The sequence below is a fragment of the Terrapene carolina genome, unplaced genomic scaffold (assembly GCF_002925995.2).
Source record: "Terrapene carolina triunguis isolate 2854851 unplaced genomic scaffold, T_m_triunguis-2.0 Scaffold406, whole genome shotgun sequence".
Taxonomy (NCBI): Eukaryota; Metazoa; Chordata; order Testudines; family Emydidae; genus Terrapene; species Terrapene triunguis.
Genome location: NW_020664757.1, coordinates 581,265 through 725,443, shown reverse-complemented (window position 1 = coordinate 725,443; position 144,179 = coordinate 581,265). Strand labels below are relative to the sequence as shown.

The window sequence follows — 144,179 nt, the reverse complement described above, 5'->3', positions numbered from 1 at the left end:
AAATATCTCCAGAGATGGAGATTCCACAACCTCCCTAGGCAATTTATTCCAGTGTTTAACCACCCTGACAGTTAGGAACTTTTTCCTAATGTCCAACCTAGACCTCCCTTGCTGCAGTTTAAGCCCATTGCTTCTTGTTCTATCCTCAGAGGCTAAGGTGAACAAGTTTTCTCCCTCCTCCTTATGACACCCTTTTAGATACCTGAAAACTGCTATCATGTCCCCTCTCAGTCTTCTCTTTTCCAAACTAAACAAACCCAATTCTTTCAGCCTTCCTTCATAGGTCATGTTCTCAAGACCTTTAATCATTCTTGTTGCTCTTCTCTGGACCCTTTCCAATTTCTCCACATCTTTCTTGAAATGCGGTGCCCAGAACTGGACACAATACTCCAGCTGAGGCCTAACCAGAGCAGAGTAAAGCGGAAGAATGACTTCTCGTGTCTTGCTCACAACACACCTGTTAATACATCCCAGAATCACGTTTGCTTTTTTTGCAATAGCATCACACTGTTGACTCATATTTAGCTTGTGGTCCACTATAACCCCTAGATCCCTTCCTGCCGTACTCCTTCCTAGACAGTCTCTTCCCATTCTGTATGTGTGAAACTGATTTTTTCTTCCTAAGTGGAGCACTTTGCATTTGTCTTTGTTAAACTTCATCCTGTTTAACTCAGACCATTTCTCCAATTTGTCCAGATCATTTTGAATTATGACCCTGTCCTCCAAAGCAGTTGCAATCCCTCCCAGTTTGGTATCATCCGCAAACTTAATAATCGTACTTTCTGTACCAATATCTAAGTCGTTAATGAAGATATTGAACAGAGCCGGTCCCAAAACAGACCCCTGCGGAACCCCACTCGTTATGCCTTTCCAGCAGGATTGGGAACCATTAATAACAACTCTCTGAGTACGGTTATCCAGCCAGTTATGCACTCACCTTATAGTAGCCCCATCTAAATTGTATTTGCCTAGTTTGTCGATAAGAATATCATGCAAGACCGTATCAAATGCCTTACTAAAGTCTAGGTATACCACATCCACCGCTTCTCCCTTATCCACAAGACTCGTTATCCTATCGAAGAAAGCTATCAGATTGGTTTGACATGATTTGTTCTTTACAAATCCATGCTGGCTGTTCCCTATCACCTTACCACCTTCCAAGTGTTTGCAGATGATTTCCTTAATTACTTGCTCCATTATCTTCCCTGGCACAGAAGTTAAACTAACTGGTCTGTAGTTTCCTGGGTTGTTTTTATTTCCCTTTTTATAGATGGGCACTATATTTGCCCTTTTCCGGTCTTCTGGAATCTCTCCCGTCTCCCATGATTTTCCAAAGATAATAGCTAGAGGCTCAGATACCTCCTCTATTAGCTCCTTGAGTATTCTAGGATGCATTTCATCAGGCCCTGGTGACTTGCAGGCATCTAACTTTTCTAAGTGATTTTTAACTTGTTCTTTTTTTATTTTATCTGCTAAACCTACCCCCTTCCCATTAGCATTCACTAGGTTAGGCATTCCTTTAGACTTCTCGGTGAAGACCGAAACAAAGAAGTCATTAAGCATCTCTGCCATTTCCAAGTTTCCTGTTACTGTTTCTCCCTCTTCACTAAGCAGTGGGCCTACCCTGTCTTTGGTCTTCCTCTTGCTTCTAATGTATTGATAAAAAGTCTTCTTGTTCCCCTTTATTCCCTTAGCTAGTTTGAGCTCATTTTGTGCCTTTGCCTTTCTAATCTTGCCCCTGCATTCCTGTGTTGTTTGCCTATATTCATCCTTTGTAATCTGTCCTAGTTTCCATTTTTTATATGACTCCTTTTTATTTTTTAGATCATGCAAGATCTCATGGTTAAGCCAAGGTGGTCTTTTGCCACATTTTCTATCTTTCCTAACCAGCGGAATAGCTTGCTTTTGGGCCCTTAATAGTGTCCCTTTGAAAAACTGCCAACTCTCCTCAGTTGTTTTTCCCCTCAGTCTTGATTCCCATGGGACCTTACCTATCAGCTCTCTGAGCTTACCAAAATCCGCCTTCCTGAAATCCATTGTCTCTATTTTGCTGTTCTCCCTTCTACCCTTCCTTAGAATTGCAAACTCTATGATTTCATGATCACTTTCACCCAAGCTGCCTTCTACTTTCAAATTCTCAACGAGTTCCTCCCTATTTGTTAAAATCAAGTCTAGAACAGCTTCACCCCTAGTAGCTTTTTCAACCTTCTGAAATAAAAAGTTGTCTGCAATGCAGTCCAAGAATTTGTTGGATAGTCTGTGCCCCGCTGTGTTATTTTCCCAACATATATCCGGATAGTTGAAGTCCCCCATCACCACCAAATCTTGGGCTTTGGATGATTTTGTTAGTTGTTTAAAAAAAGCCTCATCCACCTCTTCCACCTGGTTAGGTGGCCTGTAGTAGACTCCTAGCATGACATCACCCTTGTTTTTTACCCCTTTTAGCCTAACCCAGAGACTCTCAACACTTCCGTCTCCTATGTCCATCTCTACCTCAGTCCAAGTGTGTACATTTTTAATATATAAGGCAACACCTCCTCCCTTTTTCCCCTGTCTATCCTTCCTGAGCAAGCTGTATCCATCCACACCAACATTCCAATCATGTGTATTATCCCACCAAGTTTCAGTGATGCCAACAATGTCATAGTTGTATTTATTTATTAGCACTTCCAGTTCTTCCTGCTTATTACCCATACTTCTCGCATTTGTATATAGGCATCTAAGATACTGGTTTGATCTTTCCTCCCGGTTTTGTCCTGACCCTCCTTTCTCTCTGCCAATATAGCCCACACTCCCTCTCATCTCCGACCCATCTCCCAGGTCTCCATGTTCCCCACTTACCTGCGGGCTTTGCTCACCTGTCCCCGTCGAACCTAGTTTAAAGCCCTCCTCACTAGGTTAGCCAGTCTGTGTCCAAATAGGGTCTTTCCTCTCCTCGAAAGGTGAACATCATCTCTGCCTAGCAGTCCTTCCTCAAATAGCATCCCGTGGTCTAGGAAGCCAAAGCCCTCCTGGCGACACCATCTTCGCAGCCAGGCATTCACCTCCATGATGCATCTGTCTCTGCCCGGGCCCCTACCTTTGACAGGAAGAATCGAAGAGAATACCACCTGCGCTCCAAACTCCTTCACCCGTACTCCCAGAGCCCTGTAGTCACTCTTGATCCGCTCAGTGTCACACCGCGCAGTATCATTTGTGCCCACATGGATGAGTAGCATGGGGTAGTAGTCAGAGGGCTGGATAATCCTCGACAATGCCTCCGTAACGTCTCGGATACGGGCTCCCGGCAGGCAGCATACCTCCCGAGATGAAATGTCAGGGCGACAGATGGGCGCCTCCGTCCCCCTCAGCAGAGAGTCTCCGACCACCACTACCCATACTTTTCAGAATTTTTTGTTCCACAACATTTTTTGACATTTCAACTTCCCGCTCTGATTCAAGGTGCAAAATAGTTTCAAAATGTCAAATTTTCTTGTGGGATGAAAATTCCATTTTTTGTCTAGCTCTAGGACTAACTCTGCAAAAAACAGTGAAACTGATGATATACAAAATAGTAACAAATGCACAAAGCAAACAGACAAAAATAGAAAAAAAACTGATTTCCAATCTCTGGCAGTTGTAGTGATCTTAGGTGTTACTTGTAACTAAAGTAGGTAGACACAAAAATATGATTTGTGAAGTTGACAGTGTTCCTTCATAGTTTAGATTATCACAAAAATGTTGGAAATTACCGTACTCTGTCCCTTAAGGCTATCTGTACACTACAGATCCTGACAGTGGCACTGTCTGTACTGTTACAACTGTGTTGCTATAAGATCTCCCATGTAGCCACTCTTTGCCAGCAGGGGAGAGCTCTCCTGCCAGCATAATTAAACCACCCCAATGAGCAGCGTTAGCTATGGGTATGTCTTCACTACTCGCCGATCCGGCGGGTAGCAATCGGTCTATCGGGGATCGACTTACCGCGTCTCGTGAGGACGCGGTAAAATCGATCCCTGATCGCTCTGCCGTCGACTCCGGAAATCCACCTCGGCAAGAGGCGGCAGTGGAGTCGGCGGCAGCGCGGCAGCGGTCGGCTTTCCCCCGTCCTCACCGCCAGGTAAGCCGACCTAAAATACGCAACTTCAGCTATGGTATTCACGTAGCTGAAGTTGCGTATCTTAGGTCGGAACCCCGCTGTAGTGTAGACCTAGCCTATGTCGGCAGGAGAACATCTCCTGCCAACATAGTGCTGTCCACACCAGCACTTTTGTAGGAGAAACTTATGTCAGTCAGGGGTGTGTTTTTCATGCCCCTGACTGACAAAAGTGCTAGTGTAGGTAAAGCCTAACTGTGTGTATTGCCGTTGGGACTTCCATTAACAGATCGCAAAATATAGAATAGGCAGTAATTCAAAATCCTGCTTATGTGCATTGATGGCTGTAGAAAACAGTGCAGTTCCTGTCAATTATATCCTATCATAGTTGAATCCAATCTTGTTTAATCAAAGCTTGATTATTTGGAAAATGGGTTTATCCAAAACAAGGGTGTGTTTCTCAATGTGCACCAAATCCATTGAAAGGATCCTGTCTGTCCAAGACCTTTCCCCATGAGTATTAGTAGTAGTATATTGGTTACTTATTTGCACTTCCATGGCTCCTTCCATACAATGCTCTCAAAGGTCTTTGCAAACATTAATGAATTAAGAGCCAGATCCTCAGTTGGTATAAACTGATGAAGTTCCATTGACTTCAGTGGATCTAGGAGCTAGGCAGATTTACACCTTTGAGGATCTAGCCTTAATTCACACAACACCCTTCTGATGTAGTGTAGTATAATGCCTATTTTAGAGGTGGAGAAACTGAGGCACAGACAAATTTGTCACGTGATAACTAAGCCCCTTTGAAAATGATAGCCATGTGTTGATTTGTCACAGTGAATCAGTGGCAGAGCCAGGAGAGTCCAGGCCACCTCCCTCCTGGGTCCCATCCCTCCCTCCCTGCACTGTGGCGTTCTCCCCTCTGGTGAGGAAGGTGTAGCATCACTCCCTGCTGAGTCCAAGGATGCCAGACCTTAATTCAGCTGTGCGGAGGGAGTTCTGTGGAGCAGGACTAGATGCTCATTTCCCAGGGCTGAGTATGCTGTCTCTACAGTGCTCCCGGCCAGAAGCTTGGTATTTTTCCATCTTGTGTCTCATTTACTAAAGGAATTGATTGATTTAGCTCTTCACCAGCAAAATGCATTAGGGAGTAAATAATTGATCGTAATTTTGCCCTGGATCCTCTAATGAAGATGTCACTGGTTGGCTTGTGCATTTGTTTTCTGTTGTAACGGAGCATCAGTTGATATTAGGCTGTGCAGGAACCTTTTTGGAATAGATTTCTGACTCTGGGATTCATTTAATAAACCCATTAATCATTAGCAGTTCCCGGCAGCCTGACATGCTTGAGAACAAAAATCAGAAGCCTCTTAGGCCTCGATACACTTGAGCACGTCATCGGCAGCAGCAAGATGACTGTGCGTTAGGAGAGGGAAGCTGCCACTCTCCGACAGAACACTGTGATGCTGCGTCATTGCGTCCAAATGCGAGGGAACTACAGCATGGTGACCTGACGTGGCAGCTTTGTCCCAAAGTTCGCGGTTCACTGCTAGCCATCCGAGGGGAGGACTAGTACTACAAAAACTGTGGATCCACCAAAACTTTCAGAGTCTGAAAAACATCAGAACCATCTCCCCTCACAGAGTTTCCCTCCTAAATCCTTGCTCTGCCTCTCAGACTCTCTTCCTCTCTCTGTCCCTCCTTAATGAGCTCCTTGATCTTCCTCCCCCAAGCCCCAATGAACTCTGCCTCCTTGCTCAATCCAGCCTCACCTGATTAGACTTTTTGATCTTCCCCTTTGACCCTTCCTGGATAGACCAGCCGGTAGTGAAGATGTACCCTCAGAGACTCCCTCGTACTTAGGACCTTCTTGGACCACTGAATCCAGGTCCCCAGGATCCTACTGTAATCCTGCTAAATGCAGTGGCCCCAACTCTGAGCTGTGCCTCTCAGGGTGCAAGCTGGGGGAGCAAAGATGACTTTAAGACCTCAGTGTTTGCCCCAAGGGGTGCTCTAACTTATTGCAATTTTGAATGAATAGCTGAGAGCAGAGCACTCTGCTCATAGCGCCTCCCTTTCCCAGCATGCCCTCTCCCACTCTTGCTGCTTCCCTGGCATTCCCCTACACTGGATACTGCGACAGGGGCAGTGCAGAGCCACTGAGTCACACACTTCCCAGGGAAGTGCCCTACACCAGGTATATTCACTGGGAACAGTTAGGCCAACTTAGCTGTGACTTTATGGTGGATCAGTCATAGCAGAGAGGCAGCAGCCTAGTCCAGAATCAGGGCCAATCGATGAGGAGTATTAAGGCAACATCTACTTACTGAAAACACACGCTGTGGCTTATGTGGCAACATAGGGACTGGAGAGCTAATGGAAGTGTTGAGAGCAGCTCTCCTTTCACCTCACTTGACTGCATTGGCATGTTCAACACATCTTCTAAAGTGGCCCCAGTGAGGCTCTTGGCATTTAATATCAGCCTTCCTGGGTGACTGCAGATAAAGGCTAGTACTTTAAAGGTGTGGCCTTAGATGGGCTTGGTAGAGGGTAGCACACAAAGGATTCATGGAAGGGACCTTGAGAGGTCATCTAGTCCAGTCCCCTGCACTCATGGCAGGACTAAATATTATCTAGACCATCCCTGACAGGTGTTTGTCTAACCTGCTCTTAAAAATCTCCAGTGATGGAGATTCTACAACCTCCCTGGGCAATTTATTAAGTATGCTATTGCACTGCCCCTGCTCTGGCCATGTGGACTTTTTAAAACAAATTAAAAACCAAGCTGCTCACGGCACTGGGAGACAGTGTAATAGTTAGAGTAGGTGACTGGAAGTCAGCCGACCCTGGGAGTTCTCACCCCTGCTCCAGTGTTGGTGCCCTAAGTGATATTAGTTGAGACATGTCACCTCTCTGTACCTCAGCTTCCCTCTTTGTAAGATGGAGATTATAATACCTACCTCACTGGGGCATGAGAAAAGCTGATCAACTAATAGCAGTGAGGCACGTGGAGAGCCTTAGATGGATTGGGCTATAGAATGCTAATTATAATGATACATTGAGTTATTAATTATTCATATTAATAAGATAATAAACTGAGATCATCCCAGGCTTCTCCAGGAATGATTTGCTTTAACCCTTCCTTACCTTGTTCCTTCTCCAGCCTCAGGGCACAGCTGCGCTCTTGTATCTCAATGGTAGAACCTCTCTAGGCTTCCCGCATTATCTAGGGCTTCCAGCTGGCTGCTCTCTGATTGGCTGAGAGGCGTTCTTTTTATATGTCAGCCAGCCTACACTAAGCCGAAGGTGACGATTTAAAATCATGTTGTTAATTCATAACGATGCTGAGTAGCAGTGACAGATGCCTCCTTGAATGATGTTAAAGCTTTGAAAAACAGTCCCAAGCCTCAGCTGGAGTTAGTATAGCTGGGATTTCAGAGGAAAGCATTTAGCACATAGGGTGCATCACCATTTATTGTGACCAGCTCGTGACCCTCTCTGCTCTATCCAGCCCCCTGCCCCCCCCCCCAACAAACACAATTCCACCACCTTGTAACAAGAGGCTGGCTTGTCTTTGAAAAGCTGTAACTGTAGTCTCTGCATCACCTCATGTCTACTGTCACATCCCATCCGTGGTAGGCCCTCAGCCTGCAGAGTGGCCTCTTCTGGACAATCTGCTGCCTTTACATCTGGTATACTCTATGGGGACTCCCCTGTTCAGAGCTATCCCAGAATGCTCTGCGCACCTCCAGCCCTAGATCATATGAGAGTTGAAGCTTGTATTCAGCCCTACTGTGTACCTACCTTTACCTGATCCATTAAGAACCTGAGGGAAAGATAAAATGGTCTATTGTGAAGAGGAAGTAGGTATACTTACCTGAAATGATCCAAACAAGGGTTGGACGGGATGGGATAAAATAAGAACCCACATAGGCCTTTGCCCACACCCATGTTTCAAAGCAAAGCATCTTACAAGTTCAAAAGTGTTCAGTTCACTTTATTTTTTCCAGTATTTTTCCTTTTCTTGCACCTTTTCAGCACTAGGGCTGAAAGTGAAAATGCCATAATGCCACGAGAGAAGCGGTTCTCAAAGAGTCTGATTTTTTTTTTAGTTGACTTCAGCTCAGGCTGTGGGAGATCATCAGGTCTAAAAAGTCAGGCCCATGGAGTTGTCTTGAGATTTCCCACCTGATATTCAGATAGTTCAGAGGGGCCTCTGAACATTTACGCCCTTCTGTGAGCTCAAATCAGCCTCTATACCAGATGACTGAAGCATAGCTAATACAATGCCGATTTTTAAAAATAGCTCCAGAGGCAATCCCGCCAATTATGGCCGGGTGAGCCTCTCTTCAGTACCATGCAAACTGGTTGAAACTACAGTAAAGAACAGAATTATCAGACGCATAGATGAACACCATATGTTGGGGAAGAGTCAACATGGCGTTTCTAAAGAAAAACCATGCCTCACCAATCTATTAGAATTCTTTGAGGGGATCCACAAACACGTGGAGAAGGGTGATCCACTGGATACAGTGCACTTGGAGTTTCAGAAAGCCTTTGACAAGGTCACTCCCCAAAGACTTTTAAGCAAAATAAGCAGCCATGGGATAAGAGGGAAGGTCCTCTCATGGCTCAGTACCTGGTTAAAGATAGAAAACAAAGGATAGGAATAAACGGTCAGTTTTCACAGTGGAGAGAGGTAGATAGTGGGATCCCCCAAGGATCTATACTGGAACCACTGCTATTCAACATATTCATAAATGATCTGGGGGGGGAAAAAGGAGAAAACAGTGAGCTGGCAACATTTGCAAATGATACAAAATTACTCAAGATAGTTAAATCCAAAGCTGACTGCAAAGAGTTACAAAGGTATTTCACTGTACTGAGTGACTAGGCAATAAAATGGCAGATGAAATTCAATGTTGATAAATGCAAAGTAATGCACATTGGAAAACATAATCCCAACTATACATACAAAATGATGGGATCTAAATTAGCTGTTGCCACTTCAGAAAGAGTTTTTGGAGTCACTGTGGATAGTTTTCTGAAATCATCTGCTCAAAGTGCAGCAGTGGTGAAAAAAGCTAACAGGATGTTAGGAACCATTAGGAAAAGGATAGATAAGACAGAAAATATTATAATGAAAATATATAAATCCATAATATGCCCACACCTTGAATACTGCATGCAGTTCTGGTAACCCCATCTCAAAAAAGATATATTAGAATTGGAAAAGGGCAACAAAATGATTAGGGGTATGGAGCAGCTTCCATATGAGGAGAGATTAAAAAACCCGGGACTGTTCATCTTGGAAAAGAGACGACTAGTGGGGGATATGATAGAGGTCTATAAAATCATGAATGGTGTGGAGAAAATGAATAAGGAAGTGTTATTTACCCTTTCATATAACTCAAGAACCAGGGGTCACCTACTGAAATTAATAGGAACAGGTTTAAAACAAACATAAGGAAGTACTTCTGCATGCAGTACACAGTCAACCTGTGGGACTCATTCCCAGAGGATGTTGTGAAGGCCAAAAGAATAACCAGGATCAAAAAAAGAATTAGATAAGTTCATAGAGGATAGGTCCATCAATGGCTGTTAGCCAAGATGGTCAGGGATTAGGGTGACCAGATGTCCTGATTTTATAGGGACACTCCCGATTTTTGGGTCTTTTTCTTATATAGGCTCCTATTACCCCCCACCCCATCCCGATTTTTCACATTTGCTGTCTGGTCACCCTATCAGGGATGCAACCCCATGCTATGGGTGTCCCTAAACATCTGACTGCCAGGAGCTGGGACTGGATAATAGGGGATGGATCACTCAATAGTTGCCCTGTTCTGTTCATTCCCTCTGAAGCAGCTGGCTCCAGCCACTGTTGGAAGACAGGATATTGGGCTAGATGGACCATTGGTCTGATCCAGTATGAGCATTCTTATGTTCTCCCATTACCAATCCAATCCTTAAGAAAGGAGGCTTGGATCATGATGACTTTGAAACTGGTTCTTATTGCCCCTCTCCTTCCCCCATCACAGTTTCAAACCGGTTGAGGATTCCCTATTGTGATGCTACTGTATAAACCTGCTTATAAAGGGCTCATGTCTACTGCTTTACAAAGAGTAGTGGATGAGCGTCTCATCACAGGGGTCACCCGTTCCATATTGCTAAATGGGAGGCTAGTCCCGGTTAGAGGGGAGGTGTGTAAGGAGGTGGGGTTGCAGTATAGAAAGGAGCTCCTGGTGTGGAGAAAGCTGAGACTCACTGGAATAGTACATTTTTCTAGTAGTCCAGTTGAAGCCAATGGGGCTATTGGTGTAGTAAGGAAATACTCTGTGAGTCAGTGGGGGCCCAGAGCAATGAGTTGGAGGTGCAAAGTTAACTTCCCCCAAAGTTAGGCCTGTTCAGAGCCATGGTTTGGGCTTGGGCCCACCTTCATTTCAAAGAAGAATTGGTTAAGAGGGTGACGTCAATTTTCAGAGCAGTTTATGAGAGGTACAGATGCCAAGAACAGGTGTTGGATTTGGCCCCGGGGGGCTTGATTCTTGACAGATGCAGGACTAATTTGGCACACAATTTCCCAGGCCTGTAGCTTGCACAGCAGCAGACAGCACGTACGGTAGAATGTTTGGAATTCAATAGCTGTAGGATGAGGTGAACTCTGACAAAGAAAAAGGAGCTGCCAAAAGGCCCTTTGGGCGCAGTATGTGTCTCCAAAATGCACGCTGCTTGCTTGTGTTGAAATCCTGGGCAATTCTCTCTGACAAGCCTGCGGGCAGCCTGTTTAAGCAGCCAGCTTTGATTTCTGTTAGAAGATGGTGGACACTGGTCCTAAGAAGCACAAAAATGTGAGACAAAGTGTAAAGTCTTTGTAAACTTGGGCCTTTTGTACAATGCACGTTTTTCTTTTTAGGTGGCTAAATGCCAAGATCAAACAGAATGTATATGCCCAGGAGCTAAAAACCTGTTGCTGTCTATCTTCATATCAAAGGGGTTAGAACTGCTGACCATATTGTGTTGCAATATTGAGGGAAGAAGGTGTTCTTTCTCTATAATAATGCAAACTAATGCGGCCTGAAACCTTTACAAATCAAAGTCAATGGGAGCTGCAGGTGCTGAGCACCTCTGAAAATCAGGGCATTCATTCTCCATTAATTCCCTTTGCATTAACAAAGCGTTGCAGGGCTTCATGAAGCAGCCTTTCCATCTTCCAGTACCAGCCTGGAAGTCACTGCTCCAAGCACTGGAGGCTTCTCCACTGACCCACTTCAGTCTAGCGTCTCTCATATACTGGGTGATCTGTAAACAGCTGCGGCTCCTCCCTGCTTCTCTCTAAGTCAACATCAGCTCCCTCCCACCTCTCCTGTCTTGTACACCTGGTTAACATATACATAGAGGCAAGCAATGGATGAGACCTGAATAAAAGGAACCCTGCCCAGAGAGGGAAACGTTCCTGGGAGAAAGCTTGCCACAAAAACAGCGAGGGCATTAATGGGCCAATAACTACTAGCACACTCAACCCTCCCCTCTAGGGATAGCAGTAAGTCCCATTGAAGCCGACAGGAATTCCTCCTGAATAGGGGGGGAGCACCACCCGACCCAGGCATCTCACGCTCCTATTACTATCCATTTGGCGGTCATGAAACAGGTCGCCACTGTGCTAGGCGCTGTACAAACATAACAAAGAGACAGTCCCTGTGCCAAATAACTTACAACGTAAGTAGAAAATGAGAGACCACAGGTGTCTACAACAAGCAGAGGGGGTGGAAGAACCACAGGGAAATGATAAGATGATACTGATCAGCATGAATGACATGGTGGCAGCGCACCATAACTAGTTAATAATGTGTGTGACCGCTTTAAACCTTTGGGGCTCCCTTCTGCACCATTGGCATCAGGGGGAGTTTGGCCATTGAACTGTATGGGAGCTGGATCAGACCCCAGGTGACTAGCAAAATCTGCTACACATCATGTCCTCCTCCTCACCCCAGCCACACCATAGGGGAAGCATCCTATCCCACTTAAAGGAAAGGGCACCATTTCTGTCTCTCTTCCCCTACTGGAGAGAAGGGATCATCTTTTCTACTGCTATTGCCCTCACCCCTCATTCTCTTTGAGCCCCTCCCCTCACAGGGCCTTTTCCCAGCAGCTCTCCCTAGGTCTTGAGACTGTTTCGTTTCCACCTTTCAGGGTGAAAGGATGCTAAAAAATGAGTTTGATTTTGTCCTGGTTTCTCCTCTCTCTCCTTCCAGGAATGGACGTACACATACAACCATCAGGTCCGCCAGCAGCAGCTCTGCTTGTCAGTGCACACCCTCTTCCCGGGCTCCCAAGTGCTGCTGTCACCCTGCAAAGAAAGTGACGGCAAACAGGTAAGTCTTTGATTGATCTGTTGCTGTCTTTGACAGCCCTGGAGTCCTGTTTATCCCCAGAGCAGGTACAGCACTGGTGATGGCAGTATAAGCTTCCCCCACATCATCCCACCAGTGCGTTCTGGGTCCTGGAGATACTGCGCTAGCGGCAGTGGAGTCTCTATGGCCCATTCAATCCTTGGCCTCCCAGTTGAGTGTGTCAGTGAGCATGGCTCTTAATGCCGCTGGCCATGAGGACATTGCCCATTAGAAACCCAACTGAAACCAGCAGCTCACTGCACACAGGCTGCCTGCCAGCCATCAGATGCTACCATGTTTCAGGAGTTAATGTTCTGGGTGGCGTTTGAACCACAGACCTAGAGGAGAAAACCTTTGTTGATGTATTATTTTTTGAAGCCTGGCAGCTAGGAAGAGGCTACCACCTAACATGAATACTGCTGACAAGGATTGTGAAGTGTCCTCAGTGACTTCAGTGGGAGCTGTGGGTGCTTAGCTCCTCCTAGGACCAGGGCAAGCAGAATCGAATGATTTCCTTGTTTAAATATCTTCTGCCATCTCCTGGTACTTGCTGCAGCTTGGGTTGAGCCAGCAGTATATCTAAAGGGTGATTATTGTTATACCGCTGTTGATACTGCTAGCGCCATCCCCTGAGCCCTCACTCATATCCCTCTTCCCATGTTTCCCTGCACAGCGATGGGGTAAAGTTGGTTCTCATATTGAGCACATGGCCTCGCGCTTCTGCCTGGACACTGAAATGATGGGGGACACCAACGAGAGCACCAGAGAGCTCGTCATCAACCCTTGTGAGAGCACAGCCATGAGTCAGCGCTGGGACATGGTGATGTCCTGACCGCCTATGGCAGTCATCGAGCAAAACCAGCCACGAGAGCTTCATCGGAAGCAGCCATGGCACACAGCAGAGGCTGTTGGGAACTCAACAGCAAAACCATTGGGCGCCCTTGTTCATTGTGAGGTGGGAGCAGGAGTAAAAAAGGGTTAGGCGGCGGAGCTCCAGGTTGAAGAAGGGATGTCAGCTGTGACCTGCAGTTAGTGGCCAGTTGGAGTGATAGAGTTAATGAGTACACACAACCAATCCCTAAATGTCTTTCAATAACACTGAGTCCTGGCTGAGGCCTGAGGACGGCCCTACTGAAATACGGTGTGTACAGTATTTATTGTTTTACTGCAAAGATGGAAACTTTGGTAGAAGAGCCTTGGAGAGAAAGTGGAGACCTGGACACAATGAGACACGTGCCTAGTTGGCCGCATGGGTGGCGGGGAGGCTGGTGGGTGGGGGAAGGAGATGCTAAAGGGAGATAAAAATGGTTGCCTGGGGGACGAGCGGAAAATGCCAAGTAATCTTTGCACTTTTCATGAATGTGAATGAGCTTGACTTCTGCAGGCAGCTAGAATGAAGCTATATTGCACGATCCTGTTTGTATATAGTCTGTACACATGGCGTACAGAGAGCCCATGCTGTCATCTGATGCATGACACCAGAATTAAGATGACGGGGGGGTTTGCACCGCTCTCTGCTCTCCAGGCATGGAACCCAGCAAACCATGCCGTGGGGGCCAAATATCTGAGCGCCCTAAATCTACAAATCTTTCTGACAACATGAGGGGAGCAATAACACTGTTACTTCTTCTGTCTGAATGGCCCAGGCAAGCCAAGATCATTGAGTATTCCCCATTAACCTCAATACATGTCTCGTGTTTCACATCTGGCGTAACTCAAATGTCCACACATCACCCAAGTACTATTTTGCTATTTGAAGGTAATTGTGCCATATTTGCGTTTTCCAATCTGCTTAATACAAAAGCTGGTGCTAGCATAAGACCCTGGGGCCTGAGGGGATGGGGCTTCTTTCTGCATGGTACAGATGCAGGTGGGAGTCACGCAGAGGGCTTTTGTAGAGAGCAGGAGAGGGGAAAACCACCCCAATGCTGTTGCTGCCTCCCAGAATGTGAGTGTGGAAGGAAGGATTTGGGATTCCCCCAGCTGCATCACTGAGCAGGAAGCCGCAGCTCAGGAGATCCCTGAGGGTTCTCTCTCCCCTGTGGCCATTAGTGCTCATGGGTATGGTAGAGGTGACATGTTTAGGTTCCAGGAAGCAGGCATTGGCCAGAGGTAAAATGCCAACATAATGGTTGTGGGGGGTGAGGGGATTCAGTGGGAGAGGGAAGTGGAGACCCCAGGATGTGAAGTTGAGGGGAAACAGTCCTTTCTGAGCCAGTCTTCAGGTTAGGTCCCAGCATAGCAAAAGAGGATGGGGGAGTAGGACTTTCCAACAGCATAGGACTCACCAAGTCATTCCACATAGGCCCCCGCACAGATGTCTTCTGAGAACAAACGCTGGATGGGATTTTCAAAAAGGTCTAAGTGACTTGAAAGTCAATGAGATTTGTGCTCCTGAATCACATAAGCTCCTACAAAAGTCCCATCCTCTGTGCCGGCTTCAAACCTGTGACCTGGAGGTGAAGCACCCCATTATCCACTTTGCCCAGCCCACCTTCTTGGATATAGTGCTAGGGATAGGATTTCTCTGCACTAGCTTCTCCCATGCGTGCCTGGAGGGAGTCATGCATGTAAATCATCTGAGCATCAAGCGCAGCACCAGCATATCTCTTGTTATTTACACATGGTCCCAGGGTATATATGCTTTTCCATCTGCTGCAGACTAGGTTACTAATCAAACACGCCATCATGGGGTGAACCTCAAGGACTTGAATTGTGAAAGGGTTCAAGGAAGCCGTCATTTCACAGCAGTGCATTGCACCATTTTCATTGCTTAGCTTTCCGATGGGAAACAATACAATTAAAAATAGAACCGGGGAAAAAAGAAAACCCAATTCACAAAGCTGTCAATGCCCTTGCTGGTTACCTTATTTAATTGAGCCAGTGACTATCGTAACTGTTTTTCCCGCTGCAAATGACAGGTAGGCTGTAATAATTCACCGTCTAATAGTGATGGGAGGGGCCCAGAGGCGAAGCAGCCCTCAAATGCTTGGGTTTTACCTTGAACCCACCTGTGTCGTGTTTGCAGTGTGATACCTTGATGCTGCATCGTTTCTGCTCCCTGCAAAATAAGCAGACAAAATGCTGCCTTTGCCTTTTTTGGTAAGAACTGCTGCTGCTCTCCAGCGTTCTCCAGGCAATCGATTTACAGCTTGGCTGTGGGTTCTAAATCTGGAGTTCTCTGCTTTAGCAGGTTTGCTCCCGCCCAGAACTGGGTGAAGAAACTATTGTGCATCTAACAAATCATTTTCCACCGTGGGTTCAAAACATCCATGTTGCTGATGGCCAAAACCAGTGTTTTGGACAACAAACCCTGTTTTTCACCTTAGCAGAAAATCAAAGTGCTACCTCACTGCACATGTGTACACGTGCATTTGTGTATGTGTATATATGTGTGTTAGTGTACGTGTGTCCATTTACGTGTAGGTACATATGTGTGTGTGCATCTGCATTTGTGTATAGATGTGAAGTGTAGGTGCATTTGCATTTATGTATAGGTGTGTAGATGTACGTTAGAAGAAGCTCTTGGTTCAAATTCACTTCACTTCCCTGATATGGTGAGGTAGATCTGAATACTATTCCAGGGGCCTAACCCTCTGGGCCAAATCAGGTCTGTAGAAGGCTCTAATTGCAGTGCAATTGCTGTGAGATGGCTGGGGGCAGGCGACAGAGCATAAAGATAGGGTCTGCATCCCCTGTGACTGTGGAGCTGTGCCACACAGGTGCTCCATCAGGCTCCAGTGAGGAGGCTTGGCACAGAGAAGCTGGATGTAGGTGTGGAATTGCAACAACGCATCAGCCAGCCCTCCACCCACCTAGTGTCGGCACAGCAGCTGCAAAGTATATTGCAGTCCTGAGGCTGCAGAAGCCACCACAGAGCAGCCTGGAGGGATGAGTCCATCCCCCACATCCACCATGCAGCCCTTTATCTGAAGCCTGTTTCGTGGCCCAGAGCGCGAGATCAGCCCTCTGATCAGCAGTATATTTAGAGCAATGTCACCACGACTCCCATGAAACTCAGTATGAGCAGTCATGCAACTCTCCAGCACTTTGCAAATGTTCTCTCTCATGAAAAGCCTTGCTTTGGGTGTCAGTAGAAAAGCAAGTGTTGGTGAAATCCAACTCTACCCCACAGGTTTAATTACCTTATTAAAATATTCTGGCTACTGATTAACTTGCTTTTTTTATGTTTGTTTTTCCCCTTCATATTTATTATGATTCCACCTGCCATAAACCGGGAGCTGGGAGCCCTTTGACAAGGTGTCTGAATAGGCTCTAATATTTATACCTGTGCTCTCAGCAGCAATATTATTTGGCAGCTTTTTACACTGATCGAGGAAGAGAAGATAAGGTTCTAATCCTGGCTGGGCTTGTGACCTTTGGGTAAGTCACTTGTCCTTGTGCCTGAGTGGAAGCCGTCTAGAAAATTGGATCCACGAGAAACAAAGCGAGAAACTCAAAGAAGGACAAACCTTCTGCTGCTTTTAAAATGAGCTACCCTGGGTGAACAAGTTATGTTAACAATATAATTATAGAATAGATTGATGTCCTAATGAGAGCTAATCTGAAAGATGTTGTGAAGCGGGGAAACAAACACTCCCCACCTCCCCAAAATCATAATTTGGTTCCCCTGATTTCAGGCCATTTTGCCTTACGGTGACCAGATGTCCCGATTTTATAGGGACAGTCCTTATTTTGGGGGCTTTTTCTTATATAGGCGCCTATTACCCCCCACCCCTTCCTGATTTTGTACATTTGCTATCTGGTCACCCTATTTTGCCTTCACCTTCTGTCAGTAGCATAGCAATTGAGTTTAAGGCCAAGAGCAGTGGCTGAAACACCAAATTTTACTCAGTTGTCGGGGAAAATAAATGGAAAGTGAATTTATAACTCAGAAATGAAAGAGCTACACAGGAACTCTGCTTTGAAGATTTATAATTATCCAGTCATGGAAAAGACTTAACATGGAGTGGGAATGTGGTCCCGAGGAAAGTGCCTAAGTGTCAATGTACTGAGTTCTAATCCTGCTTCTTCTACTAATTGCAGTAGTGGTTTCAGTGCTGCCTGAGCTCCCCCATCTGTAAAATAAGAATAATATATACCTATCTCACACTGGTTTTGCGAGACTTACCGTATTAATGATTGTAAAGTGCTTTGAACAGGTAGAGTGCTAGCTAAATGCTAAGTGTTATTATTTATTATACCATATGTTGGCAGCCACCCCCTTGTCCAGCACACTATATGAGCAACCTTCAGAGCTAAAGGATGCTAATCTCTATAGCTTGAGCTAAGGAGCCAGGTTCTATTGCTGTAACAGACTCACATCCTTTATGGATCAGACAGATAAACCACTGGCCACAGGGGTTACAATGAGGAGCCACCCTAGGTGTTTTGCAAAAAAAAAAAAAAAAAAAGCCAAGTGGTATGGCTCCCCCTTGAAGTTGCCACCCAGCGCAGCTGCCCTCATTGCCTTCCCCTAGAACTAACCCTAGTTACAATAGGACTCATGTGTCCTATCAAATTTAACCTGCCCCATTCATATTTTGGACATTGGCTATTCAGACATCAAACTACAGACCAAGAATTATTCATAGACATTATAAAGAAAACAATTCTAATAACAAATTCAAGAGAATCATGAACTGCTAAAGGTAAGGGTCAATTCACAACTAGATTTTTCTGGATAAATTATTCTTAATTACATTCTCGGCTCTGGTTTCAATGTTATCTACATAGAGAGAGTTTTACACAATGTTTAGTCCATCAGCTGTTGGGTTAAATAATACTGGTACATGTGCAGGTAGGTTAAACCAGTGTTACTCTGACAGAGGCTTGGGATCCACAAGTGGCTCTGTGACGAAGTGGGAATGTTCATGTTTTCACTGAATATTGTGTGGGTGCCTCAGTTTCCCCTATGCATTTCTTAAGTATCTAGGGTGGTGGGATAAGGGGGTGTGATTGTTGCAGAGCTCGAGAGGGCCAGTGTGATGGTGTCTGCACAGAGAATGGCCGACACCCTGGTGCCAACTGAAGGTGTTGGAGAACAAAGGGATCAGGTGACCTCCTGGCCCGGGAAAGAGACAAAGGCCGGGGAGGGGCTGGGGAGTTTCCATTTGGAGCTGGCTGGGGAAATGGAGGGAGCGCCCCATGGCTGGGGTCTAAGCTTCCTGCCCCCCACGATGGACCTGACTGAGGGGGTCCTGTTGTCGGTACCTACAAGCTCTGTTTTGGACTGTGTTCCTGTCGTCTAATAAACCTTCTGTTTTACTGGCTGGCTGAGAGTCATGGTGAATCGCAGGAAGTGGGGGGTGCAGAGCCCTGACTCCCCCACACTCCGTGACAGGCTCTTTTCAGCACATGATATTAAAACATTGTGTGATTTAATTATTAATCAATTAGGATGCTTTTACTATGTTAATAGCCAATTGTAGAATACTTGGTCAGTCATTTTGCTGTGAGAATTATCCATATCTAAATAGTAAATGAAACAATGAATTGACACCACTGTGGCTGTTTGGGGTAATGTCGGTCACTAATTTGGCTCCTGAAGCACTGAGGCCTGAGTATCACTGGATTAAACTGAAGCCCCAGGGGCCAACTTTAATGGAGTTAGAATTTCCAAGTGTCTGCTGTGTTATTGGCTAGAAGTGCCTAGGAACCATTTAAGAGTAAAAACACTGTCACAGCTGATGGTTTGCACGTGCTCTCTGAGTCTAATGACAATCTGGATTAGGTTGAAGCTGGAGGTGTGCTTGAGCTGCTGGGATGTTTGCCGGTAAGACTGCTGCTTTTTCTCTCTAGCTTCGTTACATCTTTGGTGCTAAATAACAGCTAGCCCAATTAAGGAAACCCAAATTGGTGCTTTGTCATTGACAAAAGATATGGTCCACATTCACGTATATGTTTGTTCAACCCCCTTTCAAAACTCCTCTCCACCAAACACACACCTGTTCTTTGTATATGTCGCCATGTTAACTGATGTCTCCCCCTGTATATAATACACATACACAGCCATGTAGTAGATTAATGTGAAAAATTCATGTAAATATATCTCTGCTGAATCTAGCTGTGCACAACAAAAAGCACACAATGTCATATGAAACATGTATTTAAAGGGAGGACAGTGTTGGGTCAGGTCTGGTCCCAAGTTAATAGTTTTCTGAAACCCTAACACCAACAGAAATCTTGCCTCAGTCCCCTAGCGGGCAGGTAGGGTCAGCTGCAATCTATCCCTGTAGTTATGGATTGAAATCACTTCCACCTGAAGCCAAAATTCAGTCCTGTTTCAGCCCTCCCACGGTCAAAATGAACTTGGCCCAAGTTCCAGGTTTGTAACGAAACTCCAATTCTACTTGATTTGGGGTTTTGGTCTGCATTGCAATGCCTCCATTCTTAAAGGTACAGTATGTTTGCATCATACTTTATTCATGCATTACTGAGCATGCTGCAAACAGACTGTGGCCAATGAGACATGATTTGAACAATGAAAGCCCCCCAAGTGTGTCTTTGTGTCTCTCTGCAGAGGAAGCTCGGTAATGCAGCTCCTCATCTCAGCTTTGTAGAAATGATCCAAGCCTGTTCAGAGGTCAGTTTCCAGTATCTTTAATGATGTATTTTAACCCCCAGCGTTGTGGGGGTTAAAACCCGAACCTTGATCTGAGCACAGCACGTGCGTGAACATGCCCTTTACACATTCAGGCTACACAACGCCTCATCCCCACCGCTTAGCACATTTGCAATGGATCCTTAGCTTGAAAGATCACAGCCATTGTAACCTGAAATTGATTTTTCCTTTGCGGAGAGACGTTTGAAGCAAAAACCAATTTGGTTTGTATAAAGTACATTAGCTATAAGAAGATATCCCTCAGAGTGCACGGGATCACCTTTGAAACTGTTTTCACCCTAGCGTGAATAACAAGTTGCACAATAAAGGGAATTTCTTACAGCCGATCTGATCTCTACCCATCCGTGAGCCAACTCTGAAATGAGATGCGTCTATTTGCTCTGATTCAGAACTTGTGTGTCATATTTCCTGATCTTGTTACAAAGACTCCTGATGTCTGGTGTCACAACTCAGAGGATGTGGAGGTTTAACCATAGCAAACCATTGAGACAAGCGCAACTCTGTAACCTCTTGTCGTGGTCAGAGGCTGGGTCCCAAAAGCTTGGTCTAGACTGCTAGAAATCATTTGAGAAAGACTCCCAAAAGCAGCAACTAAGGAGGGGCATGTGCACACCCTGCTTTTCTCCTACTCCAATCTTCTCCTATCTGCCTTTGCCTTTTCCCTCCTCCAGTCTGTCCAAAAGGCTGCTGCTAAAGCCATCTTCCTCTCTTCCTCCTCCCACCCCTTTTGAATCCCTCCATTGGCCTCCCAGATTTTAACATATCTGATTCAATCTCTTCATCCGCGCAAGTCTCTGCACAACCTGGCCCCATCTATCTCTGTTCTCACCTCTCGCTTCCCATTCTCTTATCTCACTCCTCCAGCTTTCTTCTTTTCCCTCTCAGTAGGATAGAAGGTACAAAGCTATCTCCTATACATGGAATGATCCCGCTCCTCATCCACCAAGCGAACACCCCCTCCTCCAGCAATCCCTCGTCTTCAAGTACGCCTTCCTCCCTCGAGTCCATCGCAACTCCACACGGCCTCTCCTGATTCCTTCTTCTGCCCTGTTGTCCTGTATCTTGTCTTGTTTGTCTGTAAGGTCTTTGAGGGCAAGGAATGTGTGGTTTTCTATCTGTTGGTAGAGTTCAATTGAAATTTACTAACCCACATAAATGTTTAATAAATAATAGTTTCTGTCAACAGCTATCTGAAAGGTCTAGTGCCCAGGAGGGAGAAGAAACATTTATGGTGGTTCAAGGGACCCTAGCTAGGAGCAACTGGATGAAAAGAGGGTCCTTAGCCTGATGTCTTTCTGCACTGGCAAATAATAGCTGGTACAGTTCTGAAGGGTGTAGATAGCTATAGCTATCCAGGCTGGGAGCTAAAAGATGGGCCCTATACAACTTGCATAGTCAGTCTGAGGCAAAATGGGATTAAAAGCCGAGTCTTCAGACTCCCAGTCGTGTGTGAGATTGCTATTATGTTCATAACCTCCATACTGAGGCCTAGTCTCTACTCATTAACTGTAAAAGCACAAGGGCATACAAAGAATTACTCCCAGCGAGCTGCTTTTGAGTGTACTGTGAATGTTAGGCAGGCAAATGGGAGATTTGCCTGAGTAAGGACTTTGGATTTGGCCCATGGTTTTTCAAGGTAGCCCCAGTATATAAATCCATTTATTTGTTCACAGCCACTGCCCAAAGAACAGAGTTCCTCTACTGATCAGCCGCTGAGCCAGTTTTCCCACAGTGCCCTGCTAATAATGCCTCAAACATGACCTGGAAGAACCACCCCCATGCTTGTTCTGTCTCCAGCACCCATTCAACCTCTGACCTCTCTGCAGAGCCTGTCAACAAAGGTACCAATGTTTGTGGCACTTCTATGTATTTTTATACAACCATCCACTTAGAAATGGGTGGATTAAGCAGTCAGACGGAAATAACTTGGTTACACACTCATTGCTGCCTGGGTCCTATTTGAGCCAGTGAAAGGCATCCTAGTCCATTACCAAGCACGTGAACTATCCAGTCCCCCTTGGTAACATGCTACCCAGGGAAAAAATGGTGAAGAAATAAGTCACCGAGGGCCTGATCTAATGCCCCACTGAAATCAATGGGAGTTCCACGGAGCCCTGCATCAGGCCCTAGATTTTTGCTCCATCCAGTTCAGCTAATGAAGTTGTATGTTTCAGTCACAGGCTGCAGGGCACACGAGATTCACACACCCTGCAGCCCACCCAATGGCTTTTTATCACCTAATTTGAAATGACTTCCACTGCAGGGGTCTTGAGCACCGGTGTACCTTGGTCCATCCTAGCCTCTTCCTGTGGCATGTAAGAGTCTAGTCTCATGTGGGCTGTGATACTTTGGGTTTAGTGTGGGGGGGGGGATGGGTGGTATTGGTGACCTGCGATATACAGACTGGCTGGTCTGGTGGTCCGTTCTGGCCGTACACTCTATGACTATGACTCAGACTCTGGTTGGTTCACGAGACCAAAGGATATTCATGGGCATGATGACAAGCAAGACTTTTATGAGCCACTTCATAAAGCCAACTCCGCAGGAGCCACTAGAGCCATAATTAGATTTGAAAATAATATGATTTTTCCCTGCACTCCGTAGCAAATCAAGGGAAAAATTAGAGCACTCAATTCATTCCAGTGGAGTCAGAGCTTGGCTACAGGCTCTTTATTAAATAACATGGATGTGATACAGCTTGAGAGGTAGATTTGGGAGTGGGGGGAGGGGAGAGGTTTTGTTTTTTAACAAAAAAAAAATAAAAAAAAATCCCACAGGTCCCTCATTGATATGCCTTGAAACTGCCTCCTTTATGAGTGACTAATAACGGAATAAATTAGTAATGGGACCCAAAAAACAAAGGGTAAACTGGCCAATATTTTGTTATGGTGTGAAAATGAGCAAACCAGCAGGGGGAATAGCTTATTTTAGAGGCCGACACGTCTGATTCATGTTGTCTTTATAATCTCAGCTAAAGTTTTAGCAGCCCAGGAAGATGAATTACCCACTCTAGCCAATGCATGGATCAGCATGGGGTTTATTAGAAGCAGACTATCATTGAAAAATGTCAGGAATGTATTTATTATTAAGCAGTACACTACACAGTCTAAATAGAAAACCATTATTCTTCCTTAGATGCTGAACAAGGTGCATTTTTAAAGCTGAATGGCCAATGTATTGCTTGCTTGCATGAAGGCAAATATAGGGTCCATTTTACAGGACCTCTGGGCTTTCTGTGTTTGGCTAGAGGCAAATAAAACTGAAAATTATGCTATTCAGGAACAAAACCACACAGCAGAGGTATTAATTTTGGTCCCATGAGTGACCCATAAACCACTGAGCTAATTCCCAGGGTGACTCAAGGATTCTGGGTACAACAGAGACCGTGCATGTGGGCCATGCTTTGTAAAAAGGCAGAGAGAGGGAAATTGAACCTGGGTCTCCCACATCCTATGGAAGTACTGTAACTGCTGGGCTAGAAGCTATAAGTAAGGCTATGATTTTGTCTGTGACTTTGGCTCACAGGGCTGGGAACTGCAGGGTCCCGCAACCAGGGACAGCAGGGGGACCCCGCAGCTTTGAGCCGTGGGTGGAGGGGGATCCTGGAGCTCTGAGCCCCCATGGGTGGTGGAGGCCCCTGGAGCTCCTAGTCGGCCCCTGCAGCTGCCCAGTGGCTTACTAAAAATATCCATGACAAAATGGGAAAAGTCAGGGACAGGTCACGGGCTTTTGTGAATTTTTCTCTATTGCCTGTGACTTGTCCATGACTTTTACTAAAAATAGCCATGACAAAATCTTAGCCTATAAGACAAGCGCTGCCACAGTGCTTTTTGAATGGGGCCTGATCCGGTAAGTAGCCTCTGAGCATGCCCACCAGACTGGGCCCCGCATGCAATTAGGCGGGTGAACAGGTGCATCATTCTGGGGCTTAAGCGGGAGAAAGGCACCCAGATGCCTAGAAGGCGGCAGCAATGCACATGCTCAGAGACAGAAACAGAGGCATTGAGGGAACTTATACCCTGAAAACTTAGGCGCTGAGTGAGTTTAGGAACCCATAGGGTTCAGTGGGAGTTTTGTGGATCAAAGGGGAGCCAAAACTGGGACTTAAGCACCTAAACCCCAGACTTGGGCATCTAAGTTCCTTTGTGGATCTGGGCCTTGTGGACTAACACTACCTTAAACTTCCTACCCCACCCCCTGCTACTGCATCCACTTCCCAGGGAGCCTTCAAAACCGGAGCCCTCCCTTGTCCCTGGTGCCCTGGCTATGCAGCCCTCGGCACTCTGTCCTTTCCCTGCTGCAAAACTGTGCAGGCCTCAGACCCCCCCAGATTTGCAACCCACACTGCCTTCAGAGGGTCAACAATTAATATCCTGATGGGTTCCCAACCAGCTTTGCAAACCACAGGCCCCGTTCAGTGGAAGCTGTTGCACATATCTGAGCAGAATTTGCCCCACAGGATGTAAGGGACAGAAACTGAAGATCTGCCTGAGTGGGAGAATGGGACCAACAGTGTGGCCTCTTGCTTTGAAGGAAGGCTGTATTTGCAGGTTACGTGGCAGCAGGGGGCAGCTAAGAGATTTCTGATATTACTGCTCTGTACATTCCTAGTGAGCTGTGACAGGCACATTAAAAATACCTCAGCTAGATAGAGCACTGGTAGCTGCATGTGCATATCTGAAGCCAGAATTTGGCTTTGTGTATACAACGATCCACCACTAAAAGACAGCCGCCTCCAGGGAAGAACGCAACAGCCATTTTGTTTTCACCCATCTCTGCATTAAGACGCCCTGTCTGGAAGCAGAAATACCATAACCCAAGGAGAACAGCTGCTCTAATAGCATTTCAGGCCTGACTGGTGGGGGAGAGAAATGGGTAGTGCAGACCCAACAGTTTGTATGGTTCATAAAAGCTGCCAAGTTCCGGATGCTTATCGTAATCAAAGCTCTGAGCCCTTTGAGTTTTCCCCCATCATCATAGGTTCAAATTGGTGAATAAAAAGACAGTCTTTTGCTCTGTACAATGTGCACAGCTTCCCAAGTTAGGATGCCTGATTGACATGTGATTGGCTGGATCCATGAGCACTGTATTGAACTGGGCGGTCAGAGCTGGCTTTTGACACTGACAAGTGCCTTTGTGTGATCTACGACACCTTATCGTAATTTTTACCTGTCTTCACTACTGAGCTGCTGGGAGATTTTTTGAAATATGACAAGCTGGCTTTTGAGAACTTAGAAGCCAAATTAGAGAGGGGCTCAGGGCCAGGGCAGACACAGTGGAAACACAATGGACAGGATTTAATAGGGGCCCTTCTTCGCTGGCCATTGAAAAATATGTAGCTCTCCAAAACATGGAGAATTCTGTTCCATGTCACCTGAACAGCAATATCCTGAGATCAGGTCATTTTTCAATGCATTTTTCTCACCTAGCAGCTTTGGGGGAGGAGAAGGCGGCTTGCATTGTAGTTAAAACACAGAGTGGGAGTCAGGTGCTCTGGCCTTTAGCCTCATCTCTTCACCAGTCTTGCTGTGTAAGCTTGAGCACTTCAGTTCACTGCTCTGGGCCTCAGTTTCCCCTCATAAATTCTGCGGTCAGGTTGCCAGATTGACTGAGACCCTGAAGTGGATTTCAGGAAGGAGCAGAGGCTGGATTTGGTTGGTATGTGGTAGTTCGACCGGTCTTGTGGGCTTTGGGAGTGGATAAGGAAGGTATTTTACTGTACCCAGACTTCTCATTCTCACTGGCCAGTTTGTCCATCCCTGTTCACAATCCTGCTGTGTTTCCTCCCTGTCCCCAGCAGCCTGGTTGTTATCACCAATGACCGCTGGTTACTATTCCCAGAATTCCTGTAAACTGTTATCCATGATCAAGTGGTAAAAGCAGAACTGATATGATCTCAAGAGGAATAATTTTCATCTAGTCATGATAAACACCTCTCGCACTTTGATATCTTGGAGTTCAGCCATGCATAATCTTTACATTAATTATATCATTACAGTTTAATTGCTGCAATTACTATTCACATTGCTTTCTCTCAAACCATCACCGTCATTACGTGGCCTTTCGGTTCAAATAAACATGATCACTCATGTCACCAGCTCCCTGCCCAGCAGAGGCAATGTTTTCCCGTTCCCCAGACAGAAATGCATACCTGTAACATGAACAAGCGGCACATCACATTGTCTATTGTAGTGTACCCATATAATGAAAGACCTTCTCAAGGGAGCAGAGTTCAATTAACAATGAGAACATAAAATGCTGGGCTTGATTCTCCGTTTTGTGTAGCTTTTTACATCTGTTCATAGTGCATGTGAAGTGGGTGTGAAATGCTACCATCTGAGCTGGTCATATTTCACTCCTCCTTTGCACAGATGTAAAAGGCTATGCAAGATGCAGGGAGGTGGAGAATTGAGTCCCCAGAGCTTATGTTTGGAGCATATAGAGTCTTTCATCCTCCAGGATTCCAAAGAGCTGCCTGAATGTAACACAGAGACCATTGCATCCAACCATGAACTACCATATAATCATAACAGCCACTGAGGACAGGAAGTGAAGAATAGCTGGGGGGAGGAGTACAATAGGTAGGCTGAATATGGTGTACTTAAGTCAGAACTTGTCAGAGACAGCAGGCGTGGCACATCTACTCATAGGAACAAGACCTTTAATGACCAGGAACGTGGATTGGTGTTCTAGCCCAGAGGGTCTTAAACTGTGGTCCGTTCAGCTAAGCTCCATTCAGGTGGTTCGCGGATCGTTCTCTCTAAGGTGCACCCCTGGGCGGCTCCACATGAGAGAATGAAGGGCCACCCACCTAATTAATGGAGCCGTGCAGGCGTGGCTCCACTAATTAGGTGCCTGGATGCTGGAGAAGACGCACATGTAAGGTGAGGTGGTGGCCTTGGGGGGAATAGGGATAGGTGAGAGGGGGCAGTGGGGTGAGAAGAGGGGGTGGGGGAATTTGGGATGTGCAGGGCTGCGACAGTCAGCGAAAGAGGTGATTTTCCCCAGCTCCAGGGCTGCGGCTGTCGGGGAGAGACGGCCCTCCTTCCCACCCTCAGCTCTGTGGCTGCTGTGGCAGGGGAGAGACCCCCCTTCTTCCCAGCCTCAGCTCTGTGGCTGCTGTGGCAGGAGAGAGACCCCCACCCCTCCTTCGCAGCCCCAGCTAGGGGGCTGCTGCAGTGCAGGAAAGAGGGAGAGATCCCCCCACCTCCTTCCCAGCCCCTGCTCGGGGGCTGCCGCAGCAGAGGAGAGAGGGCATATCCATCGCATTAGAAAGATAAGACTACTGATATTAAAATATGAGTTGTGTGCTTTTATTTGTAGAACAAAAAAAGTTTATTATTATTAAGGTTTTTTTTATATAGTGCTTTTAGTTAGCTAACGGTACAAACAACATTTGGAAAGATCATTAAGTGGTCCGCTGAGACCCTCAGGAATTTTCAAGTGGACCGCAGGAAAAAAAGTTTGAGAACCATTGTGATGTGCTGAGACTCTGGCTGAGTAGTGGCTCAGAGACACATATTGAGTCGCTACCAACATGCTTGTGCCATCTAGGTGTTCTTTGGGAGTCTACCTTCTACTAACCCACCTCTGAACCTACTACCAGGTCCATCTGAGTGGGTCCATGCAGATTTGACTGCAGTATCTGACCTTTATTTTGGGAGAGCGGATGGGATTGCAGTGTGAGGGGCCAAATTTAGCCCTGGCACAAGCATTCACAACTCCATTGACTTGCACCTTCCTACAGTGAGGCTGAACTTAGCCCTGATGTTATGACTTCAGGCCTCAACTCTTCCTGTATTGATTCTGTGAGTTGAAATTTTCAAGCTCTGCATTTCATTCTGGTTAGTCTTTTGCAATGAATTAAACTCCATGTTAGATAATGTCACCCCACCATGAGCCTGCTACTAGAACACCCCCAGTGAAAACTTTTTGTCCCAGATTTACTCTAAGGATGCAGCACTTCCATTCTGCAGAAGAACGAACTTGGTGTGTTGAAGTAACCCACTGTCTAGACAGCTGGAGGGCTCCCAGAGACTTCATAACTTAAAACAACAGTCTGAAACCAATTTATTTCCTTCAACGGAATAATTTGAAGTGTGTTTTTATGGATCAGCTGGTTTCCAATTGGCTAAAACACTCAGTCTGAGTCTCTCTCCTCTAGCCCAATCAGCATACACCTATCCAATAACAGCAGTGTCAACAATCCTGACTTTCCTGCACAACATCCATCAGGCAACAAACCTTGGCATTTACTAGCAGCAGGAGATCATTATCCAGTGGCAATGTTCTTTATTCCACTGACGTTATCTCTTAAATAACAGTCAGCTATCCAGCAGACTGTCTAGAGCTGATTTCACCCTGGGTGCTAAAAATGATTTAAAATCTTAACAAACAAACAAAAAATCATCCACCCAAATCTCTTCTAAATTTCAACCTCCAGCTTTTTGCAACTGATGAGGCTGTACATGTAGATCTGGAGATTTCCTTATGTTAGCAATCACTCCACTGGGAGTTGTTATGGCTTTTGTTCCACTCATTTAAGCTTGCTTACACAGACAAAAAGTCATTCAGACAACATCACTGCGGATCGCTGCGCCAGTGGGAGTGATGATACGGTGGCACTAGCAAGGCTCAAATGCATGGGGCTGAACCAAGTTTCGAGTACAGTACTGCAAAGCTGCCGTGGGAGAGGCTCACGCTTTGCATGTTTGCTTTGAAGTGGTTAGGAAGAAAGCCAGCAATTACGCAACATGGGTTGGGGTCATTTAAGTCATCCAATGATGAACATTTATGCCAGGTATGACTAGCTTTTTAAAAGGCACTGTTCTGTGCCAGCGGCTACCCGCTGAATAGATAATTGTAAAACAAACTCTATACTCCAGTTGACACCCTTTCTAATGACATCTCACCTTCATTAGGCTATTAAAGTGATAAATGCAGGCAATTACTCCGAACCCAGTGAAAACACGGTCTGTGACATGCAGTGACTACAGCATGAGTTATTTGCCGAGGAGGCCAGCAGCGCTCCACTAGAACAGGGAAGCAGTGCACAAAACAAAGAGCCAGCAAAACAGAGCCCAGCTGATCAGAGTGTGGGTGACTGTAATTCATATCGGGTGTCAAACATTTCTGCTGGAATGGACCAGTCCCCTGCGAGTGAGTGTCAGGTTCTCCTCATTTTAATTAGGTCTGCATGGAAACCAGTAAGGGGATTTGGAGTGGCAGAGCTTGGGAGGTTTGGTCTGAAGCATAATAAGGAGTTCAGAGATTGCAGTATATCTTCACTTCATGCACACGTACATGCGTGCTCTCTCTCTCATGCACATGCATGCTCACACATAAGTATACAAACACCACATGGCAGCACACACTGTCACACCTGCACTTAACTCACATTATACAACAAGACACTGCTGTCCCTCATTCCAATATGACATGACGCATAGTAATTGACATTCACAGATAAGTTTCCAATTATAGCCCAGATCCCTAGGGTCTGACAGCCTGCTACAAAGGATTTCTAGGTGCTGGGGAGAGATGGAAGCACTGGGCTCCCTACCTTCCGTTACTCTTGAGTGACTCCTTCTGACTGGGCCCTGGAAGTGCTGTCTTCTCTTTATAGCTGGCAGGAGAGTTTCTCTGAAGTGTTGGCTAAAAATGTGAGCGAGGATAAACGGAGGAGAGAATACCCCTGCCTCAGGGAAAAGGACTTCCTGAGCTGATCCACCTGTCAGAGGCTCAAGTTCCCTTAACACTGAGGGGAGCCCAGGATTCAGAAGAGAACATGGAAGGGGAAGATAGGGCTTGGCAGGGGAGAGTGAGTGGCAGAAGAACATAGGAAGTGGCAAGGCCCTTTACTTTCAATTTCAATATTTGTAAATGTTTCCTAGGAGTTTAGGGGGATTTATTCACAACTTTTAAAAATTGGTAAAAATCAGTAAAAAACAAAACCAAAGGGCAGTGGGTGCCCGGTGCTCAGCGGGCAGGGGAGAGAGGGGTGGCCAGTGCTCAAGAGATTCAGCGGGCGGGGGAGAGAGGGGTGCCCACGGCTCACAGGTGCAGTGGGCGGGGGAGGGTGGGGTGCCCAAGCTCACAGGGTACAGCCTTCCACTCCCCTCCTCTCCCCAGATCTGAAAATTCCAGGGTTCCAAAACCACCAAAATGTGGGTGAAAATCGGTCATCCCGAATGCTGGCTTTGTCAAAGCCTGGGCATTTTTTTGGAGAAAGTTGGTGAATCCTGAAAAGGAAGGGCCTTAGAAGGGCCATGCTGGAGGAAACCAGTGTTTCCTCAACTGCAGTTTCCCAGCACCAATAATGTTCAGTACCCTGCAATCAGGCCACCAGACAGCAGAGAAGAACCGTAAAGGAAGAGAGCCCATAGTGCAGGTCCAGAAGCATTTCCTTACCTACGCGGTTAGGCCAGTGAGTCATGTCTGCACTGAGCGTTCTGTGAGCTAGCATAAAAAGCCACCTGTGACGCCCTTACTCACAATGAGGTTAATGGGACTACTTGGGGAGTAAGAGGTGAGTTGCTGAGAGTGAAAGAACCAGAACCACCATTTAGCCCAAAATTAACTCCCCTGCAGCTGTGATTGGCCATTCGATAGCCTGTGGAATGACCACGCTCTATGAAGGGAGCTGAAAAATCCAGGCAGGCTTCTGAAGTTTCATTGCTCTCCCTTGAGTTGTTTTTTTCAAATTGTTTTCTAGAAATGTGCTGTGGAGAAGGGACTATGTTAATTTGGAAGTGTGCGATAGGAGGTGTTGTAGGATACCTGTTCCATGAACTTGTATGGTGTGGGACAAAGACCAAAAAGAACAGGGGCCGTGGGGTGCACAGAGTCTTGTACTCCTGGATGGAAGCTCCACTCAGACTGCTCAACAGGAACTTGCAGTATGTGTGTGGGGGTTGAACATGAAGGGTCATTGTTCGGCTCCTGAGGAGACAGGGGGCGGGATCACAGAGCAGGTCAAGGACCTAGACTGTGATGGGGAAGAGAAGCCGAGAGGCCTTTGTTAAGATTAAGTTTTCCCTCCGGGTGTAAGAAGTAGAAGGTTACTGAATGCCGTTGTTATGTTCACTTTGTGGTTTTTCAAACCCACAAGTCAGCGGCGTAGTCAATAGATGGGTTTTGAAGAAATCTGCATGGCCCTCAAAAAGGAGTTAAGAAAAGCAGCCAGGATCGCCTGATACTCCAGGGGAGTGTCCTGAGAGGAAGTTTAGAGGGGTAAAAGGGCTGTACTAGCAACCCAGAGACATTGATATTTAACATGGTGTGTGTCTACAAAGGGGCAGGTATTTGCAGACTTGCAGTCTATTGGGCAGAATGTCAGGTCTGGGCCAGCCTGTGTGACCATCTCCCTCAAGCAGCTGTCCTACAGAGTCTGCAAGTCCTAATATTGCTATTGCTAATTAAGAGAGTGGCCTATTGCTTTTGAGACCTACTTCACCATCCTTTGACGTCAATGGACATTGGATCAGGCTCTTGGAGCAGAAGGTCCTGAGTTCCATCGCACTGCTGACTGTGGAATCCTTTGCAGCCAGGGGATTTTATAATTTGGTAGAGTTGACGGCCAGACAGGGCCATTAGATCATGTAGTATATCCCATGCCTCCTGTATGTCACGCACGCTTAACTTTCCACTGCACCGAGCCCAATAACTTGTGTTTGACTAAAGCACAACCTGTTGTTAGTACGCAATTAGTGCAGCTGGAAGAGCTGAAATCCTGTGCCACAGTGCCTGATGATTAACCTTTTATTGGGTGTGTGTCAGTTTAGAACAACAGCTTTGAATCTCTTCTTTTAAACTCATTTCAAAATCCCAGCAAGTTGGCTGAGATTTTGTTATTGCTGTATATTTGATTCTTCTGAAAGATCAACCAGCCACTGAGTAGGAGCGGAATGACTCACTCCTACAGGAAAGGAAACATGCCTAGCTTTGGTGTCATGCTTTTGTTTAAAAAAAAAATATGCATGAATAAGTTAGAATCTGCAGCCAGATACGACACTCCTCCTAGAGACTGTCTTGCTGACAGCCTATAAACCCTAGCATTGCTACAGATAATGAAGTCTCCGTAGGGGACTGTGGGTTTGGAGCAGAAAGTCCTGAGTTGGACCGAGCCGTATTTGTGGTAGTCAGAAAGTCGTAATACAATAACCATCACCTCCCTCTGATGTGGAGAATCTAGGGGCAAACCAGGACGATGGCTGAAATGGAAAGGTAGCTGAGAATTCTCCATCTGCTGACGGCTAGTATCCTCAGATATTGGGGTCTTGTTTCATGAAGTCATTCTGTCAACGAAACAAGATGATTGGATCCGTATATAATAAAGATGGATAAAGACTTGACCAAGAACAATTTCACCTCTTGTTGTTATTGGTGACCTACCTGTGAACAGACTGAGATTTTCTCAAATGATTTGGAATTATTTGCTGAATACTATCAACTAGTAATTCTTGGTCTATAGATATTTCTTTAGTTCATGAGCAGCTCAGTGCAACTATTCAATATGCAAAATTTCAGCTGTGTTGATTAGCTTGGCTGAATGAATTAGGGCACATGATTCCTGATGAGTGCAACTCTTTAAATATTTTGTAATATTAAAATAATTACAAGGCATTAAAACCCGCATGGTTCAGGGTATAAGCCAACAACCTGGGGTTAGGAAGAAACAATCCTCTATGGGATGGTTATTGCAAAATGCCCATTGTGGAGTTCCTTGCACTTTTAAAAAATTTTTTAAGCATCTGCTACTGACTGTCTCAGACAGGACCACTGGCCTGAGCCATCCTTCCAAGTCTTAATACTCCTCATCTCAGCTTTATGATACGATAATCACAATTACATATTCAGAACTGGCTCTCTGAATATTCTGCAATGTTTGCTTACAGTTCACTGTGTCTGCAGACATCCCTGCCAGGAAACTCATTCACAAGCAGGTTCATGGAAAGCTAACACAAAGGCAGCCTGAACACAACCAAAGTGAATCCACTGAAAAATATGAGAGAATTAGTATTGACCTAACACCATTAAATACTGTCACAGTGCTGTTTCAGGCTCCAGCATAGTTTGTGCCCCTTGTGGAGCTGTCCTCAGTGTTGGCTTGCAGATTGTGGGTGAAGTGAAGTCTTGGGATGACCCCAAGCCCTGTCATCTCTTGATAACTTAGATTTCTTTGGCTTCCCTATCATAGCATGAAGTGACTATGAGAGCTCCATGGGTGCATTCTAGGGTAGAATTTGGCACTTACACAATACTCAGTGAAACCACAGGCCCAATTCTGACCTATCTCACATGGGCACAACTTCCATTGGCTCATGGAGAATAGGGAATAACCAGATCAGTTCCAGGGGCCTTCGAGGGGTTTTATCTGGCTCATTCCTGTGAGGGGTTAATAGAGCGGTGTAAAACATGGCAGAACTGAGGCTAAAGCCTAAGGTTTGAATTTGTGCTGGTGAGACTCAGTGTGCAGTAAGTTAGTACCAACATGAAAATGAAGCTACAATCCCCTTCTGGGCGCCACAGGTCAGTTTCCATTACTTTCAAAACGTGCCGAACGCAGCGTGGCATTGACTCGCTTGTGCTCTGGTTCAGAGACCTGACGCACTGTGCATCAGGGAGAGCACAAGTGATAACAGCAGGCAGGTTAAGTGATGGCTCAAATTGGATCAAAGGGAAAGTTTAAGGCTGTTGAATGTTTGCACATATTTACTTTTCAACAAGTTTAGACATAGGCTTTGGCGAATGGCTTTACGTGGGTACAAAACACAGGGCCAAGGGAAAGGAGGAACAGGCCTAGGATGGAGCATGTGAGGAGGGTGGCAAAAGTGAGAGATGGCTCTGTCTTGAAAAGTGGGTTGCATTGGTGGAGGAGGAGGTTTCTCTTCACCGGCTCATGATAGAGGGGAGCTGGTGCTGCCAGACAGGCTTAGAGCACAGCTGAGATTGGAGGGGTGGGGGGTGGTGGCTATCAGACACAAAGGAGCACCAGGACAGCTACCTGCCTCGTGGTGAATTAGCATCAGACCTGACAAATACAGCTTAAAGACCGTGGTCAGACATGAACAGAAGGATCACGCGTGTATTAATGTGACCCTTGCATCAGGCCTGTTGAGAGAAGACACTAGGGCCAGCTGACAAAAAGCTCCTTAAGACCCTTTGCCAAACTTCTCCATTATTGTGCAACTTGCTGAGCATAGTTCTCTGCCTGACCTGACTGGTGTCAACCTGTCTCTACCTCCCTTATCTCCCCCCCTCCCCCCACCCGACACATTCACACAAGGTTTTGCGGTGGGATACGTCTGACTCTTTTATGTATCGGAGTTTGGGATCCTTTGTGATGAAAGATGCAGTGTAAATGTAAAAGATCATTTTTAATGATACAAGACTGCATGGACAAAACTGGTCCACTGCCCAGAGAAGGCTGGAGTAGGAGGAGCATCTACCATGGAGTTCTGGGGATTTGGAACACCATGATTTTCAGCTTTCACAAATTACCCCAGGATATGCATCCCTTATCACTGCTCCACGTACAGAGCGCTTCTGGCAGCGGCAGACAGATGGGAGGTGCTGGTTTCTTCCTGTTCCCATTCAACAAGGAAGGGGGCTACTTTAGAACAGTTACTCTTTAAGCTTTGTTCTCTAGGACAAAGGCACTGGGTGTCATGACTAAATGGATTGGGGACTGGTCATTGAATGCAAACTCTTTCACCTCTTGGAGTGAATAATTCGCGACAAATAACTTCTCGGACACATTTCACCAATTTCTGTTCATGAAATTGGTCTCATCTGAATTCTTGCCTTTTATCTATTGTTTGATAAGTTCAGAAAATGACTTTCTCCACAGCTCATTCATGCTTATTTGAATTGCGGTAGCACCCACTCGGGACCAGGCCACCATTGCGCTAAGTGCCGCATAAATACATTGGGAGACAAGATTCTTGCCCCAAAGAGCTTGCATCCAAAGGATTTAATCCAAAACCCATTAATGTCAAAGACAGTCTTTTCATTGGCTTCAGTGGCCTTTGGATAGGACCTAAGAAGGTTCAGGAGGAGTATTCAGTAATCTATGAGCTGTTCGGAATGGTATGTTTCTGTTCTTTGACTGGACAAACATAACTCTGTCCTGTTTCTGCCTCAAATTTTTGCAGTTATATGCTCAAAATTAATTTTCCAGCTAAATATTTTCCAATATTTGTTTAAATCTCTCTCATTTTGTGAGTGTTCCTTGCAGGAAATTCATTTGCTGGAGTTTTTGTGGGAAGCAAACCCAAAAGGGACACAAACATGGTCCAAGTAAATTCATCAAAAGCTCAAATCAGTATTCATGAGAAACATTTAGCTTGTATTCACCAGTCTCTAGGTGTTGGCTTGGATCTTGCCCAGGCCATGTAGAGTCAGAAAGTCATTAACATTTGATTGCAGTCTAATGTGTCAAATGAGAGGGTAGGATCCAGCTTCATCACAAAAACACCACAACAGTCATCTTTGTTGGCAGTTTTAGCCCAGCAATTAAGAAGTGAACAGGCCATAGAGAATGAACTGCCCACTCTCCCTTAGTCATACTTCTATGCGTAACTGCACTTAGTGTGCCTGTTCTGTGGATGCAAAGAGGACGCCAGTGCTGCTAATCTGGCAGTTTCACCAGCTAGATGTTTAATAAAACAAAAGAAAAGGAAACCCGATGAAATCTGGTTTGTTTGTTTGTGTTATTTTAAATGATGATCACCTGTGGCTTTTTTTTAACAGCATATAACAACTATGCTCATGAACCAAACTCCCAGAGATTCATTAAGCCGGTTTGGTTAGTAAAAAACAAAGATTAACAGCTCTGCGACTGCCCTGTGCTTTTACTATACGCAGTTGTTAAAACACAATTTAAATGTTTTTAGTCACATATCATTTTGACATGAAGTAATTGTCTTCTACTACTTATATTAAAGTAGCTCCTAGAGGCCCTGGTTGGGGATCAAGATCTTATTGTGCTAGGTACAGTACACAAGTAATAAATCAGCAACACTGTCCCAAAGAAATTACAGATGCAGGAACTTAGATTAAACCATTTTCAGTTTCTATCTATGACAATATTGGTGCTCCCTCTCACTCACTCGCTCTCCTTGCAGCAGAGTGACAGCCCAGCTGTTCAGTATAAAACCACAGCCCTATTGCCTTTCATGGGTTAAGTTGCGATGTTCTCCACAGCTCATAGTTAATAGGAACAGCTCCACTGCCTTGCTAGTAGGTTAAAGGAGCAGAAAGCTCTATCAGAAAGGAGGAAGGCAATTCTTTGTTCCTGGAATCTGATCCATCGCACACTGCGGTATTTCCTCCTCAATACCATTCCCTGTCACTCACAGGAATACACATCGGGTCAAACTCATTACAGTTTGATTCTTCAGTTAATGGCTATGGGGGTTTGGTTTTAGTCCACTGTAACGAAGACAGTAATTGAAATTCAGGTGTAGGAGAGTAATTGCTTAGTCTTCACTTCAACAGAGAGAGGGAGAGTGTCTCTTTCTCTCTCATGCGCACACGCAGAATTTTGCCTCTTGCAGTAAACAAAGCCTCTTAGGGTGTTCTGATAAATTTTTCAAGCCACGGATGTCAACTTTTTGGCTCCAAGTCTCATTTTCCCCACCAAAAATGTCAGTGCTGCAAACATGAAAGACTAAGGCAGTGCCGAGGCACTGTCATGTTATCTGCCAGGTTATCTGACAGAGATTTCCACCTACCTCCCAACATGGCACCTTCCAAATTCCACTCACCCAGATATAGGACAACCTTTTCTAACCCTTCTGTGACTATTACCTATTGTGTCTCTCTTGCTGCACCTTGTCACTTCCCACACTCTCTCCATGTCCTTAGATTAATAGATTACAGTGACAGAAGAGCCCGCTGTGATCATCTAGTCCAGTGATACCCAGGCTGAGGCTCGGGAGCTGCAAGTGGCTCTTCAATCTGGCTCCTGCAGCTCTTTGCAGCACATGATATTAAAACACCATGTGATTTATTTATCAACCAATCAGGATGCTTTTACTATGTTATTAACCAATTGTAGTTGATAAAATTAATACACGGTCAGTCGTTTTGCTAAGGGGGATAAAAATGAGATATATGTCCCATCATACTGTTTAAATATTAATATATAGTCATATAGTAAATGAAGCAATGAATTCACACTACTGTGGCTCTTATGGGTAATGTTGACTTGGCTTTGACAAATTTCCTGTTTTTTTGAAAAAAAATTGAAAAGGTTTCACAATTGTCAAAATGTCCCGTTTGCCAGTTTTAAAACAAAAGGTTCATTTTTTTAATTTGATACAACTTTTCATTTAGAAATTTAACTTAACTTATAGTAAAAAAAAAAAAAAGAGAGCGAGAGAGAAATGTTTGAATTGATCCAATTAAAAAAATATTGGGGGAGAATTTATTTTGCAAAATTGTTTTCCAGAAGCTGGGAATGGGCGACAGGGGATGGATCACTTGATGATTACCTGCTCTGTTCATTCCCTCTGAGGCACCTGGCATTGGCCACTGTCAGAAGACAGGATACTGGGCTAGATGGACCTTTGGTCTGACCCAGTATGGCCGTTCTTGTGTTCAAATATTTGACTTTTTGTCCCAATTCAGGATGGGAAAATTGTTTTGAAATCTCAAATTCTTGCAGATAGGAAAACCATTTTCCAGCCATCTCTATTTGTAAGTGCTACATGCAGTGTCACAGTCAGTGCTGCATGCTTGATCATGAAAGAATAAAGGTTTATAGAGTTTTTTTTCTCCAGTAGAGAAATCAGCAATATAATGTATGTACTGCAGTTACACTGATAAAAAAGAATGTATCAACAGCTTGGTTTAAAGGATGATGAGTTTCCTTAATCCATTGTAAGTACAAGTTACCAGGAAAAAACAGAATTAGTTGAAATGGCTGCGAGGAGGGTCAGAAATGTTGACTAGGGACAACATGCTGATCTCTGCACTTGATATCCTGCTCTTTCTACGTGCATGGAACCCAAGTTATTTGTTTTATCTCTCTACTTAACTATTTAACGCAGATCCAGTACCAGTCATTCTAGTATCTAAGTACTGATAGTACATAGAGAGCAATACTGTATTATCAAAATCTACCATATTGTTTTAAGAGAAAAAGAATCCAGCATTTGAACTGATCTGAAATTGCTCCTGTCTGTAACCTGAGAAACCCTGTTACATATGAAAAACAAAGAACAAACCCCCACCCGCAACAATAATGAGAGTGAGGAACTGGAATTGCAGCCAGACTAGTTATACATGAACATGCAACAATAGGCTGGAAAATCAAAGCCAATATACACACTGCTTCTTTTCATTGGCACAGCATGGGCATGGGTTGATTTATTTACCCGTGTCATTAGGGTTTCACACAGTTGACAGCTGGTCCCATTGAGCGTTGGTTCCCGGAATTTACAGTTTCAGGCCTTGTGTACGCTGGGGGTTTCAGCTACTGGGGTAGTGGGATCCAGAGTAACCTGCACTTCAGTGGAGTAAAGACTGTCTGTGCTAAAGGTACATCTACACCACACGCGTATGTTCCACACAGCCTCCCCGGCCCCCCCGCACGGATATAGCAGCGTAGCCAGTGAAGCGTGGTTTAAGCAAGTAATGACACACCTGAAGGGTGTGGCTATGTACGCGAGTACATGCCCTACGTGCTCTCTACTCACCCAAGCCATGCCGCCCCATCTGCTCTGCTGCCTCCCTGCTGCCGAAGCCTTTCCCTGCTTCCTCCCCTCTGCCAGAGCCTTTCACTGACACGCGTAGCTGCACGCCGCAGTGTGGACCCAGCCTGTTTTTTCACTGCGGTGTGTAGCAACAGGGATTTTGCGCACTGCTGGCACTGGTCTGTAGTGTAGATGTAGCCCAGGGGTTTGCAGTGGTGCCGCTGCACCAATGGCTGAAATCCCAGCACAGAAAGGGCCTTAGTTTAGAATACCGAAGATTAGTTCCTGTCCTTTGGATCTTCCTGATTTTAGGACTCCGCAAGACAGGTAACGTGCTGGCCATAAAAACACAGGAAGGAGGGGAATCCTTTAATTGAGCCTGGCGCATGATGCCCCACAAAGGAGTAAAAAGGTGCTGTAGAGAGTAGTGAACAGGGGACAATGAAGACATTTGGATGCGGAGGTGAAATGGGCAAGGTGAGAATTCAGGAAGTTCTGAAGGATGTATAAACATTTGTATTAACTAACAAGTTGCCTGGACACAACCACACTCCATATTTGCTTGTGAAGGATTTAACTTTTCCCTCGTTCTAGTCTGGCAGGTTGCAGCCACCCTGCCCAGCCAGCTGAATCCGCTGGGTGACCGTAGCGCTACGGTTCTAGTCGCTTTACTGCATTGTGTACAACATTTCTCTTTCCTTCCCTGAACTGCTGTTGATTTTGACACCTCATCCCAAGTCAATCACGTGGCTATTTGGATACCGATTGCTTCACACCCCTTCTTGACTGCAGCCATTGGCACCACAAATGGCTAGATTATGTGAGGGGCTAGATTACATATGCTAGTCAAATCCACTTCTGATGGCTTCCTTCAGGTTTTTCCTCCATGACAAAGTCTTCCCTTCTCCATCCACCTCCAGCTTCTAATGATTAAAGATCTTGGATCAAATTCTCTTCTTGGGTATACTGATGCATGTACCTCCATTAATGTTAGTGGTGTTGCCCAAACGTAACCATGAGAAGAATTTGGCCGTTCTTTTGCTGCTGTTAATGCAGTATGTTTTTTTTCCTCATCTCAGTTAGGTGAGCAAGCCTGAACAAAAACTTACCCTCAAAGGCCTTTAGGTACAAATTCCATCTGTACAGTAGAAGATGACTGTAATAGGCTGGCACTGTTTGCCTGATATGCCCCGTCTTGTTGGCAGGCATTAATGCTGCTGAGAAAGGGTAAAGCAGGGTCTTCTGACTCACTGAGGCAAGTGGCTCATTAACCCACTTGGATATGAGGGAGATGAGTCGCTGTCCAGAGAGAGAGGATGGAGAGTGTGAGCTGAGCACTTCTGGAGGAGGAATTCTAGTAGCAGTTGAACTTTGTGTTGTATTATTGTTAATTTTTATGCTACTGAAGTTTGGGCTCTGCGCAGTGTGTCTGAGAGTGGTTTGGGAGAACTCAGTTTGTCCCACTTAAACAAAGTTTATCCAGTTGTCATAGATACTTGTCTCTCTAATTGTAGCTGGCAAGGCAATTGCCCAGCCGCCTTTTTCAGAGACAGGCAGAGAACATTAGTGCTGAGCAAATTGTGACCGTTTTCCACAGTAGTAAAACCTGTAATGGTAAATGACAGTGGAACTTGAGCTGAAAGTCATCCCATCAAAGCAGTTTGAACAAGTATAATCCTTGTTAATGCAGCAGAACACTCAGTCAGTTCAACAGGAGAACTCCAACCTGGGGATCCCCACAGTAAGGGCTGTCACTGTTACTAGGCTAGCTGCATTTCTATCTTCTCTCTGAGTGCACCCCCTCACCTGGCAGGCCTTGTGCCTTTTACTTATCTTGAGACAGAATCCTGCAATGCTTCCACTGTCAGACCAGACCCTGTGCATCAGCTGTGCTTACCCAGCCTGTCCGGTGGTTTGGACATGTGTGGTCCTTCCCTTTGGGAGTATGTGACTGGTGCTATCTACAGTGACCAGATATCCTTCTTAAAACCAAAGCATTGTTTGCTTTCATGGGAGGATCAAAGCATTTAGAGAAAACAAGATTTTTAAAAACTACAGCTACATGCAGGTCTATCTTAAACTAAAGCCCTACCATTCCCTCTAGTAACCTAACTCCTTCAGGTGCCACAGTATGCCTCTGTCTCAGTGAGATTCGCCCAAACAAAACCTCCCTTGCATTAAATTGCTATAATCCTTTTGTTCTTCTGGGTTCTGGGGCTTTGGCCCTTCTGGACAAAACCAGCCCTGCAGACTCAGTGGGAGATTGGACCAGAGTCCTCAGAGCCAACTAGTGTTTTCTCAGGTGTGGCTTATCTAAAGCCATTCTTTCCTTTCCAGCTTTTGTCCTTATGGCCCAATATATTCATAGAGTAAACGTCCCCGTTCTGCACACAGCAGGCATAACCTATTACTGAGCAGCTCCAGTTCTGCATGGGGCCTTTCACCAGACTAAACAGAGCTGGTGTCAAGAATGCTATGGTAGTGACTCCAGCAGCCATGTAGATTAACCCACCCCAGGCTGACTCATAGCCTTACTTCCACTATGGCAACCTCAGGACCCACAAGTCTTACCAGGTTCGATAGTTGTAAGCTGTATCTAATCTTCAGGGTTTGAGGATACATTGAGGATGTCACTATCATGCCCTTATTATGGTCCAGTCTCCACTTCCTTGAGGGACAGGCTCCCGCTCTCTCTCTCTCTCTCTGTTCAACCTGGAAACAGGACCCAACCATAGAGCCCTGCTTAGGAAACTCATGGACTCCAGTGACGTGCAAAGCAGGAGTCAAAGATCTGGTAAAAACTTAGATCACTTACAATCCACAACATCACCACTCTGTCTCCTGAACAGCTCCTAGCACCACCCTGCCGGCAGAGGACACTGGGCCTAAGCCCATTCAGACATTGGAACGGTGCTGCATCCCACCGCAGCTCGCTCTTATTTCAGGCCATCTGCCCTCCAGCAGCTGAGAAAGTGCATAGCCTTAGAGGCACATTGGACCCACCCCTGACCGTGGATGCCCCAGAGTCCCAAAAATTGCCTTCCAAGCCCTGGGCTTTACCATCATGGATGCTAATGAAAAGCAAACATTAAGCCTATTCTGTATTTGTTTCTAATTGAATTATTCACTCAAAGCTGGGAGTAACAATGGAATCCCTGAAGTGACCTACCTGCAGCATCTGGAAGACGCACCATGCCGGCTCATATTTGAACGGTTGGTTTTGCAAACAGGAAGGCTCGGGACTTGTTTTTTGAAACAAAAGCTGAAATTCTGCAGAAATTGATACTTTAGGGCCCTCACTTTTCATGGAAAGTTTCATTGTGAACTAGAGCTGGGTGGGAACCAGATTTTCAGTGTTGTGGGAAATTCCACGAGTTTGAATGGGTTCCCCCCACTCTGGAAGAAAACAAAACCAAAAAATTACCACTAAACCAAATTCCCACCTAGTGCTAACCTTGGTGTAGGACCAAATTCCAACTCGGGCCAGACCAGGCTGTTTGGTTTGTAAGAACTGACCAGTGAAGTTCAGAGTCCAGTTTCTAAGAATAAATATCCACCGATGGCATGATATATCTGCAAAGAGTTACATTTTCATGACAAATTCCCCCTATTGTTGCAATTGGATCCTACTCAAAAACTGATGTGCACCTTCATTATGTACTGTTAAATGGTTGCCATATTTCACGTAAAAAGTAGCTGCATCTAATTGCTCAGCAAAGTGACTCATGTGCTTAAGGCCAACTGCTGAAGTCCTTCATCTGTTTTTACTCAGGCAAACTCCTTCATGACGAGTGAACACTGATTAAGGGACTCATAATTTTCCCCACAGTTTATACGGTCAATAAAAAATTGTGTTTTAGAATGAAAGATGCTTTCATATAAATATAAGATTATAAACAGAGCAAAGCAGATTGTTTCTTGCCTATAAATAACCAGTAGAGGAACTGGTAACATGAGACAGGTATACAAAATAACAAATAGGTTAGTAAAATTGATTGTTAGTTCTCTCTCATTCAGCCCAATAATACTAGAGCAATGGGACACTCAATGAAAGTGACTGGTGGCAAACGTAAAAGCAGAGGGATGGTTTTGTTGTGTGTTTTTTCTTCTTTTTCTTTACACAGCACGTGGTTGTGCTCACCGTCCTGGGAAATTACTGGCCCTGATTTTCCTCTCACTTACAGCCATGTAAATCAGGTGCAACTCTGATAATGTAAGTGGATTTACATCGATATAAAACAAAGTGGAAATGAGAAACTTAGATGTAGTCAGAAATATATCACAAGGAATAACAGTCATGATACCTCAGAACATGAGCTCTGGGGGTGGAATGAGGATGCTTAAGCATACAGAATTTGTTGGTTCCCCGCACGATGTTGTTTCTCCTCCAAAGCATGAAGAACAGGCCATTGCTAGAGGAAGTATACTGGCCAAGACAAACCACTGGGTTGTCCTACATAGAGACAGTTTGTGGGGGAAAACGGATATTTCATAAAATTATCAAACAAAAAAGGGGTGTTTACATTAAATGTTTCATTTTATCCAAACCCCCCCACAATTTTTCATTTAAAAAATACTACTCTCACTTTTTTGTGACTAGTTTTTATTGACTCTTTAAAGCTATTTATTTACAATGTTTTAACATGTTTACAAATCCTTGCCATGTAAATATCAGAAACAAAACAATCATTACAATGGTTAGTTTTTGTTTAAAGAGACATTACACAGGAAGAGGGTCATCAGAGCTTTCTATTTAACAGGGTGATACCGTATAACGGGGTGAGCATCATTACAGCACCGATAGTATTGTTTCTATAGATTGTATTACATTGAGTGAAATTTCTATATACACATACAAGACCAGGCATGTCTATCAAATGTCAATATTCAAAACATTTGGATAGGTGTGCTGGTTTTTTTGCTGGTGACTGTACTTTGAGTATTGAATAAAAGGTAATCAAATATCTATCAAATCAGAGTCCTGCACTTAGGAAGGAAGAATCCCATGCACCGCTACAGGCTGGGGACCGACTGGCTAAGCAGCAGTTCTGCAGAAAAGGACCTAGGGAATACAGTGGACGAGAAGCTGGATATGAGTCAGCAGTGTGCCCTCGTTGCCAAGAAGGCTAATGGCATATTGGGCTGTATTAGTAGGAGCATTGCCAGCAGATTGAGGGAAGTGATAGTTCCCCTCTATTTGGCACTGGTGAGGCCACACCTCAAGTATTGCGTTCAGTCAGGGCTGGCTCCAGGCACCAGCAAAGGAAGCAGGTGCTTGGGGCGGCCAATGGAAAGGGGCGGCATATCTGGGTCTTCAGCGGCAATTCGGCGGCGGGTCCCTCGGTCCCTCTCGGAGCGAAGGACCCGCTGCCGAATTGCCGCCGAAGAATGAAGCAGCACGGTAGAGCTGCCGCCAATCATGGCATTATCTCCCCCTCCCCACCTCCCGACTTTGCCACTTGGGGCGGCAAAAAAGCTGGAGCCGGCCCTGCGTCCAGTTTTGGTCCCCCCACTACAGAAGGGATGTGGACAAATTGGAGAGAGTCCAGCAGAGAGCAACAAAAATGATTAGGGGGCTGGGGCACATGACTTCTGAGGAGAGGCTCAGGGAACTGGGGTTATTTAGTCTGCAGAAGAGAAGAGTGAAGGGGAATTTGGTAGCAGTCCTCAATTACCTAAAGGGGGGGTTCCAAAGAGGATGGATCTAGGCTGTTCTCAAGGGTGGCAGATGGCAGAACAAGGAGCAATGGTCTCAAGTTGCAGTGGGGGAGGTCTAGGTTGGATATTAGGAAAAACTATTTCACTACAAGGGTGGTGAAGCACTGGAATGGGTTACCTAGGGAGGTGGTGGAATCTCCATCCTTAGAGGTTTTTAAGGTCAGGCTTGACAAAGCCCTGGCTGGGATGATTTAGTTGGGGATTGGTCCTGCTTTGAGCAGGGGGTTGGACTAGATGACCTCCTGAGGTCTCTTCCAACCCTAATATTCTAAGATTCTATGATCTAAGCATCTATCTGTCCTCTGTTTATTTTTCTGGGCATGTATAATTGATGTGTTAATAGTTCCATAACCTCCCATACTTTTTGGAACCAATCCTCTGTGGTTGGGCTATTTTTCTTTTTCTAATGAGAGGCTACCAATAACTGAGTCTCTACTAGAGGATGAGGATGAGAGATTAATTCTTCATTTTCTTTTGTAAAGCCACTTCCTCTAGGAAGCCTCAGCAGGATTACCAAAGGATCATTTGGTAATCAATACCCAACAATTTCCGATATTTGGTTACAGATTGTATCCCAATGCTCTCTAATGACTAGACATGTCTACCATATATGCATAAAATTTCCTCTTTCACCACAATTTCTCCAACATATCCCCATTCAATTTACAAATATTTTTTAACCTGACTGGCATGAATGGGAAACAGTATTTTTAAGAAATTTTCTTTGGTTATTCTATAGGCCAAGACTGCTGGTCCTCTTTTCCAGATCAAATCCCATTCCTTTGGGTATAATTTGCCTATCCAGGTCCTTTTCCCAGCAGGACATATATGGCATTTTCTTTTCTTTTCTTTTTGGTTAGGAGAGTCGCCTGCAAAGAATGTTATAAATTATTTACAGTGAAATTTTTTTCCCCATAGTTGACCAGATTCCATCACTTCTATTAAAGTTATCTGTCTGTATAAAACAGGTTTTCTAGAAAGTTGAGAAACATAAAGCCTGATTTGAAAGTACGGGTACCTAGGGAGAGTGGACCAGTTAAAGTCAGTTTTGATCTCCAAATAAGTTAGAAAAAGTTCTTTACTGAGTATCTGGCCAACCGTGTGTATGCCACGGCTCTCCCAATCTTTGAAGCAATCTGGTTTGTAATTTTAGTTAAGATCTGGATTATTTGCAATTGGTGTCATTGGTGAGGGAAAAAGAACTGATCTTATCTGTAGTTCTGTCCCAAACCGATAGACAGGACCGGCTCCAGGGTTTTTGCCGCCCCAAGCGGCGGAAAGGGGGGAAAAAAAAAGCCGCGATCGCAATTGCGATCGGCGGCACTCCGGCAGCAGCTCCACCGTGCCACTTTCTTCTTCGGTGGGAATTCGGCGGCAGGTGCTTCCCTCTGAGAGGGACCCGCCGCCGAATTGCCGCCAAACAGCCCTACGTGCTGCCCCTTCCCCTTGGCCGCCCCAAGCACCTGTTTGCTGGGCTGGTGCCTGGAGCCGGCCCTGCCCATAGAGTAGCCTTTGCTAAAGGATGTGGGTAAATTTCTGGCAGACATGAGTTATTATTAATCCATGGTAGCCTAGCAATGTTTACACGGTCACAATTTTCTTGTTCAATAAAGGCCCAGTGTTTGGCTGGTTTAGAGTGCCCTCAGTCCACTACTGCTTTGAGCTGGTACTCTAGTACCATAGAGTATTTGGAATAGCTCGTCCACCTTGTTTAATGGCTCTGTACAAAGTATCTGTTCTCTCTTTTGGTCTTTTCTCATTCCATGTACTTTCTAACAATATCCTCTCTGTTCCTGCTGGTGTTTCAGCTGGGTTCATCGCAGAAGGGTTATGAAACAAGAACGATATCCTAGGCAGACTATTCATTTTGACTGCGGCTATTCTTCCCAATTAAGAAGTTGCATACTTCCCTCAGCACTCCAGATCTTCGTTCATTTGCTGAAGTAGCGGCTTGACATTTAAATCATAGAGCTCTTCTAGGTTGTTTGAGATTTAAATTCCCAGCTATCTTGTAGAATTTGTTTCCGATTTGTACCCAAACGTTTTCTGGAAGAGTGACTGTTCAGTCTGGCAAATTTATAGCTAGCATTTCAGATTTGGCATAATTTAAATCCAGATGCTTTCTCAAAGTCCTGGATTTCTTTAGAAATTAATTGTAAGGAAATGTTTGGTTTAGATTAAAAAAAAAAAACCCTAAACAATGAAAAGTACATAAAGGTCAATGACTTACAGCTTACATAAGTTTCCAAATACTGCATGTTTCAAGGGCTCTCCAGCAGAATTCTGCAATTTTGCAACTCATCAGAGCGGCAGGACCAGACAACGCTACAGAGACATAACATAATATATGGAGATACACACCTATCTCATAGAAAGCTGGAAGGGACCTTGAAAGGTCATCAAGTCCAGTCTCCTGCCTTCACTAGCAGGACCAATTTTTTTGCCCTAGATCCCTAAATGGCCCCCTCAAGGATTGACCTCACAACACTGGGTTTAGCAGGTTAATGCTCAAACCACTGAGCTATCCCTCTCCCTGCATAACCCCTTAAGGTGGGGGTAAAAGCAATAAAAGAGGAAAGGACATCCATAAATAACAGAACAAAGGGACCAGGGAGGAGAGAGGAAAAGGAGGGGGCATAACTGCTCACTTTTAATTTTTTGTCCACACTAGGATAAAAAAAGGAGAGAGGAGGGTACAAGAGTCCGAAGAAATATTTTCCCCTGAACTTTCTCTTTCTTTTTATCGTCCTTCCCTTTTTCCAGTGATGGGGGGGAAAGTCTTTAAAAAAGTAAGTGGGTTCTTCCCCCATCACAACTCTCTCTTACTTTTTTCCAGTGGGGGGGGAGGGAAGAAATGTAAGGGATTTCTTTTCCACCCGTGTGAATGAAACAAACTTCCCCCCACAATAGTCAATTTTTCATTTTAAACACTTTTGCCTAAAAAAAGTGACAATTTTCTAGTCATGTACATTTTTCCTGAAAATGTTCCTGTTGGTCGAGAAGGTCTTGTCCATCAAAAAAGTTCTGACCGAAGACTTTTAACTGGCTCTAATCCTATATAATGCTCTTCTGTTCCTCTGCGGATGAAACTGCTTCCAGGAATCTCACTTTTCAGATAGAGGAGATGGCTACCATCACTCGTGCACAATCTGAAAGAAAAAACCCTTCTCTCTAAAGAAATGGCACTACTGTCGCGTTCATCGTAAATGGGCAGAAATGGCATTTTCAGATAAAAGCACAGAGCTTGTCATACTGGATTTAGGCTACTGGCCCATCAAATCCATCCTCTTCTTCCTTGTGCAGCCCCAAAAACAGCCAACCAAAACACCAAGCCAAATGTGCGGTGGGGGACAGAGTGTGTGTGGGGGGTGTACATCAGGGGAGTATTCCTATCAGGCCTTTGCAATAATGACTGTATACCCTGAAGCAGGATATTTCATTACTGTGATCTTGTAGAATAACACACTGAGCATGTCTAGTGCCTTCCATCTGAGAAGTTCAAGGTGCTTTACCAAGGTTATTGAATTAATTCTCATGACACCCCTCTGATGCAGGTATTTTACATGGGCAATCTAAGACCACAGAGAGGTTAAGGGACATATCCACAATTGCACAGTGATTCAATGACAAAGCTGGGACTCAAACCCAGAACTCTTAGCTCCCTGCCCTAATTGCTAGACTGCTGGACCAGATCCTGAGGTCTTTACTCCAACTTTGCTCAGTCCATACTCAGTAAAAACTTCTATCTGGCCAAATCCTGAGGTGCTGAGCACCTATTAACTTCATTGGGAGCTGTGGGTTCCCATCACCTCTCAGCTTTTGGCCCACTGATGTCAATAGGAGCTATAGCTGAATGAGGGTTGAGTAGTTGTTGATCCTTGGGTTTTTTTATAACCCAGAGACAATAGTTGACAGCACAGAAATTACTGTGTTTTGCACTCCCAAGATCCCAAAGCATGTTGCAGTCAATTAATTAATTAATTAATTCACACAACACCCCCTGTGAGGTAGATAAGTATTCTCCATTTTGCAAAAGGAGAAACTGAAGCACAGAGAGGTTTAAGTGACTTGACCAAGGTCACACAGGAAGTCAATGGCAGAACAGAACACAGGTCTCCTGATTCATGGTCCTGTATTTTTCAGCCATTAGTCTATTCATCTCATGGATTTCTTGTAAATATCACAAACACTTAACAGAGCAAATAGTCCACTCACTCATTAACACAAATAAGTCAGTCTGCTTCCTGGGTTTGAGTACTTTTAAGCCACTGTGAAAATGGACACATCAATACAGCCCTCCACAGAAAAGCTGACAGTCACAGAACGGTGTCATGCTGCAATAACCAAAATCCCCTGCCAGGCGGCTGATGGTGCTTTCTAATCAACTTTGCAATGAATATTTCTTAAATCATTGTTAATCCACCATTTAAGCAGAGATATTGGTTCCAGACAATGAATCACAATACCTAGAGGGGAATATACCTGCCGTTTCCCCAGAGAGCAGGTGATTAACAGACCACGCGTGCTTGTCAGATCAGCTGGCAGCAGTGGTGTTTATCACCTCAGAGCTCCTTGCCTGAAATGAAAGGAACTTTCCTTCCTGTTTTTGATGCAATCAGCTTTTATTTATGTGGGATGAGTGCAAAACTGCTCTTAAAGCAAAACTGCACCTGTTTGGCACTCAGGGGTAAATTCTGCTCTCAGTTACACAGGTGCGCTTCCCACCGAAATCCGAACTGAGAGCAGGACTCTGATGCAGAAATGTGTCCTCCTCTCTCCCCCCCCCCCACCAAATGTTCACAAGGTAAGAAGTAGTTATGAAGGAGCAACATTTTTAGAGGAACAGTGATCCCCTGTATGACCCAGACCTGAACTGAATGTTGAGGAAGAGGCTGAAATATTTGCTTAATGTTTTTTTCCCCCCTCTGTCAGGGGTGCTGTAACAATTTGTATAGTGCAGATTCTGAGAGCCATTGAACCAAACTGTAAACCCTGCATATGATGGAAGCCACTTCAAGCCAGGGGGTGCTGCAGCACCCCAGCACCCCTAGCTCCACCCCCTATGCCCTCTGTTCTTCATTTTCTCCTTCCTCTGTGCTTCTGGGATTCCAACCCACCCAGAATCAAGAGGAAGCCTGTCCCAAAGGGATTTCCACACCCAAGCACTTCAGGTAGTTTGGATAAGTTTGGAAATAAGGATCTGAATATTGGGGTGACTTTTTCCCATGTCAAACCCCAATGCTGACCATCCCGAGCAACTCCTGAACACACCACTCATCACTGGTAACAAGCACTTGCCATGGTGATTAAACTTGTTACCTTGAATAAGGGGTGGTAATTACACCTGGAAAAGGGCTCAAGGCAAAGACCTGCATTTGAACCCACCTTTCTTGAGTGTCTGTATATTTATTTATTTATTTATTTCCTCCAGTCCCTATAGAACGTCTCCGGAATGATGCACTAGTTCGAAAGGAAGGATGTTTATTCTACTGAGAGTTGGGGATTCAGCTGCAGAAGCCAGTATGCTCCTCCTCTGGAGAGCGCGCTGGATTTTTTTTCACCAGAGTGGGGAGTCACTTGTTTTTAGGGCTTGATTATTTATCTAATCTATCTAATCTTATCTATCTATAATACACCGATATATCATTTAGCCTTAAGTTAAGATTAAAATTGAAGGCTGAGATTTTCAAAAGCGATATGTGATTTGGCTGGCTCAATTTTTGGGTGTCTAATTTAAGACCCCTTAAGGGAGCCTGATTTTCAGAAAGCACTGAGCACATTTCCTCTTAAAAGGGCCAGATTTTCAGATGCCTCAGGTTGGGGGTCCCAAAAATGTTATGTGTGCTGGGTGCATTTTTAAGCCTTGGCTTCAGGCTGTGTTAAGATGGGGTCCAATCCCAGAAAGCCTTACTCACATGAGTAATCCTTTCTCACGCTAGCAGTACCATAGAAAGTAAATTGAACTACTCGAGTGAGCAAGACAATGCAGAACCAGACTCATGGTTATGTGAAGGATTTAGAATTAGATTTTAAGCATTACTAGGTATTGGCCTGAAATACCTACTTCTTGTATTACAGGTGGAAGAATGAAGCACGATCATAGATTTCACACTTTGTGGTGAGCCTGCATTTCCTGGTGGAGCCAAGAAGAAAACCGATTAAGTGAAAGCTGGCAGCAGTCAACAAACCTTGCTCTGTTGTAACAAAAACCATAGGAGACCAACCATCAACTTGTATAGGAGAGCAAACAGGGTCATTGTGGAGGTCAGATAGAAGAGATGTGTACTATGGCCCTTCTGCACCTGCACAGTGGATTCTATACTTGGTCTTGAACTGAGATTCACCCTGGCAGTGTTTACTCAAGGAGGTGGGGCAGTTCTTGTATAAAGCAGCACTGGACTGAAACTGAAAACCACACATCTATCGCCTTGTTGCTGGAGGCATTACAGGTAAAACCTCACTTTGCTGTTCTACTTATTTAAAGATTAAATAGGAGAAATATTAGTACTCGAAAAGCATCACAGACGCATCGAAAGGGATTTGGCTTGGGGAGATGGGCTGGGATTCTAACTTAGTCCTGGAGGTATAATGTTACCTGGAGGATTCACTTATATGACTCCAAAATGAGAGAGAGAGAGCGCGAGAGAGTGCGGCGTTTTCAAAGAAGCAAGATGGGTTTGTTTTCCTCTAAAGAACCTCCCTGTGGAATGGTAAGTTGTCAGAAGTAACAGGTAGTGGAGATCCTAAGATAACAATGACTGCACTGTATGCTATAGTTAAACGATGCAGTAAAAAGGTAACTGGCAATGTCCTGTGTTGTATATGTAAAATGAAGGAAATCTGACTTTGTGAATAGTATATGAGAATTCCTCATGGACAGTTAAGAGTTGGAAGGCCATGTGATGTGTCACTGGAAAGGTGACATCCGCTAGACTTACAATAGCATTGTGGATTTTGTCTTGATGTCCAGAGACATTATTGGCTTTCACACAGAGCACATGTACAGCTGCACAACATTGCCTCCCAATTGGGGGGGGGGTTAATTGAGTAATAGTTTCCCATTTTAGAGGAGCACTGTGAAGCTAACTCACTGGTGTTTATAAAGGGCTTTGAGATCCTTGGAGGACAGGGTCTATAAAGAAAAAAGGACTTTCCCTGTGATTGCATAATGCAGGCTGTAGTCAAGGTTAAATATGAAGGTACAGTGCGGGAGGGGAAATACAGGTGGGCAGGATTTGTTGATTTCCCAGAATTCTAACAACCTATAAGGCTACGTTCAGTTGTTTTCCCCTAAAAGACAGAGAGCCAATCGGGCCAACATTTGGTGGAAATATTTTGAAAAGAGGGATTGGGAACACTTTCTGAAGAGCAATAAAAGAGGCTGAATAGTTCAAATATGAAGTAGGAAAAAAATGTTCCTTTTTGCTTACTGCCTTATTTCTACTTTGGACTCAGTGGAAAACTGCAGAAAGAGCCATTGAATAGTGAGGTATATAATATTGCACCAAAAATGCTACTAAAAAAACATTAAGGTTGCAAAGCCAAGCACTCTGAAGTTAGAAAATGCCAGAATGAAGGTTGCCTGTGCACCTTTAATTCAGCACCCTTGTGCATATGCATTATGAGACTCTCTTTAATTACTATGGTGAGAGATTGTGCCACACACTCTCAAAGAAACTGAAGAATCACCTGATCAGCATCCTGTACAGCAAACAGGAGAAGATCAAGAATAAGCTCTCAAAACTGGAGACTCTCTTACAAAACCAACCTTCCACACAAACTTCCACGTGGCTGGACTTTACAAAAACGAGACAAGCCATTTATGATGCACACTTTACTTCTCTACAGAGGAAAAAGGACAGTAAACTATCTAAACTCCTACATGCCACAGGGGGCTACAACAGTGGTACCCTTAACGCACCCAATAATATTGTTAATCTATCCAACCACACACTTAGCCCGGCAGAAGAGTCTGTCCTATCTTGGGGATTCTCTTTCTGCCCCACTACCCCCACACACATGACACAGTTCTGCGGTGATCTGGAAGCCTACTTTCGCCACCTCTAACTCAAGGAATATTTTCAACACACCACTGAACCATGCACTGACCCACAGGACCCCTCCTACCAACACAACAAGAAGAAGAATTCTGCGTGGACTCGTCCTGACAGTCGAAATGACAGACTGGAGTTCTACATAGAGTGCTTCCACAGACTTGCACAGGCTGAAATTGTGAACAAACAGCATCACTTGCCCCATAACCTCAGCCCGTACAGAATGCAGCGCCATCCACAGCCTCAAAAACAACTCTGACATTATAATCAAAGGGGCTGACAAAGGAAGTGCTGTAGTCATCATGAACAAGTTCGATTATGAATAGGAGGCTGCCAGGCAACTCTCCAACACCACCTTCTACAGGCCACTATCCTCCGATCCCACTGAGGAGTACCAAAAGAAACTACACCATCTGCTCAAGAAACTCCCTGCTATAGCACAGGAACAAATCTACACAGATACACCCCTAGAGCCCTGACCAGGGGTATTCTATCTGCTACCCAAGATCCATAAACCTGGAAATCCTGGATGTCCCATCATCTCAGGCATCTGCACTCTTACAGCAGGATTATCTGGCTATTTGGACTCTCTCCTCAGACCCTATGCTACCAACACTCCTAGCTATCTTCAAGACACCACCGACTTCCTGAGGAAACTACAATGCATTGGTGATATTCCTGAAAACACCACCCTGGCCACCATGGATGTAGAAGCTCTTTACACCAATATTCCACACAAGGATGGACTACAAGTTGTCAGAAACAATATCCCTAATGAGACCACGGCACACCTGGTGGCTGAGCTTTGTGACTTTGTCCTCACCCACAACCATTTAAGATTTGGGGACAACTTCTACCTTCAAGTCAGTGGCATTGCTATGGGTACCCGCATGGCCCCACTGTATGCCAACACTTTTAAGGCTAACTTAGAACAATGCTTCCTCAGCTCTCGTCCCCTAGTGCCCCTCCTCTACATTGATGACATCTTCATCATATGGACCCACGGGAAGGAGGCCCTTGAAGAATTCCACCTGGATTTCAACAATTTCCACCCCAACATCAACCTCAGCCTGGACCAGTCCACACAAGAGATCCACTTCCTGGACACTACAGTGCAAATAAGTGATGGTCACATAAACACCACCCTATACCGGAAACCTACTGACCACTATACTTACCTACATGCCTCCAGCTTCCATCCAGGACACATCACATGATTCATCAGCCAAGCCCTAAGATACAACCACATTTGCTCCAATCCCTCAGACAGAGACAAACATCTACAAGATCTTTATCAAGTGTTCTTAAAACTACAATACCCACCCAGGGAAGTAAGGAAACAGATTGACTGAGTGAGACGGGCACCCAGAAGTCACCTGTTACAGGACAGGCCCAACAAGGAAAATAACAGAACACCACCGGCCACCACATACAGCCCCCAGCCAAAACCTCTCCAGCACATCATCAACGATCTACAACTTATCCTGGAAAACGATCCCTCACTCTCACATGTCTTGGGAGGCAGGCCAATCCTTGCTTACAGAAAGCCTCCCAACCTGAAGCAAATACTCACCAGCAACTACACACCACACCACAGAAACACTAACCCAGGAACCAATCCCTGTAACAAACCCCGTTGCCTACTTTGTCCCCATATCTACTCTAGCACCACCATCATAGGACCCAGCCACATCATCAGGGGCTCATTCACCTGCACATCTACTAATGTGACATATGCCATCATGTGCCAGCAATGCCCCTCTGCCATGTACATTGGCCAAACCAGACAGTCTGTACATAAAAGAATAAATGGACACAAATCAGACATCAGGAATGGTAACATAGAAAAGCCAGTAGGAGAACACTTCAATCTCAGATTTAAAAGTAGCCATACTTCAACAAAAAAACTTCAGAAACAGAAACTGCAGAGCTACAATTAATTTGCAAACTTAACACCATTAATTTGGGCTTGAATATGGACTGGGAGTGGTTGCCTCACTACAAAAGCAATTTTCCCTCTCTTGGTATTGACACCACCTCATCAGTTATTGGGAGTGGACCACATCCACCATGACTGAATTGGCCTCATCAACACTGGTTCTCCACTTGTAAGGTATCTCTCTTCTCTTCATGTGCCAGTATATTTATGTCTGTATCTGTAATTTTCACTTCATGCATCTGAAGAAGTGGGTTTTTTACCCACAAAAGCTTATGCCCAAATAAATCTGTTAGACTTTAAGGTGCCACCGGACTCCTCGTTGTTTTTGTGGATACAGACTAACATGGCTACCCCTCTGATTCTTAATTACACGATCACTTATTATATTTTCATACGACCCCTGCCTATCTGACTTACCTCTTCTAGATAGCATCGTCTTTCCCTGTGAATCTGTGGTTTTCCATGATGAAGGGTGTTTCGGGATCTTCATAGTGCCATGCTTTGCTCCCTCCAAACACAGACGCTGGTTTGAAGAAACCTTCTAATGCTCAGAGTGAAATTCCTCCTTGCGGAGGGGTCCACCACAAGGGGAACACAACACACGCAAGTCTCATTTAAACCCCAAGAGCCTGATTCACCATTGCCCTGCACCTTGCACAGTCTTTCACATTAGTGGAAAGCAATTGTAAGAAGCTGCCAGATCAAAATGGTGTCATTTTGTGCCCCCTCTGCACAGGTGTAAATAACTATGCACAGTGAAAGGCAATAGAAAAACCGTGTCTGAGTGTCTGATCCTACGCATTGAAGTTGACTTCAGTGGGTGAAGGATTGAGTCCTGCCAGCTTAAGTGGAACTCACATGGTTCATGGGCCTTGTGTAGGCTCTCTTTCAGGGTTGAATTTCAGCCAGACAGAGCAATATCTTGCTTGGATATGCACATGCGCAGACATACATGATTCCCGCAAAGCTGATGAAGTTATTCTGCAAGAGGAGGGTAGTTTAACTGCCTTATCTTCTACATGCCAGTTGCTAAATTATTCCCAGTGTGTTAAACAATGTAATTAAACACATACACGCACACTAAAAACCCTTGTTCTCCGTCAGAAGAGAGAGAGAGAGCGTGCGTCAGCCCCAGCCTTCAAGCTCTGTTAGTTTTAATTTGAGTTGTGGAATTAGTAATCAGTTTTGCTAGAACACTGTTGCGGGAAATAGATCTTAGCATGCACAAGGCCTAGGTACTGTTTCAAATGAGTATTTGTTAAGGAGAAACCATTCCCTGTCGTGTTATGGTACATTACATGAGATTTATTTCCATTGTATTGAAAAATGCAAGCCAAAAAGGAATGTTCTTTCTCTATGTCAGCTGAGGGCTATTTCTGAATTTCATCTGATTTCTTTGAAATGAAATTGCTTTTTTAAATTAAATAACAAGACAAGACAAGACACTCCTAGTCTTTCCAGGGGATTGTTAAATCCCTAAGAGGAAAGGACTTTAGCTACCTAGAAGGGCAATAATGCTCTCTAAAACATGGGGAAGCTATATTAGCAGTTTCAGTGAATCTAGATGAAGTTTTTAATAATCCTGTGTGAAATGTTCACAACAAAACCAGAAGCCAGGTTCTCATCTAAATATCAGTGCTTCTGCTCTCCTTACCCAGTGTTGGGAGTGTATCGACCAATAAAGATGATCATCTGATAATAGAAGTATCTTTCATCTAGCAAAAAAGGCATAACAAGATCCAGTGGTTGGAAGCCGAAGCCAGACAAATTCAGACTAGAAGTAAGATGCAGATTTTTAACAGTGAGGGTAATTAACCACTGGAACAAATTACCAAGGGAGATGGTAGATTCTCTGTCACCTGAAGTCTTTAAATCAGCCCTGGATGCCATTCTAAAATATATTCTATAGCTCTAACAGAAGTGCCAGACGTTGTGCAGGAATCACTTGGGTGAGGCCATTTGGCCTGTGTTATGCAGGATGTCAGAGTAGATAATCACAGTGGTCCCTTTTTGACCTCAAAATCTATGAACCATCTGCCCAAAGTGACCAGTGGGCTTAAAAAACAAAATGCTGTGAATGAAGATGGCTGGAATGGAATTCGAGGGAAGGTGGGTTGTGTTTGTTGAAAGGGATAGGACTCAAAGGAACGTTCGGTACTTTTAGAGAAGGGTGAAATGGCTTAGGTTAAAACCAGCATGACACGGGGGTTAAAATGTGACTCAGAAATATGTGGCTTGGGATAAAAAAGCCCTTGAGAGCCTTTGTGAAGCAAGGGGCTCTCAGTAGGTTTTATTCCTCTGAATGAGTGTTCTTTCAATAACAGAAGGCCCCAGGTGACAGTGTGTGAATGCATGTTTGTGCCCACATGTGGCTTTGAGAAGGCCATGAGACCGGTACAAACAAAAATCTTCACACTCCGCTTTTGTGCAGAATAACAAAGTCAGGAACCAATTGCTCTTTAAAACTCTGGCAAAGCCTTGGAGCCTTTGAAACCTCTGCCCCCTTCCTCCTCATCTCATGGCCGGATCAGGAATGGAGCTGGAAAATGATGCAGAAGACCCGGGAGGATACTTGTTTGTCTGAGCTCCCATATCGGTGGATTCAGGGCTGGTAATATAGAGGGTTCTTTTGAGGTGGCCCTCAACCTTTCTTCCCTATCATTCCTGACTGTTAGTGATGCTCTCGCAAGCTGTTCTACTTCTGTGCTCTTTGGCAATCCTAAGGGGGAAGGGGCCCGCAGCAAGAGTCACGTCTACTTAAATTCTTCACCAGCAGCGGTGCTCAGTGCTGCATCAGCCCAGAAGTAGACAGAATCCCTCTGTCTAGCCTCAGGACTAGTCATTTGCATGCATCTGGCACATGACTGCAACCAATGAGGAGTCTCACCCAGCTGTGTGAGGAAGCGCTTTTCCCAGCTGACAGCTGCTCTTTGCGCAGAAGGAAAGGCACTCCTAGTTGAGATGGACCCAAACAACATGAGAACACCCCCAAATCTGGGCAGGGCAGTGGGTTTCCAAATCTGGATATGACTCTAAACTTCACGCTAAACCCTAACTCAGCTCTCCAATTGAATCAATGGATCTAAATCCCTCAGACTTTGGAAGGTGTGGATGAAATGCAGATTTTGATCTAGGTCTGGATTTTTGCCTCCTAGTTGTTTGAGAAATTGATCCTAAGACACAGCCATCCCTGAGTCTTTCCATTAACATCAATGGACTTTGCACCAGACCCCAAGGCAGGGCAATGGCTGGAGGGGTGTTTGTCTTGGTTAGCACTCTCAGCAGCACCGTGAATGGTGGAGCCGTATGCATCTGAATGTGGACTAAGCCACCAAGCGTTCAAAAATGAGTCAAAGGAGCTCAGAAAATAAAAGTAAACTCTCACAAAAATACACCGTGCACAAAAGTAACCAACAGCGGAAAGTGTTTTTTGGGCCCACTACAAATGCCTTAGGTTACCATGGTTTCTCATGAAACACCCTTCCCTCCCCTCCCTTGTTGTCCAGCCCCCCACAACCCACCCACACACATACCCCATGTTCTTTTAGATTATCTATACAGTAGTTCAGTGTTTCCCAGACAGTTTGCTCTGCCTGTCTGCCAGGAAGACTTAGAATTGAATCTGAAGCAATGGCAGAGCTGGTTTAAGATAAACCAGGTGAGATTTTCTCTTTCCCCAGGCGTTTCCAGCTAGGAAGGATTTTGTCACAACTACCTCCGTCAGCCTTGTGAGTAGCTGCTCCAGAATCCGCTCTGGGCACTCCCTGTGTGCTTGGAGGGCAGTTAACAATAGCTGACACTCTTTCTCCTTCACAGGATAGAGACATGATGATGCCTGCCCCTGGCCCGTATCAGAAGCTAGAGCGAGGCTGGCAAACCAAGGGGAGGACTGGAAGCCTTCAGAGCCCCCAGAAATTTAACAATCAGGACTTCACCCACTTGAGAGACTACTGCCTGAGCCGAGGCCTGCTGTTTGAAGATGACACCTTCCCAGCACATGTCAGTTCCATTGGTCCCAATCTGCTCTCAGAAGACAAGCTGAGCCGCCTACAGTGGAAAAGACCAATGGTGAGTTCCTCCTGATGGCTTTCAATAGCAAAGCCGATTTCCTGAGTGTAAAATACAACAGCTTTGATTTGTCTCATGGTTGTTAGCTACATCCCTGCTTGGAGGGTTGTGCCCAGCTGTGCTGACCCGAGGGAAGCACTGGGAAGCATTGCGTCTTATGGACAGACCAAGGCTCCCAGGCCTGTGGGGAAGGGTGCCTGGTGTTACATCTCCATTAGAGGGTGAGGGGGTGAAACGTGTGTGCTTCTCCACTGGCCAGCGCACGGGGGCAATGAGCAGGAGAGCACAGGGACTGAGATCACAGCCAGCCCTTGTGAAAGGGCACTAAGGGAGGGTGTTCCTGGCATGTCCCTCCCCCCCCACACATACACCTGTGCAGGAATCAGCCACAATCTTGCCCTTAGTTTGAACCACTTCATTACAAGTATTTGTCCCAAAGCCCCATGGGATGGTGCCCTGCCGTCCTTTCAATTTATCCCACAACCTCTTCTCTGCCCTGAAAACCTCCCCGCCTGCTTTTAAATTAGTAGACGTCAATAGAAATCACTTAAGCTGAAGTTTTCATTTATTTAGGGTTGTTTTAAGTATATCGGATCAGGTCCTCCGCTGATGCAAATTGATGTGGCGCCACTGACTTCAGCTGAGCGACCCTTGATTACATCAGCTGAGATCTGGCTCACTTTTAAGGCACATATTCAGATCATTGGTCAGCTTGCTCCATCATTTCCCTAAAACCTTGAGGCAAAGCTTTGCAATCAGTCCTAGTTCTGCAAAGCCATGGGGCCAAATTCTGGGTACAACTCCACTGAAGTCATAGGGCCAGATGTAGGGAATGGTGTAAATTAGACCCTTCCCTTTCTCTTTAACCTAGATATCTATGCACTCAGACTCTCTTCAAACCTACTTCCACTTCTCCTACAGATGAGTAAGGAAGTCACCGGTGTTGTAAAGGGGTCTGAAACTGACAACATTTTAGGATTTGGCCCCTAGAATAACAGACTGTAGAAACGGAAACAGCCTGTTATCCACTCCCATCCCCATGCCAATTGCAGGATTGCCCCTACTTTCTAGTGCTTTGTCCAGCCTACTTTTTAAAAAAGTCCCAAGCAATGGGACTTTACCACTTCCCCAGGCCGGACTATTGTACACATCTTTCACTCACCCAGTAGAGCTGCACCTTCTTGCAGCACATGTGCCCCATGACTGTATTTTCTCAACCACTTTCCTTAGCTCCCCCTAACATTTAAAGTCTGGTTAGAAATCTGACTGCAAAGAAAAATAGCACCTTGGTCCTATTCGTCTCTCCTCATTCTGTATCTTCTGAGTCACATAATATCTGGTTATTTAAGGGACAGATCATTTTTACTGCTGTCAGTGTTCCAGATCCAATATAGCAGCTGAGGAGCAAGCTGCCTTCTATTTTACCCTGTGCATCATCAAGAGAATTGCCAATTACATTCAGAGTCTGGGATCTTTGTAGCTGGTGCTAATGTGCAAAGCAGAAAGAAAACAGCTTGATTTTCAGACACCAGGCAGTGGTGACAGTTAGAGACAACTTGTTTTGACTTCTAAAGTGAGCCAATTTGATATGGGAGTCCTTGAGGGGGAATAGATTAGGAGCACCACGATGTCATTTTTATTGTCGCTTTTCTTGATTATGTAGTAGCTGCACTTGAACAGTAGCTGTGAAGATTAAGGGCCATGTCTTCAGACCCAGCCTCTGGTTTTGTGCCCACAGAAAGGTGTGTGCTGTTATTTGCACCTTCAAAACTGTGTGTTCACATGTTCTACATGTGCAATTTCAAGCATTGTTGTTCTAAATAGGGGTGATTAACACTGAATTAGGCAGGGATCCTGTGGAAAAAATAATATGTGATTCTCATTACAGACTCTCTCATAATTACAGCTGGACAAAAAAAATTGGCCGAATATTTTATTCACCAAAAACGTAGTTTCAGATGAACCAAAATTATGAACCAATTCATGTTGAATTCGGCAAATAGTTTTGGCAGAACAAATAAATACAAAATTTTTAAAAGTTGGAATATTTCATTTTAATTTTTTTAAATGAAACATTTTGTTTTTTCATTTTCAGACAATGTTTCATTTTGAAATTTGCCTACATTTAATTGATCCCTCCCACAAAATCATTTTGGGTCAAACAAAGCATTTTGGCCAACTCCAAAATAATGTTGGGAGAGGGATCATTTTGCCAAAAAAAGGTTATTTCAGGTTAATCCAAAACAGTTTTTGTTTTGGTTCAGGCAACAAAATGAATGTTTACTTATTTGCACAGCTCTAAGCGTAATACATATGCACAAAGAGGCTAAATCAAGATTGCACAGGCAACTTTAATTCTGGCATTTTCTGATTTCTGAGTGCTTAACTTTGCAATCTTAAAAACATTCTTTTAATGTAGGGTGAGTGAGTGAGTGTGTGTGTGTGATCATTATACTGCAGTAGTGCCAGGATGCTGCAACAGAGATCAAGATCCCACTGTGCTAGGCACTGCACAAACACCTCACTAAAGTCCATCCTTGCCCAGAAGAGTATGCAATCTAAATAGAGAAGCCAGACAAAGGGCGGGTAGAGAAACTGAAGCACAGAGAAGTGAAGTGACTTGCCCAAGGGCACACAGCAAGTCTGTTGCAGAGCCAGAAAAGAACCCATGTATCCTGACTCTCAGGCAGAGCTTCTATTCACTGAAGAATGCTGCCTCTCCATTAGTATGTATCACTTGTATTGTAGCCAGCCCTTGAGGCCACATTCAGAATCAGGGCCCTCCTGTGCTAGGCATTGTGCAAACACATTTAAAGGCAATCCTTGCACTGAAAGAGCAATCTAATAGTCAGTTTAACTCAGGTTGAGTAGCACATTGTCCCACTGTTCACGAAGGAAGGCGCCATGCAGCATGAGTTAGGGCATTGGAGTTTGGCCCTACTGTGAGATAGGACGCAGCAAGTGGGTGTGCCAGGCAGCTGGAAGGGCTGTCTGGATGACTCAGGGTGGCAGCGAGAGACGTATGTGGTTATCAATACTAGCTCTGTGATGATTAGTAGGTTTCAGGTAAAAAGAATCATTTAAAATGGGTGACTCGGGTTTTCTCTGGTCACACCATCCCAGCCTCCAGATGGTGCTTGAGGCCCTTTGGGAACAAAGATTCCTATGGGCCTTCTCTCGTGTAACCTGCCTCCCTGTGCCAGAGGACCCCTGAAAGGGGGAGGTAGGGTCAAAGTGGGAACGGGTCACTCCTTGGCATGTAGCACAGAGAGAGCCCCCAGGCTGTAGGCTGACCCGGAGAAAGGCTGCAGAAGGAGAACGGAGGCAGAGGTGCTGCATTGTGCACACGGCCACACACCCAGGTCTCACTGATCCGTGGCTAACTGCTGCTACTATGCTGAGCACTGTGTAGGATGGGCCCAGCCCTGCTGCCTGCACAATGTAGCCTGTTAGTTTACGTTATTGATGATTTATTTCGCTCGTTGTGCATACAGGGCTTACCCACAGCGTTAGCTTTCCCACCCTCTTCCTAAATAAAGTGCCACCTTCGTTAAGAAACAATCTGCCCATTGATTTTTTTTTTTTTTTAATCAGAGTTCTGCACCGGGCACAGACATAATTTATTTCCTGGAATTTGCAGGTGGAGGCCTGAGCGGCTAGCTACATTCACACCCAGAGACCACGTCTACCACGGCCACAGTTCTAGTGCCTGTAAAATCAGATGGGTGCTACAAATAATGAAGCCGGCAATATTAATGTTCACAATCCCTATGACCACCTAGCAGCGTGCCCGTAGCTTTTGGGGGGCATTTATCCAGGCACAAAATCAAAGACTGGTTTGAAGCCACCTTAAAAATGTGGCCCTAATACTGCTGCACGATAACCCAAAGAAATAAAATACCCCCCACTTCCTCCCCTCCCCCACCATTCACAAAAGAAGAATTCAGGAATTCGGAGTCTAATTTGAGATGCCCCAAGCTCCCGGGAAATATGGGAAACACACAGTGGCAAGTACTGCAGCTGTTGTGTGCTACCTGTCCTTCAGTCAGTCTACAGGGCTGTCTTCTGGTGTGAGCAGAGGCTGCTGGGCTGTTCCAAGCTTGGATATGTTTTTGGAGGGTCACAAGGGTGTGGAGCCTTAAGATCCCACTCAGTATTTCCGTTTGCCTGAAAAAGCAGCTTGATGATGTGGAAACAGCATTTCCACCCTGTGATTGTTTCACGCAAGAGGCATCTTTGCCTATTCAAGCTGATTGAATCAGACTGAGACTTCAGACTCAATTGAGCTCTGGACGGGGGAAGCCACATGATGGACTAGTCTACGCTCAAAAATTTTGCCAGAACAGCTATACTGGCAAAACTCTCAGAGCATAGATGTGGTTATACCGGTATAAGTGTTTTGCGGGTATAGCTTATTCCTCTAGCCTCGGCTGCTTGTCCATAAAGAAAAATGGGGTATAGCCAAAAAGATCACATAGGAGACCCTAGATTTGGAGCAAAACAAAAGTGAAGAGTTGATGTATTAAATGCCTTTGTATTAGTGGGTTGCATATCTCACTGACCTCTCTGCTTACTAAGTAGGAGTGTAATCTATGTAGTGAAGTCCCACAGCTAACACAGGTAAAGGATTTAAGACCTCTTCTAAGCGCTGAATCTATGTTCTGACATGAGCTCACACATATGGCTGATGTGTTGCATCCGAAGAAGTGGGTTGTAGCCCACGAAAGCTTATGCTCTAATAAATTTGTTAGTCTCTAAGGTGCCACAAGTACTCCTGTTCTTTTTGCGGATACAGACTAACACGGCTGCTACTCTGAAACCTGTCATGAGACTGTGATTAATAACAACACTATATTTACTCTCTCTGTTTGCTGTTTTCATTCTTTTTGAACCTTGAACTGAGCAATCCAAACAGCCAGGTAAATATCTATGTGGAGGAGGGGGAGTCCTATTTTGTTTCTTGCATATCCTATGGTTATTTGGCAGTAATTCTACAACACACCCTCTCTCTGGTACTTACATAATATCTGAGCACCTCCCAATCTTTGTCCTCTGAGCTAGGGAAGTACTATTATTCCTCTCTTGCCACTCTTTCTTGGGGAACTGACACTCTCGGTCTGAATATTAAGTGACTTGTCTAATCTTACACAGAGCCTGCAACAGAGCAGGGTCTCCCAAGTCCCAGACTAGCACGTGAACTACCAAACAATTCTTCCCCGGCTAAGTGGCTGCTCTCTAGGCTTATTCCAAGATAGCAATGAGTAGTAGTAATGTATTATATATTACAACTTTGGTGTGCATGGCACTCTATAAACAGTGATAGACAAGGACCCTGCCCCATGGGGTTTACAATCTCAGCCATTTACAGTGGTCTAAATCCAGAGTAACTCCGTTAAAGGCAATGATCTTACTCTGGATTAACATCCTTGTAGCTAAGAGCAGAATTTGGCCTTCCATCAATAAGCTCCTTTACAGCGACTCCAGAGGTTCATAGAATCATAGAAGATTAGGGTAGGAAGAGACTTCAGGAGGTCATCTAGTCCAACCCCCTGCTCAAAGCCGGACCAACCCCAGCTAAATCATCCCAGTCAGGGCTTTGTCAAGCTGGGCCTTAAAAACCTCTAAGGAAAGAGATTCCACCACCTCCCTAGGTAACCCATTCCAGTGCTTCACCACCCTCCTAGTGAAATAGTTTTTCCTAATATCCAATCTCCACTGCAACTTGAGAACATTGCTCCTTGTTCTGTCATCTGCCACCACTGAAAACAGTCTAACTCCATCCTCTTTCTAACCCCCCTTTGGGTAATTGAAGGCTGCTACCAAATCCCCCCTCACTCTTCTCTTCTGCAGACTAAATAACCCCAGTTCCCTGAGCCTCTCCTCATAAGTCATGTGCGCCAGCCCCCTACTCATTTTCATCGCCCTCCACTGGACTCTCTCCAATTTGTCCACATCCTTCCTGTAATGGGGGGCCCAAAACTGGACGCGATTCTCCAGATGTGGACTCACCAGTGCTTAATAGAGGGGAATAATCATTTCCCTCAATCTGCTGACAATGCTCCTACTAATGCAGCCCAATATGCCGTTAGCCTTCTTGGCAACCAGGGCACGTTCTTGACTCATATCCAGCTTCTCATCCACTGTAATCCTCAGGTCCCTTTCGGCAGAACTGCCGCTTAGTCAGTCGGTCCCCAGCCTGTAGCAGTGCACCGGATTCTTTCATCCTAAGTGCAGGTTGATGGGAAATTGAGTTGAAAATAGAAGGGAAAGAAGTAACAGTAAACAAAGGAAAGGGCATACTGGTCTTTGGGGAGTCTAAAGTGTTCTGGGAGAGTTGAGGAATGACTCTTTTCACAACTCTTCCACAGCATGCTTTGGATGTATTTGCATAGGAGATAGATCTGTGTTCCTCTCTTTGCATCGCTGGTGATCATTTGCGTGGTGTTTGCCTCTTGAGTTATTTTCTTATTCCCGTCTGCCTTAGCATCATAACAATGTAGCTACAGCCGCACACGAGTAGATGGAAGGAGATACCCAGTTTAGTCTATAAAATCCAGGTAGGAGGAGCTGCTGCTCTGCAGACCCTGAATTTATCTGGACTTTGGGAGGCAATGTAAAACTCCGGTGGAGTGCAAAGATAAGGAGCGGAGGGTGGACACTACTAGTGAAAGTACCACAAGAAGTATCAGTGGAGTTACTGCTGATGAGTGGATCCAAACCTCCCTACATCCCTATCTCAACAGTCAACCTACCACTCATCCTCGTCACATACAATCATCATAACTATATTTTAAAATATCTGTGTAGCTTCAGCGTTTCTCATGCTGGTGGACTGTGATGTCTGTGTGGTTTGCTTGGAAATGATTGGTTTCAGAGTAGCAGCCGTGTTAGTCTGTATCCGCAAAAAGAACAGGAGTACTTGTGGCACCTTAAAGACTAACAAATTTATTAGAGCATAAGCTTTCGTGGGCTACAGCCCACTTCTTCGGATGCATAGAATGGAACATATATTGAGGAGATATATATACACATACAGAGAGCATGAAAAGGTGGGAGTTGTGTTACCAACTCTGAGAGGCCAATTCAAACTGTCTGTACTGGGCTATCTTGATTATCACTTCAAAAGTTTTTTTTCTCTTACTTAATTGGCCTCTCAGAGTTGGTAAGACAACAAACTGTCTGTTTTGAAATGGTGTTTAATCCCAAATGCAGAGGCAAATGAACATGCCTAAGCAAACAACAAGACACAAGAGGTGTAAAATATTTGACTCAGCCGGCAGATATTATAAGGGTCACTCGTACAGAAGACCCAGAGAGATATTTAAATGAGCATTTTCCTACCATAAATACTAAAATCCCATGGAATTCTCTTTAATCCCAAATCATCTTTACAGACCTAGGGAGTGGTACAGCATTGCCATTCATTCCTTTCCCTGGTTTGTCCCTCCAGTAAGCCCAGCCTGGTCATGTCCCTGAATACGATATCCCGCCGTCTAATCAATGGTCAGTCTCATGGTCGGACTGACTTCAGTTGTGTCTGTATTATTTCCCTGGGCGTCCTGTCATCTGTTTGTCTTCTGCAGGGCCCCACTATCACAATCTTTTTGATTGTAGCTAATTCTGTACCCTGATTTCAAATCCAACTCGCCTTATGCCTTCGGTCGTTCAAAAACACCCTCTCATCTCTACAGCCTCCAGCTGTCTGATGTCTCTTTCATTTAATGCAGCTGGTTCCAAATCATAGACTAATACCGTTAGTACACTGGGCTTGATAAATTTTAACTTTGGTACCAAATAGAATGCTTTTATCAGTCCATAATTTTGTCAGTTTCTGTGCAGCCCTTGTAGTTAAGGGACATCCTCTTTTAACCTCATCCTCGATGGACCGTCCCCACTGATCGAGCTTCCTAGGTACACATAAGATTTTACTTTGTTCTACAACTTCACCATTGCTTCATTTCAACACTTTATGGATTGTCCCTTTTCCAAGTTGTAACCACTTTGTCTTCTTAGCATTTACTCTCAATCCAAGTTGATTGCATTTCAGTCTTCCAAGGTAGCAAAGACTATCCTCGTTAATTCAAATGTGGCTGACAGTTGTACGATGTTATCTGCATAAGCTAAGAATCTTAAATCTAGCTTATCCAGTGTCATGCCCTGCAATTTGTCTAACATTCTTAATGTCTAGTTTAAAAACATGATGAAAAGCAATGGTGATTCCATGCCCCCTTGTCTTGCACCAAGTTTTGATTTGGAATTATACAACATTTAAAAAAAAATTAGGCATGCAGGGTTGAATTCAGAGGCTTTTGCTCTTTAATCATCCAGGCAGAACTCTTACTGAATTCAGGGAAGCTTCCGCCTGAGTGAAGCTTGAGTAAAAAACCAACAGTAAGGACTTTGGAATTTGGTCCACAGTAAATAAACCCTGCGTCCGTAGCTCCATTAACAGAAATAATGCAAAACAGCCCAGCCAGATCTAAATTAGGGATGTGTGACTCACAAAAGGCTCAGAGGTTTAGTCTGGAAAAGCATACACAAATCTGGATGCCTAGCCAAAATCGGGATGCCTAGCTAATGAGCTGAGCTTTCTGAGGCCCTCTCTACAGAAAGACACACCCAGGCCCAACTTCCTTTTCCCTTGGACTGATCCCAAGTCCCCCTACCTTCTGATTCCTAGATTGGAAGGCGTAAAGTTCTCCTCCAAAGGACGGGCACCCACTCCCCAACTCAAGGAAACAGCATGGTTTGTTGGAGCTGCTCAATGCCCAGATGTCATGGTGATGAAGGCATTAAAGAACCTCACAGACTCTAAGGCCTGAAGGGACCATCATGATCATCTAGTCTGACCTTCTGCACATTGCAGGCCACCTAACCTCACCCACCCACTCCTGTAATAGACCCCTGACCACTGCCTGAGTTACTGGAGTCCTCAAATCATGATTTAAATAGAAAGTCTCCCCCTCTTCCAGTGGAAGGCAGAATGGCTGTGGATGTCCGGCCAGGGAGAACGTAATTCTTCCTCCCCTTGTGAGAGGCAGCATGGTTTAGGGAAGGAGAGCCCGAATCTCTCATTTCTGTCTGCATGTGGCCGGCAGCATGTGGAGAGCTCCAAGGTCTTTTTCTCACTCTCCAGGTGTTATGCTCATACAAAGCACACGGGATCTTTATAGAGGAAGGTAAATACACACAGTGTTTATTGAGAATACCACAGTTAGCATATGCTTTTTAGACAGACAGACAGACAGACAGACAGACACACACACACACACACACACACACACACACACAGGGTCCTGCAGTGATGTTTATAGTTACCAGTCCAGAGTCTGGATCAATCTAGTGGCCAGCCAGATTGGTCACAGAGGGGAGCAGGGTTCTATCGGTCGCGATCCGATGCTCCTGGAGTGTGGCAAGACGAGCCCAAAGTCCTATGGCAAAGCACCCTGTTCTTATAGGTTTTCTTCTCTGTTGAAGCCTATGGATTTTGATGTGTCACTTTGTGACTGGTTACTTCTTAATTGGTGTAAACATTCCAATACACCTCCAAGAGGGTCATCCTGTCCTTTGTTCCGATTTAATCAATTGTCTTTAGGGGTGCCAGCCTTTACCTCAGGGTCGTCAATCTGCCCTTCATTATGGATGCGTGTTGATGATTCTTTGGTGTCCTTTAAGTTTCTTCACTCCTTCTTCCTTGACTCTGGCTATAACAATGGCCTTCACACCTTATCTTTTTCTAATGCATACATTCCTCATTCACACAAACAGATTGAGAATACAAACAGTAGTATTCTATATTGAGCAAAAGGGCATTGCAAATTAAACCTTGCTAAGTTTTACAATCAATAACCAAGACAATTTACATTGAGACCCAGGCCTTCAATGTTCCTCTAATCTACTTAACATAGACACAATAGAGAATCCTGTCTCTTACTTCCTAATTTGTAATACATATAGGAAACCATAGTAGCTTTATAACTTATTCTAAAACAAAAGGATGACCATAATTAGTCATAAGGATTGTTCTGGTCTGTCATTCCTTTCTGCTATTCAAAAAGGGTGGCTGACAATATGAAATCAAATCATACATTAATTCTCATAGTACATTATAAAATCCAGCTCCTACACAGGTGGCACAGTGGTTTCAGAGAGGTGATTTCTGTCCAGGAGGCTTAGAGGATGACAATAAAAATAACAATACTTAGCGCTTGTATAGTGCTTTCTCTTTGCAAAGCACTATACTAGCACTACATCATTCATCTGGACCAGGGGTCGGCAACCTTTCAGAAGTGGTGTCCCGAGTCTTCATTTATTCACTCTAATTTAAGGTTTTGCGTGCCAGTAATACATTTTAAAGGTTTTAGAAGGTCTCTTTCTATAAGTCTATAATATATAACTAAACTATTGTTGTATGTAAAGTAAATAAGGTTTTTAAAAATGTTTAAGAAGCTTTATTTAAAATTAAATTAAAATGCAGAGCCCCCCCGGACTGGTGGCCAGGACCCAGGCAGTGTGAGCGCCACTGAAAATCAGCTCGCGTGCTGCCTTCGGCCCGCGTGCCATAGGTTGCCTACCCCTGATCTGGACTTTACCTCTGAGAAGCATCTGAACTTTTGGATGTCTATGTGAAGCAAATCTCCAGGGCTTTTGCAGTTCTCCCATCACTGCTTTTAAACAGTCATGAATTTCAAATCACCAGGACGGTGAGGTAGCACATAATGACCTTATAGGGTATCAGTTGAAAGTGACATAAGAGAGGCTGTGTGGTTGTGAAGGATGCACTGCTGGTAAGTGTTGGTTACTTACACTGGTCTTTACGTTCCCTCTTTTTCAGATGATTGAGAGAAATCCCCATTTAATCATGGATGGTGTTAGCAGATTTGATATCATTCAAGGAGAAATAGGTAAGATCAAAGGTCTGTTTCAGGGGGTAGCCAGCCTGAGCTGTAGACCGTAGTCCTTTCCTTTGCTGCTGTCTGAGAGCTTGGTTTGATTTAGTGCACACACTCACAAATCCATACGGAATCCATCCCAGATATTAAATGCCAATGTCTTTTACAGCGCCTTTGGGCCAAGCCACTTTGATGTCTCAATGACTCCCATCATCCTTTATGTCTGCAGAACTATGGGTGCAGAAGGGTAGACCCAGACCAGATAGAAAATGAAGTTCCATGGGCCAAAACTGGTATCTGTCTCTGTCCTGCTGTAGCTCCATCCCTTCTCACCCCCCACCCCCCTCATGATCTCAAAAGGATCATGTTTCCTTTTGAGAGTAACAAGAGTATTCCTCTGGAAGAAATAGCACTGTCATCAAATGGCTCATCCTAGCTCAGGGTCTGGCAGTTGCCTGCACCACTTCCTATCCTGTAGAACTAGGATACCCACAAAGGGAAGGAGCTTCTGTGTGATGCCCAGTGCCTCCGCACAGTGCCTTTGGCTCCCTCTTCCTTCATGGCAGTCAGATACCATAGCGATGGGTGCAGTATAGAAACATACATGGATGGGTGGCTGGATGGCAGCATGCTCCCTGAGGCCGAGTGTCTCTGAGTCTTGGACAGTCTGCCCACGTTTTTATTTTATCCAAACTGGTTCTTCCAGTCCTTCTGCAGTAACCCTGTTTCCTAAAGAAAAGTGTTAGAAAGATATAGACCCTGGCAAGGCAGAGGGAGATCATGAGGCAATACGTGTAATTGCATCTGGTTGTTACTTGTCTCCCTGAAGGTGATTGCTGGGTTCTGGCTGCCCTGGGATCTTTGACATTACAGAGGCAATTTCTGGAAAATGTTCTGCCAAAGGACCAAGGATTCAAAGAGAATTATGCTGGGATTTTTCATTTCCGGGTATGTACTATGTGCGATAGTGATTTTGCTCCACCTTGTTTGGGTGGAGTGTTCAGATGGTTCTGAACTACAACCCCAGATCCAAGCACCCCTGAATTTTGGGGAAGTTCAAAAGCTGATCCCCTGCACAGGATTTTGCAAACGGCCCCCTATTTTCTAATGGGCTGAACCAACCCTCTTGATCCAGACACCCACAATTGTCAGATTATTTGAACCTGGTTCTAAATGTTATGGTTTGAGCCCATTTCTAGTGAATGCTGTTCTTCTTATTAATTAGTGCAAATATGTATTTTTTACAGAAGTCCTGCCTCTGTTTCAAATCTGACAGTTATGACTGATAGTAAATCTGGGTTTGTCGTCTAGTTGATCTTTTTATTTCTGTGTTCTGCAGCTTCACCTACCAGATTCCATCAGCTAGGCAGGAGTCGCCAGCCCTTTAACACTGCTCAGATAACTGGTTTTGATATTTTAAAAATGGGTCTGATCCTAAGGGACAAATCTCTTTGGGAAGAAACTGAAATTTACTAATCTTGAAATACTCAGAATCCTCCAGATAGATATGTTACTATTTTCCATACACCACTTATTCAACTCTGAGAGATTGGATTGGGTGAAGGGCAAGTATCATATGATCTGTTCTTAGAGGAGTTGGCATAAGAGGGAGACTTTACATTGGAGTATCACAAAGTGCCAGAAACTAAAGATGGAAATGAACCATTAGATCACCTTGTCCTTTCCCCATACAATGCAAAATCGTTCTCAAGTGCATTCTCTTTTACTTTGTCCAGTTTAAAGAAGATGATGCTAGCAATGGCGCTTACACAATTTCTCTCGAAAGACTATTCCATAGTGTAACAGATCTTTGTACTAGAATGTTCTTGCTAGTCCTTATGTTCCATTGCTCCTAGTAATACCAGGTGTTTCAATCCTGACTCATCTCCAATATGCAGAGGGGCATTATACAAGATAAACCAGCTGACCATACATTAAAATGAGGCAAACTAGAATTTCTTTCATGAGATTTCCCCAAAAGATTATTTAGGAGCAAACTTTAACTCTCAAGCAATACGAATACATTCCAGTATTTGAAAATATGTTTTCCCTGTCTTCTCACCTTCAAATCAATACACATCCTTCTCCTTTTCCTCGAACAAGCAGCCAAGACAACAAAAGACTGAATGAAAGCATCTCTTCGGTAATACCCTTAAATCATCCCACCAAAGATATTTTAGTGCTGTCCACATTGTATGTCTCAATATTCAGTTCCAAGTAACATCACAAACACGGCATCACTTTCATTAGTAGATATAAACATGTCTTATCTTCCTATAGTGTCTTTCATCCTTCAGGATCTCAAAGCACTCTACAGTCCTAAGAGCTGCTGAAGGCCTCCTACCAAACGCTGAACCTGCCTCAACTCCCAAAGCAGTCAATGGGAGTTAAGGGGGCTCAGCATCTCACAAGGATTAGATTCTTGGGGTCAAATTTTATCCCTAGTGTAAGTACACTGAAGTTAATGGAGTTACATCAAGGATGAAACGAGCCCTTTGTGTGTACAGGAATCCCTTTACCCATTACAGAAGCACAGCTAGCCCTGGAGTGGAACATGGCAGCCATTAGAACAGTATACTGCAGCCCTGTGCAGCAGCTCAGGATAAGAAATGAAAAAGTATTTCTTATCCAGTTGAAACCTCTGGAAGAATTAAGGTAGAGTGGGACTGCCTGAGATGGAAACTAGCCACGGCACCAGGATTAATGTCCTTGTTCTTGTGAAAAGTTTGATGGGAGCTTGAATGACGACAAATGGTCAGAACTTCAGTTTCAGGGTTCATCCAAGAAGTACCTCCTAACACCATAGTGGGTCACACCCTGCCTACAGCAGAGAGTTCAATGGCATGAGATTTTTCTTCTTGGCTGCCCCTAGCTCCTGATCCTTGAAGTTTGCCACCTCTCCAGACAAATAAAGAAAGGACATAAAAAGGATGAGCTTTTTTTTAACCAGCAAAATCTATTTTCAGTTTACATGAATTGGCACAATAGTGGGTGCAGTCTACCTCAACAGGACCCTTTTCTATTCAGTTCACAGTCACTTTCTCAGCTGCAGAACCTAAACTCCTCAGGGCTGCCTCCAAACTCTCAGAAATCCCACAAAGCCTGAGTCTCGGGCCAAAAGCCAGAGGTTAGGCCATGGTCACTGGTTCCTGGGAGATTCAGAGGGCAGAATGCCCCTTATTGAGTGATGAACATCTCTTCTAGCAGCATCCTGGGGTTTGCCTGGAGGACTCCCACCCAAGTGCTAGCCAGGCCAGACCTTCTAAGCTTGTGAGACATGACAAGGTCACAGCCTGAAAGGGTATGGCAATCAGAACATCTGCAGCACCCTTTATCCAAGAGAAAACTAGCAAAAGGAAAATGTAATTCAATACTCGGATGCCCTCCTAGACTTTGTTAATCCCCAAACAGCAGGAAGAGTCATACTACATTCTGAACTTTACTTTTGTCTATCTGGATTCAAATTGCAGTAATCCCTCAGACACCTCCTTGTTTATACTCCAGAAAGATGTTTGCCTGCTATGCTTGCACATGAGGTGCTGCATGAAGGTGTGACTGATTCTCAAACCCAAATCCTTTGTACCTACAGGCCTGCTGCATGCAGGTTGGTTCTTGCAATGAGCTTTCCCCTGTTGAGCAAGTGCTCTTGGTTGTGGCAGAAAAGGGCTCCTCCTTTTGGAAGGCCAGTGCTTCAGATCTTCCAAGCTCTCTCACATCTGTGTCTTTCTCCTGTGATGATGTGCCTAAATTAAAGATGGGCTGAACCCAGGGCCTTTTGTCCAGCTGGGCTCTCCTCAAACCTGGGTGGTTCAGAAAAAATAGAACCTGCATTCAAGCCAATCCTGGTTTTACTTTTGCAAAATCTAAAACACTGCTCCTCATCTATCTTCAACCTAAACTAAATGGAAGGTTTGGGTTGAGAAAGACTAGGGAGAATTATCAAACCTGCATTCCATTTAGAACCCCAAGCTAGTTTGCCACTGAGGGTACCCACTGCAAATACCAATACTGTTCAAACAGAACAATGCATTCCTGTAATTTTTGCTCACACAGCCATGGAAATATAGCAATGCTGGGACAAATTTATCCCTGGCATAACAGCACAGAAGTCCTTAGCATTACTACAGGTATGGATTTGGCCAGTTGTGATATCAAAGTCCTGCTGCACTACATTAGTTTGCTAATGACTCTAGCAACAGTTCCGTTAGTTCATCCCCTGCTGATCACTCTCCAGCTGGATCAGTCAGAAGAACACCTGTTCTGTCCAGCTGTTGAAGTGGCCAATTGCCTCCTTTTCATTTGTCAAGCTGATGGATAATAGCCCCAACTGTGCTCTGCCTGTCCAGTACAATCCATGTCAAAGTTTAGAAAGATCTAGATCTAGAGAGGTTTCAGACACAGGAAAGAGAGGGAAAGGACTATCCAAAGACTATCTCTTGGTGAAGAGCATCTCTGAACCTGAGATGTACCCAAGAGAAGTTCCATATAGAGCTGAGTAGCGAGGCGTACCACTTTGTTTGGACACTTAGTTTTCTGCCCTTTTCGAAACACCTGCCTTAGTCCAGTCATGGTAATACTTACTCACCTACATGTACTTTTCCTCCCATGTAATTCCAGAGCGCTTTGTGTCCAGAAATGACCCACCACTGAAACACAGCCACTTCTCAAATGAAATTCAGCACCTATTTAACAGTACACAGCAACAGTACAAAATAGCTTATGAGAGAAAGCAAAGTTACTTACATTCCTGGTTTACATTCACTCTTGGACTATTTCTGGAGACTGTCATTTGGCAGCACTATTTATTCTTACAATAGGTTTTTTTTTTCTTTTCTTCTCTTTTTCCAGTTCTGGCATTTTGGAGACTGGGTGGATGTGGTGATAGACGACCAGCTGCCTTTTCTCAATGGGAGGTACCTGTCTGTTCAACCGCGCAGCAGAAATGAATTCTGGCCATCCCTGCTAGAAAAAGCATATGCCAAGTAAATATACCCGCCAAGTCTGTCTTTCCTGCCATCGCTGAGTCTTGTGCTTGTGTGGCTATATGTTGTGCCAACTGCTTTGGACAAAGTACCTTGTGTAGTGTTGTTCAGGACCATGGTCCAATATTTTGAGCACTGGATATGTAATGAACGGTGGCTGCACATTCTTGCAGATATTACAGGTTAAAGGCTGTAGATTTTAAACTGAAGATCTAAAGTTCCCTGGTTCTCTTATGTGCTTTTCTTTCTGAGAGGCAGTATGGTCCAGTGGATAGGCCATTGGTATGGGACTCAGGAGACCTAGGTTCTATTTCTGGGCCAGCTACCAATCTGCTGTTTAGCCTTGGAGAAGTCACTTCACCTCTGTTTTCCCTCCCACATTTTCTCTATTTAGACTGTAAGCTTTTTAGGGTATGGGTTGTCTCTCATTGAGTGTTTGCGCAGAAAGGGCCCTCAGTCTCAATTGAGGCCTCTAGCTTCTACCTTAATACTAATAATGAATAAAACTACAGTCATCAGTGGGGACCGAACTTTGGATTCTCAGCATCAAAAGCAAAGTCCTGTCTTACTTGAGTTAAAGAAGAACACTTCAGCTGTGAGTAAGTAGCAAGTTGTTATACTCACTGAGACCTGCAACTAGGAGCTATGACATAAATTAAGTCAGTGTATTACCTATATAACACAGGGAGTGCATTAAGCACATAGTGGGTAGTTTACGAATTCAGCAAGGAATAAGCAAATGTTAAAATGATAACTGGGAGACACAGAAGTGGAGAATTTTGCCACAATGTACTTTAGAAAAGTTGACTCCAAAGTAGGTACCACTTTGCAGTGTGAGATTTTAAACAGAGCAAACTGAACCTCTATTCAATTGAAATTGCAAGAGTTGCTATTTTATGCGATTCCTATTGAGAAGTTTTCCCCAGCGCATATGGCAAATTCCTTTCATCAATGTAGGTCAAGGACATCGTTCCAAAATACAATTAGCCCTGGATTTCATTTTCTGATTCTCCAGTTTATGAAATTCACTGTACACTGTGGTTTTTAATGATGTATATATTCATGCTCTAACTACAGTACAGTCTAACTCGAGATTTTTTGCAATTGCAATGAAAGCACAAGATAAGAAAACACAGATCCTGCTTGCAATATGGCCTTGTGAGTTCCTTAGTGCTCAAACATTGTTACTATCAGATGGCTTTTCACCTGCTGATGCACAACCAGTGGTGGTCTCAGTCCACTTCTTTGGGCGTAAGTGGGATTGCAATGGTGCATGCTGGCACTCTACACAGTGGGGGATTTCCTTCTTTGTGCATTACACACACACATGGCTAGTGTGTATGTGCATATGCACACACACATTTGATCATGCCTCCCTCCACTGGCTGATCCCAATGTATAGACAACCTCATAAATTCTGAAAGCTAGAGGAATCCCTCTTTAGCTCAGGTGGTAGAGGTTTCTTCTTCTGGTGCTGAAGGAACCAAATTCAATCTAGGGGTTACCATTGTGTCTGCATGTAGCGTGACCAGATGTCCTGGTTTTATAGGGACAGTCCCAATTTTTGGGTCTTTTTCTTATATAGGCTCCTATTACATGCCCCCCCCCATCCCATCCCGATTTTTCACACTTGCTGTCTGGTCACCCTATCTGCATGTGCATTGCAGCCCCAGCTCATGACACGTAGTACATTCGTAATATGTTTGTGCACCACAGAGATTATTTAATGTGCATCCATTCAGTTAATTTCTTCTATGCATTGCTTACTTGGGTGGCCCATAGGAACAAATCCATTTCCCCCTTCTTCTTTTTTTTTTTATCAGGTTGCGAGGCTCCTATCAGAATTTGCACTGGGGTTACATTTCCGATGCGTTAGTAGACTTGACCGGTGGAGTCCAAGTGCAGTTTCCTTTACAGAAACCTCCTTCTGATCTGCAGGAGATACTAAAAGCAGCTGCCAAATCACAATGCCTGATGGGATGTACCACGCCAGGATGGGTAAGCAGGAGGGACAGGCCTTCTTGCCTTTACCATATTTATATTACTTTTTTTTGTTGAGGAAACCAGGAATCCATATCTACCCCTGTACAATAGGTACTCTCTGAGGGGGCCTGTAGCGTCCCTAGTGGTAGAGAAGAAATAATACTTAGCTGTATTGAATATAAAGGGATTTTTTTTTTATTGGGGCTGCTGGCCAGAAGTTTCCAAAGCTCTCAGACTGACTATGCTACCCAGCATCACCAAAGAGACTCTCACTAAATCCTGGCCAGGACTGAACCATTGTAGAAGGAAGGACTACTTGACAGGGCTAATCAGCAAAGATGCCAGAAATCTAGGGCTGAGCTACTTGGATAGAAAGTGGATGCCGAAGCCCAAAGGAAGTTTTCCGACTCAAAAGTGCTTGATTCCATAACTGTTTTTTTATAGCTCCTGATTGGCGCCTCAGACCAGCATAGAAACTGGCCTTATGACTTCAGGACCAGAATTTGAGATGATCAGTTTCTAGGGCAGGAAGACCAAAAGGAGGTCTTTGGAGAAGACACCCAGTATGTCTGCTGCTGACAGCTATTGGGTATTGGCTGCTAGTTCAGTTGGTAGAATCGCAGGTTTACATTTGAATAAAGCAGGCTCCTCATAGGCTGAAAACACACTTCTGAGATACAGGGAAAGAGATCATGCTGCTTGGTGGGACACTGCTGGGCTGATGGGGCCATCATAAAAGCACTCCTGTTGTCTGCTGGTGTGCTGCAAAGAGACTTCCATGGATTTATACAGACTGTGCAGTGCACTGGCAAAGTGTGTGTCATGCCGCCTCTAGTGTTTGGTTCACTAAAAAATAGCTGCCAACTGCTGCTACCCACTAACTGAACTACCCCTTTAGTTCAAGTGCTGAGACTGGTGCTTAGGTCAATTCCTACCAGTGACCCACCCCAGCTATTGTCACAACTGCATCTGCTGTGGAAATTGCTCCAACACTGGATCCTTATGGGCTTTTCAGATGTGTGATGCCTTTGTAGCTCCATTAACTTGGTTGGATTTGCTTGGGGCCACCAGGGGAACAAACACCAGGCACTTAAGCACTATAGCTGAGCTGCTGATGTAAGTGAAGTCAGCTCCATTTTTCTTTTTCCCCCAAACTAACCAAATAGCGGTTTGGGGGGCAAACAAACATATGTTTGCAAGTCTTTCAGGGAGCTCATGGCTGTGCTTTCTCTCCGCAGCAATCCATTGGCAACGTGGAGTTGAAGAACGGACTCGTGAAAGGCCATGCCTATACTGTCACCGGGGCTACAGAAGTAAGAACTGGGACCTTTTCCCTACCTATCGTTCTTTCTGTATTATTCCATGGCCGTCTCCTGATTAGCACACTGACTGCTGCTCCACTCACAGTTGCTTTCAGAGATTTTAAGGTCAGAAGGGATCCTTACGATCATCTAGTCTGATCACCCGCATAACATAAGGAATTGAATTTCATCTGTAATTCCTGCACCGAGCCCCAAATTTCTGCAGTCTAGGATTGTGTGTGGAATAAAGGGAATATGGTCAGCTCTCTATTTTCAAGCATCGTATGAAAGCGATGGAGAGTAGAGCCCATCGTTAACACTCCTGGCTTCAGTCGCCCACAGCCAATGATATTGCCAAAGGTACCTGTTACCAAAAATGCAAGACCATAAGCAAGCCTTCAGGGTTTTCAAGAGACAAAACCAAATTAAATGCATGGAGACTCTTGTATGTTCAGTCCATGAGTTAATTTAATTCCAGGCTAGCAGAGGTAATCAAATTAAGGGAAATTATGGCCCATTATGTTATATATTGTAAGGTTCCCACTCAAGGCCTACATGATCTTGGTAATAGCTGCCACAACATGAAAGGTTTGAAAAGAAGCCTACTCTATACTGATGGTTTGTCCATTCCACTCGCCTAAATTGTAGAGGTGAGGAGTGGGAGTGGATAGGTGGAGAATTTGAATGTGTTAATGGGTGGGACATGTGAGATGTATGCATGGTTTTCAGGGAAGGGAATGCCTGTGATTAGGATATGACAGAATGGCAAGGCTGCCACTGTTGAGGACTTTGGAGGAAATTCTGCTGTTGAAGGGTGAAAAGTTCCTCTCTGTTTAATAGAGGGTCTGATAGTAAAGCTGGTTAGGAATTTCCAGATGGAAAATGCAGTTTCTGCACAATCAAAATTTTCTGTGGGAAAAATCTCAATTTTGCTAAAAAAATCTTGATTTTTTCCCCTGTGTTTTACCTGAATCAGAATATTTCATTTTGTTGAACTGATTTGAAATGTTTAGAATCAGTTTAACAAAACAAAGTTGTATTTTCCTGTCATTGCGATGTCTTATGGGAGTTGTAGTTTGGGCCTCACATTCTTCCTTATGGGCTGAACTCCCTGCAGGACTACATCTCCCATAATGCAATATGGATTTCCCACTGACCAAACTCTGTGTGGTGCATCATGGGAGTCACATGCCTCGGAGTGCATCATGGGAGATGTAGTCTAGCCAGGGAGCCTGGTACATAAAGGAACCCAAAGTACAGCTCCTTAGAGGCAACGTGCCATAATGGGAAAATGTAGATTAATATTGAATGGCTTGAAATAAAGCATTTCAGGGTAGTTCAACAAACTGAAACAAAACATAGATTTGGGAAATGTCAAAATGTTTTGTTTCAATCTGAAATGTCAAAATGAAAGATTTCAACCCTTGTGAATCAACATTTCTCACAATTTCTGTTCCATTAATTTTTTTTTTTAAATTTCATATTTTTTGTCAAGAATCTGGACCAAGGGTAATAAAATCCCATTAAGGGTGAGGCTGTAGCATCTTCATCTTCTGTAATCAAGGGATGTAGCTTGCACTTCACAGATCCAAGAGCAAACTTTCTCTGGCTTCAAACTGTGACCTAAAGTCAGGAGTTCAGTGCTGGATAAAAAAATGACTTTCTCTACTTTTTTAGCCTTATCCTTCCTGCACACAACCTCCCCTCCTCCCCTGACCAAATATTAATATTGACTTGGAAGGGATATGGACCAATCTGGCACAACAAAATAATCCAGGAAAGCAAATGACTTACTGCAGCCAGCACCTTTTCTTGTGGAGTGAGGACAGAGCTCATCCCGAGAAGCTGTCCCGATGGACTCACCATCACGGGCCATTTTTGAATCAAGATGGGATGTTTTTGTAAAAGCTGTGCTCTAGGAGTTATTCTGGGGAAGTTCTCTGGCCTGTGCTATACCGGAGGTCAGAGTAGATGATCACAATGGTTCCTCTTGGCCTTGAAAGCTATGAATCTGTCACTCACATGGCTAGTTTCAACAGCGACCAAATAAAAGAGAAGCCAGACAGTGACCTGGACTAATTCCTGGGGCGTGGCCTTCAGCAGCGATTAAAGAGTCTCATTCACAGAGGGACACAGGATACATGATACAGTAGTTTTTATCCCAGGATCTCAAAGCATTTGGCAAAGGGGATTGTTTCCAAAATTTGCCTTTTTTTTGGTCTAAATGTTTTCAAGTTTGACCCCTTTAAACACACACACTAAAGTCCGCGTGCTTCAGGAAGGGCTTTTGGTCCTGCTGCCCTAACAGCTTTGAACTGCCAAAGGCCTAGCTTTGATTCCTAGCTCCCATCACTCCCTCCCTTGTGACTCACTCAGCAGTGACCCCTTGGGCTGATCTAAGCATGGGGTTGCTGGGTTCCGGGGTGAGCCCCATTCAGCTACCACCAGGTAAAGGTGGGTTGCTGTGACCCCGGGCCCTGTGGGGGAGAGGAGTGGGTAGAGGTGAAGCAGGGGAAGCATGAGAGCATGCTGATGATGACCACTTGATGGAAAGAAAGAGAGGGTGGGTGAGTGTCTCAGCTGGTGTAGCTCCACTGAAGTAAATGGAGCTGGGAAGATTTACACTGGCAGAGGAGCTGTCCCAGCATGGCTGCTGACTAGACCACAGGCCTGAGAGTCAGGAAACCTGGGCTTCTAGTCTCAGCTCTATCCCTGACTTCCTGTGTGGGCACAGACAAGTCCGTTAACTTTCTGTTGCCTCAGTTTCCCTTCTGTGCAAGGGGGAAAATAATACTTGCCTACCTCGTTGGTGTGGAGGGTTGGGAGGTTTTGTGTTTGGAAAGCACTTTGACGCCTACCAGAAAATGATGCCTCTTTGCCTTGGAAGGTGTTCTAGCCACAGTGAGCCAGGCCTTCATTACTTCCAGGAACTCTTTGTATCTGAACAAGAATTGGACCCACACAGAAGGTCTGGTTCTCCTGTCAGTTACACCAGTTTACCCCACCCCCGCCAACTTTGGTGGAGTTATTCTTCAGTTACACTAGAGAAAGCAAGAAGAGACTCAAGTCCAGATGCTCCAATTTGTGCAGAACACACAAGCTCACCGCCTTAATGGGAAACACCAAACTGGGAATAGAAGCCAGGAGTCAGGGATTGGATTCCCAGATGGCAGGCATTTTAGGCCTGGTCTACACTACGACTTTAATTCGGATTTAGCAGCATTAATCCGAATTAACCCTTCACCCGTCCACACTACAGAGCCAGTTAATTCGAATTAAAGGGCACTTAAAATCGATTTCTGTACTCCACCTCGACGAGCGGAGTAGCGCCAAAATCGATTTTGTTAATTCGAATTAGGGTTAGTGTGGCCGCACACCACCGAATTAATGTGGTTAAATTAATGGGGTAGTGTGGCCGCACACCACCGAATTAATGTGGTTAAAAACCGAATTAATGTGCTTAGTGTGGCCGCGCACAATCGAATTTATACAACCTGTTTCCCAAATTCGAATTATCTAAATTCGGATTAATCCCGTAGTGTAGACATACCCTTAGAAATACCACAAATAGCCAGACAGACAGGTTCCCCAGTCCCTTGTTCTCAGCCTTATGCTGCACTGCATCTCCCCACTCCATATAGATACATTTTAATCATGGGCGGCCTTGTACTACGAAGTCACTGGCTTTGCTGGCAGTCGTACAGAATTAGCATATTACAGTCATGTGATGTGGCAAGGCAGTCAGTGCTTCTCATAGACTCATAGACTTTAAGGTCAGAAGGGACCATTATGATCATCTAGTCTGACCTCCCACATGATGCAGGCCACAAAAGCTGACCCACCCACTCCTGGGATAATTCTCTCCCTTGACTCAGCTGTTGAAGTCCCCAAATCATGATTTAAAGACTTCAAGTCGCAGAGAGTCCTCCAGCAAGCGACCCCTGCCCCATGCTGCGGAGGAAGGCGAAAAACCTCCAGGGCCTCTGCCAATTTACCCTGGAGGAAAATTCCTTCCCGACCCCAAATATGGCGATCAGCTGAACCCCGAGCATGCGGGCAAGATTCTCCAGCCAGACCCTCCGGAAAAAATTCTCTGTAGTAACTTTTAATATCCCATCATTGAGCATTGTTACTAATTACCAGCGATGGCACATTATTGACCTATTGACTAAAATCACGTTATCCCATCAACCCATCCCTTCCATAAATTTATCAAGCTTAATCTTAAAGCCAGAGAGGTCTTTCGCCCCCACTGTTTCCCTCGGAAGGCTTCTGACTCATGATGCTAAGGAAAAAATGAGTGCAGTGTTCTCTGATGCTTTGTTTCTAATACAATGTAGCAAAGAGACATTGATTTTTAGCTGCAGCCAAATGAGGGCAGGAGTTAAACGAGTCCTCAAAGATATATATAAAAAGATACATTTGTATTACTGTATATCCTGATCACAGAAGGCTGTGACTATGGTTGGCTTTTTATTCTTTTCCTTTACAGATACCATACAAGAATGGCTGGGAAGATATAATCAGAGTGTGGAATCCTTGGGGTCACGGGGAATGGAGAGGGCCTTGGAGTGATGGGTACAGCTTTAAAGATTTGATCTCATAAAAAGGGTGAAACTTTTGTGGGTTTACTGCAAGGAGACTCTGTCCAGGGCCGACTACAATGGAGTAGGCAACTCTAAATTAATCTGCTTTAAGCCCTTTTTCCATCTGCAAACCCACCTCCCTCTAGAACCCAATTTGAGATTGAAAACATAAATGCAATGTTATTTTTATACTTACTCCAGACTGGGTCTAGTTCAGACATCCCTCTTTCTCTCAGCTAACAATTTTCACAGTGGATAATTACAGGTAAATCTCAGACTGGATAGCTACTGTTTTCACCTAATACAGGTTCTGGACATGCCTTTACGCAATTTTCTGCTGTTTAATGCTCCACAGGCATCCAATATAGGGTGCAGCTTGTGTGCTGCTGAACTTTCTAAGGATGTCAATGCAGAATGCTCCTGCTGCAGTTTTACCTGGGCTGCTTTCCCCCTCCAGGATGTCAAATCTGGAAGGAGAGTAGCCAGCAGGGGGAGTGGCCATGATCGCACTGATCTATTGGATGGATGGATGCTTGCAAGCCAAGGGGTGGAGGTGGGGGTGGGGAGCGCTGGAGGTAGTGCAGAGGCATGGAGCGTCCATTCACATACCCCTTCTCTTGAATGGATCTTCTAGGACCAGCATGGATGTCAAGGGATTAATGGGTTTTGCAGGCCAGACCTCCTGGTTGTTCCGTTGGGGAGTCACCCTCCCCTCCAAGTGTAAGAGACTGATCCAGAGGAAACATTGTGATGACTTTGTTGCACATAGGTATCAAGCGGGGAATCCAGTTTGGCTGACTGAAGCTGGTGTTCTCCTAGCTAGAGAGTTGTACAGGTGCCACTACAACACTGTGGTTTAATAGCAACAGTTCTCCTTCCCTCTGAGGTTGATAACACTAATAGCTTCTCCGCTGAGAAAATAAGTCTGGCACTTAACGTTTGGATGGGCCGGTGGGAGTGTAGTAGGTGATGCAGACATGTTTGAGGCTGGGATAATAGCTATCTGCTCAGACAGCATGTCCCACTTTTTGGAAGGGTGAACTATAATCCTCGCTATAATTGAAATTTCGGTGGAGCGTGCTTAAAGGTAAACTGCATAAATCAATACCTTATTGATTCATGCTCTGTTTATTTATCTTATGCTCTGCAGAAAATACAATTATCACTTCATTATAAAACTTCTGTTTGGAAATAACACAACCAACTGGCTAATGTGGTCTCTGTGTGGCAGGGGCGCTGCAAAATAATATCAATGTAAAGCCTCAGTAGTTCACTAAACATTCGGATACCAAAGGGTATGTGCAGGGAACTGGAAATGGGATGCAGAACGTTTCACTTCTAGATGGCCATTCAAATACAGTAGCTGCAAGTCATTGCCACATGATAGCTGGTTGTTGGCCTGTGAGAAATGGGTAGCAGTCCCAATCTGGTTCTCGGCAGACAGCTGTCCACAGAGCCAGAACCATCACTGCTAATTCTCTGGTTTAAAAGTCAGCCCAAGGACTGGCTAAGCCCATGGGGACAGAAGTACCATTCCACTCACTGCAGCTGTCAGGGGTGAAGCAGGTGGAAGTAGAACTGGTCAAAAGAGGGTTTTTTGATGGAAAAAGGTTTTTCAAGAAAATGGAAACTTTCACCAAAAAATGTCCATTTTTGGTAGCAATCTTTCAGATGTTTGTCCAAAAACAAAACAACCCACCCCACTTTTTTCAGTATTTTGGCAACTGGACATTTTTCAGTTTTTTCAACAAAAACCTGAAAAATGTCACAGAAAAAATTCACAGAATTTGCCAACGTGGGGTGGGGGGACTTCACCACTTCACAGTAGCTGTGGCTGGAAACACACTGTGCTGTCAATGCTCCCATTGTATTGGGGCTGAATGTAGGGTACCAGTCAGGCTCTCAAATCCATCACTTTTCATGTGCGCTCCTGGAGCTAGATGGGAGCGTGACTCTGGGATGGAAAAGGTTGGGAATCACTGAATGAAGGCCAAGGCAGACCCCTCATTGCTGTTCTGTTGCCTTTCACAGCTCTCCCCAGTGGGATCGAGTTCCAGTTGAATATAAGAGAGATCTCTGTGAAGATAAGGACGATGGAGAATTCTGGTACGTTCACATTAATGCTTGGATATTCCGGGTTTTCCTTTTAGAACCCTGGGGCCCATGGCTCATTCACTTTGCTTAGGCATCAACTTGGTTTCTGCTCTGAGTCACAGTTTGGAGCCCCATTGTGCTGGAAGCTCTATGAACACGTTGTTAGAGACAGTCCTTGCCCCTGCTTACAAGCTGACAGACCGAGGGTGGGAAGGGAAACAGGCTCACAGTGGGGAAGGGATGTGCCCAACATCACACACACCAGATCAGTGGCAGATCCAGGAGTAGAACTGAGGTTTCCAGATTCCCAGTGCAGTGCCCTTGCCACAAGACCAGGCTGCCCATCACAAGGTAGGTGACCTGTTAAATAAGAAATACAAAATCTGAAGGATTAACTACCCACGGGGATGCAGCGAGGAGCAGGGTACAGTAGCAAGGACTCCAGCCATCAGAGTTTGGGCTTTCCTGACAGGTCTAGGCTTGTAGCTTTTCATGTGTCTGGTCAGACTCAGGTACAGCTTTGCCGCAGTTTTTACAGACTCTTTAACCACCGGGAAGTCTCCCTCATTGCAGACTTGTGTGGCCAGGCTCAGAGGGTAGCAGAGCAGAGGGAGCAGCATGGATATAGGCTGTGGCTAGAGAGAGAGTGCAGATTGGGATGTAATTTGGATGTGGGCCAGGATGGGGCTGGAGAGAGCAGTGTGGGGCCTGTGCTGGGGCACTGGAGAGTGCCATGTGGACATGGGCTGGAATGCAGTATAGGTGGGGGCTGGCCTGGGGTACTGGAGAGTGGAGGGTGATCCAGCGTCTTCCTTTCTGGAGACCAACCACTTCACAGCCAAGGCTTGCTTTTCTCACCATGGCAGGCCCTGATCCTGGAGCTGGATGTGTACAGGTGGATCCCATTGACTTTAATGGGGTTCCACATAGGCACAAAGCTCTGCCCCCAAGGATCCAGTTATAGGATCAGGGCTTTAGGTAGTACGAATGTGATCACTCTGAGACTTCGCATCTTCCACAAGGCATTGTCACGATCAGCTGAAGCCTGCAACACCGCATTCCTGCCTTGGCTACAGATCCACTTTCCCACACAGCGAGTGTAAGCGTTAGTATCCAACCGATGTATCAAACTTCACATTTTTTTCCAGGATGTCATATCAAGCTTTCGCAGAGCAATTTTTCTCGCTGTGTATTTGCGATAACACCCCATCATTTCTGGACTTTGGAGATCAGCGTGGTACAAAGTGGTCCCTGGCCATGTATGTAAACCAATGGGCTCGAGGACTCACTGCAGGTGGAAGCAACTATCATAATGGTAATGAATGTCCCAGTCTGATATCCTACCCCATCCCCATTATCTCCCCTCCCTCTCACCAACACACACACACACACACACACACACACACACACACACAAATAATAAGCCACTCTGAGAACTGGATTGCAAAAGTATTGATTAAAAATGGTTGAGCTTGATGTTTTCCATCCTCGCACTTAACTCCAAACAAAACAGGCAGAACTGAGGAAGCAGCAATGGCCACTGAGTCAAAACTGATGATATAAAAACCCTGTACTCTCTTAGATCAAAACTCACTGGTCCATTATATCGGGCCTGGCTGACCCAGGGCTAAGATGGGGCTAGAGAGTCTGAGCTGGCGAGAAGCCAGCCTGTTTTGCAAAGAAATAATATTACAGAACACATATACATGTGGAATTAATTGACTAGAATGCCAAAGCTCTGTTGTAGTAGGACAGTACTTTGGGTAGATGAGGCCATCAGCGTTGCTGCCTGTGCCCTGATCGTTCAGTTGTGCCGAGCTTCAGGTTTTTTTGCATCTCTTATTTGGTTTTGTTATTTTAATCTATGAGAGCATCTTGTGATCAATAAAGGGTTGCTTTTATCTTCAACGCTGTTCCATTATTCAGCAATAGACAGGCTTCAGTCGCCTAGTAACATTGATTACAATTTGTCAACGTATTGTAAAAAACAGAATGAGATACTTTCACCACAATGTGAGACTGATAGGCACGGCTGCGTGAAGAGTCCATGAACACGTCAGTGCTCGTGGCTGTCGGATGGCTGGATGTACTCTATTGGCAGTGGGTAGAAGGAGGCCACTTTCCATGGACGTATATTTTGCCATCAACCTTCTAGTATAGTTTGTGACTGAACATGCCGTAATGCAAAATACAACCACTCGTCAGCAAACCATCATCTCTGAAGCCCAAACCAACACAATCAAGTGTTTGCCCCTGTGATTTATTAATACTTAAGGTCTATTCTATCTTAAGAGAGAGCTCTCTTCTCAGTCTTGTGTGTCCATCTTGAAAATGCACATGTTAGTCCAGCTCTCTTTCCTTGAGGCCATTTCTTACCACTAACCAAAACCTTGGCTCCATTGTCTGACTGGTCTCCAAAAGGCCTTTATCTTTAGAGCTGCATCATTGCTACTGATACTCTATATTTTTCTTGGTGAACAATAGCCCTCTAGGAAAAGAAGAGAATTTATTTGGACCTCCTCCTTTTCATGATTGTGCAGCTATGACCTCTAAGCCACAATCCTCTCCTCCATTAGAGTATCCTTGTCTACGTGGGTTTCAATAGAAACTGCCCTTACCGGCTTGAGAATGGATGGGATTGTGCTTAAGGTCCTGGGTTTGAGACTGAGGTGATCTGGGTTAAATTTCTGACTCTGCCACGGCTTTGTTGGGTGACCACTGGCCAGTTACTTAATCTCTCTGTGCCTCAGCTCGCCATCTCTAAACTGGGGATAGTAACATTTCCTTCCTCTTGCACTTGGTCTTTGTCTGGTTCAGTTGTAAGCTCTTTGGAGCAGAGACCATCTCTTACTATGTGTACGTATAGCAGCTAGCACAACGGGGTCCTGATCTTGGCAGGGACCTTTAAATGTGATGTACTGCTACTATCACTAATACTAATCATTTCACAGCAGGTGCATTTTCAAGGAACCCCCAGTACTTTATCCAAGTGGAGGAGCCTGACCTGAAAAACTATAATGTGGTGGTGTCACTGATGCGAAAACCTGTCAATAATATGACAGATGCACAAAAATTGTTCACCGGCTTTTTGATCTTCAGGGTAAGCAGCATCCACTGGTATGGGGGCAAGAATAACACTTTGGGTGGGGGGGTTGTTTTTTGCCTCTGCATAGAGATTAAGGGCTGAACTATGATCTCAGAGACACATGATCAGCTGCGATTAAGTGGAGCTGGTGTGAGTGTGGATGAGGGAAGAGGAGGTGATGAGAAGTGCGGGGACTTGCATGAACTGACAGCTTTGACATTAGATAACAGTACCAAGGAAATTTTTGTCTAATTAGGGGAGTTGGAATAGAGTACAGAGCTTTAGATCAGCTACATGCTTATTTTATATTTAAAACCTGCTTTACCCCTTTCTTCCCCTCAGGTTGAACCCGAGGTATGTGCATTTTCTTTCCTTTTTCTTTGATTGATCAATAATTACCAGAGCTGGATGCGGGAGGGGAATCATCAGAAATTGAATTTTCAAAAATTTGATCAACTCTAATAATTGTGTGTTTTTATATCGGGGTGGGCAAACTTTTTGGCCCAAGGGCCACATCGGGGTTGCCAAATGGTATGGAGGGCCGGATAGGGAAGACTGTGCCTCCCCAATAGGGTGACCAGACAGCAAGTGTGAAAAATCGGGATGGGGGTAATAGGAGCCTATATAAGAAAAAGACCCAAAAATTGGGACTGTCCCTATAAAATCGAGACATCTGGTCACCCTACTCCCCAAACTGCCTGTCCCCAGGCCCCTATCTGCCCCTTCCCATTTCCCACCCCCTGACTGCCCCCCTCAGAATACCCGACCCATCCAACCCCCCCTGCTCCCAGTCCCCTGACCGCCCCCTCCCGGGACCCTCCACCCCTAACCACTCCCTGGGACTCCACCCCCATCCAACCATCCCTCCCTGTCCCCTGACCGTCCCCTCCTAGGACCCCCTGCCCCTAACCACCCCCTATCCAACCTCCCCGCCCCCCGCCCCTTTCGGAATGTGGCCCAGCAAACATGGGTGGAGGACTCAGGAGGAGCAGGGGCAGCCGCGCAGCCGGAGAGAAGCGGCGGTTTCCCCTTCAAAGCGCCGCTTCTCTCCGGCCCAGTGCTCCTGCCGCCTGCACCTCCGCCTGCTCCCCTGCCCAGAGGATTCAGGGGGCCTGGGGCAAAGTGGGGGAGCTGCGGCGCTTGTACTCACTCGGCGGCAGTCCGGGTCTTCAGCGGCATTTCGGCGGCGGGGGGGCCACTTACCCCCGACCTCTGGGCGGCCCTGCCCCTGCCCCCGTAGTGCAGCCCCTCCCCCCGCTGGGGGTGCTGCCCGCATGATGAGCTGAGGCTGCGGGGGAGGAGGGACAGCAGGGGAGGGGCCGGGGGCTTGGGGGCTGGGCAGGACAGTCCCATGGGCCAGATGTGGCCCATGGGCTGTAGTTTGCCCACCTCTGTTTTATATATTGTTTTAGCTATATCACATATATATTCTCATGTACACACAGTCATATATTTGCATTGCATTCTCCATGACTATCACAGACAACATGAGCATTAACATTCAGGTTTTTGCTGTATTGTTTTCTTTACATTTACTCTGATATTTTAGCAAACACTTCCTTTTCTCATACTAACATTTTTCAAAGTTTCCTTCCCCCTGCTGCACTGATAGTAGATCTCCTTGTCTGCTATCGCACAAGTCCAAACTTTAACATGGAAATATTTTACTTTTATATAGCACTTTTGATTCCAGGAGCATAAAATATAGAAACATCTATACACATGCATCACTGAAATGCAGCCTTCTCTGGGAGAGAGAGCAGTTAACAACCACACAGTATGCTGGTGTGGAGATAGAGAATTTTGGCCAAGACCTTCTGGGTAAACCTCTGCTCTTTTAAAAAGTGTCAGAGGACCTTTGATATCCAGAAGGAGCAGAAAAGGCCTTGGTTTTAGAGGTCTTATTTTAAAGACCTACTTGCAGCAGGCCTGATTCTCCTGTAAACTGTTACTTCTCTATTGACTTCAGTGGGGGTGCTACTGAATAAAGCAGCATGAGCTAAAAGAGCATCAGGGCCAGTACTTAGAGCAGTACACAATTTATCTGCCTGAGATGAGTGAAAGATTGAATTAATCCTGCCAAGCTCTGAACACAAGTGTCGAGGGAATCTAGATATTTCAAATATGATACTTAGCAGTCCAAAGGGATGATTTAGTGGCCTAAGTCTGAAGATGCCAGACATATGCACAGTGCTGAAAACTTTTCTGATGTTCCTATCAAGGGACCAGACCCTCAGTTGTGCATATTGCGAAAGCTGCATTGTTTTCAGTAGACCTATGTCAATTTATACCCATGGAGGAGCTGGATGTTAGGTGTTTGATCTATCCCTCAAATTAACCTTAAATCCAGTCAGTGCATTATTCCACTATATCACTCACAATTCATTTCTGGAACTCTGTGTTCAGATTTGACTTAAATCACAAGTGAAATGAGTTTGGTGGTCTCAGTATAGTCTCCAGTGGACATTTGCCTATGGCTCAGATCTTATCAGAAATCTAGCTCAAGCATGAATACTGGTACACCTCAGAATTGCGATAAAATGTAGGTCCTTATAATGGGAAGCTCAAAAATTGAAGCGAGGTTGCTACAAGTCATTAGCAAGGGGCAGTAACAGAACTGTGTAAGGCTGTGTGTCTACACAGAAAGGTTTTACAAGTTATACTGGAATATAATCCCCAATCTGAACATTCTTATACCAGAATAAGTGTGTCTACATTGGGGTTTATAGTGCTATAACTATTATTGGTTTAGATTCACTCCTTAGGTTATCCCGAAAAAACTTTCCCACATAGACCGGGCCTAAGAAGTTTACATTGGAGGTGCTGGCACTGGGTCTGACTATAGCATGTACTAACGTTTGCTCCCAGAACAAAGCAGCAATATCATTATTAATCTCTCGATACACTGTGAGACGCATCATATCGCCACTCTGAAGCAGAACGGATGTTATGTGTTGGCAGTGTAACAGAAGTGCTGTGCAGGGTATATATAGACAGACATGGAGGGTTAATGGTGTGTGATAGAGTTGGGTAAATATTTAGGGTCGGATTCTGATGTCACACCAGTTTCAGTGACATAAATGGGAAATACTTCCACTTTCCACCAGCAGGAGTTCAGAATAAGACCCGAATGCCAAATGACACCTCCATTGATTTCAGCTTATGCTAACTGTGGATCTGTCCCCTAATGCCTGGCAGTCCAGACAGCTCCCATGTCCTCTATAACATGGCTTGTCTGGACGAGCACTCATTTCACAGCAAGCTGGGGTGTAAATCTACCTCGCACTAGCCTGCCCTGTAACTAACTGTCCATGCGGACCATGGTATCACACACTGGACATTTCCTAGTGCACATTCACCTACTCCCATTTCAAAGCGGGGTAGATCAAAGTGCACTAAGGAACTTTTAGTGTGTGGTAGTAAGGTCCAGGCAGATTGTTAGTGCACAGCAAGCCAGTGCTGTGTAGATTTACACACCAGCTTGTTGTGCTCTAACTGCTTGTCTAGACAAGCACACAGTCTTTTCCCCTTCCCCAAGATAGCAGATTTATACTATTTTCTCCCAAAGGCATGGCTCATAAATAACTGTCACACTGTATAGCCATTCTAAATGGAATTTATACACTCCAATGTATTTGAGGGAATTTGTTTAGTAAGGGGTTTTTATTACGCTATCTTTACATGTCATCATAGTAACAGCTGTTACATTATATTTATTGTTTCATCTCAGCAAAAGTATTGGAATAACCAAAGAAAGATCAGGCTACATTATTTTCTTATGAGAATTGATGCAAGGATGGCACTGCTGCTAAAGACGCTGTCTTCTGGATGAAATGTTTAACCGGGGCTCTGAGCACTCATGTATGTGACATACCCCAAGGAAATTTTCACAGGAATTAGGCTATTACCCCCATTCTCTTGGCACATTCCAGATCAACTAACTACACTCCACCCACCTAAAATTCCCCCAGCTTTTTTTCACTTCCCTAACTGTTGTGTAGCGCTGCTGTGCACTATTAACTGCCATGTTCCACCCCAGAGATGACTGCATTGCAGTGGTGAGTGAAATGATTCCCATATATGCAGGATTAACTATGAGAAGCTATTTCAGATCTTTGTGGATGAAAAGGGCTGTGGGAATAGAGGACTGCCATGGTACAATTAATCATTTCCTTCAGTTCCAGGGCCTGAGGGACAGATTGCCAGTTGCATTTTTCTCTCAGTATAAGTCCAAAGTTCTGAAGTGCGGTTTGAACGTGTCAGCCCGAGATGTCACCAATTACTTTTACTTGAGCCCCGGGACCTATGTTGTTGTTCCAGCCACATCAGAAGAAGGCCAAGAGGCTGAATTCCTCCTACGAATCTTTCTGAGGTGCCAAGACTCCAATGAGTAAGATCATTATACATACTGTTTATATGTACCTTTTTTCCAGCTTCCAAGGTTGTCTCTGAACATCCAAGACCAGGGTCATTAATATGGTGTTTTATTTTAATGTTTTGTGGAAGCTTATTGCAAAGAGAGTGGTTAGTGACAAGGAGTGTATTGGCAGGGATGCTAGGAGTTCAGACTGGGCACACAGATGGGCACGCAGGAATTGCCATAGCTGAACAGAGGAAGGGTCTATTTAGGAGCATCTAGTCCAGTAATGATTCCAGAACAGAGTATCCCCTATAGAGCACCAAACGGAGCAATACTATGCTATATATGTGTGGGAGACTTCCCTCCAGCTTGGGATGGACACCTGCTCTAAGAAAGGAAGGCTGATGGCTTGTATTAGTAGTTCTTTAATATTTATATTGCTGGCGCACCAATAGGCCCCAGTCAGGATCAGATCTCCATTGCATTAGGTGTATGCAAAGACACAGTGCCTAGCCCAAGGAGTTTACAATCCAAGTGCCTGATGTCTGATCCATGTGGGTGGACTTGTTGCATAGATCCATTAATTTCAATGGGGCTCCACACAGATGTACGGATCCACCCACAAGGATAAGATTGTAGGTTTGGGGACACAGGGTGTAAGTTTTATCCTAGTCAGCATAAATGCAGATGTTTTCATAGAAATGACTAGTCTTCATAAAAAAAAAATCTAAGCCACAGCATTCACCCTTGACAAAATTGCCTTAGGTAATATTGCACAGTGGCATTGCCTTGGTATTTTCAATCTACCCTGTAGTGGGGTTCCATGACTTTTACATAGCATGGCTCACGGCTTAATTAATGAGATTGTCCTGTGGACACATCTTCTCTCATTTGTCATTGCAAAGCATCCCCAAGCCAGCTACAGCAATTGCTTCTTTCTGGAACAGCTAGCTTGACTTCACTGGGACTGTTCATGTGAATAACTGCCCATCCCTGTGAGTAAGGGAATCACAATCTGGGCCAATGTATTTTGAGCTTCTTCCAGTGAGCAGGATTCTGCCACTCTTACTCAGGTTCAGTAGTAACATCCTCCACACACAGTCTCATTCAAATCCTGGGAGTACAATAGTAATAGTACCTAGCTCTTATATAGCACTTTCCAGCAGTAGCTCTCAAAGTGCTTCACAATCTTTATCCTTGCAATGCCCCTGCAAGGTAGGGCAGTGCTATTATCCCCCTGTTACATGGGGGAACTAAGGCACAGGGAGGCTGAGTGACTTCCCCGCAGACACACAGGAACTGTGTGGCAGAGCACAGGGTTGCACCCAGGTCTGCTGTGTCCTTGGCTAGTGCCCTAACCACTAGGCCATCTGTAGTGAGTTGGTGTGGCTCCCCGCCGCCCCAGAAGGGGAAGAGCCCATCTGGAGGCCGGAGTGGGCGGAGCTAGGGAGTTCTGAGCCCGCCCCTCAGAGGGTCAGGCGGCGACCTGGAAGTATAAAGCCGGGCCCTCAGAACTCACTCAGGCCCCAGCAGCCGGAGAGACCAGACGTCTCCAGCCTAGCTCGGGGCTGGGAAACCTCCGCGGCCCGGGGTGGCCACCAGGAGCCGCCGGGCCTGCCCTGCGCCCGCTACCCAGAGGAGCCGCCGGGCCTGCCCTGCGCCTCCTATCCAGAGGAGCTCCCGGATTTGCCAAACGATCCCTGGCCGGACGAACCCATGGTCCAGGATCCCCCCGAGGCTGACGCCAGCACCCAGGTAGGCCCTGAGGGGGAGTGTGGAAGCAGCCCGGGGGCAGCCGACCCCAGTCTGGCTGCAGCATTGCCAGAGCCGACGTCAGTGTGTTGCAGCCAGGATCCCCACTGACGAAGCAGCGGGTCTTCTGCCGCTGCTAGGGCCCCGGGCTGGGACGCAGTGGAGTGGGAGGGCCTGCGTCCCCCCTGCCACCCAACCTGTGGGTGGCAGTCTCCCCTCTCCCAGGCCTGCTGAGGCTTAGGCCTATTACTGTTGCTCAGCCCTGCCTGAGGGCCTGAGCTCTGCCACAGTGTTTGTTGCCCTGCCCTGACCTAGGGCCTGGGCTTCAATATTTTATTTACTGTTGCTCGACCCTGAGTAAGGATCTGAGCCCCGACACAACGTTGGTGCCCGCCCTGAGCCAGGGTCGGGCTTCCTGTATCTTTCAGGATTGCAAGGGCTGCCAGGCGAGACCCTGCAGCCAGACAAAGCACCCAAGCCCCAGCGGATAGTGAGTCGGTGTGGCTCCCCGCCGCCCCGGAGCGGGTCGAGCCCCGGCAAACTCGTGTACACCATCCTTTCTCTACCTGAGTAGTAAGTTACTACTCATGGACAGTAAGGGTAGCAACTGGAAAAGTGGAGGAGCAGCTATCATCATTTGACCAGGTAGCTCACCCTAGGGGCCACTGGGACCCCAGTCTGGGAACTGCTGCCCTACAACAAGCATAGGGTTTCATAGGGCATGCTGCAAAGCCTGAGGTGAGCTTGTTCCTTCATCTAAGGCAAAACTGGAATGTTAGGAGTTGCAACTGTATTTGCCTCAGTAACATCCTGTGGCAGTGAGGTCCACAGGTTAATTTTATGTTGGCTATAAATGTGTGCTCTATTTTAAATTTGCCTTTAAATGTCCTCAGGTATCCTTTTGCCTTTTTATTAATGTCCATCTTGTATTCATGTGCTAAAGGAAAATTAGAGACATTTCATAATGTTACAGCTCATGTTAAGGTAACCAGGAGATTTTGCTCATGTAAGAGCTGACTGTGGAGATGGACCCCCTAGTGCCTCCTGGTGGTGAAAGCGCTGCCAAACTAGTCCTGCTGTTGCACACACTGCCCTGGATTCTCCTCTTCCCTACAGTGGTGTAACTCAAGAATGATTCCAGAGAAGTCAGTGAACTTTGAAACAGTTTGAAACCAATGTGAGCAGAGAATCAGGCCCACTGTGCTTACTAATGCAGCAGGGATGATTAGACAGAGTTCAACGGCCTGATTCTGAACCAAAACACCTGAAAAGTGTCAGCACAATCACAGGGTGATTGGGAGTTTTCTGTCTCTCACACACACACACCCCCCTCCCTCCCTCTGCAAATAAATGCTAGAAGGCTGTCTTTTTGTGACTCTTGTGGTGTTTTTTAGGGACCTGAAAAGCAGGCTCAGCCCAGTGATGCCAAAGGTAGGAACATGTGAAAAATGACTTAGATACCGAAGGTGTGTGAATCAATATTATGGATCTCCTGGCACCAGCCACTAACCAGTCTCTTTGCTGCAACCCTCCTCTCCCCACCCCACCCTGGCTGTTGCTTTCTCTTCTGCCACCTGCCTCACATCAGAAAATATCATATTGCCTCTATATAAATCCATGGTACACCCACATCTTGAATACTGTGTGCAGATGTGGTTGCCCCATCTTAAAAAAGATATATTGGAATTGGATAAGGTTCAGTAAAGGGCAACAAAAAATGATTAGGGGTATGGAACGGCTTCCGTATGAGGAGAGATTAAAAAGACTGGGTCTTTTCAGCTTGGAAAAGAGATGACTAAGGGGGAATATGATAGAGGTCTATAAAATCATGACTGGTGTGGAGAAGGTAAATAAGGAAGTGTTATTTACTCCTTCTCATAACACAAGAACTAGGGGTCACCAAATTAAATGAATAGGCAGCAGGTTTAAAACAAACAAAAGGAAGTATTTTCACACACAATGCACAGTCAACCTGTGGAACTCCTTGCCTGAGGAGGTTGTGAAGGCCAAAACTATAACAGGGTTCAAAAAAGAACTAGATAAGTTCATGGAGGATCAATCCATCAATGGCTATTAGCCAGGATGGACAGGGATGATTTCCCTAGCCTCTGTTTGACAGAAGCTGGGAATGGGCGACAGGGCGACACTTGATTACCTGTTCTGTTCATTCCCTCTGGGGCACCTGGCATTGAGCACTGTCCGAAGACAGGATATTGGGCTAGATGGACCTTTGGTCGGACCAGTACGGTTGTTCTTATGTCTCTGGGCACAGCTCTGCCACCTTTGTACTGAGCTATGAGAGGGAGTACTCACAGAATAAGTAACTTGTCTATGTGAGGGACAGTTTCAGAATCAGGCCCTTAATCTTTAATTTGCATTTTTCCGATGCATTTTCATCAAGTAAATCGCTGTCAGCAGTAGAGCTGAGTTAAATTTTAGGGTCACCTGAAACTATTTGTGAATTCCAATCAAATTCAATAACTAGTTTTGGACAACAAAGGGGAGGGAAGATTGAAAAAGTTGAAGTGGTGTAGCTTTCCATTTTGAAATGTAGCTAGATTTTTATTTATTTATTTATTTACAAAAATTAAAAGGTAAAAATCACATGAAAAATAAATGTAACCTGTCATTCGACTAGAAACAAAATGTTTGTGTTTTCATTTTAGTGAGAAAAAACAAAATATTTCCACAACAATTTTTCATCTGCTTCATTTTAGATGGGCCACCAAACTCAATAATCACTCATTCATTCCACTCTAGACATTAGCACTGTCACATTCCCCAGCATGGCATTCTCTCCCCTTTCCACACAGGGATTCGTCCATCTAATATAAGGCAGGGATCTGCGGAAAGCGGATTGTCAGACTGGGTGACACAATTGGTCTTTGCAAGAGTCTAGGCCTGATTCTGAATTCTCTGGTTTGTACTAGTGTAACCCCATAGAAGTCAATGGAATTACACTTCTTAAACTAGCAAGAGCTCAGAATCAGGCCCAGATAATTACAGCCCAAGCACAGTATAACTGTCTGTCAGTCCAGCTGCAGAATTCTCTCTCTCTCTGAGCTATGACTCACCTGTCCTGGTGCATTCAACAATACAGTCCTCTTGTACTTTGGAGGCTGGGCACTGATTCTGCTCTCTCACAGTAGTGTAAACCAGGAGTGACTTCTTTGAAGTTAATGGTGTAAGTGAGAGACGCAAGCCATTTCTAGTCATTAATTTTCCAGTCCGCTATTAAGCCCTGTTATGGAGAGAGAAACCTATTGTTTAGTCTATTATCCAGTTATACTAACAAACTTTCAATTTCCTTAAATAATGTCACTAACTAACAACCTATATTTTGCCATATGTAAGTACAGGGCCCAATCCTGCAAACTTTACACAGGTAGGTGGTCCTTGGTAATCCCATTGGAGTCAGAGGCTACATGTGTGTTAGGATTAGGCCCTAAAGTATTAATTCACTGCTGTCTAGGCAATCTTCCTCTCAGGCAGCTCCCATCATTTCTCCCCTCCTCTTCTTGAATTTCTGCACTGATTTCCCATTTCTTCCACTTCCAAAGCTGTCCACAACTCTATCCCTGCCTATGGGCCAGCTCTTCACGTGGTCTAAAACGGCAGGGAGCCATTGGTTTCAATATAGTGACATCAATTTGCACCAGGTGACAAACTGGCCCTGATTTCCTCCCATTTCCTGTACTCCACCTAAAATTCTCTACTCCTGGCTCTTCCATTTACTTACTTTTTGGCTTCATGTGGTTCCCTATGCTGAAAACATCTTCCCACTTAAGAGAGGCCAAACTCACCCCCTCTTCTTCAAATCCTCTGAATCTCCCTCCCCCCCCCCCCCCCAAATCCCTCATTCTATAAAGTTATAACATCCACACACCACTTCCTGCCTGATCACTATTGTATCTCTTCTTGCCTTTAGACTGCAGGGTCTCTAAGGCAGCACTGTATGCTTTGTTGTACATACCTTGTCCATTCTAAAGTACAGCTACAGAGCTATGTGAATAATATGGATCTGGCTCTGGCTCCCATGGCTTTTGTCACTAATTTGCATATGTACATGTTTTGCTGTGATCCAGGACATACCCAAGCAGAGTCAAGACAACTCCTCTGAAAACGTCTTCCTCAGATATGCTACACAGGTACCCTGAATACAGCCGATTACTGAAAAAATAAAAAGACAAGTGGAGTTGTAAAAGAAAAATCTCCCGTCTTGCTATCAATCCATGTAGAAAAATGTCTTTGGAAATGTGGGCCTATCATTCCTTAAGTGGATACCTTCAAAACAGCATTGATCTGGCTGCCAAAATCCACAGAAAAGTGGGAGAGCGAGCAGGAATAGAATGGACGGCTCACTATATTAGGGGATGATTGTTTAGGGTTTATTTAAACAAGCAATTAGAAATAATCCTTGGATATTTTTTCCCTCTGATCAGAACGGTTTCCAGCTTGCACTTGCTGCATTTGGAAAGCAGACATCAGTCAGCATTTGAGTCATTGATTCCAGCTCTCTCTGAGCCAAGCTGTGTGTGTCCACAGGAGATGCTCTTAATGGTTTAATAAACTGTTATAAAAGAACTCCTTGACTTAGTCAAAATCACTGCCAAAAGCCTTTACACAATAGACCTCTCACAGTTAATAGTTATATCAATGCATAAAGGTGAAAAATGACAGTCTGTCACACAGAATGCCTTGGAGGGCCTTGGGGAGCGATAGGGGCAGGGCAGGAAGATTTTACATGACTCATGAGTCGGGCAGCTGAGAGCTATAGCATCAGTGTAGAGCAGGAGACAAGGAGCCTGATTCTCACTAGCTTTCACCAGTGCAAAAATGTACAGTAGTGTAAATGCAGTGTATCCGCTCTTATGCCTCGTGGCCAGAAAAGTGTGTGTGGGGGGGGCAGGGGAGGCACTAGTGTGCTCCTGCATCAGCTTATCTCTGGCAACAATCCCTGAAGATTGCTGACAGCTGGCACAAGATAAAGCAGACTTCAGGCTGCTCTAACTTATCCCAGGAACCTTACCGGTGCCCAGCCACCCCAGGGAGACACAGGTGGCTAAACAATGCCTTTCCCCCACTCTCCTCCGGACCTTCAGACTTACGCTGAGCACGGGTCAGCCAATACAGAGACACTGACCCTTTGGCTCTAGGAATCAGCTACTCCTTTAGATGGCCCGGCTTCTCCATAACAAATTATCCACTACCAGTTAAAATAAAAATAGGCAGGCAGGAAGGATGGTCATGTAGCTAAACCATAGGATAGGGAGTCAGGTGACCTGAGTTCCATTCCTAGCTCAAGCACTGTCTCCTTGTGGGACCTTAACATCTCTCAGTATTGGGTTTCCCTAAGAGAGTTGTCCATCCGTACAACACTGGGGATGATAATACTGCTCTGCCTCATAGCAATGATGGGAATGCTTGGGTTAGGGTTCATGGCCAGCACAAATTATTGTTCTAGAAAGAAAGGGTGGTTCAGAGACTCAGGTGGTCTGATTCTGAGCTCACACCAGATTTGCAGCTGTGTAACTCTACTGCCATGAGTGGATTTACTCCTGATTCGCAATGGTGTAAGCAAGTGGAGAATAAGGAAAGGGGCGAGGGTAAGGAAGCCTGGTGCTTATAAACTTGTGTCCTTTGTTCTGCATTAGGGTTCAGACATCAATGCCTCACAGCTGCAAAGGCTCCTCAATGAAGTGTTCCTGAAAGGTAAAGCTCTTTATGAGCCAGTTAATGGTGTTTTCCTACCCTGGATCTAGTGTGAACTAGATGGAGCCATAGATCTAACCAACCGTGATGGTCCTAGGAAAATGCTCAGTAAGATTGGTAGACCTCTGATAATAGAAAAACCTCTCCGGGATTCCCGTTATGCTTAATTTTTATTAAAAAATTAATGTTCACATGAAGGAAGATGTGAAACAGCCCAGCTCCAATCCAGGTCAGCACTTAGCCTTTCCTAGCACATTGAGCATACAGCTCAAGCTGCTGAACTTTGGCATGCCCCTGTGCCTCTACGTGCTCTCTACTGGGACCAGCAGCACCTTTGTTTTTCCAGTCCTGGGTCCCCACACAGCCCTGACCTGCGGAGTGCCCTGCTGGTCCAGGCCAGGATCACCACACAGCTCTGCTTAGGCCGCACACTTGCTTTTTTATGGGATCCAGTCACAGGTCCTCTCCAACCAGACATGCAGCACCCCCCTTACCTCTCACAGCTCTGCCATGTCAGCTCAATGCCCACCTGCAACACTCCCTGGTGGAAGTCTAGTCCTGGCCTTCACCACTCCCCCAACCTCTCAAATATTGGGTGCAGCATGTGACAGAGACTGAAAAGGAGGGGTCAAACAGTAGAGGACAGAGATCACCAAATTTGTATGGGACCTAGTTACCTTTGGGTTGCCGCTGAATGACATCCCTCCAATGGGGTCCATTTGAGAAGTCACACACACACACCTCTCTCTCTCTCTCTCTCTCTCTGTCTAGCCCAGGGTGGTCCATATCCCTAAGATCCACCTCCCAACAGTGACCTGGTTGGAGCCCTGCTCTCTGGAGGTAGAGACCTAATCCAGGGCGCTTTTTGTTCTTTGTCTGATCACTTTTGTTTTATCAATTCTTATAGATTGGCTGGCCAGCCCGGGCAGAGGATTCTGCTTTGAGTCATGCAGAGGCATTTTAGCTCTGATGGATGTATCCTTTCAGCAAAGGCACTAACCCCCCCCCCCCCCCCCCCCCCCCCGTTGCAGCCTATCCTTTCCTTCAGTTATGGCTCAGCTGAGCTTCCCCCTCGGACAACCTGCAAATAAGTATTGGCCACACGCATCAAATAATTTCCCCACAATGTATGCCGGGTTTTGCCATGCACACTCCTTCGGGGGGTGGAATCTGCTGTCAGGAGCTCGCTGGGAGCTATAGGCCCTTCCCAAGTTACTTTAAAACCTATTCTATTAATTACATAGTCCCCTTCTTCTGAACTCTCCATGCACTGTGGTTAACAAGCCTTGGCCCCAGTCCTGGACATTGCACAGCTTCCACAGGACTATGCTGGGATTCCGTAAGATCCACTGTATAGCTCAACCTAACACTACTTCTTCCCATCCTTCCTCTAAGGCTGCCAACCTGGGCTTGCCTGTGAACTGGAACTCCAAGCCCGCTTCTCTAAGTTTATGTCAAGAACAATGAAGCTATGATTGCCTTTCCCCTGACATCCGCCAGGGCTGGAGTGGCCAGCAGCAATGTGTCACTGCTGAATCACAGGTGAACGCCTGGCAAACTATTCATCCTTTGGTGTGTACCTCTTCTAGTTAGATGGATGGCATAGTGCTCCAACTGTTAACAAGACAACACTGGAAATGCATTGCTGGCCATTGTAAAACAAGAGCGCTCCTTGATGAAAACATAAATTCTCCCCGCTGCATGCTCTCGTGCTGTCTTTTTGTTCCGGGCCTTGGAACAACTCTGAGACAGTGCCAGACATTACAGATTGTAGCAAATGAATAAAAATGACCAGCAGCCAGTTGCTGTCTTTCCAGCTTTCCTGTTACTGCACCCTCTTGCCGTCTAAACAGGCACGGAATGCAGGACACATGGAGGGTGCTGACACAGCCACTTCCCCCCACATTTTTATTCAAGATGGATTTTTTTCATTCACTACATTGGTACCCATCCCCTATCCAGTGTGACCTATACTAGCCTTTAAGGAGCGGAGCAGCCTCTTTCAGCCAGGTTTGACGGCAGCACCACCCACTTACTCTTATTTCACTGTAAGGGGGCTTTGCTTTCTCAGGGCTGTGGCAACCACAGCCATGGTGCTGTGAGCGAGGCAGAGGCCAGAGGCAGCCTCACCTGCAGAGAACAGAGCACTGTGGGAGGACACGCAGGGTCAGATATTACACCTCCTTCAGGGAGATGCTGTGTGTGTAACCCCCCACACCTTCTGGGTGTGGTGTTCTGTCCTAGCTAGTGGCAGAGGGAGATTGATTGATAAGTCTGCTCTACAGCCTTAGCTAACAGCCAGCCGGCTTTTAGCTCATGCAATAGAGGCTCAGGCACTAAGCTCCAGTGGTCCCAGGTTTGAGCCCGCCTGCTGTCAGCATTACATCTAAAGGCCTTGTGCCAGTGTAGGAGCAGGGTGCAACAGAAGGGAGGTCCATGGAGATCTTGGGGGCTAATACCACTAATGGGGCTATGACTACTCTACACCTTATGCTGAGGAGGCGCTATCCTTCCCTCCCACCTCAAGTCTGTTCACCTCCCCAGTATGTTCAGAGACGAGATAGGGAGGCATACCCAAGTTAGCTTTAATCTAGCTCTTCTAACCCATGCTAACAGTGTAGATGTGGCAGCATGGACTAGCCACCTAAGTACCTACATGCACAGCGAGCCCACCCTCAAGCCCATGCCACCACATCTACTGTTATCAGTGCTGGCTACATTAAAGCCAGCACAGATGTGCCTACCTGTGCTACAATCAAGTTCAGTTGCAGTGTAGACATACCCAGAATCTAGCTACAGGTAATGCCCTGTGGGCCCCAAGCAACTTTTACTCCTCCCCAAAGGTGGCTGCATTTCCACAGGGCCACGGCCTCACGATCCATTGCTGCGAAAGGCACTATATAACTTTGCTGCTTAATGGCCCTCCGTTATATTTACAGTTTGTCGCATTTATTTTGTGCATTCTATAGCTCCTCAGACCCCTGCTTGGAGCAAGGAATACCTTAGCCTTCCCCAGCTTCATGGGAGCAGGATCCCTTTAGCAGGGCTCTTTTCCCATGGGGGGGCTTCCTGCATCTGGTTTTCGGTGAGGCAAGCCATGGCCTAAATGGCATCCTGCTCCTAGGAAACCTAAGATTAGCTGCCACTAAACGTTTAAGCCTTAACCACACATGCAGCTCAAGTCTAATGGAAGACTCTCCCTGCAAGAATTTAAGCACCTCTGGAAACTCCTTGCTCAGTACAAGGTACATGTGAGCTGTCAGGAACCCATTTTCTTAGCTAGTGCTGCATTTTTAATCAAGGGGATGCAGACACTATGACATTAAAATAGTGCAGGGGAAAGATCACAACAAAGGCTCGGACGATAAAGCACCTGGCTTATCATTCAAAAGTAGGGAGCTCAAATATTGGATTGAGAGGCCCCCATCAAATGTTCTGAATGGTAAGAACAGGTCTGCCAAGGATTAAGTGCTCTGCTCTTATGGCAGATCTTGAGGAATACGTTAGAGAAGGTGTTAGGTCCCAGTCCTGCATTTACATACCCAGGAATAATCCCACAGGTCAATGGGACTGTGGTTGCTCATATGCAGTGGCAAGTTGGTGAGTATCCCTGAAGCGTACAAGCACTTAGACTGGATTACCTATTTGTCGTCCTATTATCCACCACATGTTTCTGTGAAAGGCTATTGCCCTATTTCATGGCAGCCAGTCACATTGCACAGGATAATACAATCAATGGAAAGGCCATGCTCCCTGGCCAATACAGACTTTGGTTTTCCATTATCTTCTCTAAATAATGCAAATACTGTAACAGGGCTCCTTCTCCCCCTCCCCCACTTCCTTTAAGAGACTCTAGGACAGAGAAAGGGGCCCCAGAATTAGGAAAGATATTCTGGTACCATCAATGTTCCTTGGTTTCACCTATTAGATCTGTTTGGGCTATCCTGAACAACTGTTCTCCATGCTTGCCATTTACATCCTACCACCATTTGGTGGTGGTTAGTATCTCACAGGATGGTTTTTGCCAAGCTAAACATACTAGGCCAGATTCTCATCTGTTCTATAAGTGGGCATAGCCCTATTAAAGTCAATGGAGCTGAGTACATAGCCTATTGTATTTAGAATATGGAGTGTACAGAAGGATGTCACCCCACCCAGTGCCATAGAAATGAGTTCTGCAACTCTTCTTTCAGTTGAGTCATTATTGATGGGCTCTTTCTGTTGGCAGAGTCATGGAGATACAAGCTTTGGTCTGAATAAGTAAAACAGTGCAGGGGGTATACACGAAAGGTCACAACTCTATAACCATTCAGACATGTTTACCCTGCAGTTCCACATCAATGCCTTCGTTGGCAGGGGGATATCCCAAGGTGATCACTGCTCCCCTCTGTCTTCTTTCTCCCCTTGTCTCAGTGCACTAAGCCAGGCCAATGCTCTGAAGGAGCATTAACATCAATCCCTCACTGCCCCCCCCATCAGTAAGCCCCCTTAGTCCAGGAGCAAGGATCACTCAGCTGTTCTTTCTGGAAAGTTGTCTTTCTTATTCTAGTCCCCCTATCCGACGTTGCACTGAGTTTCCACTAAGCTAATTCATTAAGGAGAAAGTGAAATGCATTGGCAAGTGGTCAACATGCTAGGTCATAGCACAAGTTTGGTCCACTGGCGTTGGCTTAAAAGTAAGAAGCTGAACTCTTTCAAAATGGTTTCCAGGACATTTTCAGGAGGGTAGAGGGAACCGGTTCCGGATTCCTGGATATCTCCGATTTGAGGAATGCACTACAGAGAGCAGGTATGTTCAGCTGTGCTATTAGGAGAGTGGTGGAAAGATGAGGGTGGAGGGATTGTATGAAAGATCTAGTGAGCTCCTGCTCCTATCCGCGAGTAATGCATCTCACAAGGACAAAGCGATCACTATCCATTCCCCGTGTAACCAAGCCAAAGAGAATGTTTCAGGAAGAAGACATTTCCCCTGCTGAGTGGTCCTGCGGCACAGGAATGGAGTGGAGCATTGTTGAGCTGGTGCTGATGATGGATATTTGCCAAGTGGCGGGAAGGCCAATAACGCTCAGCAAAGAGGCCAAAGAAAGAGTTAATTTCCATCTCACTCCCTGAGGTGCTCTCTCTTGATCAGGGATGAAGCACCTGGTAGGGGAAAGGAGCAAGGAAGTTTGAACAGCCACTGCCCGGTTAATTCATTCAGTCTCTCTCCAGGGCTGTGACTGGTTGTATAGGAGAAAGCGGCATTGAAAGACCTTTTATTTAGTTTGCACTGACCTCTGTTGGCTAGACTAGTGCTGCAATTTTAAGCAAGCAATCCAGTTTCTGTTGCATAATTGAATTTGTCTAGTTATATCTGGTTACATTTTGTATATGCGATAGGATATCCCAGAGGAAGTGCCTGTCCAACAAATCTGCATTAGAGATCCTTCCATTTAGCTAAATGGCTTTTTAAGTTGCATTTGCCAGTAGAATATAAATTTTTCTCCTATGGGGAACTCTAGCCAAAACGTAATCAATGGAAGCCACAAAGTTGGTGGATTTTTTTCAGGAGGAAGATATAACATGGGCTCTAGAGACTGAAATTCCTGATGCGTCATCAGGGTGTAGCAAGCAGCTCTGAGTTCAGGGATCTGAAATGTATCGCTATTGTAATAAAGGCACAACAGTATAAAATACAGACGAAGATTGCACACATGCAGATACTGAAGGGATAAAGGGAATATTAAAAAATGGCAAATTCAGCACATTGTACCCTCTAAGCAGTTTTTGAAGGACACACACACACACACACCCTACCTTGCCTCCTCCCACACCATACAGCACAGGCCAGATTCTTCTCCCCAAGAGACTGCCTCCCTCGCCCCCTGCATGGGTTTTCTTACCTGGGGAGGTGGGGAGAGGAAGGAGAATAATCAGACCCAGCAATAGCATACAAGGGCCTAATTAACCCCAAGAATGCTGCTAAATATAGGCCCCAATTAAGCATGTATTGAAACATTTTACTGGAATCCATCACTAAGCTCCTGCTTTGCTGAATAACCTTAATTGAGGCCTTAATGTTTAGAAGGATAATAAGCCAGATCCTCAGCTGGTGTAAATCCGCACAGCTCAGTGCTCTTCTACACCAGATGAGGAACTGGTCCCAGCTCTTCATAAGCATCAACCTGATGAAGTGCTTGGGATGCTCCATGATGGAATAATTTCCAACCAGTTAAAATGAAAAGCCACCCTCTTAAGCTTTAACAAACCCAGCCAAAGGGATCTGAGCAAAAGGGCAAAGAAAGAGCAGAAGGTAGGGAGTAAGGAAAGGCAACCCCTCTAGGGCCAACAAGTGAATACACTCATGCAGGCCTTTGCAATTAAAAGGGTAAGGGTATTTTTGAAAGATGGGGAGACATTGACAGAGATGGATTTCAGGGGCAAGTACATGCCATACCTCAGGACTGCCCACACCAAACTCCTGACCACTTAGCAGTTTAAGATGGGATGGTTGGAGCCTTAGACAGTGCCTAGAAGTCTTGAGGGCAGATTTCAACAAGTCTGGGCTCAAGGAGTGTAGCCAGGTTCTACGCATTTAAGGCTTTAATCACTCTTTACATGTCCACTGCCTGCGATGGATTAACAAAGGGGAATGGGATTAGTTGCTTTACTGCTGTGATTCTTGCTCACACGTACAAAGTGAAAGTGATCTCCAGACTTGAGGCTGGGAAGGAATTTTGACTGGATTTTATTTGTGAGGGCCCTCAAGGAGGGAGCTACCATCTTAGGGGACATTAAGCAGGGATGGGTCACTTGGTAGGTGTATAAACTGGGCATACATAACAGCCACAGTTCCCTGCCATTTCAGAGACTGGCTGGACCTTGCTTCTTCCTGTTGCTATCATGTTCACTGCTCTTTACGCCTCTTGTGCATAGGCCTGGCTGTTGATGACCAGCTCCTCCATGTGACGGCTCTGAGGTACAGCGATTCCTCCATGAGAATCTGTTTCCCTGATTTTGTGTGCTGCATGCTCCGTCTCAAAACCATGGCAAGTAAGTCATGCTCCTGGCTAACTAGAGCCCTGTGAGGATCTCGGAACATGGAAAATATGGGCTTACACTGCATCAAGCACCTATCACAATATCCTTAGAACTACAGGTTAAGGACAGTGCAGCCTAATGGCACTGGCTGCCTGCCAGGGTAGGGAATTCATTGTCCTTGCTGGAGATGCCCTTTTGTGGTCCTTTCTAGCCCTACATTTCTATGATTCTGGATCTTCCAACCAGCCTTGAGGTTTTTTTTTTGGTTTTTTTTTTTGGTGGTGGTGGTGGTGGGGGCGCTGTCAAAAGATGTTTTGGTTACAGTTGGGCAGGAAGTAGACCTGTCATAGGAAATACCAGGATTTTAAAGTTTGTTTTCATTTTGAATCTGAACAAAGTGGCAATTTTTAAAAAAATGTTCTGGTCAATTGAAATGATCCACTTTAACTTTATTTTAATACAAAATACAGTTTCAAAATGAAAAAAATCAATGTTACATTTCAGCCTTTGATCTTTTTTAAAACAATATTTCACCAAAAATACCATGTTCCCATGGAACCATTAGATGTTGATGAATCAACATTTTCCTATAGCCAAACCTTTTGTTGGAAAATTTTTGACCACCTTTAGTTTTGACAACTACATGAATCGAGACAGCACCTGCAGTTACTACTTGATAAGTGTGCAGGACTTAATGATCACATGTGAGTTGCTTCAGAGAATACCGTGATCACCAGGAGCCAGTGGATGGTATGCAGGGGGGGGGGGGATTTCCCTCCCACCCCATTGTGAGATGTATTATGTATGTGTCATACCTAGGATGACCAGACAGCAAGTGTGAAAAATCAGCACAGGGGGTGGGGGGTGATAGGCATCTACATAAGACAAAGCCCTGAATATTGGGATTGTCCCTATAAAACTGCGACATCTGGTCTCCCTGTGAATCTTCAGGTATCAGCCAGTGAAGGAAACAGAATACTGGACTAGATGAAACTGGGCTGTTCCAGAATGGAAACAACTTTGTTCTTTATATGTTACAAGCTCCTCCCACCTCTTCCTATTGAAGTGAAGCTGTCTTTGTTCTCCCTAGGTGTATTTCGCAGTTTATCAAAGGATGGAAAGATTTGCTTCACTGCAACAGAGGTGAGGAGCCTTCATTGTGTTTGTGCCCTTTGCTGCCTTAATAGATTCTTGTTCTCCTCCTCAGATCCAAAGTGGAATCATTACGAGTGCCTTCTTCACTGAATCACTTTCAAAACAGCTAGCACAAGGGGTGTGGAAGATCTTCTTACGTAGGGTAACTGTGCATTCAGGGTGAAATCCTGGCCCCACTGACAGTCAATGGAAAAACTCCCATTGACTTCAACGGGGCCAGGATTTCACTCTAAGGATGTCTCTTACGCGTGCACTGCAGTCATAGGTGTGGCTGCAGCATGTAGACATACATGAGCTAGCTTTGATCTAGCTAGCTTGGGTACAATAATAGTGAAGCCACAGCAGCATGGGCTAGAAGTACATACTTGGGGCTCTGGGCAGGCTAGTACAGCCCCTGCTGAAGTCCGTGTGGCCATAGCTTCGCTGCAATTGGTACCTGAGCTAGCTAGGTCTATATGCTGCAGTCAGAAGTGTGACTGTGATGCTGACATACCCTACATTAAAGCATACACAAGACCAAGTGGCAACTCCCTCCTTTCTGACACCTCTGATCTTCCTGCAGTACAAAGAACATAGCTCCATTAACTTACATGGAGCTAGGCAGACTTAGATCTTGCCCTATGCACATAGTGTTTTCTCCTCTCACTGACACCAGTCTTTTGTGGACGTAACTCCAGTGGAGTTACATGGAGTTTTCAGTGCAGTCAAGGCACACCCTCTTTTCCCAATATTTATCTGTCATCGTAGGAGTGTGACCATGACTGGGTTTAAAGAAAGAAACAGAAGACAAATGGGCACCTTTGCTTTTTGTCTTTAAAGCACCGCCAGAGAGGTAGCTCGCTAAAGTAGGCTGTACCAAACTTATCTCATTTTAAAAACACTGCTGTATGCTACAGTAATAATCCAGAACACTGCATCTTCCCCAGACTCTCTGGAACTATTACTGTAGAATGCTGTCATATTTTTCTTTTATGAAGTTGCCCAAATCTTATTTGGACTGTCCCCTAAAAACTACCCGGCCCCAATTTGGGTAGCTCAGTAGCATGGCTCTTAGTTAATTACATCTTCCCTGCACAGTACAAATGACTAATAAGAGTGCCTCAGCAGGGGTTCACAGCTTCCATTGTTGCGTGGCCCACAAGATGATCACATGTTAGAGCTATCTATGCTCTGATTAGCCACCATGCAGATCACCTCCTCTTCCACTTGCCGTCACCCACCATACTTGGCAGTTACTGACGTAGAAGAGTAACATTAGGAAAGTATTTAGTGCAATTTAGCAGCCGGAAACAAGGAAAATGCATCAGCATTATGTCACCGGCCTCCTCCCCATGGACCACAGCATGAGAATTGCTGTGCTCCAGTATTTACGTTCTAAGTTATTATGCATCTGCTACTTAGATTTCCTGTAACTATCTAAATGCATTTTCTTCATTCTCCCAGTGGATGATTTTTACCATGTACTGCTAAAGCAGCGATATGGCTCTACATTGCTGGTAAGGAGTCACTTCAATCCTGTACAAACAGAGGAGAAGAGTTCCTAGCATGCTGTGACACACCTGTGCTCTAATACACTGTCGAACAACCGCAACCACCTGCACTGGGAGACAGTGTGCTGTGATCATAGGTAACAGAGATGAAACAGGAGGCAGTCTAGGCTGATGCTTAGAGAAAAGGGACTAGGAAGAAGCAGAAGGCTCCTGAGTTCTTGTTGCCGCTTAGCCACTGACTTGTTGTATGACTTTGGGCAAAGTCACTTGATTTCCTTATCAACCCAGCTGGAAAGTTGAGCTTAAAACAAACAAACAAACAAAAAGCAGGAACTTTGCTGAAACGCAGAAGCTGCATCTGATGTGAGCCTTCCTCAGGGAACGGAATTATAACAAAAAAAATCTGATTAAAAAGAAGCTGTGATGGAATTCCTCCTGCCTCTCTCTCTGTTATTATTGACACACTGTACTTAAAGTGAACACAAAGTACATTGAGCATGGAGGACTCAGAACTATGACTGATGGGGTCTTGTCCTGTTATGTTCAGCAGAACCACACCACTTCCCCACAATCACAGAAGAGGGGGATGGATTTGCTCCAAGTTATTACCTGTACTGTTAGTTTTGCATGCACCAACCCTGTGTCTGCCCATTCAAGTGGGCACTTCTGTACAAAATCAACTCAAATTTGTATGTGTAGAGTGTGCATTTGCATGCAACTGCATGTTCGAAAATCTGGCCTGTCAAAGTTTCCTGGGTGAGAGCCCAGGCGGAGGCACAAGCCCTTTGCTGGAGTGTGGTGTCGTGGTGCAATGAAGCTGCCTTGTGGTGATGTTCATATAGCAAGAGGATGGTGTTTGCATTACAGCTTTAATACATCCCATCACAACATATCCTCATGTGAATAGCACACCAGGTTAATAGGAGAACCTTGCCCTGGGGGAGTAAAGTTGGTTGAATTATCCATTACAAATGCACCAATTTTACTCTTCTATTCAAGAATCATTCATCAACTGAGCCCAACTCCTGCAAATATCATGAATTATAATTTTCACCTAATAATTTGATTAATTAAATTCAGCCTATGGGGTGCTCATGAATTGTTCACTTTAGTGACTCATTAGCTGTAGCATGTGACTGGTCACTTAGGTCACACACAATTGTTTCTGATCTCCACTGAGTGTGAAACTCTAAGCCCCCAAGAACTGTGGGGATTTGTGAACATTTTCTCAGATCCCTGCTTGCTGTATCAATCCTTGTGAATAAGACATAGGATGCCACGGAAACACAGCAAACTCATCTGTGTACTCTGACTTGTAAAACTTTTCACGAACGATTCTTTGCTTTATGGTTACATCCTAAACCCCCAGTCATGAGTGGGACCCTACTCTGCTTAGTGCTGTACAAATTAATCTGATTGCAGGTTGGGGAGGATCGTTTGTATTTAGCCAGCTACACAGAGAACTGAGTTCAGAAAGAGACACCCCATTGCTGGCCATGGGAGAAGATAATGTACCAAGGTACCTAGCTCCTGCAGAAATCAAGTGGTGAATCTGGGCATGGGTTCTTGTGCACATGGTTCCTCAGCAGGCCTTGCAGTACTGCAATGATCTAGGAAGGGGAGACACAAATAGTATCATGATTCGTTTTTTAATAAGACATTGCCCTCTGGCTGCCTCTAAGAGGCCCTTCCTCCCCATTCTATGCAGCTCATATGCTTCTTGATGTGATGCAGCCCAAGTGCCTATCAATGTGGCTTTCAACAAGCCAAGCAGCGCTGATTGATGAGCTGGGCTTTCTTGGACCAATAATACACAATTAGCGGTATTCATGTTTGTGAACATGGACTCTTTCTTAGACAAGCTGGACTTCATCTGAAGAAGTAGGGAAGGGAATACTAAAAGATGCTCATGGAAGAAGACAGGAAAGCTTTGGGAAGAACGTATTTGCTCCCATTTCATCCATGGATAAGGGATGTTTGGAAGTATTGTCTGCAAGCGGTCTCATGACAGTGTTCCTGATCAGCCTCACAAACTGGAGTAAATCAGGATTAACTCCATGTACACTACTGTAAAGCAAATGCTAGCAGACTTGGGGCCTGTATTTTTAGAGAGAGCTCACTGTTTAATGTAATGGAAAATGCTTGTGTGTAAGCAGAATTTTTCTGAGTTTTTGTTTGTTTTTTAAGTCTAAATGCCAGAACTGTGCTGTGAATCACATATGCAGATAAAACCAGGACTTCTTTTTTAAATTAGTTTCTTTAAATGTGTGTAAGTGTCTAAATTGATCAGAACAGGGAGATATTGGTTGCCAAAACAAAAAGGCAGGTTGGAGCTAGTCAATAATATTGATCCCCCTCCCGGGACAAATTCAGTCAGAACTGGTAGCAGGCTCATCGCTTAGAACTTCTAGAAATGAGACTGGACGCTGCATTAGGAAATTGATTATAGGGAACAATCTTGCTTGGCAGCAAGACAGACTGGATAGCCCAATAGATCTCTTTCCAGTTATTAGCTTCTGTGCATCAGAACCTCCAAAGGTTACAAAACAACTATGGACATTCCCTAGCCCAGGAACAAGATCTGCTCATCCGCTCTTATCATGATGATTAAACAAACTGATGATATTTTATCTACCACTTAAAAAAAACAAACCTCGCCCTTTCAGGCTCTATTTGTGCAAATGCCAAGAAGGATGCAAATATTGGTGTATGAAGGCTATTCAGTGTTGTCATGGCAATATCATTCTCAGAGTACTTCAACAGAACCTACAAAACAAGTTTCTTTCAGACTTTGTGTGTGCAAGCAATGGATTTACTCACGGACATTCCATGCTGGAGCAGCTAATATGTTAAAGTAACTCCAAAGTGTCTCTCATATGGAGCATTCAATAAGATACAGGGTTAGTTGGGGTTGGTCCTGCTTTGAGCAAGGGGTTGCACTAGATGACCTCTTGAGGTCTCTTCCAACTCTAATATTCTATAATTATATTTCTAGAGCAGGGGTGGCCAACCTGAGCCTGAGAAGGAGCCAGAATTTACCAATGTACATTGCCAAAGAGCCACAGTAATACATCAGCAGCGCCACCCCTCAGCTCCCCCACCTGCTCCCAGTGCCTCCCACCCACTGGCAGCCCTGCCAATCATCATCTCCCCCTCCCTCCCCGCACCTCCCGATCAGCTGTCTTGTGTTGTGCAGGAGGCTCTGGGGCGGAGGGGGAGGAGTGAGGGCATGGCAGGCTCAGGGGAGGGGGTGGAAAGGGGTGGAGTGGGGGCAGGGCCTGTGGCAGAGCCAGGGGTTGTGCAGTGAGCACCCCCCAGCACACTGGAAAGTTGGCGCCTGTAGCTCCAACCCCAGAGTCGGTGCCTATACAAAGAGCCGCATATTAACTTCTGAAGAGCCGCATGTGGCTCCGGAGCCATAGGTTGGCCACCCGGGTTCTAGAGCGTACACCCACAAAGCATTAGTCAGACAGGCAGTCTCATTGATCTCAAATGTCCAAATAAATAAATAAATAAAAGTTTATGAAGACTTAAAACTGTTCTGTTTCAGTAGTTTTCTAAGCAGACCAATTCTTCATTTTTCAAAGTGTGACTAAGCTAACCCAACCAAAATTGGCAACAGAAATTAATTCCTCCAAACTGAAAAACAAAGCCAAAAAATGGTAAAAAAATAAAAATAAAAAAATAAAAAACCACTACTGCACACAGCCCTTCTCCCCCTCTCCCTCCCCCCATACATATACATAATACATGTAGAATTTGGAGAAAATAAAGATTTGTTTGCAAAAAGTTAATTTTAGTAAATTCATTTCAGAAAAATAGCTACACTTAATTTGCTCTAGGAATGCAAAAATAAGTTGAAATTTTGACACTCCAGTTACGTTTTTCCCACCTGTGTTACTCAAGAGTGTGTTTTTTTAAGTCAATTTTTCTGACCAGGATCTGTGTTACATGAACTAATCACTTTTGCAAAAGCAATTGAGCTATCGGTTCTCATGGTCAGTTCACCAGGCATGTGTAGTATGGTTTAAAAAGAATTAAACAGCAATCTCTTTACTTTGATACCATTACACAAAACTGCATTGGTAAAGAAGGCAATGTTACATTTGATGAAAAGCCTTCCCTCTAATAACACAGATCAAAACTCAGCAATCTATGGCAAGTCTACTTAAAAAGGAAATAAATATAGGAAGTTCCACGACAAAACTGCATTTAAGTACAGGAATAGAGATCTGGGCTTTAGACATAAACTTCCATTAAATGTGTCCTCTACACTCGAAGGGCCAGATTTCAAAGGTATTTAGGCACCTAAGGATGCAGACAGACACCTTGTGTGATCTTCAAAAGCATCTAGGCAGGTTAGGCACCTAGGGACGGATTTGCAGTGGAACTCAGGATGCTAAAGCCCAAATTTAGGCACCACTGTGAGCCACAGAACTACAGCTTGGCTGCCACCAGTGCTTAATGTGTAATGAAAGAGGTGCCATGGCTCAAGCAATTTTTTTTTTACATTCATAACTGATGCAGCAAGTCCAGCGGGGCCGGGGCTCTGAACTGCCCGGCCCAGTGGTGCTGGGCTCAGCCCTAGAACAAATTAAGCGTCGGCTGCCACCTAATCCTAAATTCACTCAGTGCCTGAATATGTGCAGTAAAAGTTCCCTAGACACCTGTTTCTGCTTTTAAACGTGCACTGCTGTCTCAAGCAGACATCTGGACTATCTCCTGCTGCCTCAGCCCCCAGGCACTGAGAGAAGACAGGCACGCCTCTCTCTCTCGCCTACAGGGGGAGACACACTTGATTTGGTGGGCATGCTCAGAGGCCACCTCACTCCCCACAAATGGTGTTGGCGGGGGAAGGAGGACTGTTCAAACCCCTTCTCCTCATCAGGCAGAGAGGGGAACTAGATCGGGGTCTCCCACATCCCAGGTGAGAACCCTAACCACTGGGCTAACGGGTAGAAGGGAGGCCTCCTTCACTGCCCCTTCTGGAGGTTTTGCATGGAGTGAGACAGGTACCTAACTCATTCTCTCAAGAAACAGCTTAGGCACCTAAGCCACCTGACTCTGGAGAGGGGTTCCTGGCTATGGGTTGTTGCAAGCAAAGGCAGGCACCTTCCTGCAGCTCAGACTTAGGTGCCTAACTCTGTCAGTGGGGCGGGGCTTAAGACACACCCCTCTCGCTGTTAGCTTGCATTGGCTAGCTTATGTGGGGAGCCACCTAGCTTTTGTGGGTCCTTCTCTTACGAACCTCTCTCTCGCTCTCCCCCCACATTCGTTGTCCAGATCGCCTAGGCACTTAACAGCATTTCTGGATCCCATTGTTGTTCCAGTGATTTTCAAGATGCCTAGAAGTGAGGCCTTGCAACGCCTCAGTCCCTTTGTGGATCGAGGTCTTATGGCCCATTGAAATTGGCCTCTACATGTGACAATCAGTGCCAGTTGTACTGGTGGAGGGTTTGTAATACTAGGAAGCAAATGGTGTAACTCCATACACATAGGCCACTGAATAGGCCCCAGGTAGTATTGACTTTTGGTCATTACTCAGTCTGATGTTGGCCAGATTCCACTTGGTATCTAAGGCCCCAGGCCTGAAAACAGTTAAGCAAGTCAGCACTGAAATCAATGGGTCTACAAACACACAGCGTTACACACATGCTTAAGCCTTTGCAGGACATGGGGTCTTCAAAATGAATTTGCAGTCCCTTTGCTTTTGTGGGTCTGAGGTGGCTCACCCATATGGCTATGTGGCAGAAGCTAATAACTCATTATTGTCAGGCTCAGCATGGCTGCCTGGCTGTAGCTTTAAAAGAATTGGTATTCCACTTGATTTATACCTCCAACAAAGCCAATTAAGCAATAATTCAGGAAGAATCCATCATCCTGACAGCCTTGTTGATTAACTATCCCAAAAGCAGCGTCAAAGGTGTTTAGTATCCTGAAAAAAAATAGGTCAATAATGAGAACAACAAGAATTTGGCCGCAGTACAGCAATGATTATGTTTTCAAGAACAAATAGAGGCATAATATTATTTTCACACGCAAGCTGCCTTTAAAGTCAACATTTGTCAATAGCTACAACAGCTTTCCCTTTTGCTGTAGAATGGGGGTATCTCGGTATGTAGTTATCTTTGTCCATTGCTGACTTTGTAATGTTGACCACTCCTTATATGTAAGTGCTCAGCCAGTGTCAGCAATCTCCTGTGATTTTAATCACAAGCTGCATGATATCTGGGAAGTTACATGAACCCAGGAGATGTGGCTTTCAGAAACTATGTGGTAATCTCTGCTTACATTTTAGAATGAAAGTTTCTAGCCCTCAGGGTTGTGGAGAAAAGTTTGAAAACATGACCCGTAAAGGATCCACCACCAGAAGGCAAATAGAAAGAGAACCCAAATGGTCTGTAAGATCTCATCATTTTACAGCCAATCTCAAGGGGTTTTTTTTTAAATGCATGGGGCTGGTGAAACTGGATTCCATGGTGAGGGCATGGTATAAATACCTAGAGAAATTAGACAGCAATTTACGACTGCAGCATGGCAAGAAACTATCTGAGGTAATGGGGCAGTGTCTGTTTTCACCCACTAATCTACAAGAGCTGTCTCTTCATCGGCTCAGGAAGCTATTTCAGCAACATCTAGCTTCTTCCCAGCCCCAGTCCCAGGGCCATTGCTAGACACTAGACCCGTGTTACTCGGTGTGGGCAAGTGAGCGGCATTAAAGGGATAGCTCTCACACAGACACACACTGTCCTGGCTGGTGGGGAGGGGGTAGCTGGTCCTGTGAACCACACGAATGCATCAGCTACTGGCTGCCATTGCTACCTTCAGTGATGCAGGGAGTTGTCCTTAAAGGGACAGCGCCCTTCAAACTGTGGGGAGGGCAATGGAGCAAGAGTCACCCCTAAAAGTTAAGCACACTGAGCATACATATATATGGTCTAAATTTAGTGCCAGCCCTGCCCAGGCACCACAATCACCATTTTATACCAAGCAATGGGGCTATAATAGCTGCTCCTCTTTGGGCACCGAGAGGAAAGAGAAGGTACCGGACTTTTCTGAACAAATTTAACAGTGCCCTCTGCCCAACACTGCCATCACCTGTCACAGAGGCACTTTCCAGCCCTCTGTTGTCTGCCACTCCCTCCCTTGCCTCACTGCTACCTACAGCATTCACAATCAGCTGCGTTTCAGGTATTTAATTCAATTATGGTGTCAGTGTAAACCCAGTTAGATTGCAATGATCCGCTGTTATGTGTGGAGTGAGAGTGACACCTAGGGGCTGCTTAGACTAATCAGCTGCTGTCTCTTGATCCATATACTGTCTTTCCAAGCAGAAGCCTTTCAGGAGGCTCTTGGATCTTTAACCTATGAAATGTTGTGGCCTAGACAGTCTATTAAATCGGATGCAGAAACACACCACTGTTACCTATGTGAGGAGAGGTTAAATTACTGTAGACAAAGTACTCCTTCCATCCAGAAACCCTGCAATATGATCAGAAGGGCTAATTACTCCATCACATACAAACAATATTGTTCTCACCCCCAGACAACTACAAAGGTATCTGTGTTAGCAACAACGTGAGTAAACTCTTTTATAGCATCTTACGGAAATGAACAGTACAAAATGTGACCAGGCACAAGGCTGTTTCAGAGAAGCTGACTCAGATGCCTTCCCTAAAAGGCAGACTCTGGACCATGCCTTTATGATGCTGATTAGGCAGCATGTAAAATATACTGCCTGTGGGAAAGTTCTCCCTGCTTTACATGCAGTACTTTATATTCACTTCAATCTGGCCTCAGAGCGAAAACTGCTACAAAATGGAACACAACTCAACCTGCGCATCATTCTATCGACCGTAAGATTAAAAACTAATATCGGGCCAATCAATTTCTTCCAGTGGGTCAAAGGCTTAAGTGCAAGCAAGGGATTAAAGTGTATAGTGTCAGCCCTACCCTTTTCACAACCAATTCATCATCTACCTACTCCCCTGAGACATTCAATAGCCTTGAGGTAAAATGCCTACCATATAGAGATGGCTGGATCATATTAATGCCCACATAAGAATGGCCTCCTAAGAAACTTGTACCCACGAGATTAATACGGCATTGACTTGCAAATCGGTCTGGAAAAGAGATCTATGCTTAGATTCTCCTTTGTGTTCAGGCTACTTTGTGCCTCCTCATCAGCGCAAAGTGCCTGAAATTCAGCACAGCCAGCCAAACGAGGCTCTTCCAATTGTTTAGGATCTCCTCCTGCAGCACAAAACCAGCATAATGGCTCATATCCCACTCCAGACACCCTACAGCTGGCATAGGGGACATGTCCAGGAAAAGGCAATGTGGGCAGGCCTTCCTTGTACTTAAGGGCTGTTAGGACAGTGACCAATTGTTCTCCATGTCCACTGAAGGTAACGCAGGAAGTAATGGGCTTTATCTGCAGCAAGAGAGATTCAGATTAGATATTAGGAAAGCCTTCCAAACTATAAGGGGCAGCTGACACCTTCCACACAATCACTACCCTGTGAATGCAGGGGCTGGAGCCGGGCAATGATGGATTTTAGTCTTTACCATCTTCTTTGTCTATGTAACCCTTTGTCAGACAGCCTGGAATGAGGACCTAAGTGAGATGACTTCTCTTATTTCCAGGGTGGGTATCGCTAATTGCTGGCGCTCATGCGGAAGCTAGCACCTGTTCTTCCCAGCACACTGCTGCTTGGGCCCCATGAAAACAAAGACAGGCAGTTTTCAAATTTGCTTGAATGTATCATAGCTTAAGCTTCCTAAATGTGAATGAAGTGAAAGCACTTTCCTGGCTCTGCAAAAGTGTCCATGCTACACCCCAGGCATGAGGGTTGGGTGTCGCAAAAGACAAGAACTGAGCCAGACCTTCCTTTACCCAAAATTCAAACAAAATCTCTTGCTGTGGAAGCTCATTTCTTAAGCACCAGCACGAGTGTTATTAATGGGAATTAATAATGAATGTACCTGAAAGTGGAAGCCAGGGGGCAGCAGTTTTGTATTATACCCAGGGGTGAGGGTAGAGAGGAGGCGTGTCCTTTGATGGGTTCTGCCTGTAATCCTTCAGGGACACATATCTGAAGGACCGTGACCAGAGTACCACTGGCTGTAGCTCCTTATCTTCCTCTCCACAGCAACTGAAGGACAAGCTGTGGCTACAGAATAAGGAGGGTAGAAAGAAGAACATAAAGGAGTCTACTCTGAATAGAACACAGAGGCAGTACATAATTGGAACTGATTACCAATACCATAGAAGTGCTCAGCCACACAAGCCCTGTCTCCCTACACAATACTTACCTGTGAAATGGAACATGTGAAATGAAAGAGCAATTTCAGGCTCAACCTCCCGCATGCGGAACAGTTTATTTCCTTGTCTACCATTATGTCGTCCTTCCAACTTAGTCCTTGCCTCCTTGACCTCAGTTAGCCAGCCCCAGAAGAGCTGGGGGGAGAGTACGTAGGCAGGGGAGGAGAGTGAATAAAAAAAAAACCCCACCACACTATTTTCCAGCCAGCCCTAATCTCCACCTTCAAAAGGACAAAGTGGTTTGCTGCTATTTTACAAACTCAGTCACATACTATAGCTCTTAACCTGCCAAGGACCAAGTACAGGTCTAACATGTGACAAAGCCCCAGACTGAGGGCACACAATTATTCATTCAGAAAATGTCAAATGCTGGGGGATTCCTTCTCTTTTAAGTTTCCACCATATATCAATTCACCAGTCTACCGCTCTAGGCACAGATACAATTGAAACATGGCGGGGAGGGGGCAGAACTGCATTAACCAACAGCTTGCAGACCCAAGAGGTTCAGAGAAGCAGCTAGATTTTGGGGTTATTATTCCAACCAGCCCTCCAAGCCTTTGGACTCACCCATCACTAATTACAACACACGTAGCATGCAGCAATCAAGCCATTCCATTCTCTACCCTCTCATGCTTTTCATTTCAGCCATTAAAAAGAAGCCCATGTAGGTATAAGTCTCAAACAGCTCCTGGCCTTTCTTCTATAAAGAGAGTCAGAGACCTCATTCTAAAGCATGCCCTTAGCCTCAAAACATCCTTCGATAATAACTTCCCCTGCACCTTTGCCATTTGTATCTTCCATCCAATCTCCTGAGCTCTCCTATCTCAGTGACCATGGTGCTCCGGTTAGATAAGCTGATAAATATACACATCCAAGGAAGAAAGTCACACCAGAGCGTTTCATTAGAAATCAAACTAGAGAAGGCAAAGGGGCCTGATACAGAGGGGAAAGCTCCTATCAATATCAAGGGGCTTTGGATCAAGCTCTGAAGAGAGTTACAAAGTGCTGTTTAGCGATCAGAGCATGAAATGAGGCATCAGGACTCATGGGTTCTAGTCCTGGATCTGCCAATCAGTTGCTAAATTACCTTATGAAAGTCCTATACATGGCTTTTCCAGAAATGCTAAGCACTCACAACACCAGCTGAAGTCAAAGGGAGCTGCAGGGGGTCTGAACACCTACAAATCAGACCTTTATTCTTTGTCTTTTATCTGGATATAATACTTTACCTCTCAGGGGGTGGGAGGGTTCTAAGTATTAAGCAAAGACTATTTGTTTAAAGCTTTGAGAGCCTCCAGTGAAAGGCACTATAGAAATGTTGACTACTGGTTTGTTTATGCTTCCTTATTTAGCATTAAGGGAATTCCAGAAGTGGCATAGGAAATTATACATAGTGATTGTGGAGACAAATCACCTTAGTTTACTGGGCTCTGCTTTCTAGAGACCAAAACAGCAGAGAAAATGGACACTGGGGCTTAGAGAGGTCAGCTCACACTCACCACTTTCAGGTGAAGATCAGCAAGATGGAGTTGGAAGGACACAGGTGAGCTGTTTACCAATGCCATCCCTGCATTCCCAAGCAGCCTAGCCTATATGTTTTCTTGGTTAGCAATTCCATGAATGCACTACTACATGTCACAGCTGATCAACGCTGCTTGTCAAAACTTGGCCATCCAGGTGTCATGGGTTGCTGAGCAGTATGAAACGTGAGGATTATTGTATAAGCACCAGCTAAACCTGAAGAGAACCGAGGAGGGATCAGGAAGCAAGGGGAGTGGTGTCGAAATAGCCAAGATAACAAGAGAGAGACAGCTCAGGCATGTGTCTGCTCTCACGCACTAACGCCATTGGCTTCACTGGAGTAACTACTGTAAGGAAGAGGAGAATCAGGTGCTATTCCCAACCTGCTCTAAACAAAGCGTACACCCCGTAGTTGGGGATTCAAAAGGTGCAAAACTTAACTCCCTTAGGTTCTCTTAAAGAGCCCAGCCCCTGCCTACAAGGTCAAACTTACTCCCTTCCTCAGGCTAGGATTTATTGGCAAATCAGTAATAATAGAGCACAAACCTTGACCTGTTCTGAGGGTTTCCTACAGCATCCATCACTGCCCCAGCTCTTTTTGAAATCAAACAGTCACGCCCTCCTCTTTTTCAATCTGTTGGAATCAACAAGCTACACCTGCCACAATGAGTCAGCCGAATTTACTCAACAGCTTTATGCTAACAGGGTGGAGAACCGAGGAGATCTTATGTGTGGTCAGAAATCCTGCCATCCTGTTACAGGCCCTGCAAAGAATATCTACAATGTGACAGAGCTGCATGGCAAGTGGATAGAGGCATCTTCTGCCACCAATCTTTGCTGCTTAGACCTTTTACTTCTTTTCCATTAAACAGCAGATTATGCAAGTTAAGCATCTCCCTAACAGGGCTGCAGGAACATTCTTACATAGGGTAACATGCTTTTAAAGTCAAATGTTCTGAGTGAATATAAGCAGTGAAATTTGGATGTGATATAAAAGAGCAGACCTGAACCCTTTCCATTAAATGGCCCTTTTGTAAAAGTAGATGTGTCAGTTTCAGCAGGCTTGATGCATTCTATTAATTTAAATCCCCCTTCTACAATTTCAACTCAAGAAGGTATTTTCACTTCCTGTCCCAAACTCAAGCAGGATCACTGAGTATGGTGAGACACACCCCTAGAACCTCGACCAGGGGTATTCTATCTGCTACCCAAGATCCATAAACCTGGAAATCCTGGATGCCCCATCATCTCAGGAATTGGCACCCTGGCAGCAGGATTGTCTAGCTATGTAGACTCTCTCCTCAGGCCCTACGCTACCAGCACTCCCAGCTATCTTCAAGACACCACTGACTTCGTGAGGAAACTACAATCCATCGATGATCTTCCAGAAAACACCATCCTGGCCACTATGGATGTAGAAGCCCTCTACACCAATGTTCCACACAAGGATGGACTACAAGCCATCAGGAACAGTATCCCCGATAATGTCACAGCAAACCTGGTGGCTGAACTTTGTGACTTTGTCCTCACCCACAACTATTTCACATTTGGGGAAAACGTATACCTTCAAGTCAGCGGCACTGCTATGGGTACCCACACGGCCCCACAGTATGCCAACATTTTTATGGCTGACTTAGAACAATGCTTCCTCAGCTCTCGTCCCCTAACGCCCCTACTCTACTTGTGCTACATTGATGACATCTTCATCATCTGGACCCATGCAAAAGAAGCCCTTGAGAAATTCCACCATGATTTCAACAATTTCCATCCCACCATCAACCTCAGCCTGGACCAGGCCACACAAGAGATCCACTTCCTGGACACTACAGTGCTAATAAGCGATGGTCACATAACCACCACCCAATACTGGAAACCTACTGACCGCTATACTTACCTACATGCCTCCAGCTTTCAAACAGACCACATCACACGATTCATTGTCTACAGCCAAGCTCTAAGATACAACCGCATTTGTTCCAATTCCTCAGACAGAGACAAACACCTACAAGATCTCTATCAAGCATTCTTAAAACTACAATACCCACCTGCTGAAGTGAAGAAACAGATTGACAGAGCCAGAAGAGTACCCAGAAGTCACCTACTCCAGGACAGGCCCAACAAAGAAAGTAACAGAACGCCACTAGCTGTCACCTTCAGCCCCTACTAAAACCTCTCCAGCACATCATCAAGGATCTACAACCTATCCTGAAGGACGATCCCTCACTCTCACAGATCTTGGGAGACAGGCCAGTCCTCGCTTACAGACAGCCCCCCAATCTGAAGCAAATACTCACCAGCAACCACACAACAAAAACACTAACCCAGGAACCTGTCCTTGCAACAAAGCCCATTGCCAACTCTGTCCACATATCTATTCAAGGGACACCATCATAGGACCTAATTACATCAGCCACACCATCAGAGGCTCGTTCACCTGCACATCTACCAATGTGATATATGCCATCATGTGCCAGCGATGCCCCTCTGCCATGTACATTGACCAAACCGGACAGTCTCTACGTAAAAGAATAAATGGACACAAATCAGACGTGAAGAATTATAACATTCAAAAACCAGTCGGAGAACACTTCAACCTCCCTGGTCACTCAATTACAGACCTCAAAGTGGCAATTCTTCAACAAAAAAACTTCAAAAACAGACTCCAATGAGAAACTGCAGAACTGGAATTAATTTGCAAACTGGACACCATTAAATTAGGCTTGACTAAAGACTGGGAGTGGATGGGTCATTACACAAAGTAAAAACTATTTCCCCATGCTAATTTTTACCCTACTGTTGCTCACACCTTCTTGTCAACTGTTTGAAATGGGCCATCCTGATTATCACCACAAAAGTTTTTTTTCTCCTGCTGACAATAGCCCACCTTAATTGATTAGTCTCTGTTAGAGTTGGTATGGCAACACCCATTTTTTCATGTTCTCTTTGTATATATATCTTCCTACTGTATTTTCCACTGCATGCATCTGATGAAGTGGGTTTTAGCCCACGAAAGCTTATGCCCAAATAAATTTGTTAGTCTCTAAGGTGCCACAAGGACTCCTCGTTCTTTTTGCTGATACAGACTAACACGGCTACCACTCTGAAAACTGTCAATGTGAAATCAGACAACTATAATCTACTTGTTTGTATTGTGGTGAAGGAAAGGTTTGGGTAACTAATGCATGCATGCAGATCCATCCCAGATGGTCCTCTCAGTAAGTGTTCTCTGTATTGTTGTGCCATGCAAAGTGTTGGCACATGTTCAAGAGTGACCCAGTTTACAGGGATCCATGAGTCACTCTTGAAAAATCATCTTTATGATGGCTAGACTGCTTCCCGTGAGGTCAGGGTTTTTTTTCCAATGAGACACTAAGAAAGAACTACTAGAAGTTATAATACATGCAATAATATACTTAGCTCTTTCATAACAGTATCCATCCATGGATCTCAAAGCATGTTCAAATGAATTATCACTATTTTAAAGATGGGGGAATGGAGGCACAGAAAGGTGACATAGCCTTCTCAAGGTTGCACAGTAAATCAGTAGCAGAGCCAGCAATAGAAACCAGGGCCAAGATTTCCAGAAGTGACTAAGTGACTTTGGTTGACTAAACTGAGATCCTTTAAAGAGGCCTGATTCTCAGACTGTGGGTACTCAACAGTTTCTGAAAACCAGGGCCCTTTAAGATGTTTCAAGCTGGGCATCCAAAATCACTAGTCACGTCTGGAAACTTGGGCCACGTTTCCTGATGATACAGCTAGTTGGATTATCCATCTCTCCAGAAAAAGCTGCCCAAACATTTTTGCGTGGGAAAGGGTTCATGAGTTGGGGGAAAAAATATGTTCTACAGCATTTATGGTCAGAAAATTGACCACGGGGAAATGACACCTCCTTATCAAACTGATTTGCTCCTTCTTGCATTTAGAGTCATATCTGCTTATTTTACCAATTAAAATACGTTGGATGCTTTTTACTCTTGCAGAGTCCATGATGTGAGAGAGTGAATAGGCTTCTATTCTGTTTCATGCCAGATCAGTACAATTACCAGCAACACTGCATGAGTCAGAAAGCACATCAGTTGGATTTCAGATCTCAGGTTGAGCTTGCAGGGCTGGGATGTTGGAACGAACATTTTAGTTTTACTTGTACACTGGGCAGATTCGGTTTGAGCCACTGAGAAACAAAACCCAGAAGCCTATGATGTCACTTACATGTCTCAGGGTATACCCTCACTTTAATTGTCTTCCATAAAATGATAGCCAGTTATTGCTGGTGGATACACAGGTGGCTAATGAGACTGTCCAGGATCCACAGATCTTGTCACAGTTGGGACAGACATTTCCCGGCAGAAGGGGCAGATCTGGATTGGTGAGTCGGGCTGCGGCGCATTCTTTCCTCCTTTCCCATTTTTCCATTTCCTGTTGTTTTCAAAGGTGATCCCTCTGGATGCAGCTGTCCAGTCAGGAGATGGCGAGGCGGACTCTCTTTAGGGCACTTTTTCTAGCCCCCTCCCTATGTGGGGTGAGCAGTCGGTCCTACAAATGGCTGCTCAGTCACAGTTGCAGCAGCTGAGTTGCACTCGTGCCTCTGTCCAAATGACCATCTGACAGCCTCCGCTTGCGTGCCAGTCCGCAACGACGAGCGTCCGGTCAGCACTGTCCCGCCCCCAGCCCCACAGGACTTGGACAGGAATATGGAAGACACCTGTGCATGATTTTTTTTAACGTGGAGATACTGTTGCGCACCAGTGTCCACACAGTGCTTGACAGAATGAGGATCATACTCCAAAGGGACAAGGAAACACTGTTTGCTTTATGATTGAAATGGTCTATGCGTGTTTCATCTCTCCTTGTGCATTTGCCAGGCAAACGATTATTTTTTCAGCATATACAGTATACGCTCGTTTTAAAAAAACAACAAAAAGCCTGTATCTCCCCCCTTGAGCATTTTAACACCAACACTTTCTTTAGAACAAATAATGACTTGTTTAGGCTAGATTCAAAAACCTTTGGCAGTTCAGAGATGACCTGCAGATGGCAGAATTGAACTGCAGAGTCAGTGCCCAGATCCCTTTTGGTCTCACAGCAACTACTTTCAACAGCAACAAAAACATGGGCAGCATCTCCTAAACTGAGCAGTGAGCTAAGCTCAGCACACCCCTCCCTTTGGCGATCTTTAAATCCCTGTGAAAAATATATTATCTAAGCACAAGGGACGCAGGGTTACCAATTCTCATTATGTGTATCATGAGCGCTACGATAGTTGGTGTTTTTCTTAACATCCGAGCCCCTGGAGTCAAGTGATTACATGAGAATCTCAGCTTTCAACCATTAATGGTACCCATTAACCGGGCCTGTGCCCCTATTTAACCAGACATTGCTGTTCTTTCTGCAGTGCTGTGACAATGCAATCATTAAAATAAATAGAATAGGAACTGCAACATCTCACTGAAACAGTCTAGCTGGTGAAGTGACAAGGTTGACTAACTATTGGCACCATTTTTTTGTTACTAACATCCTGGTGCCATAGATTAGATACAATGCAGGTGACTGTATCACTGATTGCTCTGGTTTATCCACTCTCTGGCATTGGCCAAAGACCACTTGCGTTTATTTGCATATATTTGACATTTTTTTTTAATTAAAGCTGACCAGGTTTGCAACCCATTGCCCCCTGGCTGTTCTGATGAATATGCACATCTTGTGCATGGATCAGTTATTCAAGGTTTAATGTAAGGAATGTGCACGTATTATGCCTTGTTAAGGACACATTTGCATAGTACATGCATGGTTTGTGCGTCATGCATGCGTAATCCCAGTGCTTTGGCTAACAAAGTTGAGAGTCGTTCACAAACTTGGCCTTAAGAGTCCCAGAAGTGGTGCATGTTAATTATGACATGCAATGTCTGACACGCAGCGAGAAGGGCCCTCATTCCTGACCCTGAAGGAGGTGGAATCAAGAAAGAGGTAACGGGTTAAGCAGTGCTCAGAGGTGAGAGATGTGTATGGCCCCTGCTCACTAGGTGTTGCTGGCAAAGGGAGAGTCTAAAACCTGAGGGGGTAGAAGGCCTGGTAACAACCAGCTTTCCTCCCACAGGAGTAAAGAAACATTCCACAGAGCAACGCTGGAGAAGGAAAAGAGCGGGGCAGCGTCCAGCCATTTCACATAAAGCCCAGGACAGTTATTTTTAGGCCCAAATTCAACTAAAAAGGCGCAGAGGCCTAATGACTAGAGCATTGGACTGGGAATCAGGACTCTCTGATACTGACTCACTGTGTGACCTTAGGCAAGACTGCTAACTTGTCTGTGAATCACTTCCCTTCTTGCGTGCCATGAGAATGAACTGTTTTAATGTGCTGTTTGAACCACAGGTGAAGGGCACTATTAAAGGGCAAACCATTCATATTTATTCATTAGTTATTACAGAAAATTAACATGCACATACACAGATTCATAGATTCTAGGACTGGAAGGGACCTCGAGAGGTCATCGAGTCCAGTCCCCTGCCCGCATGGCAGGACCAAATACTGTCTAGACCATCCCTGATAGACATTTATCTAACCTACTCTTAAATATCTCCAGAGATGGAGATTCCACAACCTCCCTAGGCAATTTATTCCAGTGTTTAACCACCCTGACAGTTAGGAACTTTTTCCTAATGTCCAACCTAGACCTCCCTTGCTGATATTTCTGGTCACTTCACTCTGGTCCAACTCAGTAAACTAATACTGAGCCAGATCAGCTGTTTCATCTCATTCTGTACTGTAGCTAGAGAAAAAAACCCACATGGTCAGAAAACTGTCAAGAAAAAAAAAAAAAGACAGGCTTGATTCTCATATACCCTCAGGCCCCTTTACACAGCTTTGGCAATGGAAAGGGGCTTTTATGCTCACGCCAACTTCATGGGCCCCAAGATAAATAAGAATCGGGCCAAACTGATGTTTTCTTTTTTCTCATATGCTCTTGGGCAGAGTCCAGTAGTTTCATCTACACTCCAATGGGGAAAGAGGCCCAGTCCCTTCTCTAGTCCAGCCTTGGCCTTCAACGTTGGTCCGGTGCTGACTCGGCACTGAAGGAACTCATGGAAGCATTCTGACCACATCAAGAAAGCAAAGAAGGATTTTTCCTTTTGCGGAATGCACTGGCCTTTGTCCAGGTCCTTTATCATCTCCGCTGTCAGGGCCCAATTTTGCATATCTTAAATTTACTCAAATCCCATGGCTAATCCTTTGGGGGGTGGGGGGGAGGACAGAATTCTATTTATTGAACTACAATTTTATAATTGCATTTGTCTGCAGCCAGCATTCTAATCCTGCAGTCCCAAAATCTCTCATAGTCGTTTTGAAATCCATATACAGCTGCCTGTTTAGGGACATGTATGTATAAGAGCAAACATGTTAGCATTAGTGTACTGGTCAAATTCTAACTCCAGTAGCTACGTTCCTCCTGGCTAAATTGTCCCACAATTTCAAATGGGTAAAATATTTCAATTCCTGTCCTAAACGGTCATGGAGCATGGTTGTGTGTTGTTAAACAGCTACCATATTCCATCCTAGAGGCTGCTGCATTTTTCATGGTGAGCAAATGTATTTCTCTACAGAATACCCCATATCTACCTCCCAAGGTGGTATATAATGCATGTTTGTAAGCCACTTTCAAATCTCCAGATAAGAGGCATTGGAGAAGAGCCAGTTAATTGTTATTAGTGTGCAGGTGTAGACTTGTTTCATTTTGATACAGTATTACAATACACTGCACTTCAGTCCTGTCTGCAGCACATGAAAAGCTGTAGTGTACACAGACTAAATCTGGGTGAATTCTTCTCAGCAAATAGCAAATTTACCCCCCAAAAAATGCATTTTCCTGAGAACAGAACCTACTTGTGAATTCAGCAAATAGTTTCAGCTGGAAAATATTTTTTTCAAAAAAGTCAAAAGTTCGTTTTGATCATTTCCAAACAAAACGTGTTGACTTCACATTCCAAAACATTTCATTTAACTAAATATTGCTACATTTGCACACACACAAGTAAAAAAACACCCCAAGCTTAAATGAAATGAAAAACTGAATACAAAAAATCCCAAATAATTTGTTCGGTTTTGGTGAGGGGAAAAAAATCAGTTTTGGTTTGAACTAAACCAAATTCAGAGGGAGGGGGAATCTTTTAGTTCAGACCCTAAAAACTAAATTATTTGCTCAGCTTTAGGTAGGACCAAACTGTCTCTGGAATCATGTTAAAAGCAAAATGTTATCCACCTTTGAGATACAGTTAGGTCCCATTTAACTACAATTTTTAATCATACTGGGCCTGCTCCAAAGCCTTTTGAAGTCAGTGGATCTTTGGCTCAGGCCCATTGTAGTGTAGGCAGAGTAAGTTATCCAGAGATGGTCTCTCCAGACTAGGGAATATGGACATCAAGGGAAGTTTCTATGTCTGGTGCATAGGCTAATCCTCTTCTACAGATAACTAATATCTAGCTCTTCTATAGCACCTTTCATCATCTGCGTATCTCAAAGCACTTTACAAAGAAAGTCAGTATCATTAGCTCCATTTTACAGAGTGGGAAATGGAGGCATGGAGCAGTGAAGTGATTTGCCCAAGGCCACGCAGGAATCCAGTAGCAGAGCTGTGACTATAACCCAGGTACCCTGCCTCCTAATCTGGTGCCCTGTCCATTGCATCATACTGCGGTGTTTATGGAGAATTCATCCCGTGACTCATGCTGAGTTGTTTTGTCTGGTTGGTTGTTTTTAGAGCATTGAGTATAGCAGCTAGGTCATGTTAGTCCATTCCAGGCTTTGGGTTTTTATTGGAGTTCAGCTAGTTATGGCCCAGGAAGGTGCATGCTGTGTTCTGTGAGTTGCAGGATTAAATACGTAGTCTGTGGAATCTTAATTTGAAACTATTTACAGTGTCTGTGTGATTCTTTCCAGAAGCTCCTGCTCAGTTAGGACACAACACACCCTGTCCTAAAACACTCCAGGCCCTAAGTCTCCATCCCCTTTATGCTGCTCAAGTAGCATACAGTGACTTTCAGTGGAAGCACATTATGTTTACACCCCTTTAAGGCTGCTTTGCACAGCCAGAGCATTGTAAAGGGGCCTGTGTAGAATGAGAATTCAGGGCCTCGGGCTATCAGTCCAGCATCTTCCTCATGCACTGAATCTGGTTCGCACATTAAAATAAAACCCACAGATCTCTGCAGGAATAAAATATTTAAAGGGGAAAAAATCTGCAGGCAACAGGTTCTGGGCTGGTTCTGGCCACTGCTCAAAGAGAGAAATGCAAAGAACAATTCACCAAATCACTGCCAGCCCAGGAGACATTTTTAGACATGGCTCCTTCAATCCGAACATCAATCATCTATTCATGCTCTGAATACAGATGCTTTAAAAAAGGTAAATTACTGAGTGGCATCTTCCTGGGAAAGCGTGTCTGGGAACAGTTATAATTGTCCTTGTTCGGTGTCACTTTGCCTGCCTACTGCAAACGGAGGGGGGGAAATATACGGTCTGTAAAATGCCACAGCATTCAAAATGAGATGTTGCTTGTTTGCTTGCTACCTGCTGGTGCCAAGACAACAAGGCAGCTGCTGCACAACACAAAGCTCTGAGACACTGCAGGCCATGAATACTTTATGCTGCTCTTCCTGGGGAATTGCGTGGCTTCTAGGGTGATTTGAGGACTCATGGATAGGGTTATATTTGGTGCCAATCCTCTCCTCCAAAGGGAACTAGTTTTCTCAGGCTATCAATGCATATGTAATCTCTCTTTCATTTAATGAGCGGTGGGCTCATTGTTTCAGTGGGAGTTGGTTACCTAACTGGTTCTTTGTGCCTTTGAAAATCTCCCTTTAGTGATGGATGAACTTCAGAGAAGTGTCCCTAAAGTTCAAGAGCACATCTGAGTCTCTAAAAAAAAAGGGGGGGGGCAGGGTCTTTCATGGCCAAACATAGCTAACCAAACTTTTCTGATTCAGTTCGAGGTTTGGTTGGTCATTTACAGCAGCCCTTAGCTGCATAATTGCCAGCCCCTGCTTTGCTGCATACTTCCAACCCCTTTGATCTAGTCTGACCATGGGAATAACTCTCAGCGTTTAGAGCTGATCACAGGATATGCTACTGGATTCTTCACTAAAATAACCTATAACACTGCTGTGTGGGGCTGGGAGCTTGTCAGATAGCCCCAGCTAAGCAGTGGTAGATTGGGTCAGGACTTAGGTAGGAAAGCAACTAATATTTCTTCTGGCAGTGGTGTTGCTGTGTAAAAACAGAAGGCCAGAGTCTGGTCTCACTTAGCCTGGTGTAGAGTAGGGGTACGTCTACACTACTAGATTAATTCAAATTTAGATAATTCGAATTTAGGAAACAGATTGTATAAATTCGATTGTGCGCGGCCACACTAAGCACATTAATTCGGTTTTTAACCACATTAATTCGGTGGTGTGCGGCCACACTACCCCTAATTCGAATTAACAAAATAGATTTTGGTGCTACTCCACTCGTCGGGGTGGAGTACAGAAATCGATTTTAAGTGCCCTTTAATTCGAAGTAACTGGCTCCGTTGTGTGGATGGGTTAAGGATTAATTCAGATTAACGCAGCTAAATCCGAATTAAAGTCGTAGTGTAGACCAGGCCTAGGAGTAACTCAGTGGAGTTACACCAGTATTAAACAGATTTAAGTGAGATCAGAAGTAGTCCCAACTCTTTGATTTTGTTGTTGTTGTCAAAAACGTGGTAATTAATTGCTAGAGAACCTCCACTCTCGTTAGAAACTCACCTTCAGATTGAGCACTGTTGGCCTAGAGGAATCCATACAAGGCTCTTAGTGCTAATGTTGCTGAATGTCTGAGTTCTGCCTCCAAATGACCATTGGAAGCTTCCCAGGAGTGAGTTTGTTATTCCCTGACTGGTTGAGGGAAGTGAAATGAAATTCAGGTGCTGCTGACAGGAGTCACCATTACTGGTATATAAATCACACTCATGAAGACTTGGGACTGGATCCCTTTTCCTACGGTAGCAAAACTAAAGCCCTCTGACACTTCAGCTAGAAAAGAACCTCTCTACCTGTCAATAGTATCCATGCTGCGATCGCTCATTCACACAAAGCCATTCCGTGCCAGTGTATACTGGCAGCAGGGGACTTGCTGAGTTGCGACCTGGTAAACAATTACCACATTGCACACTAGAAGGGCTGCCTTTCATCACTGAATGATTAATAGTAAGATCAGTTTAAGCAGTGTGGGATCTGTTAAGAAGGGTGTGACATTGCACTCCATATGATTTTATGAAAATATGCTAATGAGTGTGAATATGCATCATGCAAAAGGTCTCTTGTAAGACTTACAAAGCTTATAATCTACTGAGTGTGTTTATCCTATTTGTATGAATGTATCATTCTTGTATCTAAAACTAGAAATATGAAATATAACTCTGAGGTCCTATTGTAATTATGCAAAGTGTGAGCCATTAATGGTGCTTTGGAATCTTGATGGCTCCAATTAACCAGGACAATTGATGTAGATGGCTCTTTTTACTTGCAAGCCATCCTGCTGGTACTGGAATCCATCTTAAACCTGGTGCTTTACCATTGAGAAGGAGGGGTGGGGATCCAGAGAGACAAAAGATTCCCACTTTGTGCCAAAGCTATAAAAGGGGGTGGAACAGAACAAAGGAGGTTCCAGTCATAAGAAATCCCCCAGCTACCACCTGAGCTGGAACAAGGACTGTACCAGGGGAAAGGATTGGGCCCAGACTAGGAAGTAGTCCAGTCTCTGAAAGAAGCTTATTGGAACATCTCTAAGGGTGAGATTTCATCTGTATTCAGTTTCTTAATGTATTAGGCTTAGACTTGCGTGTTTTGTTTCATTTTGCTTGGTAACTTACTTTGTTCTGTCTGTTATTACTGGGAACTACTTAAATCCTACTTTTTATGCTTAATAAAATCACTTTTTGCTAATTAATTAACCCAGAGTAAGTAAGTAATTCCTCGGGGAGTAAACAGCTGTGCATATCTCTCTATTAGTGTTATAGAGAGCGGACAATTTATGAGTTTACCCTGTATAAGCTTTATACGGAGTAAAACAGATTTATTTGGGGTTTGGATCCCATTGGGAGCTGGGTGTCTGGGTGCTAGAGACAGGAGCACTTCTTAAGCTGTTTTCAGTTAAGTTTGCAGCTTTTGGGGGACATGATTCAGACCTGGATCTGTTTGCAGCAGGCTAGCGTGTCTGGCTCAACAAGACAGGGTACTGAAGTCCCAAGCTGGCAGGGAAAACAGGCTCAGAGATAGTCTCAGCACATCAGGGAGCAGTCCCAAGGGGGTCTCTGATCGAACCCATTACAAAGGGAAACCATGATATAAATATAACGCTATATTGAATGGACCTGGGTAATTGTTAATATTAGAATTGTGATTATTGAAGTTGAAACGGTCAAAGAATTCACCATCTGATAAGGCTTATAAAGAACAGTTAATATAGGCTGAAGGGCTGGTCACTAGAAAACAAAAGGTTCTTTAACTGACAGCAGAACAGGTGAGAGTAGCCTAAAAAAAGTGAAATATGGCGAGGCCAACTTGGAGCCAGCTTGCTGTTCTGCTTATAAGAGATCAGAAGCCATGAAAGCTACAGACTCTTTACCAAGTCCTCATGTTCTGCCTTCTGATACCTATGAGAATCACACCCATGTATTTAAGATCAAAATCCATATTCAGCCAGAACCAGGGGACAGAGCTAATGATTGCTGTTGTTTAAGGAGACTTTAACAGACCTTTCTGCAAGTCAACATGCTGAACATTATTATCTACAGCCAGTAGAAGTCAGGGATAGAACATGGACCCTCTCGCCAGTAGACCTCACAGTGATATTCCCCAGCATTGGCTCTTAGACAGCAGCTACTGCTGTGATTGCTCCAGATTCCTGCTGTTCTTATACCAGGCCTAAGCAATAGAGGTGCTTCTGTTAAAAATCACATGTCAATGTTGTGAGGTCTCCTTTGCTTCAATTCATCCCCAGGGTAGCAACAACATGTACTGAGGAGCTTCTAAAATTGGGAGGGGCAGGGGGGAGAGAAATGATCTATTAACTAAAGCCTCATCTATGAAAGGCAAGTATGGTGTTTACAGCTCTTATTCAAGCCCCTTGATTACTTGAAAATCACTTTTGCCATATCTGCACTACACTTTATTGGGAAAGCTTCCATCTTTGCATTGACACCAGTGCATCTGTATTGCTGGTAGCAATAGTGGGAGCACTAATGTAATGTAAAGGAAAGAGAATCTGGGTGGGCTGGGTCAGAGTAAGCAGAGCTTGCTCCAGTGATGGCTGGGGACAAGAATAGGCAGGGCGGGCAGTGTAATGATATATTTACTACAATATATTATTCAACCACTAGATATCTTTATGTGCTGTCTAGAGTTCCCAGCAAGTAGTGATCCCTGGTAAACAAAGGAGACAAAAGCGGAACTCAAACTGTGTGGAAACTTTGTTTGAGATGGGAGGCTGCTTGCTTCAGAGCCAGTTCTTTTGCAATCCTGCTTGGCTCCTGTCCTGCCTGAGGGAGGGAGTCAAGGTGACCCAGTCTGTACTGGGCTGTGAGGGAAACTGTTCTCTGCCCATACAGCTAGACATCTCTGTAGTGAGACACCTGATAAGGACGTGAAGCAGGAGACAAACTTTCCTTTTGCCTCTGGCTTGTCTCAGCCTAGTTCTCTCCCTGATGCCTGTAGGGGCACCAACCACTAAAAAAGCTTCAGAAGGGGAAGCAAAGCTGGCGGCGGCGGGGGGTAGACATCGCTCCAAAAATCAAATGCAGCCCTGGGACACAGCTGGGAATTAGACACATTATTGAACTGAATTGTTAATCTAAAAATTTGAAATCCAGTTTGGATTTTCCCTCAGAGAAGCTCTGTAGCCGGGAGCCCTGGCTGAGCCTCCAGCTGCTGGGGAGATAGAGGAAACTGGAAGGACTCCACCCTTTGGATTTTACATTGAGCCCAGCATAAGTTAGAACAGGACTTTAATCAGTGTTGTATGGAGGCCCTTGCAGTTTCAGTGCCTTCATTTTAAGAAGCTCCCATTAACCAACAATACAGCAAATAGCCTGCATTTTTCAACCAGAGGGACCCCAGAACTCAATTCAAGTCAGGGATCAATTCACCCAGGACTAAAATGCAGCCACCTCTGAGGTCAAGTGTGCTAGCTGTTTAACCATCCACACATCAGTGCCGCCCAGGGATCACTTTCCCAGTGCTGGAATGCAGACATCTCTTTGGTGACATATGGCAATTAGCAGCAAATCCATGCAACAGTTTAGGACAGGACCAGAAGAAGGACCATGTATCTACTTATTGCAGGACAGGGTGGGACAAGGAGTTTTAGGAAGGAATTATCCCAATGGGAATTGTGCACCTTGTCACCTAATCTTCAACCTCTGCAATAATGGTGTGACAGGACTCTTGCTCTCAGTCCTGGGACCCTGTGTTGAGCTGCAGGGCTGTTTTGCTGACTCACACTGATAGCCAGATATAGGTGAGTTTTGTTCTCTCCAACTCAGGACTATAAAAAGGTTTGTATGTTTCTCGTAAGGAGAAGATAACTGGGGATGACAAAACCCCTGTGCCAAAACTGGGACTGTAACCAGAATATCCTGATTCCCAGGCCTCTAATCACTAGATCACACTCCCTCTCAGAGCTGGGAATAAAACTCAGGAGTCTTGAGTCTTAATCTCCTTTGCTCAAACCACTATACCACACATTCTCAACACATGAGTAGACTATAGTCATTTGAAACAAGGCAGCAGTGAACTCTGTTTAACAGGTCAGAAATAGGGGATGGGAGACTTTTAAAAGTTCACGTCCTGCATTAAAAACTGGTTTAAAACATTGCTGATTACTGATCATATTGAGCCATTGTCCTTGTTCACTGCTCCAGCCACGAGTTGTAGTCCTGGAATGAAAGTAGAAAGTGCTCTGATCACTCTCCTGGATCATGCAACATGCCACTTAAAAATTGGGTGCATCCTTTATGGGCAGCATCTAGCCAAGTGTCCTGTGAGTGATACACAATTGCATTCTGGCCATATTTCCAGACTGCAGCTGTAACATTCTCCCATCGGGGCTCAGTGTATGAGCAAGGAATTGCCACACAGATGCCTTCCAAACCAAACAGAGGCCCTGCTGGATGTGTTACTCCTCAGCATAGACAGCGGCTGCCTGTAGAAACAGCACAACAATAAAAAAGTCTAATCCAGAATGTCTTTCTTGTAAAAATATCTATTGCCTGTATGTTCTTGTATTACTACAGCATGTAACCTATAGAGCTAGCTTAAATGTATTGTGTGTGACAGTAACACAAGGAACCTACAGGGCTGTATCCTGTGAGGTATAAGCTTAAGCAATTAGCATACTATTTTAAGGCCTATGAACTTTGGCGCAGATAGATGGCCCGACAGTCACTCTGAGTCTTGGGGAACTGGGCAAGGTATGTTTAGGGGTTTACCAAATAGCCACAAGGACACTGAACTGATACCAGCTTTTGGATATTTTAGGATAGAAACATCCACAGATATCTGATCACAAGAGTGCCATGGTAACAAATTGACATATGATAATAAGTGGAGGTCATTAATAGATCTAACCTATGGGCTAAGGGCACCCCAACATTAGTAGGGTGAGGAAATACAAATAAGGGAAGAGGAGGAAACCCCTGCTAAATATACATTAGGCATAGTGATGCCAGTATAACGTATTATAAAAGTTGTATCCCAGCCTGTGTGCTTGGGGAGAGAGAGATGTAGCCCTTGCAGGTGCAGGGCGGGGGGTAGTGCCAGGATGACAGGCACTGGTGATGAGGAAGATAGTGACTAACATGTCAGGTTGTTCTGCAAGGGCTGGAGAGAGTATATGGCTGTTGAGCTGTACATTCTGTATTAGCTGTATCTGCCTTGATGGGTTAGAGTGTTGGTGACTCTAAACTGTACTAATAAACTATTACAAATACAAAAGGGTTTTCCTGAGTGAGAGTGTTGCAACTATGCACATCGGGGTTCCCAACTGGCCAATAATTTTAATACTGGGGCTGATCTTGGGACAAGAACCTATCCAACCTCAAAGTATTAACTGGGAAGTCTTAAGTAATCAATACAACTAATACACTCCATAAATCAGGCAACAAGCATACCAGAGAAACCATGTCCAGCAATGAGAGTGCCTCCTAACACCACACCGGTGCACTGTAGTCAGAGTTGGAAGGTGTGTAGTGAATGAGGCTGGGGATTGCAAGAGAGACAGCGTGGTCTCATGATTAAGGTAACTGAATGACACCATTGAGGACTAGATTCTATCCCTCTCTGACATAGAGTTGCTATGTGGTGCTGGGCAAGTCACTGAAACCAAAATGTTCAAAGGGGGTCACTAAATGTATGTGCCTCATTTTCATGTGTCATGTACACAGTAGGTTGACGGGCTGCCACTAGCAGCTCAGACTCATATACCAGAGCTTCCTTTATAGAGAAATATACCAGTTGTCTCTTCCAAGAAATCCTTAAAGCACTCCTGGCTTAGCTAGTATCAGCTCAGGTAAGGTCTGTGACACATGACACCACCTAGTGGTGGAACAGGATAATACTGTTTCGCATTCTGTTACAACCTCCAAGCCATCACCCAATTTCTTTTATTTATACAAACTAAGTTTCATCCCTCAATTATTGTGAGGCAGACACTGTACATTAAACACCAGCAGAATCCCTGATCTATGCAGGATATTGTTTTTGCAAGCATTAGATAATCTGATTTGTCTGATGTATTTGCTCCATGATTGATGTGATACAGACAAAGAACAGACCCAGATAACATATCTGAGCTTCATAGCACAAAAAATGGGATGGGGCCGGGAAGGGGGTAAGTGTCAGGTCCCCAGGGACCTTTGCTGAACTCCATTGTGTGTGAGATCCTTGTCTGAGTGCAGCTGTGATACTAGGGGCCCTGAGCTTGTCTGATCTCTCAAGCTAAAACACTGATGGGTTTGATTAGAGTTTAGCTGAGAGAGCTCTACAAAAATGCGGTATGCTTCTGGCAGTGGTGATGGTGATTCATTAAGAGGTGTTTCCCTTCTGAGTCCTTACTGACCCCAATCAGGACCCCATATGTTTCAAGGAGTGTCTTGGGCAGAGCCTGATTTTGCCATTACTTCCAAGGGTTAGAGTGGGATGAAACAATTGCAGAGGTCACTGGTCTACACTAGAAAATTAGGTCAATTTAACTGTGTGGGTTAGGGATCCACACGCCTGGCCTACATAGTTAAACTTACCGAAGCCCCTGTGTAGACAGAAGAATTCTTCTGTTGCCCTAGCTATCGCCTCTCAGGGAGGTGGATTAACTACAGTGATGGAAGAATCCCTCCCATCAATGTAGGTAGCGTCTACACTGAAACATTACAATGGCGCAGGGGCAGTGGTGTATGTATACCATTGTAGACAACCCCTTACACTACCACCACCACCCTCCCCTTTGTGAGGCCAAGAGATTTTATATGCCTAAATCCATTGCTGGGGAAAACACTTATCATGTGTTTCACCCCTTTTATTCTAAAATATCTCAGTTTCCAGGAGGACTGTGATGATGGCTTGGAATGGAAACATGGGCTGTCTCTTCATTGCCAAAAAAAAGTGGATTTTTTTTACTGTAAAAAGTCCTAGTGGAGACAAGGCACAGGAAGTTTTTACCAGAGTGTAGCTAGGTGAGACCACCACTATACCCCCTCCTCCTGACCCCACCTAGCTACACTGTAGGAAAAACTACAGAACCTTGTCTCCACTAGCAATGGCACCCACAGCTTTATGCATGTTCTGCACGGTGCATACCATTGACAGAAGCAAGGCAGCCAATGTGTCAGGGAAGGCAAAGGGGTAATTTGTGACCTGGATTACTGAAATTTGGTCCTGTGGCACCTCCATCACAATGGAAGGTCTGCTAGGTCAAGCCTGAGTGATACTGCAACCCCATGCAGCAGGTCATAGTGCTACTCACTGACATTTGGCCTAGCAGCCCCTATGTCACAATGGAGGTGTAGCCAGCTCAAACCTGAGCAGTGCCATGCTAAGTCAAGTGAGAATGGTTCAGCTGTGTGTTCCATATGAACCATTTCTGGGGATGCCCCTGTCACCTAAGATTTTACAGCAAGATAGTGGTTAACAGCAGGATACCTAACATGTAACACACCCGTTTTGTGGCAGTGAAGGCCTAGCCACTGTGGCCATACAAGAAGGTCAAGGTCAGGCTCTCACTTACCAGTGTAAGGAAGGTGTATGTGAGTAATACCTAGACATGGACTGAGGGGGCAATGCTCAGATTCCAGATGAAGCTGAGTCAGGGCTAGGGTTCAAATTCAACCATGCCAAAATCTTATCCACTTTCAGCACCACATGGTAGACATTTATGAGACTGTAACAGCATGTCAACCACCTCTTATGAGCACCTACTTCCGGTCAGGTGTGTCTGCAGTCTTTAAACAGGCCCAGCCCTGGTATCAGGCTGTACCCCCCAGGACTTCCTTCTTGGAGGCAATGGTTTCACCATCTCTGGTCTGTTCTGGCCCCACCTTTCCAGGTGGGCTTCTTAATGGCTCAGATCCCCTTCCAATTGTAGGCCACTTCCCCAGTGGCCTATATGGGGGACCCAGACCCACCCACTACTCCAGGTCCCAGCCCAGGGACCCTAAGAATAGAAGCCACACACCACCATGTCCCCTTAACAAAACTGCTTGCAGTTCCCTGGGCCACTTCCAGCCTTCACCAATGCTTCACCCTTACCTCAGAACTCTTATATGTTCTGGTCCAACAGCCAGCCAAGAGCTCTTCCTCGCTCCCCCAGTCCCTGCCAGCAATGAGCTGTCCATGGTTCTGCAGTTCCCTTTGGTCAGCCAGGAGCACCATATATACTCTTCTGGCTCCAGCAAGGAACTGCCTACCTTTGGCGCTGCAGCTCTTTTTTATATGGCCTCCTGGGCCCTGATTGGCTGCTCCCTGCAGCCTCTCTGATTGGCTAGCCCTTTGCAGCCTCTTTAGACTGCTTGGAAGACTTGACTCCACTGCTTCTTTCCTGGGATAGGTGTGGCAGAACCCTGAGGCCTCCAGCAGGGGGCCTCTGGGTTTAGTCCACCCAGTCACAGAGACCAACCCATCTCATGAGATTTCTGACATAGGCTTCATATAAACTGGAACCATGTTCTCATTTTAGATCTAATCCCAAAACAAAACTTTATGACCAGGTGTGGGTTTGGGGAATTACAATCCAAGCCCAGTTCTCTTCAGACCCCAAAATGCAAAGGTGTGTCTTACCAGAGCACATGCAAGATACAACCCTCTGGTTATGTATATTATTTTACAATTGCTTTGTATTGGAAGAAAAAGGTCTTGAAACATCTCTGTGGTACAACTTAGCTGGCAGTTCTAGGCCTGGGGATCACAAAGACTTTGGGGCATGAGAGTGACCTCATCTCTTTGCTCCAGAGAAAGGTAGGAGGAAAAATAAAATGACCTGATTGGGATAAAATAAGAACGGACTCAACCTTTACCCTAAAGTCAAGCTGGACCTTTTCTGAGGTTCAGCAATGTTCAAATCACATTTTTTAACATTATTCATATTGTGCCTTCCTGAGTCCTAGCCAGGCCTGGGAGCAGCATTGCTAAAATATCATGAAAGCCTGCTAAAATATCATGAAAGCTTGCTGAAATGAGATTCCTAGTGCATTGCAGTGTGAAGCTGTTTGGATGGTATGGATAAGGATCCAGAGCTCTGGATGCTTATCTGAACCAAATCCCCAAACCTTTGAAATTCAGCTGATCAGTAGTCTTTGCTAACAGCCCGGTTTCTCTTTTACACCAAAGAAGATCATGGCCTTGTTCTCAGAGCCTTTCTCACTCTTTCAGACATATCCTGCTCAGTGTGGGAAACTGATGGCTCGGATTTGTTGGTTGTGCCACTTGCTGGATTGCAAGCTGGGCTAGGATGAGATTTCATTTTCATCCCTGACCTTTTCTCTTATGTTAATGTAATCTTCATCGCAAAGGGTCACAACCTGAATTTAAGATGAAAGGGAGGGAGGATGCAGTTGTTTTAATTTGCAGAACTGCAGCTTTGCATTTTTGTAGGCTCAGTGCATTGAAGATGGGAAATGTCAGCATTACCGTATGATTCTCCTTGAGGGAAGGGGGTTTCAAAATGCTGGATGAAATCTGTCAGGCTACTGGGGACAGGAAGGCAAGAAAGGAGGAAACAAAGAGGTTCATCGCCGCTTCTTGGTGTCACAAAGAACCACAGCTTTCTTGACATCCTAGAAGAGGTTAGAAATGGAATCTTGTTAGAGAGGGACCTGCACTGAAACCCTCAGCCATACACCTCTCTGAGCTTTGGGGGAAGTTCAGAAGCTGGAATCGGATCCAAACTTTGCAGGTGTCCCAGAGGACCAAGCCCGACTCCCCAGATTTTGGGAAAATCCTGACTGGATCCAAATGCTCTGTCTATCTAGCTGCTGGTATTTAGCGGTCTATCAATATCCCCCCCCAATATATACATACCTATCAGTATTTACTCATCTATCTACAATAGGGCCCTTCAAAATTTACCATTTGCCTAAGATAACAAAGGAAGTATCTGAAGTACTTGAGGTATTTTCTGAAGTTAGTACAGAGAAGTATAAAGGAATGCGGCAGAAGATGAGGTAGGTGCCTTTATCTATATCTTAAGTAAAACTGGCATGTGTTTTAGGGTCAACTATCTAGTCTATCTGGCCAGTCTGGTCATATGTATCATGGGTCTATGCTCAGTTGTAGCTTGTTCTAGTGCTGAGTTCTGACACCATCAAGGACTAATGACAAGCCCAAATTTCTCCATGTTTAGCTTTAAACCGGAGAGACAAACATACAAGCCAAGGGCTGGATGTGGTCCACACTATATATTTATGTAGATCACGTGACCTATTCAGATTCACCTGAATCTAAGCTTTCCTTTAAAATAACAAGTAAATTTCTAGCCCTCATGGCTACAATGATGACCTTCCAAATGCGAACCAAGTGTAACCGATACAGTGATATCTGCCCGAGTCTGCAGACAGCCTGAAACAATGACATAGAGGGGTGAACTCCCCTGTCCCTATACATAGGAGGAGTTTATAGCCCTGCAATTTCACAGACCATAATTAAACACAGAATCTGTCCCCCTCCTCCAAATGAGTTTGACGCCTCTGTTTTAGGCCAGTCCTCTTTGCACTGCCATCTTCTTCATGGTAACGTGAAGCAAACAAGGCATCTCACTGACTTTTCAGGTTACGTCGAGTAGGACTTTCAGGTAAGGTAACTGACTAACTCTTTGCCCCTCATTAAAAACATCTTTCAAAATTACCTCAGAATAGGAAATGAGCTCAAACCACAACTCTCACTCAGCTAGGAGTGAGTGGAACCCTGGGTATTTTATAAAATCCTTTTGACTCCTCATGTCACAGCAGCTTCTCCCTTAAACTAGGCCAAAGCCTCTTGGGAACTTGTCTTAGGGAGAGGTCTTTCACTTCCCCTTTTCTTATTACACTGCCTACCTGCCTTGAAAACAGGGGAGACCAGCCGGATCATGGGTTTATATAACAGGTAGTGAAGAGGAGATTAGTGCCACCTGAATTGCCTGAAGGAACTTTTCCCCAGTGAGAAGCAGGGCAGTGAGGTTTAGAGCTTGAAACAAGCAGAATGTAATTAGAGAGAGGAATCCAATGCTTCTGCTATGAGTACGGTGCTGGTGTGAGAGAGGGAAGGAGGGAGAGCATTGATTTTCTTGAAGAAAAGAGCTACCATTTGAAGAGAGTGAGTCAGAATGACCTCAGTACAAAAATATCCTGACTCGCTCTCTCTCATGGACAAATATAGACCTATATGTTATCTGAAGACAGCTTTCAAACATGTACGGAATGAGCAGCTTGGGAGGTAAATAACTGCCACTTGCTCTTACCCTTGTTTTCATCTTTTATTTCCCCAACTCCTTTCATCTTCACCCCTCAACTTCCCCCAAAGTATAAGCATCTCACTGACAGCTGTCAAGAAAGCATCTCAGACCAGTTACACTCTGGGTGCATCTTCCTTGACTTCAGCTGATAAATCTGTCCTTTCCTCATCCCCATTTCAGAGCTGCCCTGTTAGGAGGGGACAATGCATTATTAATATTTGCATTACGTTACCCATAGACTCTTAAACGGAGATTGGTGCTCCACTGTGCTGTGTGCTGTATAAAACCACAGGAGATACAGGCCCTGCACTAAAGAGCTTTCAATCTAAATAGACACCACAGAAAGTAACCCCCATTTTACAGATGGGGAACTGAGACAGCGAGATTAAGAGACTTGCCCAAGGCCATGCAGGAAGCCTGTGACAAAGGCAAGGCTAGAATCCAGATAATCTGAGTTGCAGTGTAGAACCTTCACCACATGGCCACCTTTCCTAGCTCTACCCAGTAGTGTCACATTCATGCCATTGGTGCCTCCCCAGCTGTAAAATGGTGGTCAAATATTTACTCAGCTTTGTAAGATGCTTTGAAAGCCTCACGTATATATAATGACTGCCGCTCGTATTAGAGTATGACTACTACTGGAAATCAGTTTCCACATGTAGGGTTCAGGAGATGTGCCAGGACAAGCTGGCGTCTACGTTCCATCCTACTGTTGGCCAAGAGGGCGGGACGATATTCTGTTGCTTGTTCTGCTTCCTTTGTAGCAGAGTGCCAAGCTCGGCTGTCCTGGGCCGTATCCTCCCAGGTCATTAAGTCCAGCCCGGCAGACTGCATGTGCCGCTTGATGCAATCCTGGTAGTGGAGTTTGGGACGGCCAACCTTCCTACTGCATTTTTCAGATTCATTGTACCGAACTCTCTTAGGTAGTCAATTGTTACCCATCTATATGACATGGCCGACCCAGGTCATTTGCCTCCACGCTAGCATGGCTTCCACACTTACCATGGCTGCCAGTCACAGTACTTCATTTTGGTGATTATTGTCAGACCATTTGATTCCCATTATGCTTTGGGGGGAGGGATAGTTCAGTGGTTTGAGCATTGGCCTGCTAAACCCAGGGTTGTGAGTTCAATCCTTAAGGGGGCCATTTAGGGATCTGGGACAAAAATCTGTCTGGGGATTGGTCCTCCTTTGAGCAGGGAGTTGGACTAGATGACCTCCTGAGGTCCCTTCCAACCATGATATTCTATGCTGCATAGGTGGCATTGATGCAGGCAGTTAAGGTTTTGGATATGGCGACAATAAAGGGGGCAGGTCTCTAATGACTATAGAAGACCAGAGAGCACAACAGCTCTGTAATCATGACATTTTGTGGACACTTCGACCTCCCATCTTGTCTATATTCTTTTTGTAGATGACCGAAAGCTGAGGCAGCGGACTGTAAGCGTGCAGAATGTTCTTTGTCAGTGCTGGTGTTGTCAGCAATTGTGCTACCTAGGTAGCAGAAGGACTTGGCATTGTTTAATTGGCAGCTATTCAATTTTATTTCTGGTGGTGATGGTGGTAATGGGTTTCTGCCAGGAGATGGTTGGTACAGGATTTCTGTTTTCTTTGCGTTAATACAGAGGCCAAAGGGGGATACAGCATGGGCAAAAGAATTCAGCAAATGTTAGAGGTCATTCTCTGAAAGGGTGACAAATGCTGAGTCATCAGCATACAGTAGATCCTTTACTTCACTTTGCTGGGATTTGCTTTTGGCCTTGAAGCTAGAAGTCTGCCATTGAATCGTGTTGTTAGAGTGACACCTGTAGTGGTAGTACATGCTGCGACTTCTAGCACTCCAGCTAAGAACAAAGTAAATAATGTAGGGGCACGCACACTGCCCCCTTTAGGCCCATCAGCTACAGGAAAGGGATCAGATGAGTTAGCACCCGGGGATACATGGGCCTGCATGTTGCCATGGAAGCTTGATTAGCATAAGGTTGATTAGTTTGTCTGGGCAGCCAAACTTTGCAAGAAGGCACCGGGGGGGAAGCACGTCTGACAGAGTCGAACGCCTTACTAAGGTTGAGAAAGACAATGTAGAGGGGCATTTGTTGTTCAGCAGCTTTCTCCTGTAGCTGGTGTAGGGTAAATATGTCAGCAGGTATATATAAATGCTAAGTATTTATTACTTGTAGTAGTATTTTATCAGTGCAGAGGTAACAAAAGAGGAGCACACAGGAAAAACAGTACAGTTCTGTACAAATCCACCAAATATATTGCCCTACATTTTCACTAATGACTAATGACTAATGATTTTAAATGCTTCAATTTTGGGGTGTCCCACTTTAGACCCTTTAATGAGGTCTGGTTTCC

The 144,179-nt window shown here is 45.0% G+C and overlaps 2 protein-coding genes across 2 annotated transcripts in view; both read left to right on the top strand.

Moving 5' to 3' along the window:
* Window positions 1-16,638, top strand: part of GALNT14 (polypeptide N-acetylgalactosaminyltransferase 14) — a 188,404-nt gene extending 171,766 nt beyond the window's left edge. The window contains exons 14-15 of the mRNA XM_026658187.2: window positions 12,331-12,450; window positions 13,142-16,638. Coding sequence (XP_026513972.1) covers window positions 12,331-12,450; window positions 13,142-13,300 — 279 coding nt within the window. The 3' untranslated portion in view covers window positions 13,301-16,638. The remainder of the gene's footprint in view (window positions 1-12,330; window positions 12,451-13,141) is intronic.
* Window positions 16,639-58,293: 41,655 nt separating this feature from the next.
* CAPN13 (calpain 13) lies at window positions 58,294-108,964 on the top strand. Its single transcript, XM_024218172.2, has 21 exons — window positions 58,294-58,572; window positions 69,407-69,476; window positions 70,294-70,412; window positions 74,313-74,446; window positions 76,270-76,444; window positions 77,668-77,742; window positions 82,223-82,308; window positions 84,348-84,422; window positions 85,559-85,725; window positions 87,365-87,510; window positions 87,838-87,849; window positions 91,674-91,885; window positions 95,002-95,038; window positions 97,693-97,755; window positions 99,262-99,319; window positions 100,227-100,294; window positions 102,496-102,564; window positions 104,030-104,108; window positions 106,235-106,351; window positions 107,430-107,482; window positions 108,938-108,964. Exons 1-21 carry the CDS (start codon window positions 58,330-58,332, stop codon window positions 108,962-108,964), a joined length of 2,085 nt encoding a protein of 694 aa, XP_024073940.2. The 5' UTR covers window positions 58,294-58,329.
* Window positions 108,965-144,179: the final 35,215 nt, after the last annotated feature.

Excerpts from the sequence above, each read along its gene's own strand:
- CAPN13 (XM_024218172.2), top strand. The coding sequence starts at position 58,330 with ATGATGATGCCTGCCCCTGGCCCGTATCAGAAGCTAGAGCGAGGCTGG. Across the intron at positions 69,477-70,293 it reads TATCATTCAAGGAGAAATAG|GTGATTGCTGGGTTCTGGCT; the intron begins GTAAGATCAAAG and ends GTCTCCCTGAAG. Across the intron at positions 99,320-100,226 it reads CAATGAAGTGTTCCTGAAAG|ATTGGCTGGCCAGCCCGGGC; the intron begins GTAAAGCTCTTT and ends CAATTCTTATAG.